General features: G+C 43.9%; 8 protein-coding genes across 10 annotated transcripts; 5 read left to right on the plus strand and 3 right to left on the minus strand.

The window, feature by feature from the left end:
* Window positions 1-33,350: 33,350 nt before the first annotated feature.
* Window positions 33,351-36,643, plus strand: wdr45 (WD repeat domain 45). Its single transcript, XM_014128289.2, has 11 exons — window positions 33,351-33,484; window positions 33,714-33,856; window positions 33,981-34,055; window positions 34,140-34,244; window positions 34,550-34,655; window positions 34,857-34,951; window positions 35,038-35,117; window positions 35,325-35,533; window positions 35,612-35,713; window positions 35,973-36,118; window positions 36,320-36,643. Exons 2-11 carry the CDS (start codon window positions 33,808-33,810, stop codon window positions 36,427-36,429), a joined length of 1,077 nt encoding a protein of 358 aa, XP_013983764.1. The 5' UTR covers window positions 33,351-33,484; window positions 33,714-33,807; the 3' UTR covers window positions 36,430-36,643.
* Window positions 36,644-36,775: 132 nt separating this feature from the next.
* Window positions 36,776-44,323, plus strand: zgc:100918 (Rab7 domain-containing protein). 2 transcript variants are annotated; one of them, XM_014128290.2, is made up of 6 exons: window positions 36,776-37,031; window positions 39,626-39,745; window positions 39,995-40,121; window positions 40,855-41,073; window positions 42,347-42,475; window positions 42,741-44,323. In XM_014128290.2, the coding sequence occupies exons 2-6, from the start codon at window positions 39,693-39,695 to the stop codon at window positions 42,828-42,830; spliced, it is 618 nt and encodes a 205-aa protein (XP_013983765.1). In that variant the 5' UTR covers window positions 36,776-37,031; window positions 39,626-39,692; the 3' UTR covers window positions 42,831-44,323. The 2 variants fall into 2 exon arrangements, with proteins under 2 accessions (XP_013983765.1, XP_013983766.1); XM_014128291.2 differs by having other exon boundaries at window positions 36,828-37,031; window positions 39,670-39,745.
* Window positions 44,324-44,944: 621 nt separating this feature from the next.
* On the minus strand, window positions 44,945-45,806 carry lage3 (L antigen family member 3). The gene has a single exon (NM_001140598.1). It carries the CDS (start codon window positions 45,426-45,428, stop codon window positions 45,177-45,179), a length of 252 nt encoding a protein of 83 aa, NP_001134070.1. The 5' UTR covers window positions 45,429-45,806; the 3' UTR covers window positions 44,945-45,176.
* Window positions 45,807-46,029: 223 nt separating this feature from the next.
* On the plus strand, window positions 46,030-58,788 carry LOC106563065 (cGMP-dependent protein kinase 1). 2 transcript variants are annotated; one of them, XM_045689904.1, is made up of 22 exons: window positions 46,030-46,257; window positions 46,377-46,490; window positions 46,799-46,998; window positions 47,268-47,400; window positions 47,578-47,644; window positions 47,868-47,967; window positions 50,788-50,901; window positions 52,640-52,745; window positions 53,635-53,698; window positions 54,374-54,451; window positions 54,646-54,740; window positions 55,391-55,456; window positions 55,755-55,829; window positions 55,999-56,095; window positions 56,240-56,379; window positions 56,473-56,562; window positions 56,951-57,092; window positions 57,245-57,408; window positions 57,545-57,667; window positions 57,850-57,912; window positions 58,141-58,207; window positions 58,296-58,788. In XM_045689904.1, the coding sequence occupies exons 3-22, from the start codon at window positions 46,803-46,805 to the stop codon at window positions 58,392-58,394; spliced, it is 2,079 nt and encodes a 692-aa protein (XP_045545860.1). In that variant the 5' UTR covers window positions 46,030-46,257; window positions 46,377-46,490; window positions 46,799-46,802; the 3' UTR covers window positions 58,395-58,788. The 2 variants fall into 2 exon arrangements, with proteins under 2 accessions (XP_045545860.1, XP_045545859.1); XM_045689903.1 differs by having other exon boundaries at window positions 46,030-46,490.
* An 840-nt stretch (window positions 58,789-59,628) lies between these two features.
* stc1l (stanniocalcin 1, like) lies at window positions 59,629-62,548 on the plus strand. The gene is made up of 5 exons (XM_014128284.2): window positions 59,629-59,906; window positions 60,167-60,309; window positions 60,408-60,515; window positions 60,695-60,798; window positions 60,866-62,548. Exons 1-5 carry the CDS (start codon window positions 59,792-59,794, stop codon window positions 61,161-61,163), a joined length of 768 nt encoding a protein of 255 aa, XP_013983759.1. The 5' UTR covers window positions 59,629-59,791; the 3' UTR covers window positions 61,164-62,548.
* Window positions 62,549-68,657: 6,109 nt separating this feature from the next.
* LOC106563063 (fibroblast growth factor receptor 1-A) lies at window positions 68,658-99,446 on the minus strand. The gene is given in 18 exon segments (XM_074112228.1): window positions 68,658-70,086; window positions 70,195-70,300; window positions 70,431-70,568; window positions 70,738-70,808; window positions 70,897-71,019; window positions 71,163-71,353; window positions 72,415-72,525; window positions 72,686-72,807; window positions 73,322-73,467; window positions 73,602-73,792; window positions 73,929-74,073; window positions 74,191-74,381; window positions 74,492-74,615; window positions 74,904-75,076; window positions 75,243-75,303; window positions 75,306-75,334; window positions 78,131-78,361; window positions 98,889-99,446. Coding segments are annotated over 17 exon segments (2,442 nt in total). The 5' UTR covers window positions 78,249-78,361; window positions 98,889-99,446; the 3' UTR covers window positions 68,658-69,684.
* An 18,601-nt stretch (window positions 99,447-118,047) lies between these two features.
* Window positions 118,048-122,233, minus strand: marchf5l (membrane-associated ring finger (C3HC4) 5, like). Its single transcript, XM_014128282.2, has 7 exons — window positions 122,092-122,233; window positions 121,558-121,644; window positions 121,180-121,382; window positions 120,862-120,992; window positions 120,483-120,657; window positions 119,041-119,207; window positions 118,048-118,908 (listed from the first exon to the last, which is right to left on the minus strand). The coding sequence occupies exons 2-7, from the start codon at window positions 121,584-121,586 to the stop codon at window positions 118,732-118,734; spliced, it is 882 nt and encodes a 293-aa protein (XP_013983757.1). The 5' UTR covers window positions 121,587-121,644; window positions 122,092-122,233; the 3' UTR covers window positions 118,048-118,731.
* A 5,532-nt stretch (window positions 122,234-127,765) lies between these two features.
* On the plus strand, window positions 127,766-136,377 carry actr1b (actin related protein 1B). The gene is made up of 11 exons (XM_014128280.2): window positions 127,766-128,040; window positions 130,226-130,290; window positions 130,398-130,473; window positions 130,681-130,806; window positions 130,953-131,077; window positions 131,171-131,387; window positions 131,502-131,594; window positions 131,758-131,932; window positions 132,098-132,159; window positions 132,319-132,359; window positions 134,299-136,377. The coding sequence occupies exons 1-11, from the start codon at window positions 127,993-127,995 to the stop codon at window positions 134,399-134,401; spliced, it is 1,131 nt and encodes a 376-aa protein (XP_013983755.1). The 5' UTR covers window positions 127,766-127,992; the 3' UTR covers window positions 134,402-136,377.
* Window positions 136,378-144,179: the final 7,802 nt, after the last annotated feature.

Raw genomic sequence — 144,179 nt, forward strand, 5'->3', positions numbered from 1 at the left:
CACTTTGCAATAATCTGAGCACTGCGCCCAGAAAAATACGCGTTGCGATACAGACTAGACGTCATGTTGGGGAGATCTAAAATCGAAAATACTATGTAAATAATCCATTACCTTTGATTCTCTTCATCAGATGTCACTTCCAGGTATCACAGGTCCATAACGAATGTAGTTTTGTTCAAAAAAGCTCATCATTTATGTCCAAAAATCTCCGTCTCGTTAGCACATGATGTAAGCCAGCCGGACTTCTCGTCATGAACGAGGGGAAAAAATATATTTCCGTTCGTTCAAACATGTCAAACGTTGTATAGCATAAATCATTAGGGCCTTTTTAACCAGAACATGAATAATATTCAAGGTGGACGAATGCATACTCTTTTATAACGTATTGGAACGAGGGTACCCAACATGAACTAGCGCGCCAGGTGTCTAATGGGCCATCATCGTTCCATGGCTCTTGTTCGGTCAGATCTCCCTCCAGAAGACTCAAAACACTTTGTAAAGGCTGGTGACATCTAGTGGAAGCAATAGGAAGTGCCAAAATATTCCTAAACCCCTGTGTTTTTCAATGGGATAGGTTTAAACTCAATACAACACATCAGGTATCCACTTCCTGTCAGAAAATGTCTCAGGGTTTTGCCTGCCAAATGAGTTCTGTTATACTCACAGACACCATTCAAACAGTTTTGGAAACTTTAGAGTGTTTTCTATCCATATATAATAAGTATATGCATATTCTAGTTACTGGGTAGGATTAGTAACCAGATTAAATCGGGTACATTTTTTTTATCCAGACGTGCAAATGCTGCCCCCTAGACCCAACAGGTTAACAAGAAATTTGGGGAGTGGTTGAAAATCGAGGTTTATTGACTCCAACCTAAGTGTATGTAAACTTCTGACTTCAACTGTATTGCACGCTCCCGCAAAACTTGAGACATCTGTGGCATTGTGTTGTATGACAAAACTGTACATTTTAGTGGCCTTTTATTGTCCCCAGTACAAGGTGCACTTGTGTAATTATCATGCTGTTTAATCAGCTTCTTGATATGCCACACCTGTCAGGTGGATGGATTATCTTGGCAAAGGAGAAATGCTCACTAACAGGGATGTTAACAAATATGTGCACACAATTTGAGAGAAATCTGAAGCTTTTTGTGCATCTGGAACATTTCTGGGATCTTTTATTTCAGCTCATTAAACAATACCCCATAATGTCAAAGTGGAATTATGTTTTTCGAAATTTGTACAAATTAATTAAAATTGAATAGCTGAAATGTCTTGTGTTAATAAGTACTCAACTCCTTTGTTATGCCAAGCCTAAATAACGTCAGGAGTACAAATGTGCTTAACAAGTCACATAATACATTGCATGGACTCTGTGTGCAATAACAGTATTTCACCTGATTTGTTAATGACTACCTCATCTCTGTACCCAACACATACAATTATCTGTAAGGTCTCTTACATGGTGGTTATTAATTACACTTTGGATTGTGTATCAATACACCCAGTCCCTGCAAAGATACAGGCGTTGACAGAGAGGAAGGAAACCGCTCAGGGATTTCACCATGAGGCCAATGGTGACTTTAAAACAGTTACAAGGTTTAATGGCTGTAATAGGAGAAAACTGAGGATGGATCAACAACATTGTAGTTACGCCACAATAATACGGAAATGGGGATACCTAGTCAGTTGTACAACTGAATGTCTTCAACTTCAATGTGTCTTCTGCATTCAACCCAACCCCTCTGAATCAGAGAGGTGCGGGGGGCTGCCTTAATCGACACCCGGGGAACAGTTAACCTAACTGACTTGCTCAGGGGCAGAACAACAGATTTTTACCTTGTCAGCTCAGGGATCCGATCCAGCAACCTTTTGGTTACTGGCCCAATGCGCTAACCACTAGGCTACCTGCCGCTAACCTAATTGACAGAGTGAAAAGAAGGAAGCCTGTACAGAATACAAAATATTCCAAAAGCTGCATCCTGTTTGCAACAAGGCTCTACATTAATACTGCTAACAATGCGGCAAAGAAATGAATGTTATGTCCTGAATAGAAAGTGTTTTGTTTGGGGCAAATCCAATACAACACACTACTTAGTATCACGTTCCATATTTTTAAGCATAGTGGTAGCTACATTGTGTTAGGGTATGCTTGTAATCTTTAAGGACTGTGGAGTTTTTCAGAATAAAAAGTAATGGAATGGAGCTAAGCACAGGCAAAATCCTAAAGGAAAACCTGGTTCAGTCTGCTTTCCACCAGACACTGGGAGATGAATTTACCTTTCAGCAGGATAATAACCTAAAACACAAATCTACACTGAAGTTACTTAGCAAGAAGACAGTGAATGTTCAAGTGGCCAAGTTACAGTTTTGACTTAAATACCTCTACAGGATTGGTGTGTCCCCCGCGGGATGGTTGAGCTAACGTAGGCTAATGTGATTAGCATGAGGTTGTAAGTAACAAGAACATTTCCCAGGACATAGACATATCTGATATGGGCAGAAAGCTTAAATTCTTGTTAATCTAACTGCACTGTCCAATGTACAGTAGCTATTACAGTGAAAGAATGCACAGGAGAGTGCACAGTTATGAACTTGAAAATGTATTAATAAACCAACTAGGCACATTTGGGTAGTCTTGATAAAACATTTTGAACAGAAATGCAATGGTTTATTGAAATCAGTTTAAAACTTTGCACATACACTGCTGCCATCTAGTGGCCAAAATCTAAATTGCGACTAACCTGGAATAGTACATTATGGCCTTTCTCTTGCATTTCAAAGTTGATGGAACAAAAAACAACGAATAATGTTTTTTTCTTTGTATTATCTTTTACCAGATCTAATGTGTTATATTCTCCTACATTAACTTCACTTTTCCACAAACTTCAAAGTCTTTCCTTTCAAATGGTATCAAGAATATGCATATCCTTGCTTCAGGTCCTGAGCTACAGGCAGTTAGATTTGGGTATGTCATTTTAGGCGAAAATTGGAAAAAAAAAGGTGTGATCCTTAAGAGGGGGTTAAGTCTACTAGAACATCTATGGCAAGACCTTTTCTAGCAATGATCAACAACCAATTTGACAGAGCTTAAAGAATTCTGAAAAGAACAATGGGAAAATGTTGGCCACAATCCAGGTGTGGAAAGCTCTTAGCGATTTAACCAGAAAAACTCACAGCTGTAATCGCTGCCAAATGTGCTTCTATAAAGTATTGACTCAGGGGTGTGAATAGTTATGCAAATTAGATATTTCTGTATTTCATCGTCAATACATTCGCAAACATTTCTAAAAACATGTTTTCACCATGTCATTGTGGGGTATTGTGTGTAGATGAGTGAGAAAAAAAATATTGCATCCATTTTGAATTCAGACTGTAACACAAAAAAGTGTGGAATAAGTATGAATACTTTCTGAAGGCATTGTATATTATCCATGTCTTTGTTCAGCCTCGAGAAACATAGGATATTATAGTTCACGGTTTCCGCTGGCAGGATAGTCTCAAACAGAGCTCATCCAGTTTATTCTCTAGTGACTGTATGTTCACCAATAGAATGGAGGGTAGAGGCGGTTTATTTACTTGTCGACCTAATCTCGTCAGGGTGCCCGCTCGTATGCCTCTCTTGAGCCGTCTCTTCCTCTTTCGAGTCCCGGGGATTAGAGCCTGATTCAAGATGAGCAGTCCAACCACAGCTGCTGACTCATTGATGTAGAAATCTTCATCCGAATCACGGTTAGTGATCGCGGTTCTCTGCAGCACCCCCTTTCAAAAGGCACATTAGGGAAGCACCTTCTTATGTCTTTTTATGAAGGGAGTGTGTCGCTTACGTCCAGTCTCCATGCCTTTAGCCATGTCCTGGGACCTGTCTATTGTGCTCGAGGCTATTTCACAGCAGCATTTTGAGCCTCTGGAAAGCATGGAGATTAAATATCTCTCCTTTAAAATATCTTTGCTGGTTGCCCTTACCTCTGCAAAGCCAGTGAGTGAGCTGCATGCACTGTCAGTCCACCATTTGTCCACCCACCACCCTTCACTTCCACGGTAAAAGAATGTCTCCACCGTTTGTGTCCAGTATGTGCGTTACACATTTACGTAGCTAAAATGAGAGCATTACGCAAACGCAACCAACTCTTCAATTCTCTTGGGCGCCCCCTGCAAGGATGGGCTCATCTCTCGTCAACAGCTATCCCATTGGATAGTGGAGGCTATTATATTGGCTTACAATAGCAAGGGTTTAGAGCCCCCGGAGGCCCTGTAGGGCTCATTCCACCAGAGGTATGGCTACCTTCTGGGCACTATTCAAAGGCATCTGCTTACAAGAGATTTGTGATGTGATATGTTGGGCTACCCCTCAAACTTTGATGAGGTTTTACCAACTGGATGTTACTGCACCTTTGTTGGCACATACAGTCCTCAGTGTTGGGGTCTCTGAGGGATGATACTGTTGGAAGACTACCCTGGCTTTGGAGAGCGTATCTGTGATACCGGAGTTGGTCATATCCCATAAGTGATACAACGAAACGAGTATTTGAAGGAGAGCTAAAGGTTACTTTTGTAACCCTGGTTCTCTGATCCTGGTTCTCTGCATCTTTCTGTAGGCATTAACTTCGATTTGGCTCATTGGCCAAAGCCTATGGAAATGTATGTTTTCTTGGTATTTTTTGGGGGGACAAATGCTGAAAATAAGGTTTGTGGTAAACATAGGAGGTTTAGGAGATTATCATACGTTTTGAGATCATCTTCATCAGCTCAAATCTATTTTCACCGCATTTCTGTACCTGCAGGGAAGAGAGACATGCTTGAGAATAACCAGTGGGCGGGCGAGTGGATCCTTATAAGGAGGGCGGGGCTCACCTCACTCGCCACTTGGCCTGTCTGTCTCTGACAGATGTTGTGGGATTTATTCTTCCTGTAATGATGCGCCTATCGAAAATCCCATAAGTGATCTCACTCGTATTATCTGAGAACCGGTGGTTACAAAAGTAACCTTGAGTTCATAAGACGGGTGGAAGCAGAGTCTTAATGGGGTCTCTCTCTGTCTCTCTGTCTCTCTGTCTCTCTCTCTCTCTCTCTCTCTCTCTCTCTCTCTGTCTCTCTGTCTCTCTGTCTCTCTCTCTCTCTCTCTCTCTCTCTCTCTCTCTCTCTCTCTCTCTCTCTCTCTCTCTCTCTCTCTCTCTCTCTCTCTCTCTCTCTCTCTCTCTGTCTCTCTGTCTCTCTGATCATCAGTTTGATCTATAGGTCAGTGTTTCACTGCTCTCCTGTCCTCTTCAACCCCAATGATACTCATACCCTACATGCAAGCACGCACATGTAATGCACATAAACACACACCTTGCTAGCACAGGGGATCTCTGAGGGAGTTCCTGACTCGTTTACATACAGAAGAGGCAGTGATGAAATCCATCCGTTATCTTCATGTGTGTGTGTGTGGTTGGAAAAGTAAATATGCAGAAATAGGCAGTTACAGAGGATGACGTTTAGTGGGAGGGAGGTATGAAGTGTAAGCCAAAGAATAGGAAGGATTATGAGAATGAAAAAGACAAAGGAAGAAAGAGGAAATGGAGAGAGAGCGAGAGAGAAAGGAAAGGAAAGGGGGGATGCCTAGTCAGCTGTACAACTGAATGCATTCAACTGGAGTGTGTCTTCCGCATTTAACCCAACCCCTCTGAATCGGGAGAGAGAGAGAGAGAGAGAAAAAAAGGGGTTCAAACAAGAAAACGGGGTTGGAGTGAGAGAGAAAGTGGTTGGAGTTGATGAGAGAGAGAGAAGAGAGAAAGTGGTTGGAGTTGATGAGAGAGAGAGAGAGAGAGAGAGAGAGAGAGAGAGACTTGGGAGTTGGGTTTATTGTCTTTGCTGGAGTGGTGTGGTTGAGCAGTATAGAACACTGACAGGATACTGGAGGGCAGCTAGGGCCTTCAAACCTCCATTCAGCCTTCACTGAGAGAGCAGAACCACACGCAAACCCACACATAAGCACACGTACACACGCACACACTAGCAAACAATGCCACTACAATAATGTTTACATATCTTTGCATTACTCATCTCATATACATACTGTATTTTATACCATCTATTGCATCTTGCCTATGCCGCTCGGTCATTGCTCATCCATATATTTGTATGTAAAGTATATATTCTTATTCCATTCCTTTACTTAGATTTGTGTGTATTAGGTAGTTATTGTGGAATTGTTAGATTACTTGTTAGATATTGCTGCACTGTTGGTACTAGAGGCACAAGCATTTCGCTACACTCGCAATAACATCTGCTAACCATGTGTATGTGACCAATAAAATGTGATTTGATTTGAAACACACATGCGCACACACCAAAACAAACAAACAACCTGTGACTGTTCTCTCCCTCTCCTATCTCTGTGTCTTTCTCTTTCTGGCTTAATTTGCAACAAATACAAACACTCTATTGTTAATTGTCTCGCTCTACTAACTCAGCTGGTTTGTTTACTGCAAGCTGGGTGTCTGTCTGACAGACATTGTTGCTGTCTCACAGCAATGGTTCCCTTACAAACCCTGTCCTCATTGGCAGACAGTTTCACACTAAACAGGATATCAATTCCACAGCAGCCGGATGTAATCAGTGTTCAGTTCCAGAACCCCAGCTGCTAGAGGTGAAGGATCATGGGTAGAGAGGTCCACTCTGGGATCAAATTGCAGTGTAACGTGTCGGAAAATAATCTTCTCAAAAGATTCTTCCAAATGAGTCGTGATGTCATTACCAATTAACCTTCTGATCGGGCTAATCTGATTAAGGAATGACATGATATGGAATTATGAAAATGGGAGATAATTCTAAGTGGATAAAGCATCATTTCACAATGATCAACAACAGTCAATTCTAAACCACAGTTTTGTTCTGTGTACCCTTGTGCCTCTTAAAAGCTGCTTCACACACACACACACACACACACACACACACACACACACACACACACACACACACACACACACACACACACACACACACACACACACACACACACACACACACACACACACACACACACACACACACACACACACACACACACTGGTCGAGGTTCTCGTGGTGTCACTGCCAAGTCATCTCTACCGGCGCCGAAGTCTGCTGTTAATGAGTGGGCTGGCGGGACACACAGACTCCGAGGTGACATCCGTGTGTGTTCACGTGTGTAAGTGTGTGTGTCATAATGACTCTATTACAACTAAACATCCTGTATCCTTTGATGATCATTAAAGCACACTCTCTTTTCTATTTCTCTCCATCTAGATAAATGGAACTCAAGTATCTTCAGTGCGTCAGCCTCAGAACCCAATATTAGACCTGGCTTATACAACAATGTGATGTTTCTCTATATCTCAGGCTACCGCTGCTACTCCGAGGTCTTGCTATTGAAGAGCTGGATGTTGCACAATACCCTGACTCACGTCTAAAATAAGTAATCCAACAGGAAACAATCTATACGAGCTACTTCTAAAAGTTGCACCAAAATCCACTGGCCAAGGTCTCGTTAGGTAACCATACGCGTAGGTAGAGGTCAGAATACATTTCTATCCAGTTTCAGGTATATGAGTGGTCTGTAGAGTACAGTGGGTCTATATTTTTCATAATCCATGGAGGACATCTAAATGCATTGAAATTAGAACAAGCATTTCGTCTTCCAGCTTTGAAGTGGCCATGGTGTGAAATGTAGGTGTGGGCAATGTTCCCTCTAAGCTCCCCTTTAGTTAACAATATCAACGTTTCGTTCTACTGTGGGAATTGTGCTCGAATCAGCACTTTCAATGTAACATACCGAAACAAACTATGCAAGACTTAGTATGCAAAACAAACTTTGCAGACTCAGACAAGGAGACAGGGATAAGGTAGCTAAGGTATTTATTTAAAGGGGGGGAGGGGGTGCAGGCCAGGGGAAGCTCGGGCAGGTAGCAAGGAACCAGGAGCTGAAGCTGGGGCAAGGGGAGTAGGGGCAGGGTAAGCAGGCCTGGAGCGGAATCCAAGGAAGCAGTAGAGCGGGGGTCCAGGGCAGGGAAGCAGGACTGACGAGATGAGGGACTGGAGACAGGGACCAGAGTGAGAGCGGATGGAACTGTAGCGGAGAGACAAGCAGTGTCAGGCTAGGGAAAAACAGGCACAACAGGATAACAAGATCTATGCAGAAACAACTGGCGAGAACCGCGGACTGCCTGCACAGAGGCAACGAACTAGCAGCGTGGAAGTGGCAGGGCTGAGTATTTGTAGAGGCCTTGATTATGAAACAGGTTGCAGCTGGTGAGGATTTGCTCCACCTCCAGCACACCTGTCTCCACTCACACAATCACACACACACACAGAGACAGAGGGAGAGAGCAGTGGGGGAGTGGTGGCAGGTTAGGGAGAAACAGGATGAGAAGTAGAGGGTGTGGCAGGGGCAGATGTAACATGTACTGTGTTTACAACACGAGTGGTCGAGAGTAGATGTGGTTGTCCGGAGCTGCATCGAGCCATCTGTCTACATTTGTTCATATTCTTTGCTAGTTAGTGAGTTATTAGCCCAGTGAGAGCTAATTTCCAATTAACAATGGGAGAGTGGTTCCTTCCTACAAGAGCACACAATGTGTGCATGTCTAGGCCTTTGACAAGCAAGTCAGATAAAGAGCTTTTTTTATGTCTTAAAGTGTTTTAGACTGTCTTGAATAAGCTATGAAGCCAATAGGCAGAGGGTAGCATAATTTGTCTGAGCTGTCATCAAGGCAAAAGGTGGCTACTTTGAAGAATCTCAAATATAAAATATATGTTTCATACTTTTTGGGTTACTACATGATTCCATATGTGTTATTTCATAGTGTTGATGTCTTCATTATTATTATACAATGTAGAAAATAGTAAAAATAAAGAAAACACCTGGAATGAGTAGGTGTGTCCAAACTTTTGACTGGTACTGTATGGATCCTATTTAACTATTGCTGTACATATACTATTCTTCAGATATACTACATAGTCCATCCACATACTGTCCATATTGTCTATACATCCCATCAGTTAGATATATACAGTACCAGTCAAAGGTTTGGACACACCTACTCATTCCAGGGTTTTTCTTTATTTTGACAATTTTCTACATTGTAGAACAATAGTGTAGACATCAGCACCATGAAATAACACATATTGAATCATGTAGTAACCAGAAAAGTGTTAAACAAATCAAAATATATTTGAGATTCTTCAAAATAGCCACTCTTTGCCTTGATAGCAGCTTTGCACACTCTTGGCATTCTCTCAACCAGCTTAATGAGGTAGTCACCTGGAATGCATTCCAATTAACAGGTGTGCCTTCTTAAAAGTTAATTTGTGTAATTTCTTTCCTTATTAATGCATTTGAGCCAATCAGTTGTGTTGTGACAAGGTAGGGGTGGTATACAGAAGATAGCTCTATTTGGTAAAATACCAAGTCCATATTATGGCAAGAACAGCTCAAATAAGCAAAGAGAAATGACAGTCCATCATTACTTTAAGACATGAAGCTCAGTCAATGCGAGAAATGTCAAGAACTTTGAAAGTTTCTTCAAGTGCAGTCTCAAAAACCATCAAGCGCTATGATGAAACTGGCTCTCATGAGGACCGTCACAAGAAAGGAAGACCCAGCGTCATCTCTGCTGGATAAGTTCATTAGTGTTAACTGCACCTCAGATTGCAGCCCAAATAAATGCTTCACGGAGTTCAAGTAACAGACACATCTCAACATCAACTGTTCAATGGAGACTGTGTAAAATCAGGCCTTCATGATCGAATTTCTGCAAAGAAATGACTACTGAAGGACACCAATAAGAGGAAGAGACTTGCTTGGGCCAAGAAACACGAGCAATGGACATTAGAACAGTGGAAATCTGTCCTTTGGTCTGATTAGTCCAAATTTGAGATTTTTGGTTCCAACCGCCGTACTGTATATGTACCCCAAAACATAATATGGGGGATTGAAAATGATAGAGACAATTACATCTGCAATATTAAAGCCCTGCAAGTTTTTTCCAAAAGTCTCATGGAATGTAGGCCTACATTGAACACCACACGTGTTCTGCTACTGTAGGCTAAGAACAGCTAATTCCATGTTAATAATATTATAATTTTTTGATGGTAGAACAATCGGTTAGGCCTACATTATGATCAAATTGCCACAGTAGCCTACTGTTAAAACTGTAACTTAAAGCGGTACTGCCTCATTGTTCACAGTAAACGAGCATCGAAATTTGAGCCGAATTTTCATAACATTCATGTTTGCGCTCTGCAGACCTAAAATTTGCTCAGTGCAAATATTTGAGGGAACATTGGGTATGAGGATTTGATAATTAGATGCCCTACGTTTAAAATATGACTGTAATGTGCTTTTATCTTTTATTGTCATTGCGACATTGATTGTGTATTCATCTTGATAAGACGTTTTCAGCAGCATTCAAGCGCACGGATGCACACATTTGTTTTACTATCCTTTTGGGCACCAAGCAACTGATTCCCATTCCCAAAATTGTATTTTCCCTAACCCTTAACCTAACCAGAGCTATAAGCTTAACCCTAACATTAACCCCAAACCTTAACCGTAAATGTACCCCTAACCCTAAACCTAACTTAAGCGTAAAATAGCCTTTTTCCCTATGGGGACCACTTCCCAGAATTTTCCTTGTTTTATAATCATTATGAAACCCTTGGATCCCCACAAGGATAGCAAACCCAAAGACACACACACACACACACACACACACACACACACCACACACACACACACACACACACACACACACACACACCACACACACACACACACACACACACACAGACACACACTCCCAGAGGACATCATTCACATCTTAATTAGCAGGTAATGGGACTGAGGGTGATATACTGGGCGTGTGTGTGTGTGTGTGTGTGTGTGTGTGTGTGTGTGTGTGTGTGTGTGTGTGTGTGTGTGTGTGTGTGTGTGTGTGTGTGTGTGTGTGTGTGTGTGAGTGATGTCCTAGGGGGAAGTATTCTACCTAACTGCCTTTCCACCAGCTCCCCATCCCACATACATTTTCCTCCCCAGGGGAACAGGAATATCGATTTGTGGTTCCCAGGACATCAATCTCGTTTGGAGGAGATGAACAAGATTAGAGAGAGATGAAAAGCAGGGGAGGGAGGTGTTAGTGTGCGTGTGTGTGTGTGTGTGTGTGTGTGTGTGTGTGTGTGTGTGTGTGTGTGTGTGTGTGTGTGTGTGTGTGTGTGTGTGTGTGTGTGTGTGTGTGTGTGTGTGTGTGTGTGTGTGTGTGTGTGTGTGTGTGTGTGTGTCAAATCAAAGTTTAAGGGTCACGTATACAGTTTAGCAGATTTATAGCAGGTGCAGTGAAATGCTTGTGTTACCAGCGCCTAACAGTATAGCAAACTGTCAAACAAGAACACAAATGATAATAAAAAACAAGAAATCACGAATGTCAGAATGAATCCAACGAACACGGATTCAGTAATCTAAATGCAATCTTTTAGCATATACACCAAAAAGATATACTTCGAATGATATGAGCGGTAGATAAATTAGAGTGAGCTATGTCGAGAATCCAGTGTATAAATAAACAGTGTAACAAAATGCAATAGAAAGTAGTAGATACAGTGCATTCGGAAAGTATTCAGACCCCTTAATTTTTTTCCACATTTGGATACATTACAGCCTTATACTAAAATTGACACAATTGCTTTTTTTCCCTCATCAATCTACACACAATACCCCATAATGCAAAGCGAAAACAGGTTTTTAGAAATTCTTGCAAATGTGTAGAAGTATCGAGAGAAAGATGAATGGCGCAAAGTACAGAGAGATCCTTGATGAAAATCTTCTCCAGAGTACTCAGGACCTTAGACTAGGGCGAAGGTTCACCTTCCAACAGAACAAAGACCCTAAGCACACAGCCAAGACAACGCAGGAGTGGCTTCGGGACAAGTCTCTGAATGTCTTTGAGTGGCCCAGCCAGAGCCCGGTCTTGAACCCAATCAAACATCTCTGGAGAGGCCTGAAAATAGCTGTGCAGCGACACTCCCCATCCAATCTGACAGAGCTTGAGAGGATCTGCAGAGAATAATAGGAGAAACTCCCCACTTCAAATCAAATGTTATTTGTCACAGGTGTAGACATTACGGTGAAATGCTTACAAGCATTTAACCAACAATGCCGTTTTAATAAAAATAAGCGTTAAGTAAAAAATTGAGAAGTAAACAATTAAATTAAAATAAAATATCAAATAATTAAAGAGCAGCAGTAGAACAGCAGTACGAGTGTGCCAAGCTTGTAGCGTCATACCCAAGAAGACTCAAAGCTGATATCGCTGCCAAAGGTGCTTCAACAAAGTACAGAGTAAAGGGTCTGAATACTTATGTAAATGTGATATTTTCATTTTTTATATTTTTTTAAATGTGCAAAAATGTCTAAAAACCTGTTTTTGCTTTGTCATTATGGGGTATTTGTAACGCCCTGGCCATAGAGAGGGGTTTTTTGTTCTTTATTTTGGTTAGGCCAGGGTGTTACATTGGATGGGCGTTCTATGTTCGTTTTCTAGGTTTTTTGTATTTCTTTGTTTTGGGCCGTTTGTTGCTCCCAATCAGGCACAGCTGAAGTTCGTTGTTGCTGATTGGGAGTCACACATAAGGAGCATGTTTTTCCTTTGGGTTTTGTGGGTAATTGTTTCTGTTGAGTGTTTTGCACCTGACAGGGCTGTTTGGCTGTCAGTTTTCTTGTTTTTGTATAGTGTTCACGTTGTTCAATTAAAATCATGATGAACACTAACTCCGCTGCGCCTTGGTCTACTCTCTCTCCCGACAGCCGTTACAGTATTGTGTGTTGATTTAACATTTAATCAATTTTAGAATAAGGCTGTAACGTAACAAAATGTGTAAAAAGTCAAGGGGTCTGAATACTTTCCGAATGCGCTGCATATTAGAATGAGTTATGTGAAGAATATTGTATGAATACACGGCGTCTAAAGCAGTATAAAAGAAACGGTCCAGTGTTTAATGTCTCTATATACTGTACATGGGATAGCAGCATTCTCTGTGTGCGAGTTTGTCTATGTGCGTGTGTTTGTGAGTATGGAGATATGCGTGTGTGTGAGTGTATATGTGATTACACGTGTCTGCATGTGTATGAGGTGTGTGTGTGCTTACAGTATGTGTGAGTGTATCTTTGTCTCTTACTACAGTAGATTGCGCGATCGCTGTTCAACAGTCTGATGGTCTGGAAATAGAAACAGTTTTTCAGCCTTTCATTCCTTTGATGCACCTTTACTGTCTCTGTCTGCTAGATGGTAGCAGAGTGAACAGACCGTGACTCAGATGGCTGAGGTCCTTGATGATCTTTGACACAGAGTGCTGTAAATGTCCTGGAGGGCAGGCAGCGTTTAGCCTCTGGGGAGCCATTCAGTTGAGGGCGGTGCAGTTACCATGCCAGGGCTTGATGCAGCCCGACAGAATGCTCTCAATGGTGCATCTGTAGAAGTTTGTGAGGGTCTTGAGGGCCATGCTGAATTTCTTCAGTGCTTGAGGTTGTAGAGGCGCTGTTGTTGTGTGTGTACTGTTGTTGTGTGTGTGCTTGTGTTTGTGTATGCATGTTTTTGTGTGTGTTTGTGCGTGTGTGTGTGTGTGTGTGTGTGTGTGTGTGTGTGTGTGTGTGTGTGTGTGTGTGTGTGTGTGTGTGTGTGTGTGTGTGTGTGTGTGTGTGTGTGTGTGTGTGTGTGTGTTGTTCTTCAATACCGGAGAGCTGCAGATTGTGTTTTACAGTTTTTTCCAACTGTTTACACACAAAATCTTTTCATGTCACACAATTTTTGAAACCTCTCACTCAATGTGCAAAACTACACACCAAATATCCAAAACCATAAGCTATTTCTCAGCCTTTGACTCAGTTGTCAATTGCATAAAACACTTTTTTCAAAACACTACACACAATTCTCTACCTAAAACACAAAAATCTAACAGGAAGTGACTTGCTTTCCTTTTCCAAACACAACCAATCAAAATGCTACACTTATTCACCAGGTCACACACACACTCCTCACATGTGCAAACACTAATTGCTTAACTGATCACTAACCAATCACTGCTTTACTGTAGTATAGGCCTATAAATAGGTCAAAGGTCAGATTACCTGTTTTGAACAATGGATGCCAACAATGGACAGAGATTTAGAGGAGTAGGAGGGAGAGGCAGGGGACAACAACGAGGACAAATTCGAGGAAGAGGACGAGGGCAAAGAAGAGAAGGAAGGAGCGCCATCTCTGATGAGATTAGGGCAACACTTGTTGATCATGTGATCAACCATGGTTTGACCATGAGAGAGGCTGGACTGAGAGTCCAGCCCAACTTGAGTCGATTTACAGTGGCGTCCATAATTCGAACCTTCAGAAATGAGAACAGGTATGCAACTATCTAATGACTATTTTAGCATTACAGTAATGTACTGTAAAATACGTATGACTGAATAGTATTGCATAAACATTTAACTCTAAGCCATCCATTTACTGCACTGCATTGAATGAATGAGGTTGGTTATCATGCTGTACTACCATTTTTTTGTACATTGTTTACAGTGCCTATGCTGAACACATACCGTGTTTGAATTCTGTACAGAGTGGAAAGGCAAAGACATCATGGAGGACGAGGACGCTTGTTTACACCGGCCATATGCTCACTTTTCTGGATGCAATTTACACAATGCTTGTCCCTGATCCAGATCAGGAGCCTGCTAGATTTGTGGTTTTATGGGACAATGTTAGTTTTCACCGGGCTGTTCTGGTCCAAAACTGGTTTGCCACCCATCCACAATTTGTAGTTTTGTACCTACCCCCATATTCACCTTTTCTAAATCCCATAGAGGAATTCTTCTCAGCCTGGCGCTGGAAAGTGTATGTTCGCCAACCCAATGACCGCATGCCGCTTCTCCAGGCAATGGAGGACGCATGTGGGGACATAGAGGTTGCCTCTGTCCAAGGTTGGATACGCCATGCTAGGAGATACTTCCCTCGATGTTTGGCAAGAGAAAACGTATCTTGTGATGTGGACGAAGTATTGTGGCCAGTCCCAGCCTGGAGAAGAAATTAAGCGTAGCTTAGCACTGGTGACTGCCCCCCCCCCCCTACCAATTCCTGGACTGCCCCCCCCGGGACCCCACACACACAATTGTGTTCTTTACTGTATTCAGAAAGAATATATAAAGAATATACTTTTGGTTTACATATGTTTATGGTTTTGTTGTATGCTACTATATACAACAGTAATGTTTGGCCTAATAAATATTTTATGTTTCCACATTGCATTGGTGTTTACAGCGTACTTGTTACCCCTCTCAGCAGATTACTTTCACTGTAGAACATTGTATTGAAATGTAGATATAAGCCTATGAAAGAGCTTTAGATTTAGAACAACAGTGTTTACATGGTATATCCAAAAATGTACTATTATGAAAGCAGTGTTTACCATTTAATGCAAATGCTTCATTCTGACATGTTTATGGCATTTTGAATGCAGTGTTACATTTTGAAGGAGATGTGAGGCATTTTGCATTTTGTGTGCAGTTTTGGGAATTGTGTGTAGAGTTAAAAAAAAAAGGAGACAGTTTTGAAAACGTGTGTAAGCAGTTGGAAAAAACGGTAATATCAGCCCAGCACAGTCACCTTATTACACTTTGTATTTATTATGAATCCCCAGCTGGGCTGGAACTAAAGCCTGCATATCCTGAAGACTTACGTGCTGGATAGATTTCTTTTCGGCTCCCTCTTGAGCCACCCACGGCCCTCCTACAACGCAGCACAGGAGCAGAACCATCTGTGTGGTGTGTGTGTGTGCATTTGTGCAAGCAAATGTGCGTATGGCTGAAAGACGTAATCCATTAAAAGCCGCAGTTATACACAATACCACAGCCAAGCAATACCACAGCTACTGTGTAACCTCATCAATATCATAATATAAGATGGCGCCGTACTGTATGGCAGCCGTCTTGAGAGCTCCGACTCAACTTTGCTATTTTGGGATAATTTTGGCGTTTATCTCTACTTCTTTTGCACTACATGTATTTGCTATCATTTCTTATGATCGACAAAAACTTTAAAACATCAGATTGGCAGTTACTAACCTACATTTCAGCTGCAACTTCGACCCATCCGCCCTGGGCTCTTTATTTACCTCTGATCCAATCTTTGGGCTAGCCAAGAGGAATCGCTGGTGAAAAAGATGCAAAATATTGGGTGTTCTGTTGATACTAAGGCGAAGGGAATACCGGCAACCACTTCCCTCCATTCTATTGGCCAATGTACAGTCACTTAATAAGATGGATGGCCTCCCATCGCAGATTTGCTACCAACAGGACTCTCGTAACAGCAACATTCTCTGTTATTCTGAAACATGGCTTTCAGACAAGATACCCCCCATGGCTATCCAATTCGATGGATTCTCCATTCACTGAGCGGACAGGACATCGGATTCAAGGAAATCCAGAGGGGTATGGATATGTCTCTTCAACAATGGATGGTGTTCAGACTGAAGCGCAGTGGAAGTCTCTACCTATTGTTCACCTGTCTTGGAATACCTGATGGTCAAATGCCGACCCTTCTACCTCCCGAGAGAGTTTTCATCTGTTATCGTGAATGCTGTATATATTCCACCTCAGGGCACACTATATATTCCACAACAACAACAAGCTTGGCAAATCAGATCATGTCTCTATACTCCTGCTTCCTGTTTATGAACAGAAGCTTAAACATGAAGTACCTGTGACATACTCTATAGAAAAATGGTACTCCGAAACAGAGGCTAAGTTACAGGACTGTTTGTTAGCGCTGACTGGAATATGTTTTGGGGACTAACCACCTCGGGTTTCATCAGGAAAAGCATCGCTGACTTTGTCCCCACAGTGAAGATTCACTGCTTCCCCAATCAAAAGCCCTGGATTAACACTGAGGTACGCGTTAAGCTAAAGGACAGACACACATAGGGCCATTGCAGCCAACTCCGAGGTGACAGCTGCGGACATGAACACATACCAGAACTCCCGCTACGACCTCAGCAGATCCATCAAACGAGTAAAAGGACAATATAGGAACAAGGTGGAATCCTATTACACCGGCTCTGACGCTTGACACGTGGCAGGAGCTACAGTCCATTGTGGATTACAAAGGTAGCCGTGATCTATTCAACAATGGCTCTCTACTAGATGAACTCAATGCATTTTATGAACACTTCGACAAAAACAACACAGAGCCGTGCACGAGGGCCCTCGCCGTCTCAGAGGACTGAGTAATCTCGTTCTCCGGGGCCAACGTAAGGTCAACACTCACAAGGCCACAGGGCCAGACGATATTCCAGGGTGAATTCTCAGAGCATGCAGACCAGCTGGCAGGCATCTTCACAGTCATTTTCGGGGGTGCACACCCCTTTCCACATCGATAGGGCCACAGTGGAGAGGGTCAAGAGCTTCAAGTTCCTCGGTGTCCACATCACTGAAGACTTAACATGGTCCTCTCACACCCCAGAAAAGACCCCAGAAACCGAGACATGAACTATTCTCCAAGCTCCCATTCAACAGGCGGTACCGGTATATCAAGGCTCAGACAAACAGACTCCCAAACAGCTTCTATCTCCTGGCCATAAGACTGTTAAATGGCTAACAACCACTCCCTCTCCCACAGACTATCCACAGTGAATCTATGCCCATGCACAGGTCTCTACCCACTCAGACACAACCTACAATGCTGCTAAAATGATTATTGATTGCCATAACCGTTAGTATTTATCTATTTTTCCTGCTACTGGTGACTATTACTCCTGTTTACATGTAGATTTTACCATTAGTATATTACCATAGGTATTTATATATTCCAGCTACTAGTCTCTTTTCAGCCCTGTTTACATGTATATCCTACTACTAGTCAATTGTTAGTACCCCTGCACATTAAATAAGGTACTGGCACTGACTTGCATTCTCGTGTTCTCATCGTAGTTCTTCTCTGGTTTTATTCTTACTTTAAAAAAATATACACTACCGTTCAAAAGTTTGGGGTCACTTAGAAATGTCTTTATTTTTATAAGAAAATAACGTTTTTTTGTCCATTTATATAACATCAAATTGATCAGAAATACAGTGTAGACATTGTTAATGTTGTAAATTACTATTGTAGCTGGAAACAACTGATTTTTAAAGGAACATCTACATAGGCGTACAGAGGCCCATTATCAGCAACCGTCACTCCTGTGTTTCATTGGCACGTTGTGTTAGCTAATCCAAGTTTATCATTTTAAAAGGCTAATTGATCATTAGAAAACCCTTTTGCAATTATGTTAGCACATTAATTGATTAACCTGTTGGGGCTAGGGGGCAGTATTTGCACGGCCAGATAAAAAACGTACCCGATTTAAACTGGTTACTACTCTTGCCCAGAAACGAGAATATGCATATAATTAGTAGATTTGGATAGAAAACACTCTAACGTTTCTAAAACTGTTTGAATGGTGTCTGTGAGTATAACAGAACTCATATGGCAGGCCAAAACCTGAGAAGATTCCATACAGGAAGTGCCCTGTCTGACAATTTGTTGTCCTTCTGTAGCATCTCTATCGAAAATACAGCATCTCTGCTGTAACGTGACATTTTCTAATGTTTCCATTTGCTCTCAGAAGGTGCCAGAAAGTGTATTGGGGTGTCTGCTGTCTCTGGGTGAAGAACAGCAGGAGAATTTGTGAGTGGTCAGCCCGGGGACAGTGACACTGGAGATGCGCGTTCATGAGAATTCTCCATTTTTTTCTTTCACCCTTTTAATGAATACAACGTCGCCCGGTTGGAATATTATCGCTATTTTCCGAGAAAAATAGCATAAAAATGTATTTTAAACAGCGTTTGACATGCTTCGAAGTACGGTAATGGAATATTTTGACATTTTCTGTCACGAAATGCGCTTGCGCGTCACCCTTCGGATAGTGACCTGAACGCACGAACAAAACGGAGCTATTTGAATATAACTATGGATTATTTGGAACCAAAACAACATTTGTTGTTGAAGTAGAAGTCATGGGAGTGCATTCTGACAAAGAACAGCAAAGGTAATCCAATTTTTCTTATAGTAATTCTGAGTTTAGTGAGCACCAAACTTGGTGGGTGTCAAATTAGCTAGCCTGTGATGGCCGAGCTATCTACTCAGAATATTGCAAAATGTGCTTTCGCCGAAAAGCTATTTTAAAATCTGACACCGCGATTGCATAAAGGAGTTCTGTATCTATAATTCTTAAAATAATTGTTATGTATTTTGTGAACGTTTATCGTGAGTAATTTAGTAAATTCACTGGAAGTTTGCGGTGGGTATGCTAGTTCTGAACATCACATGCTAATGTAAAAAGCTGTTTTTTGATATAAATATGAACTTGATTGAACAAAACATGCATGTATTGTATAACATAATGTCCTAGGAGTGTCATCTGATGAAGATCATCAAAGGTTAGTGCTGCATTTAGCTGTGTTTTTGGTTTTTGTGACATATATGCTTGCTTTGAAAATGGCTGTGTGATTATTTTTGGCAGGGTACTCTCCTGACATAATCTAATGTTTTGCTTTCACTGTAAAGCCTTTTTGAAATCGGACAATGTGGTTAGATTAACGAGAGTCTTGTCTTTTAAATGGTGTAAAATAGTCATATATTTGAGAAATTGAAGTTCTAGCATTTTTGAGGTATTTGTATTTCGCGCCACGCGATTCCGCTGGCTGTTGACTAGGGTGGGACGCTAGCCCATAGAAGTTAAAGAAGCAATAAAACTGGCCTTCTTTAGACTACTTCAGTATCTGGAGCATCAGCATTTGTGGGTTCGATTACAGGCTCAAAATGGGCAGAAACAAACACTTTCTTCTGAAACTCGTTAGTCAATTCTTGTTCTGAGAAATGAAGGCTATTCCATGCGAGAAATTGCCAAGAAACTAAAGATCTCGTACAACGCTGTGTACTACTCCCTTCACAGAACAGCGCAAACTGGCTCTAACCAGAATAGAAAGAGGACTGGGAGGCCCCGGTGCACAACTGAGCAAGAGGACAAGTACATTAGAGTGTCTAGTTTGAGAAACAGATGCCTCACAAGTCCTAAACTAGCAGTTTCGTTAAATAGTACCCGCAAAACACCAGTCTCAACATCAACAGTGTAGAGGCGACTCCGGGATGCTGGCCTTCTAGGTAGAGTTGCGAATAAAGAGCCATATCTCAGACTGGCCAATAAAAATAAAAGATTAAGATGGGCAAAAGAACACAGACACTGGACAGAGGAACTCTCTATATTTATGTATTCATAAATATATAAATAAATACATGAAACAGAAAACAAACAGCAAATGCTGTTTCCAACTTGACCGTGGTTTATCTCCTCCACACTTTTCTCTTGTTCCCATTGATTTGTCCTCTTGGCCCCTCTCTCTGCTTTGCCGGTAGTGGGTGAATGAGTGCACGTGTGTACATGAGCATGCGTACGTGTCAGGGCCTTAGCTTATCTCCCTGCTTGGCCAGTGGTGTATCTGCTCCAGCTTCTTCACACAGATCTGTGCAGAATTATCCTCATTAAACTGGATCTATCCACATTAAACCTATTGATCTGCCTGCACCGTCTCCCAGCTCAAGACTTCCACCTCTCTCACTCTCTCTCTCTCTCTCTCTCTCTCTCTCTCTCTCTCTCTCTCTCTCTCTCTCTCTTCGCTCTGTGAAGTTAAGAGCCCACCTCACCTCCGCTCTGTGTTGTTTGCTCATTTTTAGTCACTGTTCCCAAAATGCAATATCAATGCCCTCTACTCTGAACTGCGTGGTGCTAGCATCCCACAAGCTATAATTACGCACACACACATGCATTCAAACACACACACACACACAAATGTACTCAGACACACAGGGGGACGGGAGGCATGTTTTAGATTCCATTCAATTCCAGGAAAACATTTTAATCACAGACCTTTAATTGTGGTGATGAGTGTGATCACTGAACCAGAGGAGGGAAACACAGACCTGATTGTTGAGTGTGACAACTTCAGTCTCTCTTACAGGCAAACAAATGGCATCCTATTCCCTATATAGTGCACTACTTTTGACCAGAGCGCTGGTCCCTGCATTTGGGAAGCATCCTATGAGTGGCCCCTGCGGCAATCCTTAATCTGAATAACTGCTGTTATTCTAATGAAGCATAATTACAGCAGACACTGTTAATTAACAGGATCATCATGTGGGCACATTGTATCTGTTCATTAGCATTATCCACAGACAGACACAAAGTGGAGGAGACACTCTGGAAAATTAAACTCAATCAGCAACCCTTAGAAGGTGCTTAGTTTTCTCGGAAAACCAAGCAATTTTCTTGGACAACCACAGAAACATTAATAAAAACAAATTACCTTAACCTCTTTCGAGGAACAACACCTTGTGACCCCTACTCTCCCTCGTTATGTAGTTATAGAGAGAGAGAGAGAAAAGAGAGAAAGCAGGGAGAGAGAAAGAGAGAGGAAGAGAGGAAGTGAGTGGAAAAAAAAGAGAAAGAGAGAGAGAGACTCATTAGTATCATTATATCATTAGCATCAGTCTCAGGCACAGGAGGTTGGGGAGAAGGGCTTGTGGTAATGGCTGGAGCGGAATGAGTGGAATGGTATCAAATACATCAAACACATAGCTTGACGCTATTCCATTTGTGCCGTTCCAGACATTATTATGAGCTGTCCTCCCCTCAGCAGCCTCCACTGGTCCCAGAGCACCATCAGCCTATAGCCCAAAGGCCGGCAGATGGGGATATTGAGTCTTTTAATATTACCGTCCAAAGGGAATGCATGCAGCCGGCTATAAACTTGTATTCCCCGTGGACCAATTTCTACATTCAGGCTGCAAAGGTGCCAATTTCCTCCTTAACTCGATTTAATGGTGAGAAGGCAGAAACAAACGGAACGCTAGTCCCGGATGTTGCGTATCACGTTCAGCCAATCAGGCGGCAGCATATGGGGCGCAACATCACGAAGTAGCATTAGCCACGCTAGCATGGTGATGGGAAATGTTGTTTTCCCTGTTTATTTCCATACCTTCTCACCATGAATTACTGTTAAGGAGGAAATCGATGCCTTTGCAGCCTGAATGGACAAATGTTTTATGTATGAACCGGTCCACGGGGGATACGGGTGTGTACAGCCAGCTGCATACATTCCCTTTTAACGGTAAGATGAAACGACTCAATATGGCAATCTGTCGGCCTTTGGGCTACATCAACCTGCTAGCGGCAGTGCCAATTAGCTGTTAGCCCTGGCTAATCGCTAGATGGCTAAAGACGACCACAACAGCTAAGTGTGTGTGTTCGTGCATGTGAATGTGCGTGTATGCATACATGTGTACGTGTGTGTGCAACACGGAGTGAGTTAGTTTATCCCAGCTTATTGTCATGTATGAATGATTGTAGATAATGTTTTATTATTACTATATTATCCTCTGAAGTTGTGAAGTAGTTGAGTAGGCGAAGCAGTTTAATGCAGTTTAATGCACGCACACACACACACACACACGTCTGGAAACCAGGAGGGGAAAAGAGATTGGAAAGAGGGGAGGCGGCATGATGTTTCAGAGACAGTTTGCGTGTGTGTTTTTCTGTGTATAGAGAGGCAGTGTTAGAGAGGGTTGGTGACTCAGTGAGGGCTACCGAGTGGTTGTTAGGTGGAAAGAGGAGCCGAGGTTTGGCCTTGTTTAGATGCGCTGGCTGAGGCAGGCTGCCGTTTTCTGTCTCTGATTATTTCTGTTTCTTTCTCTCCTCTTGTGGACTGCCCTCTCACTCCCTCTTTAGAAAAGGGTAATTTGATAGCATGATATAATCCAAAATAGTATTATGATGTGATGTAATCTCCCAGTCTCCAACCTACAGTACAGTACCTGTCCCTCCAGTGCAGCTCACCACGTGTCTACAGCGCCCTCTACAGCATGGCTTTGGCAACACACGTGTCACGTGCGCCAATGGCTCTATTGAGTCCTTTTTCTTTCTCCCCTTGTGTGCTTTATTTTGAATGTATTACAGTTTTTTTCGTAATGCTGAAACACTAACAGGGATTCTTGAAGCACTATCTCTGAAACCATTAACACTTGTTACCAATGCATTTACCAAGTGTGCCAAACTGAATGCACATCCTCTGCTTTACACTCAGGTTGTAAACTGTAAACACAACTCACTGCTTTACAGTCAGTTTGCAATTTAATAACACACTTCTAGCAAAACTGTAAACATTGGTCTCTACGTTGCTACGCTATTTCACCAATTGCCTTTCCACATTGACACATGGGGCGGCAGGTAGCCTAGTGGTTAGAGTGTTGGACTAGTAACTGAAAGGTTGCAAGATTGAATCCCCGAGCTGACAAGGTAAAAATCTGTTGTTCTGCCCTGAACACTGTTCCTAACCAGTCATTGAAAATAAGAATTTGTTCTTAACTGACTTGCCTAGTTAAATAAAGGTAAAAAAAACGTGGGAACACTTTTAGATAATGAGTTCACTTACAAATCAGAGCTTGAGCACCATCAATAGTCCACATGAAAACATTTGGTTTGGACAACAATGGAGGCCAATATTGGACGGATAAGGAAGAGGTGAAGTAGGATGGGGGAGAGGACGAGGAGTCAGGAACACAATAATAGGTGTTGTAGTCTTACTGGTACTGTACTTTCATAATGAGCTGGATCGATCACTAAAGCCATTCAAATGTTTTTACAGAATTGCAAGAAAACCAGTATCTGGTGGAAGAGGTCAACTGTTCACCCCAGAGCAGGAGACCCACATTGTAAATATGGTCATTGCAAATAACTGCATCAGACTCAGAGAACTGCAGGACCACATAATGGCAGATAACACCATATTCCAAAATGTCAACAGAGTGAGTCTCTCTGCACTGTCTCATCTACTGAAACGCAATAGAATTAGGATGAAGCAGCTGTACAGAGTTCCTTTTGGAAAAAAACTCAGACCGTGTAAAACAACTGAGATATGAATATGTGCAGGTAAGCTATACTATCCTATCATTGGTACTGGATCTGGAAGTGTATGGTGCTACATCATATTGACTGATCCCTGTCTTTTCGTTCTGTGCTACATTGTTTTGTCTTGTCTCTTTCAGAGTCATGGAGCTAGAAGCAGATGCAGTGCATCATGAGCTAATATATGTGGACGAGGCAGGTTTCAACATTGCAAAAGCAAAGGGATACAATCGGACACCGTGTCAACGCCCCCGGACAACGTAGTGGCAACATAACAATGTGTGCGGCTATTAGTCAAAAAGGCGTCCTTCACCATCATGCAATACCAGGCCCATATAACACTGCACACATTATCACATTTCTGGACACCCTCCACAACAGACTATTCCCTAATGACCAAGGGTCAGAGCAGCCCAGGTACGTTATCATCTGGGACAATGTTAGTTTCTACCGGGATGCCCTGGTCCGCAATTGGTTCACAGGTCACCCACTTTTTATCGCACTCAATCTCCCCCATACTCTCTGTTCTCGAATCCCATTGAAGAATTCTTCTCTGCATGGCGTTGGAAGTTGTATGATCGCCAGCTCCACCAACGCATACCCGTTCTACAGGCAATGGAGGAGGCTTTTGCAAGACATGTATAACGTTTTGCTGGTTTGGTGTAAGGTTTTGTGGTTAGTGTGTAGCGTTTTGTAAAAATAGCCTATATTTTCAAAGATGGTGCCTAAGCAATCAGAAAAAACAACAACTTAGGAGAAAAAAGAATAAACCTGCACACTGCTCTTGATAGTATCACTGCTCTTTAATAAGCTTTACGTATCAGCCTCACGGCTAATTAAAGAGCGGTGATACTATCAAGAGCAATGGGCAGGTTTCTTTTTTTCTAATTTTATTCAACTGTTACCATGCACTTGCAAAAAAGATGCAGTGGGGGAAAAAAGTATTTGATCCCCTGCTGATTTTGTACGTTTGCCCACTGACAAAGAAAGGATCAGTCTATAATTTTAATGATAGGTTTATTTGAACAGTGAGAGACAGAATAACAACAAAAATATACAGAAAAACGCATGTCAGAAATGTTATAAATTGATTTGCATTTTAATGAGGGAAATAAGTATTTGACCCCCTCTCAATCAGAAAGATTTCTGGCTCCCAGGTGTCTTTTATACAGGTAACAAGCTGAGATTAGGAGCACACTCTTAAAGGGAGTGCTCCTAACCGCAGCTTGTTACCTGTAAAAAAAGACACCTGTCCACAGAATCAATCAATCAATCAAACAGATTCCAAACTCTCCACCATGGCCAAGACCAAAGAGCTCTCCAAGGATGTCAGGGACAAGAATGTAGACCTACACAAGGCTGGAATGGGCTACAAGACCATCGCCAAGCAGCTTGGTGAGAAGGTGACAACATTTGGTGTGATTATTCGCAAATGGAAGAAACACAAAAGAACTGTCAATATCCCTCGGCCTGGGGCTCCATGCAAGATCTCACCTCGTGGAGTTGCAATGATCATGAGAACGGTGAGGAATCAGCCCAGAACTACACGGGAGGATCTTGTCAATGATCTCAAGGCAGCTGGGACCATAGTCACCAAGAAAACAATTGGTAACACACCACGCCATGAAGGACTGAAATCCTGCAGCCCCCGCAAGGTCCCCCTGCTCAAGAATGCATATACATGCCCGTCTGAAGTTTGCCAATGAACATCTGAATGACTCAGAGGACAACTGGTGAAAGTGTTGCGGTCAGATGAGACCAAAATGGAGCTCTTTGACATCAACTCAACTCGCCGTGTTTGGAGGAGGAGGAATGCTGCCTATGACTCCAAGAACACCATCTCCACCGTCAAACATGGAGGTGGAAACATTATGCTTTGGGGGTGTTTTTCTGCTAAGGGGACAGGACAATTTCACCGTATCAAAGGGACGATGGACGGGGCCATGTACCGTCAAATCTTGGGTGAGAACCTCCTTCCCTCAGCCAGGGCATTGAAAATGGGTCGTGGATGGGTATTCCAGCATGACAATGACCCAAAACACACAGCCAAGGCACCAAAGGAGTGGCTCAAGAAGAAGCACATTAAGGTCCTGGAGTGGCCTAGCCAGTCTCCAGACCTTAATTCCATAGAAAATCTGTGGAGGGAGCTGAAGGTTCAAGTTGCCAAACGTCAGCCTCGAAACCTTAATGACTTGGAGAAGATCTGCAAAGAGGAGTGGGACAAAATCCCTCCTGAGATGTGTGCAAACCTGGTGGCCAACTACAAGAAACATCTGACCTCTGTGATTGCCAACAAGGGTTTTGCCACCAAGTACTAAGTCATGTTTTGCAGAGGGGTCAAATACTTATTTCCCTCATTAAAATGCAAATCATTTTATAATATTTTTGACATGCGTTTTTCTGGATTTTTTTGTTGTTACTCTGTCTCTCACTGTTCAAATAAACCTACCATTAAAATTATAGACTGATACATTTCTTTGTCAGTGGGCAAACGTACAAAATCAGCAGGGGATCAAATACTTTTTTCCCCCACTGTAACTTAGATGTGCGAGGGCCTTTTGAATTTTGACTGTACTAAATTTAAATGTTTTCCTATCGTGTGCTGTGTTTTGGTTTATTTCTTGTCTACTTGAGTGACTTCCTTTACTTTGAATTGGTTAACCGCCTTTTCAGTGTTTGGCTCATTTTGTGAATGAGGGTGTTAATCAGGGACCTGAGCCATGCCTGCCTGCCCCCCCAGGGGACTAGATGTGGCTAGATATTGAGTCCAAGACAGCCCCAGAACAACATTAATGACATCTCATTTTATATCGCTGATATAAAAACCTGTTTTCATTCTCATAATGAGAACCATGAACACTTGCTGTTCTCTTATTCTCCCCAGCCTCAGACCGGTAGGGGAGAATACAAGAGTAGAACCTGCAAAAGGACACATTAAGCTAGATGAGATTCAAGCTGACCTGATCCCAGATGGCTGTCTTCTAAATTCATTACCTACAGCTGTTGGAATTGCAAGTACATCTTTCTAAAGTTTCTCTCCTATAATGTGGAAGGAGGTACAGCAGAGCAGCCAACAGTATGGGATATTAGCAAAATGGTACAGTAGCTATTTGGCACATTGCAGTGGAACTGCAGTACAATAATACTAGGCAGAGAGGAGGCAAGCAGTTCATTTACATACCGCCCACCTTATATCCTTCATACTGTGTGCACAGCTAGGGAACAGAAGGGACTGCATACAACACACACTTGGCTGGGTGTATTGTTCCTGAGGCTTTGCTTTGTCATCAAATTAGCTGTAATTACTAGACTGTACAGTATATTCTCACAGATCTAGGCACACTGCCTGCCAATGTTAGTTTCACCTTTTCAATATGGCCACTGCTGCCTGTGGTGGTGTTTATGGGGCTTATTGTAAATACCTCACACATACCACAATAGTCAACTTTTCATTGCTGCATTGGTTGAGAAGGTTTTCAAAAACAAGACAAAACAACAGAGCAATAAAACTAGAATCTCATTTCGATTGGATTCCGTCAATGCCACGACCAGCTCAGTATGTGTGTGTGTGTGTGTATCTTCTAGTGCATTATGAAAACCTCATATTGAAGCTGTTTTGATTTGATGGCAGCCATAAAGACAGAGGCTTCATGAAACGAGGCGATAGGCTTTTTGAAACGAGGAGATATGCAGCAGCGATTTGGCCGTAACTCAGGGATTTGTTAACGTATTAATTCACCATGACTGACCATGTTGCACTGATGTGGATTTGGTGGAATGATAAGCTATGACAGTAGAGATGAACAATATCAACTTCGGGCCTATGGGTGATTCCTCACAAAACTAGAACAAAATAGGACAGTTTTTTTGATTTTCACAACAAGTCATCTATAGACGGGTCCTTCGGAGGAAGGATTGTTGGAACATTGTTGTCACGTTCGCTGTCTTCAAACTCCCTATCGTAAATAAGCCAAGGCGCAGCGTGCATGGAATTCCACATCCTTTAATGAAGTGAATCCAAAAAAAAACAATACAGATGGAAACGTGACGTTCTGGACTGCTCACCGGCAGCCACACAAAAACAAGATCCCACAATCACAGGTGGGAAAAGTGCTGCCTAAGTATGATCCCCAATCAGAGACAACGATAGACAGTTGCCTCTGATTGGGGACCATACCCGGCCAAACAAAGAAATCAGAAAACTAGATTGCCCACCCAAATCACACCCTGACCTGACCAAATAGAGAAATAGAAAGGCTCTCTATGGTCAGGGCGTGACAATTGTTGACATTTTAGTATTACCCAAACCTTTAAGACTCCATAATGTTCAATCTGTATGTGCTCTGTAGTATTTGGATTTCAATAAACATTTTCTTACATTAATATATTGGTATTGAAAAATATAAACATGAATATTGAAAATACAATTTTATATTTGGCTAATATTTCTATATATTGGCACAAATGTTCCAACTTCAATAAATTATTTCTGAATTATGCTTTAAGACAACAATCCTTCCTCCAAACGACCCTTCTATGGATACAATTTTGTGAAAATAAAAAAGAATCATTGTTGCATGAGGAATCACCCATATCTAAGGCTATAGATCCCTGTAGTAGACACTTCTCTAATTCATAAGTGTGTGTAACAACATCTCAAGTCAGTTCTTTTTTATAATGACGGCCTACACCGGCCAAACCCGGACGACGCTGGATCAGTGGCGGTTCTAGACCATTTCAACTGGGGGGGCCAAGCTGGGGCCAGTTGTACTGTTAGAGGGGCCAGTTACATTAGATGTTATTGTTGTCATATTGTTTTATTCACTGCATTGCAGGCATTAGTAGGCAAAAGACCATGTTCATAATCATTAGTGTTCCGCGTTGCCACTGTCTAATAACGAATGTAAAAAAAGAACGATAGCAAAAATGTGTTATGTAAAAGTTATTTCATACTCCACATTTAGGGGGGCCACAAGGGGGTCCAATTGTTGTCACAGGGGCACTGCCCCCCCCCCCCCCACCACCAGAACCGCCCGGAACCGCCCACCAGAACCGCCTGCGCTGGACCAATTGTGCGACGCCCTATGGGACTCCCAATCACAGCCGGTTGTAAAACAGCCTGGATTCGAACCAGGGTGTCTGTAGTGACGCCTCTAGCACTGAGATGCAGTGCCTTAGACTGCTGCACCAAATGCGGCTGGTTAGGTTTCGGTAATAATTCTGAATAGAGTCAAGGTTTCGGGATAGGGTTAAAACATAAAAAATAATACTAGTGACTATCACTAGGATTGAACACAAGACCCTTGGAGCCGCCCCTGTCCACAACACATTAGTAAACCCAAGCCTACTTGATGGTAATAGCGCTCACTGTTGCCCCTAGCGGCCCGACATCTCCCAACGTCCTGGGTACCTGAACAGACAGCAGATTTCGAAGTGGATCTTGAGCTACCTGAGCGGTGTGTGTGTGTGTGTGTGTGTGTCTTTGATCTGTGTGGTCTATTGCTGCCCTTTCTCAGTGGGTCATCATAACAGGAGAGAGTGAGGGAGAGAAGGATAGGAAGGGAACTTCAAGGGACACGTGTCTATTCCTTTCCTCCTCTACTCAGACACACTGGGAGAATCCCAAATGGTTTTGCTCTTTTCCTTTCTCCAGTCCTCTCCTTGCCTCTTTTTGAAAAAGGTCTAAAGGTAATCGAGGAGCGGAGGCGAGGAGAGGAAACGTGGAAATAAATCCTCTTGAAATGAGACTCGCCTTCTACACTCGCACGTCAGACAAATTACGTTTACAGGGGTTGGAATCCCCAAGTAAATGTGTAAAGTGATCAAAACAAATACAGCTAGTTGTGGCAGACAACAGCATATGTTTTTAAAGGTGTGCATGCTTTGTCGAAGTAGGTAATCGAGGAGGGGATCAGACTCTCCTAGACCACTTATCAGTTTCCGGTTCAAGGAGGAGAGAGGACGGAGGAGTTGAGGAGAGAACAGACATTTGCCCAAATCTCCATTTGTCACATGACAGGATCAGGCAGGAACTACCTGCAGGCATATCTCATTTAGCTCTTTAACACATATTTTGGTCATTTTTCACTCGGGGGTCCCCCTTCCAGCATTGGGGAACATCCCGCTCCCCCCACCTGCGCACACGCGCCGCGTCTATTTCTGTGGGCACAAGCACTGTTCATGACACAAACACCCCTCTTGTTGGTGGACAGATTTTTGTTGGTTTAAAATGTATCTCCTGCAATTCTACACATTTTGTCATGGGTTGCAAAGAAAATGGGGCCGTTTTAAAGCAAATGTTCTGGCAATTCTATATATTTTGCCATGTCTAATGTGTATCCATGTGATATTTGAGTGACAAAAAATTACAACAATATCTATGGGCTAAAAAATACGTTAGCTGACATGGGCTAGCTGTTCTGGACATGTTATAAATAGCTCTCTAATGTATGCAATGACTAACATGACAAGAGGAACTGATGATGCACTACCCAATTTACAAAGTGCACCTTGTGCATTCTACTATTACAACTTTCAAGAGTAAATGGATCTGCATGGTCAATCTGACGTCTGCATTGGCCGTGCTGCATTTAAGGAGATACCGTCTCTGCAGAAGTCAGGTCATTCATACCTCTTGCGCTTCGCAGAGCAACACAGAGCTGTTGTCAAGGAAGAGAGTTTGTGTTTATACAGGACCTCTAGCAACCCACCTATCGTCAACCAAACATGTCATTGCGGAGCTACAGTGCATTCGGAAAGTATTCAGACCCCTTCCCTTTTTCCAAATGTTGCTTTATTCTAAAATTGATTAAATCCACTTTTCTACATTCATCTACACACAATAATGTAATGACAAAGCAAAAACAGTTTTCTTTTTTTTTGCAAATGTATGAAAAATAAAAAACAGAAAGAACTTTTTTACATAAGTATTCAGACCTTTTGCTATGAGACTCAAAATTGAGCTCAGGTACATCCTCTTTCAATTGATCATCCTTGAGATGTTTCTTCAACTTGATTGGAGTCCACCTGTGGTAAATGTAATTGATTGGACATGATTTGGAAAGGCACACACCTGTCTATATAAAGGTCCCACGGTTGACAGTGCATGTCAGAGCAAAAACCAAGCCATGAGGTCGAAGGAATTGTCTGTAGAGCTCCAAGACAGGATTGTGTCGAGGCACACACTGAGCAATCAGGGGAGAAGTGCCTTGGTCAGGGAGGTGACCAAGAACCCGATGGTCACTCTGACAGAGCTCCAGAATTCTGTGGAGATGGAAGAACCTTCCAGAAGGACAACCATCTCTGCAGCACTCCATCAATCAGGCCTTTATGGTAGAGTAGCCAGGCGGAGGCCACTCCTCAGTAAAAGGCACATGACAGCTTGCTTGTAGTTTGCCAAAAAAGCACCTAAAGGACTCAGACCATGAGAAACAAGATTCTCTGGTCTGATGAAACCCAGATTGAACTCTTTGGCCTGAATGCCAAGAGTCACGTCTGGAGGAAACCTGGCACCATCCCGTTGGTGAAGCATGGTAGTGGCAGCATCATGCTGTGGGGATGTTTTTCAGCGGCAGGGACTGGGAGACTAGTCAGGAGTGAGGGAACGATGAATGGAGCAAAGTACAGAGAGATCCTTGATAAAAACCTGCTCCAGAACACTCAGGACCTCAGACTGGGGCGAAGGTTCACCTTCCTACAGGACAACGACCCTAAGCACACAGCCAAGACAATGCAGGAGTGGCTTCGGGACAAGTCTCTGAATGTCCTTGAGTGGTTCAGCCAGAGCCCGGACTTGAATCCGATTGAACATCACTGGAATTACATGATAATAACTGTGCAACAACGCTCCCCAACCAACCTGACAGAGCTTGAGTGGATCTGCAGAGAAGAATGGGAGAAACCCCCCAAATACAGGTGTGCCAAGCTTGTAGCGTCATACCCAAGAAGACCCGAGGGGGGGTTATACATTTTCAAAAATGTCAACAAATCTGTTTTTGCTTCATCAATAGGGGGTATTGTGTGTAAATTGATGAGGGAAAAAAACATTTAATCAATTTTAAAATAAGGCTGTAACGTAACAAAATGTGGAAAAGATCAAGGAGTGTGAATACTTTCTGAAGGCACTGCAGATTCCATGTCACAATAAGTTGACAAATTAGGTTGAAACAACGTTGATCAATCAGTTTGTGCCCAGTGGGTCCCTTCGGTCCAAAATTGTCTCTGGTTTGATCATCAGGGCAAGACTTGGAAGTCTCCGCCCACCTGTCGCCACAAGTACCTCATTCTGGTCAGGCTCAACTTCAGAGCAATCACTACTGCCGAACAACTCCATTTCGAAATTCTCAAGGTTCTCAAGAGAGGAATTAGATTCATAAGTAAGTTTACTTGGTTTGTACTCAGGAGACAATGGTTTGTAGTTAGTGCCATTGTTTCACCTTTGTGTCGTCACACTTCTGTCTCCACAATACCTGTCAACCAGAGCTTCTTCTTCTTCTATGACATATTGGCGATTGCACATTTTAATGTGCTTCCTGCCACCTACTGTACGGGATGAAAACAGGATTTCCCCCAAGAAACTGAACAAACTACATAAAATAAAATAAATCAAACAACTTTACTGTTAAAAAAAATCCCTACACAGGCTCAAGGGGAGCTTGGGAGGGTGGGCCGTTTTCCAGCACCAGTACCCCTTGCAAGTCTTCAGATTTAAAATCCTTAAGTTCCAAAAACTTTTCTACAGAAGCCCCAATTTTCAGTTTCTTAGACTTCTTTGACACTTGAGCTGTACAGTTTATAACTGTGGCAATGAATGCCACAAAATCCAACTTTTTAACACACCTGGTATCTTTTGACTGGCAGCAAACATTTACTACTGCCTGTGGTGCTTCCACTATCATATCTTCACTAGGGTCACTTGTTTTCTCAATTCTTTTAATCGCCTTCGCCTCAGAGATTAGATTGGTCGCTCTAACGTTTGCCACCTCAATCTCCTTCACAGGGCACTCCAGGAACTCAGCATTATGATCCCCACCACAATTGCAACACCGTCGTCCTTCTACACACTGATCTTTAGTATACTCCGTCCTTCTACACACTGTTCTTTAGTATACTCTGAGCAGACAGGCCTAAGCTGGAGCCTAGTGGCACCTACTATATAAGTCTATGGCTGGCTGGCTGGCTGACGCACACACACACACACACACACACACACACACACACACACACACACACACACACACACACACACACACACACACACACACACACACACACTTTTATCCACAGTTCTATTTTACTTCAGCACGCTAGGTGGCGGTATGATTCGTTTGTGGCGTGGAGACACGAAATCAGAAACCGGAAACACGCGACCATCGTCATCTGCAGGAAAAAATAACAACAAAACATTTCGTCACTGTGTAGCTTTGTTGGCGACATTTTGACAGTGTCAAGCGCTTTTAATCTTTAACTCGTGTTCTGCCCTCGCTTCATGGTAAGCTTTTAAACACCATATTCGTTGTTCAATAACATGATACAGCTGTTACGATGAAAAATAACTGCAGCAGATAGAGATAGCAACATTTGCTTGAGTTTTTCACTGGCTGGGTTTGTTTACCAGGCTAGCTAACTTATTTTCGCTTGGGGGAAGAAAAAAAACACGTTGACGGTGCCCCTTCTAAACCGTGGTCGGTGATGTTTCCTTTCTCTTTTGTTTCAATCAGGATGCCTAGCCCTGTCCATAAGGCAGAAACAAGCCTGGGTTTTCTTCTAAGTTATATCTACCTGGTAACATCAGCCTAACGTCACTCCTCCAACATGGCCCAACCGAGAGGAGTCAACAGCCTGCAGTTCAACCAGGACCAGAGTAAGACAAGAGTGCCCTACTCTGTGAAGCCAGACAGAGATCTGTAGAGTACATTACTTTTAACAATCTTACTCTTGTTTCAGACAGTGTACATTTATCAGTGTACCTACCCCTCCATCCCCAGGTTGTTTCTGTTGTGCCATGGAAACCGGTGTCAGGATCTACAATGTGGAGCCTCTTATAGAGAAGGGACACCTTGGTGAGTGGAATTCAGACCTGTGGTACGAGCGATCTGTGTGTTCGCATACTGTGTGTGTGATCATCCTGTGCTTGTCTGTGTCAGACCATGAGCAGGTGGGTAGTGTGGCCCAGTGTTCAATGCTGCATCGCTCCAACCTGCTGGCTGTAGTAGGAGGTGGAGTAAACCCCAAGTTCTCTGAGATCTCAGGTGAGTGGATGAGCGGACCACATATTTTATTGAATTACTGATTAGACTTGATTTTCCAAAGTACTAAGGGTGATAAACTTTACACATGCGCAGATACTCTGTATGACTGAGAGCAAATTCCTGCATTGCGCTCATCTCAATGTCTGCAGTGCTGGTCATGGCAATGTCAAATAGCTGGGTCTCAGTTTAAATTGTGGCAATGACTGGGACTGATTATATTTAGATTTTAGAACTTTTTTTGATAATGATTCTCATTTATTGTTTTAATTTAATTCAAAACTGAATGTGTTTTTTTTTTATCCTAGTGTTGATCTGGGATGATGCTCGGGAGGGGAGGGACCCCAAGGACAAGCTGGTGTTGGAGTTTACCTTTACCAAGCCTGTTCTGGCCGTACGCATGAGACACGACAAGTGAGTTACTGTCTGAATGTTTAGTAACATTCTCCTGAACAAGCCCCAACACCCCATAGAACACCCTGTAGTGTGTTGTTTTACTAACCCTTCTCTCCCTCTGCTTTCTCACACTCCAACCTCTCCTCTCCCCTCGCTTTCTCTCTCTCTCTCTCTCTCTCTCTCTCTCTCACTCTCTCTCTCTCTCTCTCTCTCTCTCAGGATCATCATTGTGTTAAAGAACAGGATCTATGTCTACAGTTTCCCTGACAACCCTGTGAAACTGTTTGAGTTTGACACCAGAGACAACCCTAAAGGTACAAACACACATACACATATACATACATGCACCTGGTTATGTTTATCTGATACACGTGTGGATACTCCCCTCTCTCTCTGTCAGGACTGTGTGACCTGTGCCCCAGTCTGGAGAAACAGCTGCTGGTCTTCCCTGGACATAAGTGTGGAAGTCTACAGCTTGTGGTAATTGATCCATTTCATTTAAAAGTGTATTGCATGGTACTATACTAACTATGTTGGTTTATAAGCTGTTCATAAAGCACACCTTCACATGTCATTCCATCGACTATCTGCCCTTTCGAAACTGCTCTGTGTGTGTTGATCATTTTTCACATTACCTATGAGGTCCCAGTCAGTCAGTGTTGAACTCTCTCCCTCTCTCCGCTCCAGGACCTTTCCAACACCAAGCCTGGCACATCGTCCGCCCCCTTTACCATCAACGCCCACCAGAGTGAGATCGCCTGCCTGGCGCTCAACCAGCCTGGCAGCGTTGCGGCCTCGGCCTCCCGCAAGGGCACCCTCATCAGACTGTTTGATACTACCACCAGAGACAAACTAGTGGAGCTACGCAGAGGAACAGACCCTGCTACACTCTACTGGTACTGGGGGGGAGAGAGAGGGGGGGGATGGAAGTGATGCTGTGTCTCATCGCTTCTCTTTCTCGCTCTCTCTTCCAGCATCAACTTCAGTCATGACTCTTCGTTCCTGTGTGCCTCCAGTGACAAGGGCACTGTTCACATCTTCGCTCTCAAAGATACTAAACTCAACAGACGCTCAGCGTAAGATGCACGCATGTGTGTGTTTGCGTGTGTTTGCGAGTTTCGCAGTGTGTTTTTAGCATTCCATTTGAGCTAATATTCCAATCCTTGCACTCCGTGTCATATGCCAATGACAGATGACACGGAATACAAGAACTGGAATTTTAGCTAAAAAGACTGGCAAGCAGGCTATTGTTTGTGCGTACCTCAAATCCAAATTTGACAATTTACTGTTCATGGCTTGTTTATGCCACTATCACCCCTCTTCCCCTCTCTACAGATTGGCTCGTGTGGGGAAGGTGGGCCCAGTGATTGGTCAGTATGTGGACAGCCAGTGGTCATTGGCCAGTTTCACTGTTCCGGCAGAGTGTGCCTGTATCTGTGCGTTTGGGAAGAACACCTCTAAAAACGTCAACTCTGTCATCGGTCAGTCCTCTAAGCAACTAGAACAGCAATGTTTCATATCTATCAATCAATATAGTTATCGTCCTACATGTAGCCGGAACATTAATTGTACTGTGGAAATGAACAATATATTTATTTAATTTATACAATAAAGCTGTGCCGTGTGAAATTGTAATGATAGTTTTATACATGTCCTTTTCTCTGCATTCCTCCCCTTTCTAGCTATCTGTGTTGACGGGACGTTCCATAAATACGTGTTCACCCCTGATGGCAACTGTAACCGAGAAGCCTTCGACGTTTACCTGGACATCTGTGATGATGACGACTTCTAAGAGGATGGAGAGAGGGAGGGAGGGCAGGGGAGAAGAGACCTGGTGATAATGTGATAATGGTAGGTTGGATCTAGAATCAGACAGAGGTGAAGGCAGATGTTGTACAGAACAAAATACAGGTGTCTGAAAAGGTCTGTTTAACATGATTGCCTCGTTTTTATTGTAACCAAGTGTATTTAAAAATGTATGAAGATTAAAAACATTTTTACGATGACTGCTGGCTTGTCTGTGGTCCCTTTTGAGTTAATAAATCAAACCTGTTCAAATGTAGTGTAGTCACTTCCAGGACACGCACAGATACAGGGTGCAATTCATATTATAGGAAAAGAATAAACAATTGATGCGAATATTTAAAGGGCGTTCATTGGTTTCGACCTGGGGACACGTCAACCCCTCGTGACTGCCATATTGAGCAACGGCGTAACAAAAGGCGGATGTTCTTAGCTAGGACAAGATTTTATCAAGCTGGTTAACGTCAGTTGGTCAGGCTTTTCACTTTCACTTCTTGAAAAATAGCAAGTAATCCCGGCAAAACTGACATCAAGGGGCTAAGTTGTTAAATTGTCCCTGTGTCGTAACATCGTCGCTTGACTATTGAACAGGTAACGTTAACTGGTCCACATTTTTTTGTATTTATTCTTACACTAGCTAGCTCGCTAACGTTAGAACATCGTTTTCTGTGACAGTGCATATAACGTTAGCTAGCTAGTATTTCGATGATGAATGAGTAAAGTTAGCTAACGATTTGTCGTATATCTGCGTACTTGGTTGGGATCAATCAGCATGAGCCGTTAGCCTAGCTGTTTGACAGTTCTTGATAGTCGGCAGTGCAGCGTGACCAGTCAGCAGATGGCTAGTTAGCATACACTGCCTGCTAGACAGAATAGACCCCGACCCTATTTTTGCTTACACTTGTACTGGGGTCTGACAGTCTTCCTGTTTAGATTAAGACACAGCAGAGCCGGTGCGAGATAAGGCTCAGAAAATGTACCTCAATCCAGGGATGAGAAATGCATTATCCTCCGAATTGTCTCATTGTCCCAACCATTACACTGAGAAGATTGAACTACTGATAGTTTTCTCGGAAAACTGCCCTTGTCATCATGCTAAGTAGCAGAAGCCATTTTGGAATGTCAATGTAAGCCAATCAGCTCCTTTTGTTGTTAAATGCAACGTGCCATCCCATAATGGCTGCTGTGGCTACTGCTAGTTAGCATGAAGAAAAACAGCAGTTTACTAAAAACTAGCAGTCTTTCGGGTGTAACAGTTGGCATAATGGGACAATTGAGAAAAAGGCATTTCTCATCCCTGGATTTCCGAGCCATATATTGTGCCCGCTCAGCTGTCTCTCTAATGAGGAAGTCTGTCTGACCCTAGCCCAATTGTGGACTAAAAGAGGATTACCTTACTCCTTATACTCCAAAGACCTTACAATTTCTGTTTAGATGTGTATTGGCTTTGGCAGCCAAATACTCCATCTAAATGTGAATTAATTCTCAATTGCGGTACGGTTCTGGAAACATAAAACCCTCTACTTTCATATCACATAAAAAATTTTTAAAAAAAATGCAAAATATACACTCTACTGTACACTGTTTTAACTGGATTTAACGCAGTTGTCGCCAACAGTATTTTTCAGTGACAACACATTTGTGGTTTCAGTCTTATATTTAAACACAGGTGTTCGGAGACGCAGATGGCTAATTAGCACAGGTACGCCTCTGTCTTCAGGCTGTTTTCCATAAACAAATGCTGTAACATGGAAGTATGGCTGTGTAGGAACCATAACCCTAGATGGGTTGGTTGTTTAGCAACAAAACCCACGTGTGTGGAACTATGGGGCAAAACAGACGGGCTTAGATTAACATGTAAACTACATTTTTTTTCTCCAGCGTTTATTGAAAACATAAATACATTTGCACAATGAGCACTTGTCTCTCAAATACCTCGTTACAGTTGTTGGTTAGCTGGCTAGTGAATATTTGCCGTATTGGCATAGGTGTGACATCCGTCAAAACGACCCCAAAACGAACAAGATAAAACTATCTCAAACGTGCCACCTACGATTCCCCACATGGCAGCTTCTTGCCATTTTTGTTTCTCCCTGATGAGACATGTTTCATATGTTTTTAACGTTCAGAACGAGCATTGGGGCTCTTAACAAAAATCCCCCAGCTAGAAGATACTATCATCAATAGGTGCTAAAGGCAAAGATTTGTATAACTTACCCAAGATGGACCACAGCCTGTCGTTTCCAATGGAAGCAAATTCATTATAGTGGGCAGAACAAGCAAGGAGGTGGACAGAGCCATGCATGAGCTAGCGAGATCCATTCTAGCATGTATTTGCATATTTCTGTTAGGCAACGCCAACTCTGAAGTGTGCGGGTGCAATAACTCAATTCGTCCTTGCACTCCTAAACAACGCAATTTTTTAAAAACTTTGGCAAAGGGTAAAGTCGACAAAACTTGGTCCAGTCTGTTCGTAACAGATTCTAGTACAGAAAACTGTATTGAGATCAAATGTTTCATCAATGACAAAATTAGCAGAATGACAGACAAAATCCACCTCTCTCCATCTGCTTCCACAGCTGGCAACTGGGCTTCCTCTCATCACTATATTTGGTGATTAGTGGTCATGCTAACCGGATGCTTCAGATTTATACATCCGGTGAAACATCATAAAGGTAGTTAGCATCAATGAATGGGTTAATCTGACCCCAGTGCAGCTGTAAGCGAGAGTAGGGTCAGAATCTATTCTGGCTACAGTGCCAGTCTGGTAACATCAAGGTCACGTTTTTTGTTATTTGCTACAGTTAATAAGATCACAATTTTAGTTGGGCCTACTTAATTAGATTTTAACTAGCTATTCCGTTTAAAGGTTTTACAGATGGACAGTCTATTGCATTTCAAGTTAGCCAGCTACATATTTAGCTAGATGGTATGCTAATTTACTAACGGTTCTTAGCAAAGGGGAAGGGGTGATGGGTTTTGTATTTCTGAACTTAAAACGTTATTAATCATTAGTTATAATAGAGACCTGAGGGGTGCCATACCTAGTCAGTTCTCCAACTGAATGTATTCAACTGAAATGTCTTCCGCATTTAACCCAACGAACAAGTCTGTGTCACGTGTAAATAAGGGTGTTATCACAATTAACCCAAAAGCCGGCTGTTTCTTGACGACTGACTTCCCAGTTCCAGATCCAGCTAGTTGACTGTCGTCCTGTCCCGTTTGTCAGAAGAGTAACATCCCCAGGGAAGGATGGCCTCCCGTAAGAAGGTGCTGCTGAAGGTGATCATCCTCGGAGACTCTGGGTGAGTTACCAGAAGATGATCATGGTGTTTACACAACCAGATGTCACTCATTTTGGATATTCCCAACAGACGTGTATAGGTTCTGTAGCACCCTTGCATTTGAGTGTACCACGGCCTCTGTCAAGAAGTCAGGATCTTTCTGGCACATGTAGCTGTGCAGGTCGTCAGTGGTTCGAAGCCCTTCTCTGGCTGTTACTCTTAATCGCTACAGTTCTATATGTGCAGCTAAGTGTGTGTGTTCCTTCCCAGGGTAGGGAAGACTTCTCTGATGAACCAGTATGTAAATAAGAAGTTCAGTAACCAGTACAAGGCCACTATAGGAGCTGACTTCCTCACCAAGGAGGTGATGGTGGACGACAGGCTGGTCACCATGCAGGTGCGTCTTGTGTGTGTGTGTGTGTGCTGGTATATTTAAGCAATAAGGCATGAGGGAGTGTGGTAATGTCCAATATACCACAGCTAAGGGCTGTTCTTAGGCACAACGCAAAGTGGAGTGGCTGGATACAGCCCTTAGCCGTGGTATATTTGTCATATACCACAAACCCCCAAGGTGCCTTATTGCTATTATAAACTGGTTAGAAAGTGTAATTACAGAAGTAAAAAGACCGGTTTTGTCATACCCGTGGTATACTGTCTGATATACCATGGCTGTCAGCCAATCAGCATCCAGGGCTCGAGCCACCCAGTTTATGATATTAGCCTAGTCATGAGTGCTTACCTCCGCTGGCTTGTCATAGTGTGTTTAAGTCAGAGATTGTGCAACTCATTCTGTGACGAGTCATATGGTGTCAATCCCTCTTTCCCTCTCTTTATTACCTCTTACGCATCTCTCTCACCCTTTCCCTCTCTCTCTTTCCTCCCTCTCTCCCACCCCCATGTCCTGTAAAGAGTTTTTGATGCAAGGCACATTTCTGTGAAAACAGACAATTAAATGCTATTTTCTTAATCGCTGTTCCCCCCTTTCTCACCCTTTCTCTTTTTCCTCCTCACTCCGATCCTCTCCCTCTCGCTCTCCTTTTCTCTCCCTCTCTGTGTAATCACCTTTAAAAATGATCCAACAAAGTACTAAAATGCCAGAAACATGGTTATCAACATGTCTCTTCTGTCAGATCTGGGACACGGCGGGGCAGGAGCGGTTCCAGTCTCTGGGCGTGGCGTTCTACCGCGGCGCTGACTGCTGTGTGCTCGTCTACGATGTCACGGCGCCCAACACCTTCAAGACACTGGACAGCTGGAGGGATGAGTTCCTGATCCAGGCCAGCCCCAGAGACCCAGACAACTTCCCCTTTGTGGTGCTAGGCAACAAGATTGACCTCGAGAACAGACAGGTTGGTGTCTCTGTGTCCGTCCATTGGAGAGCCAGAACAGGCAGGTGGTGGGGCGTAGGCAGTACAGAGTCAGACTTGGTCAAATGTTTGTTGTGATTCCTACATCCCTTAACCTTTTCATGCATGAGTTCCAAATATCTCTAACGGTCACCCTAGCGTGAGTTTAAAAAAAAACATTTATTAAATGTTTATGTGCAGTGATGTCAGAATGCACTCACTGTTCCAAAATGTGATTGTTATGCAACAGGACCGGTCAAACCAAGGCACTCAGCCTATAGATAATTATCAGGCAAAGTTTTGTCAATTTTAAAGTTATTTTCTAGCTAGTTTTTTTTTTCTAATAACATTTTGAATTGAGGCGTGTTCTGCCTGCTCATTAATTCACACAGAAGTCGACCCTTTCACTGTATATCGCGTTGTCGTTTCTACTGTAGCACGCCGTATGTATGGAGCGTAATGTAGTTAACTGTTATTCAGTTTCAAGCACTGGTGACAAATAATGCATTCCTATTCTTGCATAGATTATAATGGACACATAATGTGTGTCAAATACTTTTTTCAAGGTTGTACTGATTTATGGTGAGCTAATGCTAAGCTAATTGCCAGCTATATGTGGCACCATGTTTGTTGACATGCAATGCATTCTGGTTGTCACACAAACGTCTGTCAGACCAAAGATGTTATAATGAGTTAAAGAGATGGTTCACTCGTCTTTTGAGTAAACATCCAGAAGTGAACGATGGAAGTGGATGATGGGTAAACTGACGCAACTCATCTTGTAACCTTTTTTGAAACCGTAATTCATATTACGGTGTCTGTCAGCTGAGAGTTGGCTAAATATGACCGCTTGTGTTAGGTCACTCTTTTCTCAGTTAGCACTGACTAATGTAGCCAAAATGTTCCCGTTTTGGATGAGAATTGTCTTATGCTGTCACTACTTCTGTGAATGTCTGAAAATTGCATCCAAAAATAAGCTGCTCACATTGAGGACATAACGCTGTAAAGACAAAATGCTAAATGTTTCTGTGAAAAAAATATATATATATTTTAAAAAATGTGGCCAGCTCAAACGCTGACTGTTGCGTCAATCGTAACTGGGCGTTCTAAATAAGTGTTCTAGTTTGAGCGCACGCTGCAGGGACCACTGTAGAACGATCACACCGTGTTCGTACGTGTCAAAGGGTTAAAAGGATGAGTATGCGCCACAGGTAGTTCCATGTAAAATGAGGAAGAATGTATGACACAATGGCGTTAATAATCTTATGTTGTGTAGGTGACGACAAAACGTGCCCAGGCCTGGTGTGCCAGTAAGAGCAGCATCCCCTACTTTGAGACCAGCGCCAAGGAGGCCATCAACGTAGACCAAGCATTCCAGACCATTGCCCGCAATGCCCTTAAACAGGTACACACACAAAATATAGACTCAAGCAGCCACAGGTAAACCTGTAGCCAGAGTGCCTCCAGCTGTTCAGAAACTCCCTTTCTCTCCCTGGCTGGAAAACACCTGTTAGACTGGTTCACTGAGGTTGCTGTGGACCTCATGATGTCATAGTCAAACACTGTGTCATCAAAGAGGAATATTTTTTGGGGGGGGTAGAATTCTTGTACTTCTGATTTGTGCACACTGTTTGTGGCTGTGTGTAATCCCATGCTTTGTGTGTCTGTAGGAGTCTGAGGTGGAGACGTATGACTTCCCAGACCAAATCAAACTGAGAGACGACCGGCCCGCCGCCTCCAGCGACAGCTGCTCCTGTTGAGACCAACCGACGCCGGATGGATAGAGGGGGACCAGGAAGACATGGGTTGCATCTCAACAATTGTCCTTGTCTCCTTTACCTCCTCTGCACTGGTGTGAAAGACTGGGACAGGCGAGGCTAATTCGGAGGCCGTCTCCCACACAGCCTTCCCGTGTTCTCACATCAGTGCAGATGAAGATGAGTCGAGGGGAGATTGAGATGCACCCCATGGAGAGAGCCAGGGCCCCCCCCCCCCCCCCCCAGTCGATGCCCCCAATCCTCTCCCCTCAGTCAGCTACAGAAGATTCCAGATGAAAAAAAAAGAAAACACTTATTTTTCTTAACTCCCTGTCTCCAGTGGTGACCTGACCGACAGGAAGGAGAAAGCCCCTCTTGCACAGCATCACTTTTTAATAAGGTAGAATCGTCGATACTATGGAAAATACAATCATGATGCTCCTATTATAATGATTTCTAATAATGTTTTCGTGTCTTTTGTTCTGGTTTTAATTGTTCCTTTCTATAATACTGAGGTGCAGACTGCTCATCTGTCTGTTTGTGATCCAGGTAGACATTCTCCTTAACTACAGATCTAGGATCAGATTCCTATTTTCCACAGAACCTAACCTTAACCATTGGAGGGATTAAAAACGGATCCTGTGTCAGTGTTAAGGAGAAATTTGTACCTACTCGACTCGCTCTGTGCCTTTCATCTCATGACAAGTATTACTGTGGCAGATTTCGTATGTATGTGTTATTTTTCTGCAGTTCTTATGTTGCCAAACTTTGTCAACCCTAGACCTTTTCTTTGGTGTGTTTCTCGTTGAACCAGTTCTCTTCAATTATTTTGTGTTTTAAACCGTAGTGTAGAGAGTGATAAGCTAATCAGATACATTGAAAGTAAATCTGCAATTAGAATACGAAGGTGTGCACCGAAATTCGGTCAACCCAACAGCATCCCTCTGCAGTATCAGTTCTGCATTTAGGTTCTGTTCTCCTTTTTATATTGTATTAAGTTCTGTACATTTCTTGTTTTTGTTGCCTTATCCATACTACTCATTACTATGTCCCTGTACATTGGCTGTAAATTCTCGAGTCCAAAGTCAAACCTAACCTCAAGGCCTCTAATAAATCTAAACATATCTGATTTGTGTAAGCAGTATGGTACTACAATAGTTTCTGTCATATTATTTTAACACCACTTGTCAGGTCTAGAAGGCTATCTCGAAGTGTCTAGTGAAAGAAGGGTCTTTGTGTTGGTTTGGGATGTCCTCTGCTCTAACAGTAGTCCCAGGCCAGACTTTCATTCCACTGTATCTTAAATCTGCCTATCTACACCATCAACTAGTGTTGCTCTATAGTCATGTAACAGAAAAGAACATGTTCTTAAACCAATTAACATAAATCCTTAGTCCTATGTGATGATTTTTAGCACAACTCCTACTTCAACTGTCATCTTTTATTGAATATGCTCTTTCTCCACCGTAAACAAATAAATGTTTACTTTATGGAAATATGTCAGTTGTCTTTCTTTAGTCATATTATTGGACCTGCAGGGCCCACTGCTCTAAATGTAATTCTAATCTGTGACAATGTTTGCATTGAACTATACTGAATGTACAAAACATTAGGAACTGCTTCCTACTATTGAGTTGCACCACATTTTGCCCTCAGAACAGCCTTAATTAGTTGGTGTGGACTCTACAAAGTGTCAAGTATTCCACAGGGTTGCTGGCCCATGTTGACTCCAATGCTTCCCACAGATGTCCTTTGGGTGGTGGACCATTCTTGATACAGATACAGGAAACTGTTGAGTGTGAAAAACCCAACAGCGTTGCAGTTCTTGACACTCAAGCCAGTGCACCTGGCACCTACTCCCATACCCAATTCAAAGGCACATATATTTTGTCTTGCCAATTCACCCTCTGAATGGCACACATTCAAAATCCATATCTCAGTTGTCTCAAGGCTTAGAAATCCTTTAACCGGTCTCCTCCCCTTCATCTACACTGATTTTAAGTGGCTTTAACAAGTGACATCAATAAAGGATCATATCTTTCACCTGGTTAGTCTCATGGAAATAGCAAGTGTTCCTAATGTTTTGTGCAATCACTGATGTAAAACAAATTAATTTTGAAAAATAGAAAGTTTATTCCACAATACAACCAAAATACAACCTAATTAATACAGACAAATCTAAACAAAGAAATAGTCTATCCATCTGTCACTGAAATAAGGCAATTCCCATCTGTCTAAAATAGCACTTGTACTTTGTTTTTTGTTCCAGGTCCCTTATTTGAATAGGATAACCGAAATTGGGACACGTGTGTCCATCTGTACTGGGATTCTCTTCTTTCCCTCTGGTCATCATGTCATTGTAGAGCAGCTGTGTGTTTGTGTGGTCACAGAGACAGGGGGTCCAAAGGCCTCCATGGTCTCCATCACAAGGGAGAGGTGGTCCATAAACGACCCCACAGAGACACGCAGAATACGGGCCTCATCGGCTCTCCACCTCCTGATGGAAAGAGAGACGGAAGAGACAGGAGATGAAGGAGAAAGCATCACATGGACGGTCAGAATGATACAACTCAACAACCTCGTATACAGTAGTACCACCATACACACTTACACCATTGATTACACTTGGTGGTAGTACACGCGAACACACAGCAGACACTCACACAGACAGCGTGCTGCCGGACACCGTGAGCTCCTTGCTGATGCCTCCTTTCCGGGGCTCGCGGTCTGGGGAGAGGGACTGGAGCGCGATGGACGCCTCGCGACTTGATGGGAACGGGACGTCTAGTGCACTGCGGGACTGTCAAGGAAGTTTTCACTCTGTTTCATGCTAAATGATCAAAATATGCATACAATGTTAAAGAGGCAATTTACGACCAAGCGTTAATGTCAATAACCGTTATATTGACGTCTTATGTGGAGTACATAGGATACAATTCCAATTTGCCTTGCTTGTGATTGTTTTCCGTGCAGGGCGCCGCCATGATGGTTTTTCTTCTAAGTAAATCTAGATGTTGGCGACCGCAGATTCGCCCGAATGCAACAAATATAGATTTACATTCTGATATGGAGATTCGCCACGGTTGATGAATAAAGTTGTTTTTATATACACAAAAAGATGTAACGTGGATTTGTCTACATAAAAAAAGTTTTAAAAAGTTGTTAACAATCTTATTAGCAATAAACATATTGAGCTGACACATCTCAGGCAAAACATGTGAATCCAATATGGATGTTGATAAGGATATTATTTAATTGATGTAAACTAATCACCCATACATTTATGTAAAAATATATGTACATTTGTATGCCAATGGACGCGCGCGCACCGCTCCGCGTATGGCTATATTGGATACTCTAGAAATTGTCATTTGAGTGATCGGTTCTTCACTCGAGCGCAACCGGCAAAGGGCGAGAATGTGTCTGGTTGGTATGTCTATCTATCTTCATGATCTGAAGTGTCTTTATACACCTTTAAAACTTCCGTTTTAATTAACATTCGTCGCAGTCTCATTTCGATTAGCCTATCCTGTTTGCTTTTCACATCAGCTATAAATCAATTTACACATGATGAGATTGGAGATCGGCACATAACTGTGAATGCAGCATTAGCAGTCGGTAGGAGCTTCTTCTTCACTTACACCCAGACAAGCGCTTGGACAGGTAAGACAAAATGTTTTACTTTTTCAAATGTATTTTTACTGCATAAACTCGACATTCCCAAAGTATCAGTAAGTGGTTTATGTGTGTTAGATATTTCCGTTTTATTGTAACCTGTATGTGCATATATATGGTTATTGTATTTCACTGTGTTTGTGGGATTAAGCAGGCAATAATTAATTTAGCATGTGGTGGAGTCCCCAAAACCCACTAGCGAAACTCTTTATTCCTCATGCCTGTGTGTGTGTGTGCCTCTGTCTGCCTGCCTTTCCTCCTGCATGTAATGTGCATGCTTTATATGTGCATATCAGGGTTATGGGTACTCTGAGGGACTTGCAGTTTGCACTGCAGCTGAAGATCGAGGAGCTCCGTCAGAGAGACAGTCTGATAGATGAGCTGGAGTTGGAGCTGGACACCAAGGATGATCTCATCCGACAGCTGCAGACAGAACTGGACCGCCATCGCAACGCTCCACAACACACAGGGACCACTGGGAGCACAGAGAACACAGGTAGGTACTACTCGTTACACCTTAAATAACATTAACATGCACCTCTAATACATCACAGCCCTCGGGGAAACGCAAAACAACACAGGGTACCAAACCAGTCCTAACTCTCCTGGAGGTGTTCAGTGAATTCAAGGGTAGTTATGCATGAACCTGGGAGCCATCACTCTCAAGGCTAATGTGACAGATTGGGGTTGAACGCGGTCTCCTACTTGCCACGAGACTGTGTTAGCTCGCTGAGGTAAAGCCTAACCAAAATGGGTGTCTGTCAGGACCCGGGCTGTCCCCACCAGTGCCTGATGAGCCGCAGAGGACTAAGAGACAGGCAATATCAGCAGAACCCACAGCCCTGGACCCTGCCCAACTCACACATGTCACACTCACCAACTACAGCAAGAGTGAAGAGTGAGTACACGCACGCATACAAACGCACGCACGCACGCACGCACGCACGCACGCACGCACGCACGCACACACACACACACACACACACACACACACACACACACACACACACACACACACACACACACACACACACACACACACACACACTGATCCTGTCTCTGTACATGTGTACAGGTCTAGAGAGCTGATCCATAGAGCTCTGTTGGAGAATGAATTCATGAAACACCTGGAGCAGGGACAGGTACTAGTATTACTACGACTGTATAGTATTACTGTGGTACTACTGCTACTCTCACTGTCTATTCTTAGATATCCATTTATTTATCTCCTCCCCCCTCTCTCTCACATACTCTCTCTTTTGCTCTCAATTTAATTAAACAAATGCTATATTTTTATAAACAGGTCTCTTGCTTTGTCTCTCTCTCTTTGTCTTTTTCTCTATGTCTCTCACTCTCACCCTGTAGATTCAGACCATAGTTGACTGTATGCATCCCACTCGTCTGGCCCGGGGCTGCTGTGTCATACAGGAGGGAGACGACGGATCTCTGGTCTATGTACTGGAGGGTGAGAGGCATGAAGGGAGGTGGAGGGATGGGGTGGAGGGAGGGAGGGAGGGAGGGAGGGAGGGAGGGAGGGAGGGAGGGATGAAATGAAAGAGAGGAAGGGGGAAAATAGGGCAATGAAGAGGGATAGAGAGAAGGGGGGAGGGAGGGTGAGCGAGAAGGGGAGAGAGGGTGAGAGATGGAGGGCGGGAGGGAGGGTGAGAGATGGAGGGAGGGTGAGAGATGGAGGGAGGGAGGGAGGGAGGGTGAAAGAGGAGGGCGAGACTGTGAGAGAGGAAGGGGGAGGGAAGTAGATAGGTGAGAAGTTATGATAGTCTAGGCGAAAGGGGAGGCAAGGGAGGGACAGATAATACCACAATGAGACAGATATTTCACAGAATGTATAAATGTGAAGCATCCGGTTGGCGTTTCACTACCAAGTATGGTAGTGAGAGGAAGTCCAGTGGCCGGCAGTGGGAGATGATGGAACGAGATGGATTTTGGCAGACATTCTGCTAATTTACTCATCAAACATTTGATCTCAATACAGTTTTCTGTTCCCAAAACTACAATTTGTTACGAACAGAGTGGACTACGTTCTTTAGACTTTACCCTTTGCCAAGATTTTTAAAAATAGAAGGCGTGGAAAGGTGAATTGAGTTACTGCACACGTGCACTTCAGAGTAGGCGTTCCCCAAATGCTAGAACACGCCAATAGGATCTCACTAGCTCGTGCTTGGCTCTGCCCACCTCCTTGCTTGTTCTGCCATCTATGGCTCATTTGTTCCCATTTGAAACAACAGGCTGTGGTCTATCTTGGTTAAGTTATAAAAATCTTTGAATATACTGTATATATCAGGTGATATCATACAGTGAGCTCACTGTAGCAGAGGCAGACAGGTCACACACACACACACACACACACACACACACACACACACACACACACACACACACACACACACACAACTTCTTGCTCTCTCAGGCGCTCTGAAACATCTGTTCTTGACACCTCGACTCCTCTCCTCTTAAAAATATCTAATCTGTCCTCTCTTTTTACCACAGTCTCTTTGTCTCTCTCTGTTTCTCATTCACACACACACAGACACACCCAATTAGGCCATGTTGATTATACAGTCCGTTCACTTTGGTAAACATCCATCTAGAGAGTGTGGGTGTATTACCATGAAGAGATGATTAATATTAATGCAGTCCTTTACAGTTAAAGTCGGAAGTTTACATACACCGTAGCCAAATACATTTAAACTCAGTTTTTCACAATTCCTGACATTTAATCCTAGTAAAAATGCCCTGTCTTAGGTCAGTTAGGATCACCACTTTATTTTAAGAATGTGAAATGTCAGAATAATATTAAAGAGAATGATTTATTTCAGCTTTTATTTCTTTCATCGCATTCCTAGTGTGTCAGAAGTTTACATACACTCAATTAGTATTTGGTAGCATTGCCTTTAAATTGTTTAACTTGAGCCAAACGTTTCGGGTAGCCTTCCACAAGCTTCCCACAGTAAGTTGGGTGAATTTTGGCCCATTCCTCCTTAAAGAGCTGGTGTAACTGAGTCAGGTTTGTAGACCTCCTTACTCGCACATGCTTTTCAGTTCTGCCCACAAATTTTCTGTAGGGTTGAGGTCAGGGCTTTGGGATGGCCACTCCAATAACTTGACTTTGTTTTCCTTAAGCCATTTTTCCACAACTTTGGAAGTATGCTTGGGGTCATTGTCCATTTGGAAGACCAATTTGCGACCAAGCTTTAACTTCCTGACTGATGTTTTGAGATGTTGCTTCAATATATCCACATAATTTCCCCTCCTCATGATGCCATCGATTTTGTGAAGCGCACCAGTCCCTCCTGCAGCAAAGCACCCACACAACATGATGCTGCCACCCCCGTGCTTCACGGTTGGGATGGTGTTCTTCGGCTTGCAAGCCTCCCCCTTTTTCCTCCAAACATAACAATGGTCATTAAGGCCAAACAGTTCTATTTTTGTTTCGTCAGACCAGAGGACATTTCTCCAAAAAGTACGATCTTTGTCCCCATGTGCAGTTGCGAACTGATACTTTTGTACCTGTTTCCTCCACCATCTTCACAAGGTCCTTTGCTGTTGTTCTGGGATTGATTTGCACTTTTCGCACCAAAGAACGTTCATCTCTAGGAGACAGAACGCATCTCCTTCCTGAGCGGTATGACGGCTGCGTGGTCCCATGGTGTTTATACTTGCGTATTATTGTTTGTAAAGATAAACGTGGTACCTTCAGGCATTCGGACATTGCTCCATGGATGAACCAGACTTGTGGAGGTCTACAATTTTTTTTCTGAGGTCTTGGCTGATTTCTTTTCATTTTCCCATGATGTCAAGCAAAGAGGGACTGAGTTTGAAGGTAGGCCTTGAAATACATCCACAGGTGTATCAGAAGCTTCTAAAGCCATGACATCATTTTCTGGAATTTTCCAAGCTGTTTAAAGGCACAGTCAATTTAGTGTATGTAAACTTCTGACCCACTGGAATTGTGATACAGTGAATTATAGTGAAATAATCTGTAAACAATTGTTGGAAAAATTACTTCTGTCATGCACGAAGTAGATGTCCTAACCGACTTGCCAAAACTATAGTTCGTTAACATGAAATGTGTGGAGTGGTTAAAAAACGAGTTTTAATGACTCCAACCTGTGTATGTAAACTTCCGACTTCAACTGTGTGAATGAGTGGGGAGTTGGGGAGTTCTGTTCATTTCAGGCAGGTTTGATAATGTAATGTTGTTTATGTGGGTGCCTGAGTGTGTGCGTGTGCGTGTGCGTGTGTGTGTGCGGTTGTGTGTGTGTAGAGGGAAAGGTGGAGGTGACTAAAGGGGAACAGAAGCTGTGCACCATCGATCCCGGGAAGGTCTTTGGAGAACTGGCCATCCTCTACAACTGTACCAGGACTGCTACTGTTACAGGTAACACTCTCACACACACACACACACACACACACACACACACACACACACACACACACACACACACACTCTCATCACTGCTATTTTAGGTAGGACACACACACACTTATTTGATTGAGTTCAGGATTAGGAATTGTTTTTGTAGTTTTTGTAATTTCTTCATCCTCCTCTCCGCCACTGACGTTTAGTCTGATGGATTGAGGTGAGATTTGGTGTCAGACGTGTGTGTGTGTGTGTGTGTGTGTGTGTGTGTGTGTGTGTGTGTGTGTGTGTGTGTGTGTGTGTGTGTGTGTGTGTGTGTGTGTGTGTGTGTGTGTGTGTGTGTGTGTGTGTGTGTGTGTGTTGAGGCTAAGTGATTGGGGTGAGGCGTGGTGTCAGATCTACGCTGTGCTAAAAGTATTTATTTAATTTCAGCAGAGAGATACAGTAATAATTGAAAATCCTCCCACGGGTCATTTTCACACACACACACACCTGTAGGCGGTGACTGTCTGATTTGCGCTGTAATATGCTGTCAGAAGGCTGCCTGCCTGTGTGTGTGTGTGCGTGTGCGTGTGTGTGTGTGTGTATGTGTCTGCGTGAGTATGTGACAACCTCCGCAGTTCACAAATCGTCCTCTGACATCTTCTACTCTTTCTTCTTTTTTGTCTCTCACTCTCCCTCTCTCTCTGAGTGGTGAAGTGTTTACTGTACAATGCTATTCAGGGTCGGGCAGTTATTGGTCTGCTGAGCGAGAGGGGGAGAGAGAGGTGAATAGGAAAAGAAACAACTCCTCTTGCTGCTCTCTCAGTCCCTCTCCTTTAGCATCACTCCCCCATCCTTTCCCCTCCTCTGTCCTCTCCTCTTTCCACACCTGTAAGACCTTTGATTTGACCATGTGTCGACAGCGTTCGATTTTGCCCCTTCATTCGTCCTCATCCTTGTCTCTGTCTCTCTCCATCACCGGAGTTGACTGACAGGTAGTGAACATGTGTGGTGGGGGGTGGGGGTGGGAGGGGTCTGTGAGGGGTGGAAGGAAGAGGTGAGAGATATATATATATAATCTATATAATTACCCTCTTATTAGAATAGAGAGAAACAACGTGTGTGTGTGTGTTATAGCAGATAATTAGAGTGGGATGTGAAGGCTCTCATCTCTAGAAGGAGAACTGTTGAGATAATGGCATTTCCTATCAACTGCTATGTGTACTGTGCTGACACATGTTGTTGCACATGTGACTGCGTGTGTACTTTTGTCCGTGTATTATTGTGTGGGTATGTTTTTGCATAAAGTGTGTATTAATACAGTATGTGTGGTTGTACATGTGTGTGAGAGAGAGAGTGCGAGAAAGAGAGAGACCTTGAAACTGTGCCCTGTTCATTCCTTTAGCAACCACGCACACACACGCATGCAGGGCCTGCATCTCTCTGATTGTTTGTGTATGTAAGGCTTTCATTGAGATTCCCTCTACTGGTTACTTGCTAAAGGATTGAATCATATTATCATCTTTTTGTCGCGTTGAATGGGATGGAGAGTGTTCCTGTGAGCATAGGTGTGAATATGGAGGCTTTGAAATTCATTGGAATTACTCTTCTTTCACCCCTCTCCACTTCCTCATATCTCTCTCTGAACCCTTCTCTCTACCTTTCTATCCCCTATCTTCTCTCGTTCTTTCTCTCTCTCTCTCCCCTCTCTTTCTCCTCTCCCTCTTTCTTCCTCTGTGTTTCTCGCTCTCCATTTCTCCATCTCTCCCTTCAGCTCTGACTGACATTAAGCTGTGGGCAATAGACAGACAGGGTTTCCAGACCATCATGATGAGGACTGGACTCATTAAACACTCCCAGTATATGGAGTTCCTCCGCAGGTAACACACACACACACAGCTAACACACACACACACAAACACAGGCACGCACGCACGCACCCACACACACACAAGCACGGTTCGCTTCTGCTTGGAACACACTCTTTATTATGCAGCTATGCAGACTTCTGTGAGCCTAGTTGGATAGACAGATGATTAAGACTCAGTAGCCACAGAACACAGAACGTTCGCTAGCTTCTGTCACGTCTAGGGTTGCAAAGCTACAAGTCATTTACCAAAGTTACCGGAATCTTCTGTCATTTTGGTAATTAACAGGTAATCTATGGCAATCTATGGTAATTTTGGTAATTTATACTCAAATAACTTACTTTATTTAATTTTTTTAAGTATTTATATATATATGATTCATTTTTTATATGATTCATTTTTTATATCTGTGTCCATATCGCGTGTGACTACCATATGAGCGGATGGACGGACAGAGACAGATACACATTCCTCTCCACCATTTCATCTGAGGGACAATAAAGTGCTGAAACCCTCATATTAAATGGTATTCACTAAGTTGATGGTTTATATTTAGAATAATGTGTTACAGCTTCATTCTATTTTTATTTTAAAATCATCTTATTTGATATATTTTGCATGTGATAATCCACGCAGAGGGCCAGAGATAATTACAAACACTTGTGATAATCTGAAGTACCCAAAATGGCCACTGGATGTTTTGTAATAAATTACATAAAATTCTTGAAAGTTACCAAAATTCTAGTAGTTTACTGGTAAACTTAGAAAGTTTCAAGTAATATATCCTCTCTTTGCAACCCTAGTCACGTATTTTCAAATTATTATTCACACAATTGATTTTGGCAAGAATGTTGTTGTTGTTCTCTCTCTCTCTCTCTCTTTCTCTTTCTCTCTCTGTTAGTGTTCCCTCCTTTCAGTCATTGCCTGAGGACGTTCTTAGTAAGGTAGCTGATGTTCTGGAGGAGGTGAGGAGTGCACATACACGCGCGCACACACACGCACACACACACACACACACACACACACACACACACACACACACACACACAGGCATGGTCAGATGGAGAGCAGCTGGTGGTGACAGTCAGTGTGGATTTGTTTTAAGAGTTTGTGTGTTCGTGTGTGTGCGTGAGGGCACTTGTGTGTGTGTGTGTTAACTGCATACTGCCATAGACACCAGTCACATGCCTTCCAGCTTTTAGAGACACGCAGACTGTTTCTCCTTTCTGTGGTAAAGTGCTTCTGTCTGAGAGCCATGCCCCTCTCTCTCTTCTCCCTTGCTGTCCTCTCTCTCCATCTCTTCCTCCATCTTTCACCCTCTCCCTTTGTATCTCTGCCCACCTCTCTCTCATCCTCTCTCTACTCCCACCACTGTGGGAGCTCTCCTCCTCTCTCCTGCTCTCCTCTCTCTCTCTCGCTCCCTCTGTCTCTCACCCTCTCCCTTTGTCTCTCTGCACACCTCTCTCTCTCCTATTCTGCTGTTCTGTCTCTTTCCCTCTCCCTTGTCCTCGCCTGCTCCCCACCTCTCTCTCTCCTCCTCTGCTGTCCTCTATCTCTCTCCCTCTCCCTTATCCTCTCCCAATCCCTTTCCTCATCTCTCTTGCTCTCTTTCTCCCTCTCTCTATCTCTCTCTCGCTCAGACTCACTACAGTGAAGGTGATTACATCATCAGGCAGGGCGCCACAGGAGACACCTTCTTCATCATCAGCGAAGGACAGGTGAGGAAGAGGAGGTCGAGGAGAGAAGTGTATAAAATCACAATCATACTGCCACCATGTGGACATAATCAGTAATGCAATTAAAACATACCAGTAATAATCATAATTTAAATTCAGACTTCCTCCCAATAACTTCCTCTCTCTTCCCCCCTCCTCTCCCCCCTTTTTTTCTCATCTCTCCTGTCTGCACTCAGGTAAAGGTCACGCAACAGAAATCATCCAATGAGGAGCCAGAGTTTCTGACCACACTCTCTAGGGGGGACTGGTTTGGAGAGCAGGCGCTAAAAGGGTGAGACAACAGCACCTCTAACAACCAAACAACACTCTAACAACCAAAGTCACCTCTAACAACCAAACAACAACAAGCAGCTTTAGAGAACAACCAAACACACCCCTCTAACAACCAAACACACCCCTCTAACAACCAAACAACACCTCTAACCACCAAACAACACCTCTAACCACCAAACAACACCTCTAACCACCAAACAACACCTCTAACCGCCAAAAACACCTCTAACCGCCAAACAACACCTCTAACCGCCAAACAACACCTCTAACCACCAAACAACACCTCTAACCACCAAATAACACCTCTAACGACCAAACAACACCTCTAACCATCAAACAACACCTCTAACCGCCAAACAACACCTCTAACCGCCAAACAACACCTCTAACCACCAAACAACACCTCTAACCACCAAACAACACCTCTAACGACCAAACAACACCTCTAACCACCAAACAACACCTCTAACGACCAAACAACAACCAGCAGCTTTAGAAAACAACCAAACACACCAACCAATTGCCTAAGTAAACATATACTCTCATAGGATTAGAGTAGAGTTGTGTTTTGCAAAGGAAGATAATAAAGATGACTGCTTATTTCTGTTTATAATGAACTAATTTCTAAATATTTCTCTCTCTACCCAGGGAGGATGTTCGCACAGCCAGTGTCACAGCTGTAGGAGGAGTGACCTGTCTGGTCGTGGACAGAGAGTGAGAGACCCCTGGGGGAGAGAGAGAGAGAGAGAGCATGAGTGCATGCCACAGGAGGCTGCTGAGGGGAGGATGGCTCAAAATAATGGCTGGAATGGAGTAAATGAGACGGTGTCAAACCCATGGAAACGACGTGTTTGATGAGTTCAATTACCATTCCCCTCCGGCCATTACTATGAGCCCGTCCTCCCCAATTAAGGCGCCACCAACATCCTGTGGTGCGTGCGTGTGTGTAACTGAACCCTTCTTCATTGGTAGATGCGGGGTTGCGTAACCCTAACCCCTCCCCTTGTTCCAGGTCATTCATGCAGCTGATAGGAGGGCTTGATGACGACAGCAGCAGACACAACGAGAGTGACGAGCTCAAGGCCAAGTAAGTGTCGCTACACCTCCGAATACTCTTCTTTCCCTCCTCCTTTCTCTTGTTTCACCAAACTAAGTTCAGTACATTTAGTTTGTGATATATCCAACCACACAGACTCAGCCAGTTTCAGTGAAAAGATATTGGGCAATTGATTGACCCCCACCCCCCCCGTCTCCAGGTTGGAGGCAGAGGCAGTGTTTTTCTCCAGTGTGTCTCTCAACGATTTCCACGTCATCTGCACCCTCGGAGTTGGAGGCTTCAGTCGCGTCGAACTGGTGAGTGTGTGTATAACGTGCGCGCGCTAACAGGACTGTGCATGCGCAACTACTGTGTGTGTGTGTGTGTGTGTGTGTGTGTGTGTGTGTGTGTGTGTGTGTGTGTGTGTGTGTTTTTAATATGTATAATGTGTGTGTGTTCAGGTGCAGTTGAAGAGTGACCCCAGCAGGTCGTTTGCTATGAAGGTTCTGAAGAAGCGTCACATTCTGGACACCAGTCAGCAGGGTCACATCCTCTCAGAGAGACGCATCATGATGGACGCACACGGCCCCTTCACCGTCCGGTACACACACACAAACACACACACACACACCACACAGCCACTTCACTGACAATTACGCACACACACACACTGACGCTGTGTGTCCTTGTCCAGGTTGTATCGTACGTTTAGGGACTCTAAGTATCTGTACATGCTGCAGGAGGCCTGTCTGGGAGGAGAGCTGTGGACTCTACTGAGTACCAGGTGTGTGTGTGTGTAGGTCTAGAACGACTGCAAATGAAACCTGACTATACACAAACTGCTCAGCCAGCTATCCACTAACCCTAGCTTCATGCCCACATCTCGGTTCAACTCTAACCCTCAACCACAACCCACAACCTAACCCTAGCTTCATGCCCACATCTCGGTTCAACCCTGAATCTAGCCTCAACCACAACCCCTAATCCCAGCTTCACGTCCACCTCCTAGTTCAACCCTAACCAGAATCCTAGCTTCACTGTCCACCTCCCAGTTCAACTCTACCCAGAACCCTTACCCTGGCAAATTGTTACATATCAATAGAGGCGCAGTTGATAGTCTGAGCACCCCTAGATCATCTATGGGACGAAACATGTTGATCTGACTCTTCTAGGGGTTCGTTTGAGGACGGCACCACACGGTTCTATACAGGCTGTGTTGTAGAGGCTCTGGCCTTCCTCCATGTTAGAGGCATCATCTACAGAGACCTCAAACCTGAGAACATCATACTGGACCACCGAGGATACGCCAAACTGGTACTAGTACACACACAAACACTTCCGACGCAGCCTAGAGTTTCGGAATAAGCAGGCAGTGTGGTTTTCATTCGTCTTCAGTTGATTGAATCTCGGGGCACAGACTCACAGAACAAAAAGCACCATATTTAGTGTGCGTGTTTATCTATCAGGTGGACTTTGGCTTTGCTAAGAAGGTGGGTCTGGGTCAGAAGACGTGGACGTTCTGTGGGACTCCAGAATACGTGGCCCCAGAGATCATCCTGAACAAGGGACATGACATCTCTGCTGACTGCTGGTCCCTGGGGATACTCATCTATGAACTGCTCAGCGGCAGGTACACCGTGTGTGTGTGGGTGTGTGTGTGTGTACATGCGTGCGTGTGTGCATGCGCAGAGATGGGATCTTCTTATTGGTCTCAATGCCGAGATTGTCTTTCTCTCTCTCTCTCTCCCTCCCCACCTCTTCTCCAGTCCTCCGTTCTCTGGTTCTGACCCTATGAACACCTATAACATCATCCTGAGAGGAATCGACATGGTGGAGTTCCCCAAGAAGATCTCCAAGAGTGCTGCCAACCTCATCAAACGCCTCTGCAGGTTACACACACACACACACACACACACACACACACACACACACACACACACACACACACACACACACACACACACACACACACACACACACCACACACAAACATAGAGCATAGAGACCTCATCAAATGGTGCTTGCGCAGAGTGTGTATATGTGACAGTGTGTGTGTGTGTCTGTTGCCCAGGGACAACCCATCTGAGAGGGTGGGGAACCAGAAGAATGGTGTGAAGGACATCCAGAAACACAAGTAAGAGTTACCATGGTGATGAGGACTACTAGACCTACCAGCCAATAGGACTGCATGGAACAGAAATAGCTACATTCTCTGAAAGGACGTTTTGTTCTTCAGCTCCCATACAGATTATTTTGCCTCAATTAGGGAATAGGGTGGCATTTTGGACACAGCCAAGGTCATCTTGATACAACAAGGAGAGCTGAGTTTAGTTGTCCTAGCTCTTTTTCTATTTGTCTTCAGGTGGTTTGAAGGTTTCAATTGGGAGGGACTCCGACAGACAACTCTGGCCCCTCCTTTCACTCCTACTGTGAGCATACACGTTAATACACACACCCATATACACACACACAGACACACACACACACACACACTCAGCCGTGTCTCCTCTTTCCCAGGTGGAGGGTCCACTGGACACCAGAAACTTTGACTGCTTCCCCGATGACAGCGAGGCCCCGCCCCCAGACGAGGAGTCCGGCTGGGACCTGGAGTTCTGATTTGGACAACATACATTAATGTAGAACAGACATGCCTTTCTGACATATAGATTAAGGCATCACGTCAGCTCTGGTGATGATATTTCTGACAGCGCCCTCCCGAATGCGACCCTGGTTGTGCTAGATTTAACTGGTGGGTTTACCAGGTGAGTTAGGAGTATCTGGCGGGTTTACCAGGTAAGCTAGCTACATCAGGTCGTGGCTCTGCCAAAGTGAGCTGGGGGAATCATAGAACCCCCAGGTAGCAGCGGCCAATCAGCTGCTGTTGTCACCTGCTCCTCCTCATGACAGTTTTCTACAATACAATAAGAATTTTTGGAGATTTGTTTGTGTTCATCTGTTTTGACTGGGGTGATTGTTAGTTTCTGCAGTATTTGGTCATAAAATATATAACCAAAATAAAAACATCTATCAAAAAAAACATAAAACTCTGTATCAAATGTCTGAATAACTCAGCAGAGCAGTGTCACCGAGAAGCACCCAGAGGGAGAGAGATGTGTGACTGTGCATGTAAAAGGAAGAATAAGGGGGAAGAGTGTGAGAATGAATGAGGGGAAAGTTAATGAAAGTTGAAACACAACCATTTCCTTTCTCGGATGTCACAGCTTTGAGACCCTTAGCAGCTATTTGAACCTCGTATGAGCTGTGACAGGTTATCAGATCCAAATAGGTCGTCCTGGGTCACCAGGGACTGTTAATCCATGGCAACACAGATCATCATGGAAACCCTGCCACCTCCACTAACAACCTCCCCCCCCCCCCCGATAACACACACACTAACACGCATGCCTTTCACAATGATTGATCTGCCTTTCTACGTGACTGAACCACTGCACATGAAACATGACTGGAATTTTTTAAAACAACTCATTTCAGTTTCCAAGGCCTAATTTAACTATGGAAGTAGCCTATTCTAAATCAAACTTCAGCTAATCGTAGTCATATTACAATACTGAAAGGTTTCTGGTTTTGCAGACAAGTAATTTTTCCTACAACCACACCTGAACAGCTGCTTCTCACATTAGCAGACCCATTGTAACCTTGCCCTATGCATTTTAGAACAAAATAATCACTTTTGTTTCAATTTCCACAATGAACGTTCTTTCATGAATAAATATAAGCACACGCACGGAAAGTTCCAAAGCGCTCAGTGGAAACATTTTACAAATTGGCCTAACGCACGCACCGCGACCCCCCACTGGAGATGCCGGTCGCTGATTGGACAAACCCGCTGGGGGGTCCAGTGATTTGTGTAACAAACGGCTATAAAAACAGCTCGTCAACGTAACACTAACCAGGGAACTAATAGAGAGCTACATCCCAACTGTTCTACACCAAAAATCAAGCCGACCTCTTCTACCTCTTGCACCCGATGAACATCACCATATTTCAACAAGATGCTAGCTAAATTTGGCCTGTTCGCAATCTTCCTAGTCCTGGGGACCTCCGCCTTCGATGCCGAACCGGAGGAATCCTCTCCTCGCCGTGCACGCTACTCCTCCAATAGCCCCTGTGAGTACCGTTGGTTAGCCTAAAGTGCAAAAAAACAATGCAAACTGCAGTTCTTTATCCAAATAAGGCTGTAGATACAGAGTGCGTTGGGTTCATGCACAAGAGTTGGGTATGAAAGTTGCCTCGTGTAGTCAAACCTTCCTAAAATAGTTGCATTAACATGAATAGAGACATAGGCACTTTGTTAAATGTATGTGAGTGTAGCCCACTATAGCCTCTGTCAATTGCTGAAGTTTGATGATTTCCCCCCCTCTCTCCAGCGGATGTGGCTGGGTGTTTGAATGGTGCTCTAGCTGTGGGATGTGGAACATTTGCCTGCCTGGAGAATTCTACCTGTGACACGGATGGCATGCACGATATCTGCCAACTGTTCCTCCGCACCACAGCTACCTTCAACACACAGGTAATCTATACACCACACACACACACACACATACACTTTTTTGACGACCCACCGCAGTCTCTCTAACCGTGTGTGCGTGTGTGTGTGTGTGAGCGCAGGGTAAGACATTTGTAAAGGAGAGTCTGAGGTGTATTGCCAACGGCGTCACATCTAAAGTGTTCCAGACCATCAGGCGCTGTGGAATCTTCCAGAGGATGATCTCTGAGGTCAGTCGCTGGCTTTATTAGAGATTCACTCCATGTCAGCCGTCATATCTTCCTATCAGCGCCAAAATGATCCCAAATAACCTCTACTGTGTGGTAGGATGAAGTGCAAGTTTCTGAGAGTTAAAAGGATTGTGTGTGTGTGTGTGTGTGTGTGTGTGTGTGTGTGTGTGTGTGTGTAGGTCCAGGAGGAGTGTTATAGTAGACTGGACATCTGTGGTGTGGCTCGCTCCAACCCTGAGGCCATTGGAGAGGTGGTACAGGTACCTGCACACTTCCCCAACAGGTGAGCCAAACTGTGTTTGCGCGTGACTAACCCGGTGTATTTGTCTAATGCGACGTGTGTATTCCAGGTACTACAGCACTCTGCTTCAGTCCCTTCTGGCCTGTGATCAGGAAACAGTGGCGGTTGTCAGGACGGAGTTTGTTTCTAGGCTGGGTCCAGACATGGAGACCCTCTTCCAGCTGCTGCAGAACAAGCCTTGCCCCCAGGATTCTAACCAAGGTGCTATCTCCGCCCCCGCCGGCTGGCACTGGCCAATGGGGTCTCCCCCCGCCTTCAAGGTCCAGCCCAGCATGAGAGGAAGAGACCCCACCCACCTGTTCGCTAGGAAACGCTCTCTGGAGGAGTCGGATAGAGAGATTGAGTAAAGAGGAGACATACACTACTGGTCAATTGTTTTGGAACACCTACCCATTCAAGGGCATTTCTTTTTTTGTACTATTTTCTACATTGTAGAATAATATTGAATACATCAAAACTAGGAAATAGCACATGGAATCATGGAGTAAACAAGAAAGTGTTATATTTTTATTTGAGATTCTTCGAAGTAGCCACCCTTTGCCTTCATGACAGCTTTGCACACTCTTGGCATTCTCTCAACCAGATTCATGAGGTAGTCACCTGGAATGCATTTCAATTAACAGGTGTGCCTTAAATGTTAATTTGTAGAATTTCTTTCCTTAATGTGTTTGAGCCAATCTGTTGTGTTGTGACATGGTGGGGGGTATACAGAAGATAGCCCTATTTGTCAAAAGACCCATATTATGGCAAGAACAGCTCAAATAAGCAAAGAGAAACGACAGTCCATCATTACTTTAAGACATGAAGGTCAGTCAATACAGAAAATGTGAAGGACTTTGAAAGTTTCTTCAAGTGCAGTTGCAAAAACCATCAAGCGCTATGATGAAACTGGCTCTCATGAAGACTGCCACAGGAATGGAAGACCCAGAATTAACTCTGCTGCAGAGGATAAGTTCATTAGTTACCAGCCTCAGAAATTGTAGACCAAATAAATGCTTCACAGAGTTCAAGTAACAGACACATCTCAACATCAACTGTGCAGAGGAGACTGCGTGAATCAGGCCTTCATGGTCAAATTGCTGTAAAGAAACCACTACTAAAGGACACCAATAATAAGAAGAGACTTGCTTGGGCCAAGAAACACGAGTAATGGACATTAGACCTGTAGAAATTATGAGATTTTTGGTTCCAACAGCCTTGTCTTTGTGAGAAACGGTGTGGGTGAACGGATGATCTCCGCATGTGTATTTCCCACCGTAAAGTGTGGAGGAGGAGGTGTTATGGTGTGGGGGTGCTTTGCTGGTGACACTGTCTGATTTATTTAGAATTCAAGGCACACAACCACTATGGCTACCACAGCATTCTGCAGTGATACACCATCCCATCTGGTTTGGGCTTAGTGGGACTATCATTTCTTTTTCAAAAGGACAATGACCTAACACACCTCCACACTGTGTAAGGGCTATTTTACCAAGAAAGAGAGTGATGGAGTGCTGCATCAGATGACCTGGCCTCCACAATCCCCCAACCTCAACCAAATTGAGATGGTTTGGGATGAGTCGGACCGCAGAGTGAAGGAAAAGCAGCCAACAAATGCTCAGCATATGTGGGAACTCCTTCAAGAATGTTGGAAAAGCATTCCAGGTGAAGCTGGTTGAGAGTGTGCAAAGCTGTTATCAAGGCAAAGGGTGGCTATTTGAAGAATTTTAATTTGTTTAACCCTTTTTTGCTTACTACATGATTCCATGTGTAATTTCATAGTTTTGATGTATTCACTATTATTCTACAATGTAGAAAATAGTAAAAATAAAGAAAAACCCTTGAATGAGTAGGCGTGTCCAAACTTTTGACCGGTAGTGTACATTCACACCGCTCATACCTTAAACACACACTCACATATACACACAAACACACCACAGGTACCTTAAACACACAAACACACATTCATGAATGCTTCAACTCTATGCATGCTGACACACACATATTTGCACATGCATGCACACACACACAGCTGTCTCCTCACATGATTAAGGCTAAATGATTAAGGGAAGTTTGGAGCTGCTGTAATGTCGTAGTTGATTTGGCGAAGCGTCTATCTCTAGCTGCTGTTGAAAGTATTTCTGTGTTGGCTGATGCTTGATGAGAGGGGGATGAAACTTGTTAGCTGGACGTTGAATGTGGAGGATTATATCTGCTCAGAATAGACTCAACTTAACCTGGGGAGCTGATGAAAAGTCTGATCATTTAATGTTAATCAATTGAAACATGTCAAAGGCTATCTAAGAAAATGAACCATCATTGTAGTTCCATCTGATTTCAACATGGCACAGCAGCCATAACGTCCCAGTTTTGACCAGTGATTACCAAGAGAAGCCTATTTAAAAAGACCTTTGGATATATTACTATAATATTATTATTGATATGTATTTTCTTACTAAATGTTTATTTATGATGTTGTATTACGTCGTTAGTTGTAACTTGTGTGATTGGTTTGAGTTCTTCTCTGTCACTGTCTGTGTTAATGCAAGATCCTATACTGTGTACGAACACGACAATAGTATGCTGTGGAAGATGTGGTTAAATCGTGTGTGTGTGTGTGTGTGTGTGTGTGTGTGTGTGTGTGTGTGTGTGTGTGTGTGTGTGTGTGTGTGTGTGTGTGTGTGTGTGTGATAGTGTAGTCGAGTCTGGTACTCTACACTATGGGGGCTTGGGGTAATTCTCTCTGCTACAAATAAATGTTGTGATCTGCATCATATTGACTACAGTGATTTCAAATCAAATGTTATTTGTCACATGCGCTGATTGCAACAGGTGTACAGTAGACCTTACAGTGAAATGCTTACTTACAAGCCCGTTTAGGATAGGGGGCAGTATTGACACGACTGGATAAAAAACGTACCCGATTTAATCTGGTTACCACTCCTACCCAGTAACTAGAATATGCATATACTTATTACACATGGATAGAAAACACCCTAAAGTTTCTAAAACTGTTTGAATGGTGTCTGTGAGTATAACAGAACTCATTTGGCAGGCAAAACCCTGAGACATTTTCTGACAGGAAGTGGATACCTGATGTGTTGAATTACCTGTAAGCCTATGCCATTGAAACACACAGGGGCTGATTAATGTTTTGGCACTTCCTATTGCTTCCACTAGATGTCACCAGCCTTTACAAAGTGTTTTGAATCTTCTACTATGAGATCTGACCGAACAAGAGCCTTGGAACGGTGATGGCCGATTAGACTCTGGCGCGCGAGGTCATGTTCGGTACCCTCGTTCCAAAACGTTTTAAAAGAGAATGCATTCGTCCACCTTGAATATTATTCATGTTCTGGTTAAAAAAGGCCCTAATGATTTATGCTATACAACGTTTGACATGTTTGAACGAACATAAATATATTTTTTCCCCTCGTTCATGACGAGAAGTCCGGCTGGCTTAGATCATGTGCTAACAACACGGATCTTTTTGGATATAAATGATGAGCTTTTTTGAACAAAACTACATTCGTTATGGACCTGGGATTCCGGGAAGTGACATCTGATGAAGAGAATCAAAGGTAATGGATTATTTACATAGTATTTTCGATTTTAGATCTCTCCAACATGGCCGTTTGTCTGTATAGCAAAGCATATTTTTCTGGGCGCAGTGCTCAGATTATTGCAAAGTGTGATTTCCCAGTAAGGTTATTTTTAAATCTGGCAAGTTGATTGCGTTCAAGAGATGTAAATCTATAATTCTTTAAATGACAATATAATATTTTACCAATGTTTTCTAATTTTAATTATTTAATTTGTGGTGCTGACTTGACTGCCAGTTATTGGAGGGAAACGATTTCCTCAACATCAATGCCATAGTAAAACGCTGTTTTTGGATATAAATATGAACTTGATAGAACTAAAAATGCATGCATTGTCTAACATAATGTCCTAGGAGTGTCATCTGATGGAGATTGTAAAAGGTTAGTGCATCATTTTAGCTGGTTTTATGGTTTTGGTGACCCTGTCTTTGAATTGACAAAACATTACACACAGCTATTGTCAATGTACTCTCCTAACATAATCTAACTTTATGCTTTCGCCGTAAAACCTTTTTGAAATCGGACAACGTGGTTAGATTAAGGAGATGTTTATCTTTCAAAGGGTGTAAGATAGTTGTATGTTTGAAAAATTTGAATTTTGACATTTATTTGGTTTCAAATTTGCCGCTCTTGAAATGCACCTGCTGTTGATAGGGTGCACCACGGGTGGCACGCTAGCGTCCCACATAGCCCCAAGAGGGCCCTTAACCAACAATGCAGTTTTAAGAAAGAAAGTATTTACTAAAATAAGCAAGATAAAAATAAATAAAATAGAAAAGAAGAAAATAGAAAAATAAATAATTAAAGAGCAACAACAAAATAACAGCGAGGCTATATACAGGGGGGGGGCACAGGTTAGTTGAGGTAATTGAGGTAATATGTACATGTAGGTAGAGGTAAAGTAACTGCATAGATAATAAACAGAGAGTAGAAGCAGCGAAAAAATGTGGGGTGGGGACAATGAAAATAGTCCGTGTAGTAATTTTTATTTTTTATTAGGCAATTCAGTTAAGAACAAATTCTTATTTACAATGACGGCCTACCCCGGCCAAACCCTAATCCGGACAACGCTGGGCCAATTGTGCGCCACCCTACGGGACTCTCAATCACGGCCGGTTGTGATACAGCTTGGAATCAAACCAGGGTCTGTAGTGAAGCCCCTAGCACCGCGATGCAGTGCCTTAGATCGCTGCACCGCTTGGGATCATTTTATTAGCTGTTTAGGAGTCTTATGGCTTGGGGGTAGAAGCTGTTTAGAAGCCTTTTGGACCTAGACTTGGAGCTCTGGTACAGCTTGCCGTGCAGTAGCAGAGAGAACAGTCTATGACTAGGGTGGCTGGAGTCTTTGGCAATTTTTAGGGCCTTCCTCTGACACCGCCTAGTATAGAGTTCCTTGATATCAGGAAGCTTGTTCCCAGTGATGTACTACCCTTTGTAGTGCCTTGCGGTCGGAGGCTGAGTAGTTGCCATACCAGACTAGTGATTGAGCGATCATAGTTTCAAACATTGGTGATCTTTAATCGTTTGCATTGGTGTTAGAGTTGGGCTCCTGAGTAGCGCAGCGGTCTAAGGCACTGCATCTCAGTGCAAGAGGGGTCACTACAGTCCCTGGTTTGAATCCAGACTGTATCACATCCGGCCGTGATTGGGAGTCCCATAGGGCAGCGCGCAATTGGTCCAGTGTCGTCCGGGGTAGGCAGTCATTGTAAATAAGAATTTGTTCTTAACTGACTTGCCTAGTTAAAGGTTAAATTAAAAAAAGGTTAGAGGTTAAAGTATTTTTGAAGTTTATTCTGTAATTTCCATCCACTGGGTAGCAGTATACTCCTGTCGTATATGGGACTGTGCGTCCTTAGTACAGTCTATGCTACAACGAGATTATCTCTGGTACAAATCTCCAGTCCCAGCCAAACTCCCCAGGCCTATGACTTTACCAGACCTCTGTACATACAGCCAGAACCAGCATTCTAAATCGCAGACCTGTAAAGCCCTCCTACGTTCTTCTTACCACTTTCTCACAGTCAGTTTCTATGCTTTCCAAACTCGTCTGTTAGATGACTTAGAGCTGGTTTGCCAAACAAGTCTGCGTCTGGCAGACCATCCCTAAGCGTACAGCGGTGGTTCAAAACATCCCGCATTTTCATGTGACCCACCAAATTGAGGCAATGACAATAACTCTCCCTAATCAATCCGGGTGATCAGTTAGGAGGTTGTTGGAACAGACAGTTTGAAAGGGAGGGGAGGTGTACCAGAGGAAAAGATCTACACTGCTAATGGCCCCCTAAGTGTTCAGTAATGACATAGAAGACATTTCTTTCTCTCTCTGTCTCTCTCTCTCTGTCTCTCTGTCTCTCTCTCAGGAGTACATGCGGTGACACTTACCTGTTTCAACTGCTTCAGAAAGAAACTATGCAACACTAAAAAGTTCAGTTTCTAAAATGGTGGTTTGGGTCACAGCTGATTCCATTCCTTCTTGGTCGTTATTGGGGCCAGAAACGGAAACAGTGGTGGTTGTCACAGTACAAAACAGCCTGGGAACCAGTGGTAATGAAGTACTCAGCGCTGACTTGAGGGAAACTTGAACTCTCTGTCTCTCATGCAAGCGCGCACACACACACACACACACACAATAGGAAGTCTGGGGGGGACCGGGGGAGCAGGTAGCTGACTAGTGGTGGCTGTTCAGTTGCCTGATGGTCTGTAGGTAGAAGCTACTGACCAGTCTTTCAGGTTTTGCCACGATGCTCCTATACTTAGTGAAGGAAGTGGGGAGAACAGGGCGTGGCTCGGGTGCCCGATGATCTTCTTGTCCTTGCTGCGACACAGGCAGTGTGCACCCAACGGTGCGTTCGGCTAAGCGTACCACCCTCTGTAGCACCTTGCGGTCAGCGGCGGTGGAGTTGCCGTACCAGGCTGTGATGCAGCCCGACAGTGTGCTCTCGATGGTGCTCCTGTAGAACACTGTGAGGGCCCTCGGGGACAGGCTGAACTTCTTCAGCATCGTGAGGTTGAAGAGTCGCTGTCGTGCCTTATTCACCATGGTGTCCGCGTGGTTTGACCATTTCAGCTCCTCTGACGTGTGTACGCTGAGGAACTTTGCACGGTTGATAGCCACCCTGTCAATAAATCTCCAGCGTTTTTTTTTTTTTTTACAAAAGCCTGATAACCCTGACAGCCCCTGTGGTTCCCAAGGCTGATCCTCCGCTAGCTCCTACAGGTGTTGATAACAGCACCACACTGGATGCCAGTGACTCTGACGCCCCTCTGAACCATCTGTCCCTGGTAGAAACTGCAGCCCCATTATGGCTCCTCACACCCAGCAGCTCATGGCCCGTAACCCCAATAGAGCCCACATACAGCCAGGGGAGCACTTAATGGAGAAGGGTGGCAGGGGTGGGGTGTTTGCATTAACACCTTGGTGGGGGACATTGATTGCCGTCATTGTGTGTGTATGTGTGGTGGTCAACATATAGGGCAATAGGGCAGATGGCTGTGCTAACAGCCCTCATTTCCAGGAATACGAGCAAGCCTGAGAAAACACACTCCTCAACACGTTTAGACAAGCCCAGATTTACACAGTGACACAGGAAGAGCTCAGGGAATATAACCCTATTCAGGGTAATCCGGTTAGAATAGGCTACTTCAAATTTTAGAGTGAATGGATGGGTGCTCTATCCTTACGCCTTCGGAGAAGTTTCTGGAAAGTTCCTATCTTCATCTGAAACAATAAGGATAGGATCCACATGAAATGTTTTTATTCAACACATAGTTATCTATGAGCTGTGAATAGAACACAGGGCATAGAACACAGAACAGCTTAAATCTCACCAGAGAGAGAGAACGCAGCCAGAAATTTAACAGAATGTTTCCTCTCCAAGGGACAGACATGCTATCCAGACCCTGGACCTCAGCCAAACAAGCTGCCAGCTATGTGTGTGTGTCTGGCAGGAAGCTGCTGTCTGTGCTGTAAGGTCCAGATCTCAGGGTGATTGATAGAGCAAAGTTACTGGCCAATCCTCTCTTCCCACCATTAATCACACACACACACACACACACACACATTTTCTGGAGAGAATGCTTCCTCTGCAGTCAGCAGCAGAACCTCTCCTCACTCTCTCCCATCACACACTCTTTCACCAGTCCTTTATTCAGCCCCTGAAGTCCTGGAGCACTACTATGCAACATTTGGCTGACTGATCACTTCAGCATGTGCTCTCTCTCCCTCCATTTTCTCTCTCATTCAAAAAGACTTCAGTGAAGTTTTGTAATACTGTTGTCTTTATTAGCAGTCCTTTAAATAAAGGCATTCTCTGTAAAGGTAGACTTCCATTGGCGATAAGTGCATTTGCCACTGTTTTAAAACCATTTACATTATCATTAACATTATCAACAACATCATCATTACCTTAATGTAACACTGGTGTCCATACAGCCTAGACTAGAGAGTGATACTGTAACTGTAGGCAAGCCCTGACTAACACTGCTGGTATGATATTAGCTTATTAAAACACATCTTACCTACTTCTTTCCTCTGAATCGAACACATAGCATCATATCCACGCCACTCGTAGGTGTACTTCCATTGACAGGGATAAAAACAAACAACCGTCTAAAAAAGTAACACTGGAAACATATTTTCAGATGACACAATTCATAATATATTTATATAAGAAGCCCCCGACCCCGCAGGAGGCCTTTTGGTAGGCCGTCATTGTAAATAAGAATTTGTTCTCAACTGACCTGCCTAGTTAAATAAAAAATAACTGAATTATTTGTTTTTCCTTGGTATGATTTCCTTTTTATAGCCTGTATGGTTTACTCATGAAGCAGCAGTTTGTTGCGTAATATGGCGATGAAAATAATGTTTAGCAGCCTCCTTCTCCGCCTCTTGCTCCTGTGTGAGTATCCCTATATTAATAGTTCAGTCCTAGGGAGTACAGAAGAGCCCAGTCTTTGTGAAAAGTCTATTTCATGTCTTATGACTCTGTTATAGAACCCTCTGTCTGTCTATCTTTGCCATTGTCTTAATCTTTGTTAATGAGCCTCTCCCCAGAAATGCTAAGCAGGTCAAATGAAACCGCTCCGGGGCAGACTGGAGAACGAGGGGTTAAAGCACTCAGGTAGTGTCCTCCCCTCTGGTAGGCCTCCCAGTCACCAAGGAGGGGCTGGGGGTAGAAGCCAGGGGGTTGGGGGAAGGAGGGGCTGGGGGTAGGAGGGGGCAGAGATCATGGTAGAGACTGACTAAAAGGGAGGTGGATAGGTTAAGGTGTGCGGCAAGGGTTGTAGGTCAACGTTGGCTGTGTCCCCGGGTGGTGGTGTGCCGGGTAGGTATGGTGTAGGTCAGGATGGATGTCCGGGGGGGGGTCCGGGAGGGAATATGGTGGTCGTAGGCCAGGGTAGAGGTCCGGGAAGGGGTCCTAGGGGGGGTGTGCTGGTTGTAGAGCAGGGTGGAGGTCCGGGAAGGGGTCCTAGGGGGGGTGTGCTGGTTGTAGAGCAGGGTGGAGGTCCGGGAAGGGGTCCTAGGGGGGGTGTGCTGGTTGTAGAGCAGGGTGGAGGTCCGGGAAGGGGTCCGGGAAGAGTACTCTGCTCCGTGGGTCGGCTCCCTGGAGAAGACAGAGTCAGAGGAGCTGCTGGTGTCTGGACCCACTGGAGAATACTGGACCGCAGGGATGGACAGATCCAAATACTCCTAGAGCGAGAGCAGAGACAGAGGGCGGGAGAGAGAGGACATGTTCAGGGGAACAATTGAAATTATACGAAAATGATACTGTGTGTGTGTGTGTGTGTGTGTGTTTACCTGGTTGGCCATGAGTGAGAGCATGCGGTCCAAATCCTCTACCAGTTGTTTGAAGGTTGGTCTGTGAGACTGAACAGCATGCCAGCAGTCTCTCATCATCATGTACCTGAGAACAAACACCACAGGGTCGGAACAGACAGTGCATTATTATACGTGCAAGGACATTTATTATACTTGTATCACTATACTTGCGAGGACATTGTACTGTATGTGTGTGTGTTTCGGCGTGTACTCACAGCTCCTCTGTGCAGGCGGCTGGTCTGTCCATACGATGTCCCTCCTTCAACAGTTTGAACAGCTCCTCCACAGGGACACCAGGGTAGGGAGAGCCTCCTAGAGTGAAGATCTCCCACAGCAACACACCAAACGACCACCTACAACACACACACACACAGAATTCAATACAGTGAACTACCACTTTATCAGGGACAGTTATTGATGGGCTTGAAAAGAAACCTACAGGTACATAACATGATGGATCAACGCAAAGCCACGGCACAACAGAACGTAACGTCTATGAAAGGTTAGGAGGGCGAGACTTACACGTCACTCTGGTGTGTGTAGATGCGGTCGAACAGAGCCTCCGGTGCCATCCATTTCACTGGCAGACGACCCTGGGAGGAAAACAAGGGGTTAAACCACCTATATGTCCGTCTGTCTGTGTTTAAGTCAAACCCGCTCCATTTTGACCAAGTCACTCACGTTGGTGGTCTTCTTGTAGTAGTCTATGTGGTGGATGTCCCTGGCCAGCCCAAAGTCTGCGATTTTCATCACATTGTCCTCTGTCACCAACACATTCCTGGCTGCCAAGTCTCTGTGGATACACTACAAAACAAACAATTGATTGATCGAGAGGGACAAATGTCCACACTTCTAGGAGAAAGGGAGAAGTAGAGTAAGAGAACAGAATAGATGCAGACGAAGAGAGAGACAGACAGAGAAACAATAACACTGGTCTCTTCTCTGACCTTCTGTGAGGCGAGGTAAGCCATGCCCCTGGCCACCTGGTAGGCAGCAGACACCAGCTCCCTGACCTCCAGCGTGTCCAAGGGGGCCTGGGTAGGCCCAGACCAGTACTCCAGACCCACAGGCCTCCGACACCGCAGGTACTCTCTCAGGTTGCCCTGAGATGCATACTCTACCACCACGTGGAGAGGGCCTGGAGAGAGAAGAGGGTTATAATTAGGCTTGGGCAGTATGCCGATACAGAGGTATTCTGAAAAAGCCACGATTATATTTGAATATTTGGAGATACTTTTAAATACCTGCATTCAACTCGTGCAATAATTTAGGAGATTGTTCTTCATTTCACCTGTCACATTGTTTTACATTATGAAGCTTACTGTAGTTCCCCAGAACAGTTGAGCCAGTCACGTGTTTGTTTGTAAATAGCACAACGGGAGAATACAGGAGCTGGTGGGTCCAGCTGTGTATTTGGTTTAACTTGCTAGTTAGCTAAGTAAGTGGCTGAGTTAATAAAGAGACACTTTCTGTGTTTGAGATGTCAAAGTGCTTTGGATGAGTTATCTGTAAAGCTGGCACTGATGCCATCTTGATTTCTTTGCGTTTATTTTTTCTCCTCTCCGTTCTCGGCCGAGCAGAGCAGGCAGGCCCATTACCGTAGCAACTCCAAACTCCACACAGACACAGCATGTACACATACTGCTTCAGAGCCAGTACTGTTCTTCCTTCAGACAAGCATGCGTCAAAACTTTGTTTATTTTCACAATGTCTCTGGTTCACATTCGCTTGTAAATGTCCAAACGCAACAGAAATGACATTCAGTAGCTACTACCTATACTTGTATATATAAGCTGGATTGCATGTCTTTGCAAATCGTTTATTTTGTTTGCGCTCGTTAGCTAAATATGCTAACAGCCTCTATTGAAATTCGCTATTAGTTTGTGCTATGTTTGTTAGCATTCTGGTAATGGATGCCCAATGGCATTTTTTTTTGCTTTTTTAGCGCCCCCTTGTGTACAGACGGTAATACCATAAATCCAGAGATGAGAGAAGGACGGTATGACGATATGAAAATCTGGATACGGCCAAACCCCAGTTGTAATGTAACATTTGGGTGTTCGCCAAGGTTCAGTGCTTGGACCCCTGCTGTTATCTTTATCCTTTCGTACTGTGCCTCTTTGTACTTATGGTTTGCCATTCTGCTCATACGCACGCACAAACGCACGCACAAACGCACACACACAGCGCCAGTCTTACCATCCTGTGTGCAGGCTCCTAGCAGGTTGATGATATTCTTGTGTTTCCCGATCATCTTCATCATCTCCATCTCAGAGATCAGATCACTCAGGTCCTTCTCTGTGGCGTCCGCTACACAGGAAATGGGACGTGACATCACATCAATATCAACCAATACGCACACCGTTTTCAAGGTTCGAAATGATGATACCAAAATCTACGTTTTATTCTAATTTACTCCTCAAATTTGAGGAATATATTTCAAGAAGTAGTCAGCAGTAGTCTCACAAACCTTTAAGCATCTTCACTGCGACCATGGTGAGACGGGAGGGTTTTTCTCTGTCCAGACCTGCAGCCTCTGCTAGCACCACCTGACCAAAACAACCTTCACCCAGTGGCTTCCCCAGTGACAGCCTAGAACACAGACACGCATGGCATATAGTTATTTTTAGCTCATTTGCACCCCAGTATCCCTACTTGCACATTCATCTTCTGCACATCTATCACTCCAGTGTTTAATTGCTAAATTGTAATTACTTCGCCACTACGGCCTATTTATTGCCTTACCTCCCTAATCTTACCGTCTTTGCACACACTGTATATAGACTTTTCTATTGTGTTATTGACTGTACGCTTGTTTATTCCATGTGTAACTGTGTTGCTGTTTGTGTCGCACTGCTTTGCTTTATCTTGGCCAGGTCGCAGTTGTAAATGAGAACTTGTTCTCAACCTGGTTAAATAAAGGTGAAATAAAAAAATGAAATAAAATGAATGTCCTGTTCATGGAGGTTATGAATCCCTTTGGTTAAGTTATAAGCACCTAGTGCAGATTATGTATGCCATATGCAGGGTATATGCAGGGTATATTATGTATTCCCTAAATTATAGGTTGTGTATTCTCTATGCAGGGATATAAGCCTTCTAGTACCTGTCTCGTGACAGCTCCCAGAGCGGGTCCGCAGGTAGCTCATATTCTGACACGCCGGCCAGGTTGGGCGTGGCTCCGCTGGAGAGGCGGTAGGGTCTGACCAGACACACCCCAGACTGCAGAGAGGAGGAGGAGTCTACTGACACCTAGAGAAAGAGAGGGGGAGGCAGTGAGAGAGGATATGGTAAACTGAACTAAACCCAGGGATTAGTTCTCAGGCAAAGGTTACGCATCATACGATCGTGGTTCACGGGTATGTGTGTATATGTGTGTGTGCTACCTGTCTGCGTAGGGGAATGCTCTTCGCCAGTTTATGAACAGCCAGCTGGCTACTGAAGTCGCTCTTCTTCGGGGAGCAGCGTAATCGGCAGGCGGTCGCTATGGCGATTAGGAGCATGATGATGAAGAAGCCGACACAGTAGATGAAAATCTGCAGGTAGGCCTGAGACGGTACGGGGGAGGGAGGCACGTCTGCAGAGGAGGAAGTCAATGTTTTTATTTTATTGTCATTTTTGTTTGCTTGTTCTCTTCCATTTTGAGTGCACATTTGTAAAGCACAATGGGCCGCAAAGGTTAAGAATAATCGAGTGTTTTTATGTGTGCGTACCTTTGATCACGCTGAGCCAGGCAGAGTGGTGAGACATTCCTATAGAGTTTCCTGCCAGACAGGTGTACTCTCCCTCATCCTCCACAGACACGTTCCTCAGAGTAAACACCTCCATCTCCCTGTCTGTGGTGTTAAACCCTGCAGTCTGAGGGCGATAGAGAGATGTTTATGTGGGGTAGCCCTCGTGTGTACAGTGTGGGTAAACCTTTAGAATTCGTACGTAGATATGTGTGTGTGTGTGTGTGTGTGTGTGTGTCTGTACCTTCAGTACACGTACGTAGGGCAGTCCGTCTGTCCCCACTCTGCTGCCGTTAATGGTGATGCGTTTGAGCCACTGGATGTGGGGCTGAGGGTCGCTGAACACTCTACAGACAAACTCCACGTCACTACCCACCACTGCCGTACGATTAGCTGGCAGGCCTGCCTGGAGGATGGGCCTGTGAGGGGAACGTTCTAGAACACACAAGCACATATGCAACGTGAGTGACGCAAACACACACATATACATACACATCTCTCTATGTACGCATATCAGAAGTAAACACACACACACACATACTGACCCACTACGTCCAGCTGGTAGGTGTGTGTGAGGCTGCCATGCTTGTTCTCCACCAGACATGTGTAGTTGCCTTTATCAGATGGAACCACTGACTCCATTATTATAGTCCACATGTGGTCTCTGAGCTGAAAGAGGGAGAGAAAGTCAGGGAGTGAAAACATAAGAATAACCAAGAAGAAAAAAACATTTGTTGTGGTGTTTGTGATTGAAATTTGGTAAAGTAGAAATAAGTGAAATTTGGTATTCCCCAAGGTTCAGTGCTTGGACCTCTGCTGTTATTTTTATACATTCTACCCCTTGGCACTGTAATCTAATCTTTACTTTTAAGGTATGCTATTTACCTGCTGACTTTACTGATGATGCACTATACAGACAACACACTATGCAGCAGAGGGCTGTACAAACATACATACCTTGAAGCCTCCAATCCGCTGGTCTCTCCTAAACTCTTTTCCATTCCTGTACCACCGCAAAGTTGGAGTGGGATTACCAGTCGCCTGGCAACGGAATTTAACAGTCTTACTGGCAGGGACGGCATGGAGCCTCTTTTCCATCTTGTCTGGAGTCACCCACTGAGGAGACATCGCTAGAGAGAGAGAGAGAGAGAGGTATTTATATTTCTAACTTTGTATTCAATATCAATCTTTTTGTAAATTGGTTTGGCTCCTACTTTTTCATACTAATAAGGTTAGAGGGAGCGAAGGGGCGTGAAGGTAAGGTGTGGGGGAAAGAGGTGAGAGGAAGGGGCTTACGTTGGAGCTTCTGGTTGTTGTACAGTTTATTTTCCTCTGAGGAAGACTCTTCATCATCATCTCTTCATCCTCCGACGATGTAAGCATGTCAGCTATGGAAAGAGGGGAACACTTTCAGTATTGCTGTAGTTCTCAAACGAGTATGTAAACTAGAGTTAGAAACCAGTGTGTGTGTGTGTGTGTGTGGACGTGTTTAACTATTCTTGTAGGGACCAGAAGTCCCCACAAGAATAGCGAGAAGAAGAAAGAAAAAATACCAACTGGGGACATTTTGTTGGTCACGACAAGGTCAAATGCTATTTCTAGGAAGTTTAGGGTTAAGCTTAGAATTAGTGTTAGTATTACATTAAGGGTTAGGGTTAGGAGCTAGGGTTAGTTTTAGGGTTAGTTTTAGGGTTAGGAGCTAGGGTAAGGTTTCAAATCAAAATCAAATTTTATTGGTCACATACACGTGTTTAGCAGATGTTATTGCAGGTGTAGTGAAATGCTTGTGTTTCTAGCTCCGGCAGTGCAGTAATATCTAACAAGTAATATCTAACAATTCCACAACATATACCCAATATACACAAATCTAAGTAAAGGAATGGAATTAAGAATATATAAATATGGATGAGCAATGTCTGAGAGACATGGACTAAGATACAGTAGAACAGAATACAGTATATACAAGGCAGTTATATACAACCCACTGTTCCTAGGCCGTAGTTGAAAATAAGAATTTGTTCTTAACTGACTTGCCTAGTTAAATAAAGGTAAAATAAAATTAAATAATTTTAAAAATACATATGAGATGAGTAATGCAAAATATGTTAACATTATTAAAGTGACTAGTGTTACATTTATTAAAGTGGCCATTGATTTCAAGTCTATGTATATAGGCAGCGGGCTCGAATGTGCTAGTGATGGCAAAATAATAATACATAAATAATACATTTAGGGTTAAGGTTAGGTTTTTGGGTTAAGGTTAGGGTTAGGGTAAGAGTACGGGTTAGGTTTAGGGAAAATAGGATTTTGAATGGGACTGAATTGTGTGTCCCCACAAGGTTAGCTGTACAGGAGTGTGTGTGTGTGTGTGTGTGTGTGTGTGTGTGTGTGTGTTGCACGCACGCACGCAAACAGGAAGGGCTGAGACAAGGTTACTCTGTGGGGATCTGCTGAGTGGGAATGGAAACGGCATAAAGATTAACCTTTCACCCCTTTTAAAGGTGCCTCGACTATCGCCACAGCGCACACACCACCGCTCCTTCAGAGTTCCCACGTATCTCCCTAACCCCAAGCTCAGAGATAAACAAACACACTCATCATCAGCACCTTCATCCTGACAAATGGCTGCATACAAAAGGGTAAGGATGGGTGTGAGGGTGAGTTGAGGAAGTAGGGCTGCAGAGCTTTAATAATGGGTCCTGTTTGAATACGTTGAATGAGAAAAAAAGCCCTTTTCCTTCTACCATTAGACACAGTCCGATAGGGTTCCAGTCCACAGCATTCACAGATCCAGCCACGTCAGATCAGTGATTACTATAAGCAGGGACATTTTCTACCACACATCCCTTTCCATCTCTCAGCAGAATGTATATATTGATTACTATACAATATAGAACTACTATATTACTAACTACGGGCATTTTCTGCCGCAGATCCCTTCCCTCCCCACATCTCAGCAGGACTGCGACCAGAGAAGGCACACCTCATCATCATATCTACTGTAATCTAGAGAGATTAGGTCCATAATCATCACCACCACAGAGTGACATAGACCATCCCGGAATCCCAGCTCCCAACCTCACTACAGCAGGTCTGTAATCTACAGGGAGAGGTTTACAGAAACTGCATTATGGGAAGTCCTGAATACTGTCTGCTCATGGCAGGGGGAATATTCCTAATGAAAGGTTGTCAAAGATAGACAGAGAGAGAGAGAGTTGGAGAGAGAGAAGAGATACAAACAAAGATGAAATAACTGAAAAGAAGAACGGAATCCACTAAACAAGAGCAGAGCAGGGGGAGGTGGTTGAAATCCAAAGACCAAAACAACTTTATTTGAAAGAAGCAGCGAGACAGAGATGGAAAATTGGAAGCAGCCTTTGTATATGGAAAAATTGTTTGCAGCAGAAGTTACATTTTGGTATTTTTGACTGTGAGAAAAACAAGAGTTGATGTGTTCCAAAACAACAGTATCAAACACACATTCTCTCTGTATCCAAAACACACTCACTCGCACATGCACACAAACACACACACTCGCACGCACACACACACACACACACACACACACCCATGGTGTTAGGGCTGGATAGGATGGCCGTGGTTACAGGACTCGCCAATAGAAGGGAAAAAAACACCTCCTTTCAGACAGCATTAATCCTTTTCTACCAAACACAGCCTTTCTGTTTCACATCCAACCAACTGTGTGTGCGTGGACAGGATATGTAAACCATAGCCAGCGGTGGAGAAGCTAAACCGTGGTTGCGCCATGAAAAATCCCTGTAAACATCCTCAGTTTTTGAACTAAATGGACAAACCTTGAAGATTGAGGTCCTTTCTAGACCAATAAAGAGCCTCCACTCCCCCAAATTGAAGAGTGTGTTCTGTCCTCTGTCTCAGAATAAAGACCCACTGCTAACTGAACAGTTCCAGACAGCGGAACAGAGTCAGTGGGATTGAACCATCACGGAAGCAGCCTGAACCCAGAACCCTCAGCCTGGCATGAAAGAGATCAAATAAGCTCACGTTAAAACGCACACAAGCGAGCAAAACGGAAGCGCACGCACGCACGCATACACAGAAGGCTAATCAGACGCAGCCCTGCCGAGAGAGAGAGCAAACAAGAAAGAAAGAAAGAAAGAAAGAGGAGAGAATTTAAGATCTTTTATGTGGTCCATGTCTCTTACCTGTGTCACTGTCAGTGTCACTGAGGGAAGCAGCTGGTCTGGACTGGGTTAGGGGGGACTGGACCAGTAGAACCAGTAGAGACCAGAGTAGCAGCAGAGACCAGCGAGACAACAACATAATGGCACTGGTATAGCTTAACTGGTACAATGGCAAGGGCAACTGGTACAGGGCTGGCTGTAGAGGGCGCTCCAATGGATCAACCTACAACCATCAACTCTTCAGGTGGGGAACTGTAAGAGGAAAAAAAAGAGAGGGTCGAGAGGGACAATAGTGGTTATGTTAAAAAAAAGGTGAGAAAAGGTCGCGCCACCACTACCCTGTCAGCCCATGCTGTCGGGAGGACATTGGTGGAGACACATGCTCCAGTGTCTCTTTTCACAGGTCTGAGATGGGAACTCCGCTTCCCACACTCCTCAGCCCTCACACTTTAGCACCTGTCCCCGAGGGGGGGTGAGAGAGGCGCACCTACCACACACACAGACACACACTTTTGACGGGTCTCCTGTCAGATCACCTGTCACACCTTAAATGCCCATTGAACATCACAGAACAAAAACGGTGTTATATCACAGTTACCCCATACATCCTCTTCACAGAGTCTTGCGGCGCTACTGAATGGGCAAGTTTAGTGTCTCTCGTCAGAGAGCCAATTTATTTTGGGAGATTGCAAAATATGACCTTTTTATTCAAAATATGACCTTTTTATATATATATATATATATATATATTTTTTTTTTTCTACTTTTTTCTCAACTTGTTTCTCTAACTTTATAGCAAGTCAAGCTTGACATGAAATGCTTTGAAAAAATTATTCAAAAACAAATTCTTTCTGGTCTCTCATCCCAATTAGATCCAAACCAATTTGCCTATCGTGCCTCCAGGGGTGTTGATGATGAGTTACTGGTCATGCTGAACAATATTTACGAATATTTAGAAAAGGCAAATAGCCTAGTGAAAGTTGTATTCATTGACTTCAGTAGCGCGTTTAACACCATCCAACCCCAACCTACTGGTGGATAAACTGGTGAATTTGGGTGTCAACTCTCTACTGATCAAGTGGATTAATAGTTTCCTTGTGAACCGTACCCAACAAGTGAAGTTCAACTCTGCCATCTCTACATCTAGAACGGTGAATACGGGAGCCCCTCAAGGTTGCGTACTTTCACCGATACTGTAAAAACTGTACACAAACGATTGTCAAGCCTCTGACTCAGCCCACAAATTTTTTTCAATATGCAGATGACACCGCTGTTGTGGGTTTCCTCCACCCAGACCAAGCCTCTCTTCAAGGTTTAGACAGAGAAACAGACAAATTCGTCCAGTGGTGCGCATATAACTTTCTTGAAATAAACGTTAAGAAAACCAGAGATGGAAATTGATTTGAGAAGGAACAAAACTCCACTACCTCCTACGAAGATCGATGGGGGAATCAGTCGATAGAGTGACCACATATAAATACCTGGGATTCGAAATAGACAATAAACTGAAATTCAATGACTGTGCCTTTGCAAAGATAAAGAAAATGCAACAGGGAATGTTTTTTTATACGCAAACTGAACCATTTTAATGTTGACTGCCATATCTTACAAATGTTCTATAAATCTGTCCTGCAGAGTGTGCTGTCCTTTGGTCTGATATGCGTGTTTGGAAACATGCGAGTGCAAGACCAAGTCAAGCTTCAGCGCTTGATTAAGACGGTGGGAAGGATAATTGGTATAGATCAAGAATCAGCCTCCAGACAGTACTCATCCCCTTCACTCAAAATTCAGTCACAGCAGCAGCCAGACAAGGGGAAAGAGACTTCTTCAGAAGAAAATCAAAACAGATAGATATGGAGACTCTTTTATTCCAACAGTCATTAGGCTGTATAATAGATAGTCTGTTGGGTATACAGCATATTGCACTTTCACTTTAAATGTGTTGTTATAGCACCTTGAATGAATTCTATTGTGTAGATTCTGTGTTTTCATGTTTTATGTACCATCTTTTTAAGCACATGAAAAAATGAATTTCCCTCTGCTTGTAACGTCTGCTTCCAACTCACACTCTCAAACACGTAGATCCCCTGAACGCAGCTCACTTTCCAGCCCACTTTCCAGCTCACACTCTCAAACACATAGATCCCCTGAATGCAGCTCACTCTCCAGATCCCAATCACCTGAATTCTAATCACATGTTCACACACCTGTATGTCATTATCACACACTATTTAGTTCAGTTGTTTGCACCCCATCACTGTGAGGTATTGTTTGTTTTGTGACACACTTCTTTCTTTCTGGGTTTCCCCGTGGTTTACTCCTGTGTATGATAGTGAGGCAGGCAAAAACTAACAACGCCTTTTGCCTATTCCCTGCCTCTTCCTGTTATCTACCTATTGCCTGACCTCCCGGACTACATTACTAGCCTTTTCCCTGCCTGTTCTGTTGCCCTTTTGGATCCCCTGTGTATGACCTTCTGCCTGCCCCTGGACCCAGCTACCTGCCTCCTCCTGTGGTCCTCTACAATAAACACCTGCTGCTCCCTGCGCTTGAAACCAGCTCTCTGTCTCCCATCGTGTTCATTACACTGGTGGGATAATAAAGTTAATCTGAATCATCAAAAACAAATGTCTTTACCAGCACAATAAACTTAAATGGGAGGGAACAGTCATATAATATAATTGGCTCAACAGCCAATATGCATTATTTAACACTACTATTAAAATAGTACTCACTTATAGGAATGGGTAATTGTTTACAAATTGCTAGTTAACCCATAAAGCCATCAATATTTTCATCTTCTGTGGTTTGGTAACTTCCTGTTCTTGACGGACTCTGGCTGGACTGAGGACGACGCAAATTTGAAACATTTCAAAGTATGTGGCGTCCGTCTCATAACGGAGCCTTTAACCGCAAGGGGGCATCGCGTTTCCACTCTGTTGTGGACATCCACATTGAAATGCATGACATCCGGAGCAACATAACGGAGTGTTTATGGGTAATGTGAATGAGGATTGAGTTACACCTCCCTCTAAAGGCTGCTACACTGTTTACGTGCATGTTCATAGGTGGAGTCGATTTTTGGGGGCAGCAGACACTTTTCCTTGCATTCCACCCAGTGTATATCCACTAGGTGGTGCCAGAGTAGCTTACCAAGCAAGAGGGGCCGAGGCACTCTTTTTGACTCTAGCTAGCGACTTCATTTGAAATTCAGGATCCAGTGTTACAGGCCTGTTACAAATACTAGCTAGCTAGCTACATTTCTGGTGTTCTATTCTTTCAACTCTACTTCACAGAGTAAATTAGCTACAGAAGCAGAAGCAAACATGTCTGCCTCCAAATTGGAAGAGCTTGAAGTGCTCTTACAACTCGTGAGAAATAAGAACAAACGGTGGCAAATTCGTCCACAGAACACTACTAGGTGGGGAAGGAGAATACGTCTCTTGTCCGACCTATGCGAAGCATTGGCGAGGAAAGACAATTTCAATACTTCGGATGTGGGCTGGCAGATTTCACAACCATGGTAGATGTGGGCGCATTTGGTCGGGAGGGAGATGCGGGAATTTCCTCACGATGCAAGTTTGGCTCCCAACTCATTGCAGGCCAGCTGCTGCTACCAAGGCCAGAGTGCTTGCCTGGGGACCCAAACACAGAGCCCATATGTCTTCGTGGGAGACAAGGCGCTTCCTCTGAAAGTCAACATGTGACCATGTCCAGGTAAGATACTGTAAATGGATGTGACTTGTAATATTATGATGTGAAAATTACACCAATGTAAATAGAAGTTGTAATGATATGCCTCACATAAAAGTGCTTTGGCATCCCAGTAGGAGGATGGGGGTCTATGTCCAAAGTATAGATTACACAGTTGTTACAGTACATATTTGATAGCCTTCATGTTGGGGCTCACGAGTGGCGCTGCGGTCTAAGGCACTGCATCTCAGTGCTAGATGCATCACTACAGACCCTGTTTCGATTCCAGGCAATCGGCGCAGTCCCACTCCTGGTCTCTTTCTCCTTTATCAGACTGCGAACATACCGGTTCCGAATCTGTCTCCATGCCGATGCTCCCGAGTGGCGCAGCATTTTAAGGCACTGCATCTCAGTGCAAGAGGTGTCACTACAGTCCCTGGTTCGAATCCAGGCTGTATCACACCTGGCTGTGATTGGTAGTCCCATAGGGCGGCGCACAATTAGCCCAGCGTCGTCCGGGTTTGGTCGGGGTAGGCCATCATTGTAAATAAGAATTTGTTCTTAACTGACTTGCCTAGTTAAATAAAGGATTTTTTTTTTAAATGTTGTACTATCTCCCCCCAGCAGTTGACTTTGCGTTATGGTCCATATACAATCGCAGCAAATCATTTGACAGAGGTGCTCGTTATCGTCTCACCTCCTCGGACAGACGCTCCTCAAAATTGGACAGAGATTTAATTTTGCATAAGGAATGTCAAAATCAAAGCAAACATGCAAGTAGAATAGCAGTAGCAGCATGTCCATTGCTTCCGTGTTTATAAATACCAGAAAGCATGTGAAGTAGACACAGGGGCGGGACTTCCGCTGCAAAGCTTTCTCAGTACTGCCCATCAATTGTATATGTTGCGTTCCAAATTTCATGGGCGCACTTGTTCGTAGTAGGTTTGTGAGCACAACAAGGAGCTGCCCATTTTGTGACATAAAATGACACTGCAACACTCTGTCGGCTCCGACTGCGTACAGTGTCCTGGCCTTAACCCCTTTGTCGCTGTACATGTGCTAGTCGGAACTTGGAAACTCTTAAATGTCCGACCAGCTAACTGGTTCAAGTTATACACGTGCCGCGTTCAACCAATCAGCGAGTCCGAAATGTCAGTTTCCTAGTTCCCGACTAGCACGTGAACGCAGCGTAACCCCTATCCAAAACACCTCCTGCCTGTCAGTGTCACAGTGTTAAAATCTCATTGAGAAGATGGATCTTGTGTTTAGGTGTGATGAAACCTTTCCAACCCACAAACACACACTGTGAGAGACTAACAAAAAGGAGAGCTGTAAAAATACTCTGTAATACATCATCTCCCTGCTTATGGCAGAACAACCTGACGAAACACTAGACCTGGACATCACTGCAGCTGGCAGTGAGGAAAGGTGTGTGTGTGGACATTACCGAGGGTCCGATTCCATAATGAGATCTGTCCTTCGGAGCTGGCAGCCAGTGTGCTCGTGTGTGTGTGTGTGTGTATGTGTGTGTGTGTGTGTGTATGAGAGACAGGATGGTGACCCAGAGAGGGAGGTATGTAACGGTAAAGAGTAGAGCGGGAGGTTTATGAAGACATCATTAATGCCCTTCATTAATGCCGCCCGTAACTCAACCCCACACGAACATTAAAGACTCTCTTAAACGAATGAGTCTGTTTGCAGATTTATGAGTTTTATGGTGTAGAGTCTCCATCATACTGCTGGCTAGCTGACAGCAGAGCACAGCACAGAGACATCCAAGCAGAGACAAAGTGAGGGAGTAAGGGAGAGATATAGAGCATTCTGAGTATGCAGGCTTTTGCTCCAGCACTACTCCAGAGCATGGTAGGAGTAAAAACATGCAAATCCCCGCCATAGTTCTTCAGCAGGAGGGTTGATCAGCCCTGCCATAGAAGCTAAAAGCTAGTTAACAGCTAACACGCCCAGCTCTGTAAACCTCACTGTGGTAGTTATCACACCACCACCACAAAATCACCACAGACACAATTAGAACAGAAATAAGAGTGATTTCTCCCTGCTCTAGCCACGCTGTGTGGCTTCTTTAAATTCTAAAGGAACATTTCAGCAATTTAACAGACACGCTTATACGAAGGGACTTGCTTTCAACTAGAGTAGGGAAGACAACTACCATAAATTATGATCTTCACAAGTAAAAATAACTTTAAGAGCAGTGATAATTATTCTGCAGATGCTGCTGAACTAAACGCCATTGGCTCAGCATGTTGGTACTGTTTATAGCTTAGCGATGGACTGTTACAATGACTCCGGAGGTTTGATATGATTCTAAATGGATGGTCTGAGAGTAGCTACACACACACCCAGGGTGGTGTATAGTCGCTAGGCCAGGAATAGAGCATCACACCAGATCTCTATCGAGGAGAGGGCCTCTACCTATTGGAAACATCTCCCCACTCCCATCTATCTCCCATGCCTTCCCCATACACACTTCCTTCCCGCTTCCTCCCCCATACACCCCCTCTTTCCCTCATCTGTTCTTCATCTCCTCCTCACCCCTAACCCCCCCCCACTCTCTTTCCCCTCTCATCCCTTTAGTTAGATACATTCTAGTTCTCATAAGAATATATTTTTATTCTCCCTCTCTTTCTAGCAGATGTGACCTCTCCAGATTTTCCATTCCGGAAGCCCTCACCTACACACCAGATTTTGCCTCAGATCCGGCCTGTTCCCCCCCGTCAAAGTAACGCTGTCATAGTAACTATGTCATAGTAACACACCATTTCATGGTAGAGGCCCACGCCACCAGCAGACTGGAAAACAGATGACAGTGTGTATGTGTAAAGGGGAGCCATGACTGTCACGTCCTGACCAGTAAAGGGGTTATTTGTTATTGTAGTTTGGTCAGGACGTGGCAGGGGGGTATTTGTTTTATGTGGTTCGGGGTTTGTTAGTACATGCGTTTATGTAGAGGGGTGTTTGGTTAGAGTATTCCGGGGGTTTTGGGTTATGTTCTATATTTCGTATTTCTATGCTCTGTCTAAGTTGTGTATTTCTTTGTTGGCCTGGTATGGCTCTCAATCAGGAACAACTGTACATCGTTGTTGCTGATTGAGAGTCATACTTAGGTAACCTGTTTTCACCTGTCCCTTTGTGGGAAGTTGTTGTTGCACTGCTGTGTGTTAGCCTGCATACTGTTTGTTCGATCGTTTTCTTAATTAAGTGTTCTAAATAAAGTTAAAATGAGCACTCAACCCGCTGCACCTTGGTCCAGTATATACGACGACCGTTACAATGACTCAGGATATGCTACCATTATCAAATCTGTTTTATTTTTCCCAAATTCCGTTTTCTCCGTTTAGTTTTTCCAGGTTTTGTTTCCATGTTTTTTTCTTCAGGTTTTCGCTCTCAAAATCACACTTTTTTTATTATTATAGAAAAACAACTTAATTTGATGTTTTAAGTCCACAACAATGCTTAAACCACATCAAGAGACCACTTTATGTAGATGTTTTGTGTGTAGTTACTCTTTAATTCCAATGCACCTAGCAAGAGGCAGTTGTTCAGTGGTGTTTTTGTAGCGCACATGTGGTGGTAGCATAGCAGTGGGAAGTAGGGGTGCTGCAACACCCCCCCTTATAAATATTTTAGCAAAAATCCAGCACAAAAAAAATATTTTGCCCAAAATGATATTGCTCCTTGCTGAACAGACATAAATAAAATTATTCAAAATACTACACCAGAGAGCATAATTTAGCTACAGAAAATCTGCTGTCTCAGCCACTGCCTGTCACCAAGGGAGTACCCCAAGGCTCAATCCTCTGCCCCACGCTCTTCTCAATTTACATCAACAACATAGCTCAGGCAGTATGAAGCTCTCTCATCCATTTATATGCAGATGATACAGTCTTATACTCAGCAAGCTTTCTCTACCCTTAACCTTGTTCTGAACACCTCCAAAACAAAGGTCATGTGGTTTGGTAAGAAGAATGCCCCTCTTCCCACAGTTGTTATTACTACCTCTGAGGGTTTAGAGCTTGAGGTAGTCACCTCATACAAGTACTTGGGAGTATGGCTAGATGGTGCACTGTCCTTCTCTCCGCACATATCAAAGCTGCAGGCTAAAGTTAAATCTAGACTTGGTTTCCTCTATCATAACCGCTCCTCTTTCACCCCAGCTGCCAAACTAACCCTGATTCAGATGACCATCCTACCCATGCTAGATTACGGAGACAAAATGTATAGATCTGGAGGTAACAATGCTCTCGAGCGGCTAGTAGTTCTTTACCATTCGGCCATCAGATTTCCCACCAATGCTCCTTATAGGACACATCACTGCACTCTATACTCCTCTGTAAACTGGTCATCTCTGTATACCCGTCGCAAGACCCACTGGTTGATACTTATTTATAAAACCCTCTTAGGCCTCACTCCCCCCTGAGATATCTACTGCAGCCCTCATTCTCTACATACAACACCCATTCTGCTAGTCACATTCTGTTAAAGGTCCCCAAAGCACACACAACCCTGGGTCACCCCTCTTTTCAGTTCGCTGCAGCTAGCAACTGGAACGAACTGCAACAAACACTCAAACTGGACAGTTTTATCTCAATCTCTTCATTCAAAGACCCAAAGACTCCTGGCCTGGGTATCCTGGAAGGATATTGACCTTGACCCGTCAGTAGAGGATGCCTGGTTGTTCATTTAAAATGCTTTCCTAACCATCTTAACTTCACTAGGGTAGGGGGCAGGATTCGGAATTTTGGATTAAAAGCGTTCCCAAAGAAAACTGCCTGCTACTCAGGCCCAGAAGCTAAGATATGCATATAATTAGATTTGGATAGAAAACACTCTAACGTTTCCAAAACTGTTAAAATAATGTCTGTGAGTATAACAGAACTGATATGGCAGGCAAAAACCAGAGGAAAATCCATCCAGGAAGTACTATTATTTTGAAAGGCTGTTTTTCCATTGAAAGCCTATCCACCATACAAAGACTTAGGACCCAGTTCACGATCTCTATGGCTTCTTCTACATGTGGCCAGTCTTTAGGCATTGTTTCAGGCTTTGACTCAAAAAACTGAGGGAGATACAGCACTGTCAATGAGTGGATAGTGGAAATTTCCAAACATGAGTCCAGCGTGCGATTGGGAGCGCACCTTTCTTGTTTTCTCCTCTTCTATTGACGAAGCTTTTGTCCGGTTGAAATATTATTGATTATTTATGACAAAAACAACCTGAGACTTGATTTTAAACATCGTTTGACATGTTTCTACGAACTTTTATTATACTTTTTTGGATTTTTCGTCTGTCTGTTGTGACCGCGCTTTGTTCCAATGGTTTGCTGAACAAAACGCACCAACAAAACTGAGGTTTTTGGACATAAAGAGGGACATTATCGAACAAAACGAACATTTATTGTATAACATGGAGTCTGAGTCCAACCATATGAAGATCATCAAAGGTAAGTGATACATTTTATCGCTATTTCTGACTTTTGTTACTCCTCTTCTTGGCTGCTAACTGTTTGTAATGATTTGTCTGCTGGGCGCTGTTCTCATATAATCACATGGTTTGCTTTCGCCGTAAAGCCTTTTTGAAATCTGACACAGCGGTTGGATTAACAAGAAGTTTATCTTTAAGCTGGTGTATAACATTTGTATTTTTATGTATGTTTATTATGAGAATTTCTGTTTTGTTGAGTTTCACGCGCTGCAATTTCACCGGATGTTGTTTGAGACAGTGGATTATTGAACAAAACGGAGGTTTTTGGATATAAACATGGACTTTATCGAACACACAAACATTTATTGAGTAAATGGGAGTCTTGTGAGTGCAAACATATGAAGATCATCAAAGGTAAGTGATTAATTTTATCACTATTTCTGACTTGTGTAACTCCTCTACTTGGCTTGTTACTGTTTGTAATGATTTGTCTGCTGGGCGCTGTTAATCGCATGGTATGCTTTCGCGGTAAAGCCTTTTTGAAATCTGACACCGTGGTTGGATTAACAAGAAGTTTATATTTGAACCCATGTATAACACTTGTATGTTTAATTAATTTTTATAATGAGTATTTCTGTTTTTGAATTTGGCGCTCTACAATTTCACTGGATGTTGGCCAGGTGGGACGCTAGCGTCCCACACCCCCTAGTGAGGTTAAATAAGCATGCCCCATTCAAGAAACATAGAACTAAGAACAGATATAGCCCCTGGTTCACTCCTAACTTGACTGCCCTTGACCAGCACAAAAACATCCTGTGGCATACTGCATTAGCATCGAATAGCCCCCGCAATATGCAACTTTTCAGGGAAGTCAGGAACCAATATACACAGTCAGTTAGGAAAGCAAAGGCTAGCTTTTTCAAACAGAAACTTGCATCCATATGAGCACCTCCTTTCAGCTGCCCACTGCACTGAGGCTAGGAAACACTGTCACCACTGATAAATCCACGATAATCGCGAATTTCAATAAGCATTTTTCTACGGCCGTCCATACTTTCCACCTGGCTCCCCCTACCCCGGCCAACAGCTCTGCACCCCACGCAGCAACTTGCCCAAGCCTCCCCCCGCTTATCCTTCACCCAAATCCAGATAGCTGATGTTCTGAAAGAGCTGCAAAATCTGGACCCATACAAATCAGCTGGGCTAGACAATCTTTCTAAAATTATCCGCCGCAATTGTTGCAAACCCTATTACTAGCCTGTTTAACCTCTCCTTCGTATCATCTGAGATCCCTAAAGGTTGGAAAGCTGCCGCAGTCATCCCACTCTTCAAAAGGGATAGAAACTCTAGACCCAAACTGTTACAGACCTATATCCATCCTGCCCTGCCTTTCTAAAGTCTTCAAAAGCCAAGTTAACAAACAGATCACCGACCATTTTGAATCGCACCGTACCTTCTCCGCTATGCAATCTGGTTTCCGAACTGGTCATGGGTGCACCTCAGCCATGCTCAAGGTCCTAAACGATATCATAACCGCCATTGATAAAAGACAGTACTGTGCAGCCGTCTTCATCGACCTGGCCAAGGCCTTCGACTCTGTCAATCACCGCATTCTTATCGGCATACTCAATAGCCTTGGTTTCTCAAATGACTGCCTCGCCTAGTTCACCAACTACTTCTCAGACAGAGTTCAGTGTGTCAAATCGGAGGGCCTGTTGTCCAGACCTCTGGCAGTCTCTATTGGGGGTGCCACAGAGTTCAATTCTTGGGCCGACACTTTTCTCTGTATACATCAATGATGTCAATCTTGCTGCTGGTGATTCTCTGATCCACCTCTACGCAGACGACACTATTCTGGATACATCTGGCCCTTCTTTGGACACTGTTAACAAACCTCCAAACGAGCTTCAAAGCCATACAACACTCCTTCCGTGGTCTCCAACTGCACTTACGTGCTAGTAAAACTAAATGCATGCTCTTCAACCGATCGCTGCCCGCACCCACCCGCCCGACTAGCATCACTACTCTGGACCGTTCTGACTTAGAATATGTGGACAACTACAAATACCTAGGTGTCTGGTTAGACTGTAAACTCTCCTTCCAGACTCGCATCAAGCATCTCCAATCCAAAATTAAATCTAGAATTGGCTTCCTATTTCGCAATAAAGCCTCCTTCACTCATGCTGCCAAGCATATCCCCGTAAAACGGACTACCCTACCGATCCTTGACTTCGGCAATGTCATTTACAAAATAGTCTCCAACACTCTACTCAGCAAATTGGATGTAGTCTGTCACAGTGCCATCCGTTTTGTAACTAAAGCCCCATATACTACCCACCACTGCGACCTGTATGCTCTCATTGGCTGGCCCTCGCTACGTATCCGTCGCCATACCCACTGGCTCCAGGTCATCTATAAGTCTTTGCTAGGTAAAGGACCTTATCATAGCTCTCTGGTCACCATAGCAACACCCACCCGTAGCACGCGCTCCAGCGGGTATATTTCACTGGTCATCCCCAAAGCCAACACTTACTTTGGCCGCCTTTCCGTCCAGTTCTCTGCTGCCAATTACTGGAACGAATTGCACAAGTCACTGAAGCTGGAGACATATCGCCCTCACTAACTATAAGCATCAGCTGTCAGAGCAGCTTGCCGATCTCTGCACCTGTACACAGCCCATCTGTAAATAGCCCACCCAACTACCTCATCCCCATATTGTTATGTTTTTGCTCTTTTACACCCCAGTATTTCTACTTGCACATCATCATCTGCACATCTATGACTCCAACGTTAATGCTAAATTGTAATTATTTCACCACTATGGCCTATTTATTGCCTTACCTCCCTAATCTTACTACATTTGCACACTGTATATAGATTTTTCTATTGTGTTATTGACTGTACGTTTGTTTATCCCATGTGAACTCTGTGTTGTTTTTGCCGCACTGCCTTGCTTTATCTTGACCAGGTCGCAGTTGTAAATGAGAACTTGTTCTCAACTGGCCTACCCGGGTTAAATATATGTGAAATAAAAAAATTAAAATATATTTTTTTTTAAATCATGGACACTCTTACTGACAGTTGCGGCTACTTTGTGTGATGTATTGCTGTCTCTACCTTGTTGCCCTTTGTGCTGTTGTCTGTGCCCAATAATGTTTGTACCATGTTTTGTGCTGCTACCATGTTGTGTTGCTACCATGTTATTGTTATGTTGTGTTGCTACCATGCTGTGTTGTCATGTGTTGCTGCCATGCTATGTTGTTATCTAAAGGTCTCTCTTAATTTAGTATTGTCTCTCTTGTTGTGATGTGTTTTGTCCTATATTTATATTGTATTAGCTTTTTATTTTTAATCCCAGGCCCCCGTCTCCGCAGGAGGCTTTTTGCTAGTTAAATAAAGGTTAAATATTATTTTTTTAAATAGCTTCTACAAAATAGCTGTGGGTTTAGTTTTATCACAAGCACTTTCAGCTGGGAAGGCCGCAATTTGGGCAGCACGTGAGCCAAATATACACTGCTCAAAAAAATAAAGGGAACACTTAAACAACACAATGTAACTCCAAGTCAATCAAACTTCTGTGAAATCAAACTGTCCACTTAGGAAGCAACACTGATTGACAATAAATTTCACATGCTGTTGTGCAAATGGAATAGACAACAGGTGGAAATGATAGGCAATTAGCAAGACACCCCCAATAAAGGAGTGGTTCTGCAGGTGGGGACCACAGACCACTTCTCAGTTCCTATGCTTCCTGGCTGATGTTTTGGTCACTTTTGAATGCTGGCGGTGCTTTCACTCTAGTGGTAGCATGAGACGGAGTCTACAACCCACACAAGTGGCTCAGGTAGTGCAGCTCATCCAGGATGGCACATCAATGCGAGCTGTGGCAAGAAGGTTTGCTGTGTCTGTCAGCGTAGTGTCCAGAGCATGGAGGCGCTACTAGGAGACAGGCCAGTACATCAGGAGACGTGGAGGAGGCCGTAGGAGGGCAACAACCCAGCAGCAGGACCGCTACCGCCGCCTTTCTGCAAGGAGGAGCAGGAGAAGCACTGCCAGAGCCCTGCAAAATGACCTCCAGCAGGCCACAAATGTGCATATGTCTGCTCAAACGGTCAGAAACAGACTCCATGAGGGTGGTATGAGGGCCCGACGTCCACAGGTGGGGGTTGTGCTTACAGCCCAACACCGTGCAGGACGTTTGACATTTGCCAGAGAGCACCAAGATTGGCAAATTCGCCACTGGCGCCCTGTGCTCTTCACAGATGAAAGCAGGTTCACACTGAGCACGTGACAGACGTAACAGAGTCTGGAGACGCCGTGGAGAACGTTCTGCTGCCTGCAACATCCTCCAGCATGACCGGTTTGGCGGTGGGCCAGTCATGGTGTGGGGTGGCATTTCTTTGGGGGGCCGCACAGCCCTCCATGTGCTCGCCAGAGGTAGCCTGACTGCCATTAGTTACCGAGATGAGATCCTTAGACCCCTTGTGAGACCATATGCTAGTGCAGTTGGCCCTGGGTTCCTCCTAATGCAAGACAATGCTAGACCTCATGTGGCTGGAGTGTGTCAGCAGTTCTTGCAAGAGGAAGGCATTGATGCTATGGACTGGCCCGCCCGTTCCCCAGACCTGAATCCAATTGAGCACATCTGGGACATAATTTCTCGCTCCATCCACCAACGCCACGTTGCACCACTGACTGTCCAGGAGTTGGCAGATGCTTTAGTCCAGGTCTGGGAGGAGATCCCTCAGGAGACCATCCGCCACCTCATCAGGAGCATGCCCAGGCGTTGTAGGGAGGTCATACAGGCACGTGGAGGCCACACACACTACTGAGCCTCATTTTGACTTGTTTTAAGCTGGCCCGCCTCTTTTTATATAAATTAAAGCCTGTTAATGGTGAACAGAACTCATTTACGCGACCCCAAACTTTTCTGACAGGAAGTGGTCCTGTTTTGATTGTTTAAACCCCCCATTGAAAAACACTTAGAATATTTACTTCCAGCTTGTATTAGATTTGTCTGGCAACAAGAATACCTAACGGTGATATTATCCGCGCTACTTCATGTTGGGTACCCTCGTTCCAATACGTTATAAAAGGCTATGCATTCGTCCACCTTGAATATTATTCATGTTCTGGTTAAAAAAGGCCCTAATGATTTATGCTATACAACGTTTGACATGTTTGAACGAACGGAAATATATTTTTCCCCTCGTTCATGACGAGAAGTCCGGCTGGCTTACATCATGTGCTAACGAGACGGAGATTTTTGGACATAAATGATGAGCTTTTTTGAACAAAACTACATTCGTTATGGACCTGTGATACCTGGAAGTGACATCTGATGAAGAGAATCAAAGGTAATGGATTATTTACATAGTATTTTCGATTTTAGATCTCCCCAACATGACGTCTAGTCTGTATCGCAACGCGTATTTTTCTGGGCACAGTGCTCAGATTATTGCAAAGTGTGATTTCCCAGTAAGGTTATTTTTAAATCTGGCAAGTTGATTGCGTTCAAAAGATGTAAATCTATAATTCTTTAAATGACAATATAATATTTTACCAATGTTTTCTAATTTTAATTATTTAATTTGTGACGCTGACTTGACTGCCGGTTATTGGAGGGAAACGATTTCCTCAACATCAATGCCATAGTAAAACGCTGTTTTTGTATATAAATATGAACTTGATAGAACTAAAAATGCATGCATTGTCTAACATAATGTCCTAGGAGTGTCATCTGATGGAGATTGTAAAAGGTTAGTGTATCATTTTAGCTGGTTTTATGGTTTTGGTGACCCTGTCTTTGACTTGACAAAACATTACACACAACTCTTGTAAATGTACTGTCCTAACATACTCTAAATTTATGCTTTCGCCGTAAAACCTTTTTGAAATCGTAAAACGTGGTTAGATTAAGGAGATGTTTATCTTTCAAATGGTGTAACATAGTTGTATTTTTGAAAAATTTGAATTTTGACATTTATTTGGATTCAAATTTGCCGCTCTTGAAATGCGCTGTTGTTGGCCCCAGAGCGTCCCACCTAGCCCCAAGAGGTTAAGGACATTACATCAAAGTTGGATCAGCCTGTAGTGTGGTTTTCCACTTTAATTTTGAGTGTGACTCCAAATCCAGACCTCCATGGGTTGATAAATTGGATTTCTATTGATTATTTTTGTGTGATTTTGTTGTCAGCACATTCAACTATGTAAAGAAAAAAGTATTTCATAAGATTATTTCTTTCATTCAGATCTAGGATGTGTTGTTTAAGAGTTCCCTTTATTTTTTTGAGCAGTATATACCTGGCACTCTAACCCTGGCACTCTAACTGTTAAACTCATTAGTACACTAACAATGGCTGCCAGTCCTGACTTGAATGGGAACTGCCCATCTATGGATCATATATCTATGGTTGTTCGCAGCTGTCAGTTTGCCTTTCACAAATGTATAAAAACAATTGTGAGAAAAACGTAGGCCTACCATTTGGAAAGCAAATGCCTAATGCTGAAAAGAGTGGACTAATCTGTCTGTGGAAGCAAACTATTTTTTTCTCAACAACTTTCAGCGATTCTGAGCAAACAGCACTTGAGATATTGGCACGAGCGCGTCGGGCATTACTGGTGAGTGGCCTATGAATCATTTTCATCATTGGGTGAGTCAGTGTCACTGGAAAGTTTATTTCGTAGCTTAATGTAGCCTACAGTGCATTTGGAAAGTATTCAGAAACCTTGACTTCTTCCACATTTTGTTACGTTTCAGCATTATTCTAAAATAAATGTTTTCCTCCACCAATCTACACACAATACCCCATAATATCAAAGCAAAAACAGGTTTTTAGAAATCTGTGCAAATGTATAACAAATTTAAAGCTGAAATATTACGTTTACATACGTATTCAGTCCCTTTACTCAGTACTTTGCTGAAGCACCTTCGGCAGCGATTACAGCCTCGAGTCTACTTGGGTATGACGCTACAAGCTTGACACACCTATATTTGGGGAGTTTCTCCCATTCTTCTCTGCAGATACTCTCAAGCTCTGTCAGGTTGGATGGGGAGCGTCGCTGCACAGCTATTTTCAGGACTCTCCAGAGATGTTCAATCAGGTTCAAGTCTGGGCTCTGGCTGGGCCACTCAAGGACATTCAGAGACTTGTCCCGAAGCCACTCCTACGTTGTCTTGGCTGTGTGCTTAGGGTCATTGTGTTGGAAGGTGTACGTTCGCCCCAGTCTGAGGTCCTGAGCGCTCTGGAGCAGGTTTTCATCAAGGATCTCTGTACATTTCTCTGTTCATCTTTCCCTCGATCATGAATAGTTTCCCAGTCCCTGCCGCTGAAAAACATCACCACAGTATGATGCTGCCACCATGCTTCACCATAGGGATGGTGCAAGGTTTCCTCCAAACATGATGCTTGGCATTCAGGCCAAAGAGTTCAATCTTGGTTTTATCAGAGCAGTGAATCTTGTTTCTCATGGTCTGAGAGTCTTTAGGTACCCTTTAGCAAACTTCAAGCGGGATGTCATGTGCCTTTTACTGAGGAGTGGCTTCCGTCTGGCCACTCTACCGTAAAGGCCTGATTGGTGGAGTGCTGCAGTGATAATTGTCCTTCTGGAAGATTCTCCCATCTCCACAGAGGAACTCTCGAGCTCTGTCAGAGTGACCATCGGGTTCTTGGTCACCTCGCTGACCAAGGCACTTCTCCCCTGATTGCTCAGTTTGGCCGGGCGGCCAGCTCTAGGAAGAGTCTTGGTGGTTCCAAACATCTTCCATTTAAGAATAATGGAGGCCACTGTTTTGGGGGACCTTCAATGCTGCAGAAATGTTTTGTTACGCTTCCCCAGATCTGTGCCTCGACAAAATCCTGTCTCGGAGCTACGGACAATTCCTTCGACCTCATGGCTTGGTTTTTGCTTTGACATGCACTGTCAACTGTGGGACCTTATATAGACAGGTGTGTGCCTTTCCAAATCATGTCGAATCAATTGAATTTACCACAGGTGGGCTCCAATCAAGTTGCAGAAACATCTCAAGGATGATCAATGGAAACAGGATGCACCTGAGCTCAATTTCGCGTCTCATAGCAAAAGGTCTGAATGCTTATGTAAATAAGGTATTTCTGTTTTTTGCAAAAATTAAATTAAAAAACGTTTTAGTTTTGTCATTATTTGTATTGATGAGGAAAATTTGAATTTAAACAATTATAGAATAAGGCTGTAACATCACTTGAAAAAGTCTAGGGGTATTTCCCGAAGGGACTGTATATAGACGGGGATTCTCGTTGCCTCTTCAGAAAGTTGCAAAAAATACGAATCACTCATGCATTCTGTTCACGTCTAATGATAAACTTGGTCAAATTAATAAACGTTCAAACATTTAGTTGAATCCTTGCTAAATTAACCCTGTGTAGCTTAGTTGGTAGAGCATGGCACTTGCAACGCCAGGTTTGCCGGTCCAATTCCCAAGGAGGACAAGTATGAAAATGTATGGACTCAATACTGAAATCACTCTGGATAAGAGCGTCTGCTAAATGACTAAAATGTAAAATGTTCAACATATTGTTGAATTACATTATAATGTCTAGATACAGTGTTTTGCGGCCATGGTCTCTACATCGCATATTTTATAGGGCCCTATACCATGAAATGTCCATGGTCCCAAAGTGGGCTACATGAATCATTTGATTGTACAACTACACAACCCAGCTGAAGTACGGTTACATACAGAGGCTGAATGTCTGGAGACAGAGAAGAGGACATGTTGAGAGTAGCACTGGAGAACAGCTCTCTCTTACCATATACTTCTATCTACCTCTCCACTCTCTTTATATATATATATACAGTGAGGGAAAAAAGTATTTGATCCCCTGCTGATTTTGTACGTTTGCCCACTGACAAAGAAATGATCAGTCTATAATTTTAATGGTAGGTTTATTTGAACAGTGAGAGACAGAATAACAACAAAAAAATCCAGAAAAACATGCATTTTAATGAGGGAAATAAGTATTTGACCCCCTCTCAATTAGAAAGATTTCTGGCTCCCAGGTGTCTTTTATACAGGTAACGAGCTGAGATTAGAGCACACTCTTAAAGGGAGTGCTCCTAATCTCAGTTTGTTACCTGTATAAAAGACACCTGTCCACAGAAGCAATCAATCAGATTCCAAACTCTCCACCATGGCCAAGACCAAAGAGCTCTCCAAGGATGTCAGGGACAAGATTGTAGACCTACACAAGGCTGGAATGGGCTACAAGACCATCGCCAAGCAACTTGGTGAGAAGGTGACAACATTTGGTGGAATTATTCGCAAATGGAAGAAACACAAAAGACCTGTCAGTCTCCCTCGGCCTGGGGCTCCATGCAAGATCTCACCTCGTGGAGTTGCAATGATCATGAGAACGGTGAGGAATTAGCCCAGAACTACACGGGAGGATCTTGTCAATGATCTCAAGGCAGCTGGGACCATAATCACCAAGAAAACATTGGTAACACACTACGCCGTGAAGGACTGAAATCCTGCAGCGCCCGCAAGTTCCCCCTGCTCAAGAAAGCACATATACATGCCCGTCTGAAGTTTGCCAAAGAACAGCTGAATGATTCAGAGGACAACTGGTGAAAGTGTTGTGGTCAGATGAGACCAAAACGGAGCTCTTTGGCATCAACTCAACTCGCCGTGTTTGGAGGAGGAGGAATGCTGCCTATGACCCTAAGAACACCATCCCCACCGTTAAACATGGAGGTGGAAACATTATGCTTTGGGGGTGTTTTTCTGCTAAGGGGACAGGACAACTTCACCGCATCAAAGGGATGATGGACAGGGCCATGTACCGTCAAATCTTGGGTCAGAACCTCCTTCCCTCAGCCAGGGCATTGAAAATGGGTCGTGGATGGGTATTCCAGCATGAAAATGACCCAAAACACATGGCCAAGGCAACAAAGGAGTGGCTCAAGAAGAAGCACATTAAGGTCCTGGAGTGGCCTAGCCAGTCTCCAGACCTTAATCCCATAGAAAATCTGTGGAGGGAGCTGAAGGTTCGAGTTGCCAAACGTCAGCCTCGAAACCTTAATGACTTGGAGAAGATCTGCAAAGAGGAGTGGGACAAAATCCCTCCTGAGATGTGTGCAAACCTGGTGGCCAACTACAAGAAACGTCTGACCTCTGTGATTGCCAACAAGGGTTTTGCCACCAAGTACTAAGTCATGTTTTGCAGAGGGGTCAAATACTTATTTCCCTCATTAAAATGCAAATCATTTTATAATATTCTTGACATGCGTTTTTCTGGATTTTTTTGTTGTTATTCTGTCTCTCACTGTTCAAATAAACCTACCATTAAAATTATAGACTGATCATTTCTTTGTCAGTGGACAAATGTACAAAATCAGCAGGGGATCAAATACTTTTTTCTCTCACTGTATATTTTATTATCTCTCTCTCTCTCTCTCTACTCTTCACCCATCTGTCTCTCTTTCTCTTGCTCCTCCCTGAATGAGGCATCTGACATAGAACACCAATTACAAATTCGCTCCGATCACAAGTTAGTCAGGAGTTCTTACACAGACATTCAGCGTCTCTCACTGTTACCCTGGTGAGTAACATTTCCAATGTATGCATTATGCAAATACACTTGAAACTGAACTCTCACACCATGACATGATTATCATTATTGTGTGTGTGTGTGTGCTATATTACCCCATATGTGCAGATATGAACATCCAAAGTAGTCTTCTGAACATAATGGTCCGGTTTCCCGGTTAAGCCTAGTCCTGGCCTAACAAAGCTCGATGGAGAATCTCGGTTTAAAGTGCTTTTTAGTCGAGGACTAGCTTTAATCTCTGTCCAGGAAACCGGTCCAATAACTTTTTCAATGCCACGGATCATGTGGCAATATAACTAATTCAATTCCATTCTATTCATCAGCCGGTGACAGTTGGTTCCGCGCGTGAGTCACCGGTCAAGCGCAGTGAGTCAACAGAAATCGCATGCATCAGCCAGGTCTCATCAGACGTGACAAAAGCGTCATTTACCGTACACCGACACATTTACAGCCACGTCTATCGGACACAATGTCCCCACATTAGCAGTGACCTGTGACTGACTGCTTGTGCTGTGTTCCTCAGAGAGAGACATGGGTCAAGGATTACCAGCTGGACTCTCCCCTCTGGTTTGTAAATGTGGTCACCTTTGTGTATATCTTATACATTATTAATGGCGCCTTTATAAGACATTATACGGCTATAAAGGGTGCATGCCATAGGATATATGGATTAATGGTTAAGTAATGTGAAGCATTGTAGTTCATGAAGGGTTCATTCGTTTAACTGATAAATCAAGAGGAAACCCTCGGATATCCAACTCATTCGAAACAAACCCTTTGTTATTGCAGTTGCATAATTATTCAATAGGCTACCACATGCAGGGGCTCCTAAATTCCATAGGCAATTTTTCTTATATAGGCTATGCATTTCAAATCTATATGAACATGCTTGACTAGATACCCTACACCTACTTAATTTAAACGTAGCATTGTTTTTATCAAAAGAGCAATGATTCTGAAAAATAATGAACCAATGTTTACAAACCACAAAATGCAAGCTACATGCAACATTGTGTGACTACAGTCTTGCTATTTATTGGATTGCATTGGTGTCTCACCTGCGTTTCTGATCCTTGTACAACACCCCTCGAGGAGGTAGGATAGGAATTAAATGTCCGACTCCTTTGATGGCTTCAAGTCACAACTCCCGAAAAAACATAGGAATTTTTCCGAGTTCAAATAGAGTGGCGCGGCGAAGCCACGCGTAATGGACGTTGACTGCAGAGTATGGTGCGGTCTCTCTTTCTACCTTCCAACAAGTTTTATAACTAAGACTTTCAGTTCGAATACAACAGCATTTCGTTGTTTATCCGTTTCAGTAAACCAGCAAATCTCGAGGCATTTTAGTTTACACCAAATGTGCCTATTCCTGCCTGGAGAAAACGTCGGAACTCCGACCGTTTTCTGTATTGTCTTGGAACTGTCGAATAAAGTCGCGAAAAAAACTTTGCACAATCCTGCAACCTAATATTTTGCTGAAATTATATATATATTTTTTAAGTCAACAACGCAGAGATGTACTCTAATTTGTTAATAGCATTTGAGGTGAAGTGGCTGGCAACTTCAATTAATATATTTCAGAGCAGCGAATTCCAATTCTCACTGTGCGTTGTGTGCGCGTGTTTGGGTAGGTGGGGGGTTACAGAGCTGGGAGATTCTGAAGGAGACCTCCCCCTTCCCTGCTTGCCTCTGTCGCCCCACCCTCCGTCTCAATTGCAGGAACTCCAAATTATTTTAGCCTACACTGTAAACCTGTAGGTCTATCCCAAATAAAACAAAGAGTTCTCTACTGACTTGACTGACCAAAACACAGCATAATTTGGAAATAGACAGTAGCCTATGTTTGTTTGTGTTTTGGCAACATTCTCATAGGCTTTGATTACTCATCGTTGTTGTCGACTGCATTTTTAACTATGACCTAACAGGGAAATGGCCTTCATATCTTGTTGGAGGGAGAGCCCTGCTGTGTGAGTTTGTGAGTTGTGGGGGGAGGGGGGCTGACTGGCTAAGCAGTGATGTAACTGGGCCTGGTCTAAGTAGGTTATACAGTTGATTAAAATAAGAGGAAAGCTATGCCGAGAGAGAAACACACACACACTTTTATGTTCTGTCTGCGTCCATTTACAGGAAACCTTGGGACGGGATACTGTATGTAGGCTGGCCACAGTAGGAATGGCTGTTTTATAATTAGCAGTAAATGCCATTGGGCTGTGATGAATGAACTGTAAGGAGTGATAGACATGTAATACAGACAGTAAACGCGGCCCTTACATTCAGTACATTCTGTGTGTGTATGTGTGTGTGTGTGTGTGGTGTGCACGTGTGATGGATGAACTGTGAAGGGTGTTACAAGCTGCACTTCCTGGTGTTGTCAATAATGTCCAAACTTTAACTACTTTCCTAGCATGCATTAGAGATCCCAAAGTGGAAAATAACCCAATAACATGTATTTATGGGGTACCTCATACAATCTATTCTATCTCTCTGACTATCTAGCAGTCTGTCCGATAGTGTGAAAACTCCACGGAAGACAGGTTTGTGTGGTGCTATATAAGGAATACGCGCTGTATAAAAATGCTTAATAAAAGGCAAACAAACAAATAAAAGGTCCCTAAATTCAATAAATAAGCCTACAGTTATATTTGTATACATAGGCTATCTCAGTTGGATGGATTGACACCATACAGTCACAGATCGCTAACCTAGATCACATCGCTAAATGCCACACATGTTGCACTACAAAGCAGCACTCCTCACATTGTTCTGGTTAATCTGCTGTTAATGCAGACAGAGTCTGCGCCCTGAGTGTGTAACACACACACACACGTACACACACACACACGTACACACACACACACACACGTACACACACACACACGTACACACACACACACACACACACACACACACACACACACACACACACGTGCACACACAGGGCCTGTCCGCCCTATGGCTTTTCTAAAAACACCTCATAAACCGAGAGCCTCTTTTCTCCTCTGGTGGCTGTGTGTGTGCAGAAGCAAGTGTGTATGCATGTGTGTGCCTGTGTGAGTTTGTGTGTGTGTGTGTCTGTGTAGGGTGGGGAATAGGCAGGGTAGGCGGGCAGCATGGCGCCCAGACCACATCACATGTGTGAGCGGGGGGCACATATGGAGCTGGTTGAAGGTGACGCGAGGGGGGGGTTTGGGGGAGTGGGAGGAGAGATGAGAATGAGGAGGGGAACAGGAGGTCCTAAACCGGTGGTTTATTTTTTTTAAGCACAATTGTTTCTAGTTCCACCTCAGCCAGCACTGTCTCTAGCCCCAGAGACAATCAGCTTCACATACCATCAAGGAAACACTAACCCTAACACTAACACTGTGTGTTTATCCTCTAGATTAGAGAATAAACAGCTCTGATTGCCTCGTAATTGCGGAGCCCCAAACACCCCTCTACTATCTTTAAAAGGTAACCAGAGATCTGCCCAATACACACACACACACACACACACACACACACACACACACACACACACACACACACACAAGTAGCGTAGCCAGAAATGTGTTGGTGGGGGGGGCCTGCGGAAATTTGGGTGGGGGGGACAGCAAACTTCTTGCAATTGTAGACATTTTGCAATGGGGTAAGGAGAAAAATTTGCAGTTTTATAGCTAATCTCATGCTATTCTACTCATTTTACCATGAGGCTGAGAGAACATTTAGCATTTTTTTAAGCTAATTCAAGCACAAATATAGGTGTGTTGACTTTGATAAAGGTGCTGGATTATGACCTGTCTTGTTTGCTAAATGAACAAATGAAGAAGGCAGTGGCTTGGTGCATATACAGCCAGGTCATCCGTGATATAAATCAGTATTGTCTATGTCTGAGGACGTCGGGAGACGATGTGGAAACTGGCCACTAGGGGCAACTGTGAGTGCTGTTACCTTCAAGTAGGTTTCGGTTTTGCTAGGTCATTGGGGGTGGAGATGGCATATGGTTGTAAGCCTATGGTTGTAAGCATGTGCCTCTGGTCCAAGGTTGCATGTTTAAATCCAGCAATAGAAAGTTGTTTTTGATATGTTATCTTTAAGCCTATCCCAAACATTATCTCTTACCTTAACCATCAAGTGTTAATTCCTAACCTTAAGATTTTGGAGTTAATACCTAAACGTGACCTTAAACACTTTGAAATTTGATGTTTGGAAGAAATTTGACATTTGAGAAACTTGGATGAGTGTCTAATTCTGACGTGAGACTGTGAGCTAGTTCTGCATATAGCCTTAGAAGCACAATGACATATGCCTCAATGCGGTCATATTTGTGCAGTGGAGGCTCCTCAGAGGAGTAAGGGGAGGACCATCCTCCTCAGTGAATTTCATAAAAATAGCGAAACACTTAAAAAGTTATAATTTTTAGATAGAACTACAGTAAATATACTGCTCAAAAAAATAAAGGGAACACTTAGACAACACAATGTAACTCCAAGTCAATCACACTTCTGTGAAATCAAACTGTCCACTTAGGAAGCAACACTGATTGACAATAAATTTCACATGCTGTTGTGCAAATGGAATAGACAACAGGTGGAAATTATAGGCAATTAGCAAGACACCCCCAATAAAGGAGTGGTTCTGCAGGTGGTAACCACAGACCACTTCTCAGTTCCTATGCTTCCTGGCTGATGTTTTGGTCACTTTTGAATGCTGGCGGTGCTTTCACTCTAGTGGTAGCATTAGACGGAGTCTACAACCCACACAAGTGGCTCAGGTAGTGCAGCTCATCCAGGATGGCACATCAATGCGAGCTGTGGCGAGAAGGTTTGCTGTGTCTGTCAGCGTAGTGTCCAGAGCATGGAGGCGCTACCAGGAGACAGGCCAGTACATCAGGAGACGTGGAGGAGGCCGTAGGAGGCCAACAACCCAGCAGCAGGACCGCTACCTCCGCCTTTGTGCAAGGAGGAGCAGGAGGAGCACTGCCAGAGCTCTGCAAAACGACCTCCAGCAGGCCACAAATGTGCATGTGTCTGCTCAAACGGTCAGAAACAGACTCCATGAGGGTGGTATGAGGGCCCGACGTCCACAGGTGGGGGTTGTGCTTACAGCCCAACACCGTGCAGGACGTTTGGCATTTGCCAGATAACACCAAGATTGGCAAATTCGCCACTGGCGCCCTGTGCTCTTCACAGATGAAAGCAGGTTCACACTGAGCACATGTGACAGTCTGGAGATGCCGTGGAGAACGTTCTGCTGCCTGCAACATCCTCCAGCATGACCGGTTTGGCGGTGGGTCAGTCATGGTGTGGGGTGGCATTTCTTTGGGGGGCCGCACAGCCCTCCATGTGCTCGCCAGAGGTAGCCTGACTGCCATTAGGTACCGAGATGAGATCCTCAGACCCCTTGTGAGACCATATGCTGGTGTGGTTGGCCCTGGGTCCCTCCTAATGCAAGACAATGCTAGACCTCACGTGGCTGGAGTGTGTCAGCAGTTCCTGCAAGAGGAAGGCATTGATGCTATGGACTGGCCCGCCCGTTCCCCAGACCTGAATCCAATTGAGCACATCTGGGACATCATGTCTCGCTCCATCCACCAACGCCACGTTGGACCACAGACTGTCCAGGAGTTGGCGGATGCTTTAGTCCAGGTCTGGGAGGAGATCCCTCAGGAGACCATCCGCCACCTCATCAGGAGCATGCCCAGGCGTTGTAGCTAGGCCATACAGGCACGTGGAGGCCACACACACTACTGAGCCTCATTTTGACTTGTTTTAAGGACATTACATCAAAGTTGGATCAGCCTGTAGTGTGGTTTTCCACTTTAATTTTGAGTGTGACTCCAAATCCAGACCACCATGGGTTGATAAATTGGATTTCCATTGATTATTTTTGTGTGATTTTGTTGTCAGCACATTCAACTATGTAAAGAAAAAAGTATTTAATAAGATAATTTCATTAATTCAGATCTAGGATGTGTTATTTTAGTGTTCCCTTAATTTTTTTGAGCAGTGTATATTCACGTCACCAAATAATTAAAATACACTGGTTTGCAATGAAGGTCAACAGTAGCCTCAACAGCACTCTGTATGGTAGCACCATGGTGTAACTTCCATCCTCCTCTGTGTACATTGACTTCAAGACACAACCTAGGAGGCTCATGGTTCTCACCCCCTTCCATAGACTTACACAGCAATTATGACAACTTCTGGAGGATGTCCTCCAACCTATCACAGCTCTTGCAGCATGCTAAAATGTTGTCCACCCAATCAAAGGATCAGAAAATTAATCTAGTACTGAAAGCATAAGCTACAGCTAGCTAGTTCTGCAGTGCATAAAATGTGGTGAGTAGTTGACTCAAAGAGATAGAAAGACAACAGTTGAACAGTTTTGAAAAATTAATTTCTTCAAAAATTAAGGAGAAGCAAGAGAGATATTTCGTCATTTTTTTTCACTTTCACTTACTTAGCTAGCAAATTCAGCTAGCTGGTTTAGCCTACTCAAACACCTGGCTGTGACTATCCAACATAACACTGGAAGTCTTCCAAGTGAAGGTACATTTTTGGTTTTACAAATTTATTGCCAAAGGGGCCTGCCGGTGTAACTGCCAAACTGCTTACTGACTGCACTGTACTGCATGATTGTAGTGGGTTTTGTGCAAGGCGCTATTGAATGTGTCACTGTCCATGTGTCCCTGTATGTCACCTCAATTTTTTTCTCTCAACCTGTTTGCATCTATGTTGTAAACTTTCATTCATAGGCTAGGTTGTAGCAACCTCATGATGTGGGTATAGGGAAAATTTGACTATCATGTAGTAGCATACACCTATCAATGCTGCACGAATGGAATATGAATGACAGTCATCCAATATGCTGTAATAGAAATAAGGCCATGCTCATGAAAACAAATAATCGTCCTCCCTCAATTTAAACAGCACCGACCGCCACTGTATTTGTGTCTTATTGGGGATGTGGCTTTCAGTTATTTTTGGCCACCCATCCCATGAGAGTCAATGTCATTCCAGTGCACTGCTTGCTATGAATTCAGTCTGATGGTTTTTGCATGCTTAGGTAAAAATAATAATGTCCCGTTTGGAACACTGATTAGTAGAGAGCATAAAAAAGGATTGAAATAAAACACTGTTTTTGTTATTGCTCAATCTGATTGGGTGGACCTTGCTCCCCAGCGGGTGGGCCCGGGCCCACCCAGGCCAACCCGTGCCTACGTAGCTGACACACACACACATACACACCAGGACACATAAGGACGTTACCAACTGTAGCAGGTTCAGTCCAGTCCAGCCCCAATCCTCTCCCCAGACCCTAACCCGGCCTTGTCAAGTCACAACAGTCCTCTCCCTCTAGCACAGTAAATACTGTGAGACCCTTGTTCTCAGCCCTGACCATGCCACTGATCTCAGCCCTGTCTAAGTCACTGTAACCCCAACACACAGATACTGTACATACGCTCAAGCACAAGCAGGAGCACACAAGGACATCAAGTCATGACCACTACTGCTTAATATGCACGTTTTTCAGGCCTGCCAAGCTGTGTGTGTGTGTGTCTTCTGTCTTCTGACCTAGCCCTGTGTGGTCAGGCTGACCTCAGAAGAGCAGTGAAATATGTGTTTGTATATGTATATGTATGTTGTGTGTGTGTGTTTATATGTGGCTTTATATGAGGCTGTTTTATTGGCCGTTACCCGGGACGACCTCGGACCACAGAGGGTGACATGACATGAGGAACCAAAACGGTTGCCGAGAGAGAAAGAGAAGGGCAGAGGTAGAAAGGGGTGATGGGGAAAATGAGAGGGAAGCAAAGAGAGGAGGGTGGAGAAGGAGAGGAAGGAGGATGGGGGAGACTCCCAAACCCTCGAAACCACAGTTCTTATATGAGGCACATAACATCCTAGAACAGGATTTAAAATATGAAACATTCCCGCAAACCAACAGGAACATCCTGGAAGGAGCCTCCTTGAAGACATTCATGGTCTGTAGAAACACGTCATTACGTCTGTGTGTCGAAGGAGAGGACACTTGCATTTAGCCACCTCCTCCGGTAGATTCGCTCCACAGGCAGGGTGAGCCAAGGTGGGCATGGGTGATGACCATGCCTGCCTCTCTGTGTCTGGTCAGATCCCCACCTCTTCACTCTCACTTAAATAGGCACAGAATCAGCTAACATGAACTAAACCATACACACAGCTCAAGAAGTGCAATAAACACACAACCCTCAAGCTGTCAAACCCTAACCTCTCATTACGCACACCCACTCGATCACCTCATCTTATCTTGATCAACTATCCTCTCCACAGCTCTGCCTTCTCTCTCTCTCTCCTTCCCTCTCTTCTGTCTGTCTCCAGTGACTGTATGCCAGCTCATCAGAGGACCTGGTCCTTAGATGAGCTCATCTGAGGGCCAGCTGCTGGAGGGAAAATGGTTGCTGTTGCTGAGTCACCAACTGCCCACAGGGCACACACTGGTCGAATCAATGTCATTTGTCAACGTATTGTGACATGGAATCAACGTGGGAAATACATTGGATTTTAAAAAAAAAGTAATCAACCAGTACTGTTGTCATCTCATTTTTAACAAGCATTGTAAACATTGCAATTAGGGTAAAACTTCAAGTTTTGTCTTTGTCTTACACACCTGGTTTCAAGTCCCCAATTACTTGTTCATTATTTAACCCTCTGTTCCCCCATGTTTGTTTGTGAGTAATTGTTTATTGTATTGCGGTCCGTATTTTTGTGGCCTTGTATTTATACGTGTATTGTGAATATATTGAGTAAAATTGCTTTCATTACTCATATCTGCTGTCCTGCGCCTGACTCATCTCACCAGCTACACACAGACGCTTTACAGTATGATTCTTCATATTTTCATCAAATTTGTACTATGTTCTTGAGCTTGTGTCCTCAGAAGTGAGTACACCTCAGAAATGTATAACACTTTTTTTACCAGAAAGGTGAGTTCCAGACCTTTCTAAAACTATGCAACATTACCAGTTATGGTTTATGGCCATCTCATGAAAACGAATTATGCTTGGTATGTCTATTTATGCGGAAATGTTGCCCTATCATTCAAGAGGATTTATATTGAGGACTCTAGCCCACACCACAACAGGCACACCCTCTCTCGCTTTCTCTCTCACACACACACACACACACACACACACACACACACACACACACACACACACACACACACACACACACACACACACACACACACACACACACACACACACACACACACACACACACACACAATTGCCCACAATGCATACCAGGGGTTACCCAGCAATCCCTCCGTGAATGGCCTTGCTGACCCTCAGTTCTGCTTTGTTGGGAGAGAAGGGGCACATACGAGCACGCGCGCAAATTAAGGCCACACACAGAGCTGGATCATCTGTGAGGTCATATGAATTTAAGCTTCTCCACCATATGCAAAGCTGCACTATAAATACAATGCATTACCATGCACATTATACACACACACTTGCATACGCATGTGCAGTGAGCACACGCACACACACAAGTGCACACACACGCCGTCCAAGCCCGCACACACACACACACACACACACACACACACACACACAATCTAGCCCAGTATCAAGACTCTGTCATTATTTTAGAGTTCACTGGGTCTGAAACTCACCAAAATAACAGTTTCACAACCCACATTCATGATCCACCAAGAGAGAGAGAGAAACTTTGTGTCTCTGCCCCAAAAATAGATATTAAGTTGTTTTGGTATGTCTGGCTTTGTGTAAACGAGTGGGAGCCGTTTTCACTTGTACTGAAACATAGGGTGAAAACAAATAGTAAAAACTGATGCTCAGGAATAACATGAGAGTTCTTGCTGAAGTAAACACTCATGAACAGTCATTCTACCTATGATGTGTACCTCATCGCCCTCTCTGATTGGATCACTGGCCACAGCCCCCCCCCCATCTCCCATGGTCCCGCCACCACAGCCTCAAACATCCAAACAAGGCCCCCTACCCACAACCCCATTTAACCATCTTCTTCGACACACACGCACGCATGCACACACGCTACCCCATCAGTCACAGCTCGTTAGTGAAAGCCACATCCATCCAATCAGCCCTGTGGTTTGTCTAAAGAAACAAGGAAAAGGAGATTGACAGTTGACTGTTTATCATCATCATTTTGGCTGCAAGGATTTTTTTCAAGCCACGCTCATTGAGATTTTTAAAGAGAGGTGGAGTTCTTCTCTGTCCTGGGACCCCAATGGTGGAACAAGCTTCCTCCTAAAGTCAGGACAGCGGAGTCCCTGCCTATCTTCCGAAAACGTCTGAAACCCTACCTCTTCAAAGAGTATCTTAAATAAATCCTGTCATATGCGGTAGTCTCACCTAGCCATGTTAAGATGAAGGCGCCAACTGTAAGTCGCGCTGGATAAGAGCGTCTACTAAATGACTAAAATGTTGGATGTTAATGTGATGGATCGTCTTTCATTCTTTCCAATGGATTTATCCCTGGAAAAATGGGTCTGTAGACCAAGCTAATCAATGACCTCGATTGATCGATTATACAAAAAAGTCTGGAAAAATCCAAAAAGGAAAACCAACAGTAATCGCCCAGGGAAAATCTCTGCACTCTTTTCAACAACTTCTGAAGAAATCCTGTATGATTTAAAATATATATATATATAAGAGCAGGCATCTGACATTTGCTTAGGCTTAGCACTTGATACCAAGCCTGGCCACTGATGCTGAGCCTGGCCACTGATACTGAGACACCATTACTGAGACACCACTGCCCTCATCTGGAAAAAAGAGAGAATCTTAGTCAGCACCAGTAGGATGAAACTGTTTTTCAAATCCAATCTTATTTGTCATTTGCTTTGTAAACAACAGGTGTAGGATAACTGTGAAATGCTTACTTACGGACCCTTCCCAACAATGCAGACCAAAAAAATAAAAAAATGATTATAATACGAGGAATAAATACACAATGAGTAACGATCATTTGGCTATATTGTATAAACAGGGTACCAGTACCGAGTCGATGTGCAGGGGTACGAGGTAACTGAGCTAGATATATAGGTAGGGGTAAATTGACTAGAAAACAGGACAGATAATAAACAGTAGCAGCAGCGTATGTGATGAGTCAAAAGAGGATCAATTCAGATAGTCCGGGTAGCTATTTGGTTAACAATTTAGTAGTCTTATGGCTTGGGGGGTGGAAGCTGATCAGGGTCCTGTTGGTTTCAGACGGTGCATCTGTACTGCTTGCCGTGCGGTAGCAGAGAGAACAGTCTATGACTTGGGTGGCTGGAGTCTTTGTCAATTTTTAGGGACTTCCTCTGACACCGCCTGGTATAAAGATCATGGATGGCAGGGAGTTCGGCCCCAGTGGTGTACTGGGCTGTACGCACTGCTCTCTGTAGAGCCTTGCGGTCGGATGCCAAGCAACTGCCATAGCAAGCAATGATGCAGCCAGTCAAGATGCTCTCAACAGTGCAGCTATAGAACTATTAGAGGATCTGAGGGCCCATGACAAATCTTTTCAGCCTCCTGAGGGGTAAGAGACATTGTCATGCCTTCTTCACGACTGTGTTGGTGTGTGTGGACCATGTTAATTCCTTAGTGATGTGCCAGGTTTCAAACCAAAACCCTCACAGTGTGGTACATTCCTGTTTGCGGATCACTAAGAGAGGGGCCTTTGACATAATAACACACTGAACTGAAATACAAACGCAACATGTAAAGTGTTGGTCCCATGTTTCATGAGCTGAAATAAAAGATTCCAGAAATGTTGCATACGCACAAAAAGCTTATTTCTCGCAGATTTTGTGCACAAACTTGTTTACATCCCTCTTAGTGCACATTTCTCCTTTGCCAAGATAATCCATCCACCTGACAGGTGCTGCATATCAAGAAGCTGATTAAACAGCATGACCATTACACAGGTGCACCTTGTGCTGGGGACAATAAAAAGCAGTTGAAAATGTGCAGTTTTTTCCACACAACACAATGCCAAAAATGTCTCAAGTTTTGAGGGAGTGTGCAATTGGCTTGCTGACTGCAGGAATGTCCACCAGAGCTGTTGCCAGGGAATTCAATGTTAATTTCTCTACCGTAATGCCGTTTTAGAGAATTTGGCAGAACATCTAACCAGCCTCACAACCGCAGACCACGTGTATGGTGTCGTGTGGACAAGCGGTTTGATGATGTCAACGTTGTGAACAGAGTGCCCCATGGTGGCAGTGGGGTTATAATACGGGCAGGCATAAGCTCCGGACAACAAAGAAAATGGCATTTTATCGATGGCAATTTGAATGCAGAAATAACGCGAGTAGGGCCTAATGAATTGAATTCAAACTAACTCAGTAAAACCGTTCAAATTGTTGCCTGTTGTATTTAGATTTGTGTTCAGTGTAGATACTAAAAACAGGCTAGAGACTTACTGTAAAGAACTACATGATAAAACAGTAATTATCCAGTGATGAGATAATCAGATACAGCACCATGTGATGGGAATCCAACACCAGCCATGACATGGAGAACATGGCCCATGTAGACCAGTGTACATTGCCACGAGCAGCAGAATGAACCGCAGATAAGAACAAGGCAAGACTGTGCACTCACAGCGTATCTGCGCATGTGAACGGTGCATTTCACGTTGCTGCCACGTGAGAGCTGCGGGACCAAAACAGCGGAGAAGTTTAGCCTCTTGCCTCAAATTCTTAGTTGGAATGGAAGTCGGCCCTACTCGGTTGCTTACTTTGTGCACCGCTGAATCTATTTTTAAAAATACATCCAGTATTTTAAATACGTGGGACCTTTTTTCAACATTACAAACAAACGTTTGATACATTCCTGTGTGTCTGAGACCAACCTGGTACTCATTTCTATCAAGGCATAAGGCGAGACCCAGATGCAGACACAGGAGGCAGATGGTTGGAGTCTTACAATGTTTATTCATCCAAAAAGGGGTAGGCAAGAGAATGGTCGTGTACAGGCAAAAGGTCAAAACCAGTAGGTCCAATAGGCACCGAAGGGCAGGTAGATTCAAGGGCAGGCAGGCGGGAAAGTAGTCCAGACGAACTGGCACAGAGAGACAGGAAACACAAGGATAAATACACTGGGGAAAACAAGTGACACCTGGAGGGGGTGGAGACAATCACAGGGACAGGTGAAACAGATCAGGGCATGACAATTTCACATTCTCTGCTCATCAACCGCTGCTCTCAGACAAGGCCAGGGAAACCAACATACTGTCTAGGAGTGGTAACTAAGTACAGCAAAAAAAAGTATTTGTTCATAACTTACTTGCCTAGTTAAACAAAGGTTAAATAAATAAATAAAATAAAAAACACCAATATAAAGTGTCTTAAATATGGCGTTGGCCCATCACGAGCTAGAACAGCTTCAATGCATCTTGGCATAGATTCTACAAGTGTCTGGAACTCCAGTGGAGGGATATGTCACCATTCTTCCACAATAAATTCTATCTGAATCTACCTTTAGAAATACATCTAGTTTTTTAAAATACATGTGGGACCTTTTTTCAACATTACAAACTAACGTGTGTAGATCCTAGATCTGATACATTCATGTGTGTCTGAGACCAACCTGGTACTCATTTCACATTCTCTGCTCATCAACCGCTCAGACCAGGCCAGGGCAACCAACATACTGTCTAGGAGGGGTAACTAAGGACAGCGCAGCTCTGACTTGGTGGGTGTGGCCAACAGGAAACGCACACACTCCTTCCTGGTTAGAGGGGAATGGTCATCAGCAGGCTGGGAACTCTGGATAGGAGACAAGATGGTTCAGTGAGGACACATACAGGGATCGTGCGCACCTACAGCATTCAAGACACATACAGGCACACACACACCTTGATCAGGGTCTCCAGTTGCTCAGCTGATCGATGCCGAAGAACCGAGCCTCCTCCAGGACTGATACAGATGTGTGTGTGTGTGTGGTACCCAATGGGTTGATGATGAGTAGTCCGTATCTCAGGTAATTGAGGATGGGCTCAAAGTAGTCTGGACTATTGTCTATTAGATAGGCACCCCCCTCTCCAATTCCTCATTTGTCAGTGTGCATGAAACGCATGGTGGGAAGAGAGAGTGGTTGTCATGGTTACCGTGTGGTGGTGAAGCAGCAACACCCGACATTGAACATCAGCCAATCAGTGTGAGCCTGGAATCTCTCTGGACCGCCAGGACTATCCTGAGGATCTGCACACAGATATCATACAAATATCTAGTACAGTGCTGTAAGGGGTGCATACTGGCGGCAGAGAAATCAGACGCAGGAGAGCAAAAACTGTGTTTCTAACGGCGCAGTTTAATAATAAAAACCACCGGAAAACAGAACAATCAATAAATGGGTACAAAACCCGACGCACACTAGACATAACGTGCACAAGCACTTACAATAAACAATACCGGACAAGGACATGGGGGGAACAGAGGGTTAAATACACAACATGCAATTGATGGAATTGAAACCAGGTGTGGGAAGACAAGACAAAACAAATGGAAAATGAAAGGTGGGTCGGCGATGGCTAGAAGACCGGTGACGTTGACCGCCGAACGTCGTCCGAACAAGGAGAGGGACCGACTTCGGAGGAAGTCGTGACAAGTGCCTTCAGAAAGTATTCACGCCCCTTGACTTTTTCGTTGTTGTTACAGCCTGAATTTAAAATGGATTAAATTGAGATTTTTTTTTACACTAGACTACACACAATACCCCATAAAGAGAACGTTTTTAGAAATGTATTAATAAAAAAATGAAAAGCTGAAATGTCTTGAGTCAATAAGTATTCAACTCCTTTGTTTTGGAAAGCCTAAATAAGTTCAGGAGTGAAAAAGTCACATAATAAGTTGCATGGACTCACTCTGTGTGCAATAATAGTGTTTAATTAACCTTATTTTTTATGACTTCCTCATCTCTGTACCCCAGACATACAATTATCTCACCCTCAGTCGAGCAGGGAATTTGATTTGATTTGAATTTCAGGTTTTCCAATGCCTCGCAAATTAGGGCACCTATTGGTAGATTGGTAAAAAAATAAATAAGAAGCAGACATATAATATCCCTTTGAGCATAGTGAAGTTATCAATTACACTTTGGATGGTATCAATACACCCAGTTACTACAAAGATACAGGCATCCTTCCTAACTCAGTTTCTGCAGAGGAAGGAAACCGCTCAGGGATTTCACTATGAGGCCAATGGTGATTTTAAAACCGTTACAAAGTTTAATGGTTGTGATGTGAGAACTGAGGATGGTCAACAACATTGTAGTCACTCCAAAATACTTACCTAAATTAGTGTAACGAAAGAAACCTGTACAGAATATAAATATTTCAAAACATTTTTCCTGCTTACAACAAGGCACAACACAGCACAGCACCGAGAACCACTCTTCATATTTTCAAGCATGATGGTGGCTGCATCATATTTTAGGTATGCTTGTCATCTTTCTTTACCAAGACGACATTGAATGTTCCTGAGTGGCCTAGTTACAGTTAACTTAAATTGGCTTAAAAATCTATTGCAAGACTTAAAGGGCTTTCTAACAATGATCAACAACCAACATGACAGAGCTTGAATTTTGTAAAGAATAATGGGCAAATGTTGTACAATTCAGGTGTGCAAAGCTCTTAGAGACTTACCCAAAAAGACTCACAGCTGTAATCACTGCTAAAGGTTTTTCTTATGTATTGTCTAAGAGGGATGATTACTTATCTAATCAAGATATATTAGTGTTTTATTTATTTTTATAACTTTTTAATAAATGTTAGCATTGTAACGTTAATCCCACTTTGTAAAACAACAAAATGTGGAACAAGTCAAGGGGTGTGAATACTTTCTGAAGGTACTGTATCTTCTTCCCGGAGGCCTTTGGTTAACACCCTGACGCTAGGTCTTGACGCGAACACGCATCGCTTGAGGTACTGTTTTGGAAACATTAGGAACGTACCTTTCATATCAGCGAGAAATAATACAAAAATGAATGAGGTTAAATTACTACACACCTTTATAGGGTTAGTGTTCCCTCATGGTCATATCTCTATGTTACAGCGCATGTTTAAGGAAGACAGGCGTAAGACTTAGCCTTCTAGCTAATTAGCCTTCTAGCATGCTCCGAACATCTGTGTGTGACGGAAGAAGACCTCCAGAAACGTGTTGTAACTGAAAAATACTGTCGCCTGCAACTGTGATAAAGCTGGGTAAAACAGTAAGTGTGTATTTTGCATTTGTGAAATTATTTTGGATGTGATATGAAAGTAAAGGGCTTGATGTTTCTAGAACAATATCGCAATTGAGAATCGATTCATGTTTAAATGCAATATTTGGCTGTTTTGACTGCCAGAGCCAGTCTACCTCTGAAAATAACATACACTACATGACCATAAGTATGTGGACACGTGCTCGATGAACATCCCATTCCAAAATCTTGGACATTAATATGGAGTTGGTCCTCCCCTTTGCTGCTACAACAGCATCCACTCTTCTGGGAAGGCATTACACTAGATGTTGGAACATTGCTGCGGAGACTTGCTTCCATTCAGCCACAAAAGCATTAGTGAGGTCGGGCACTGATGTTGGGCGATTAGGCCTGGCTCTCAATCGACATTCTAATCATCCCAAAGGTGTTCGATGGGGTTGAGGTCATGGCTCTGTGCAGGACAGTCAAGTTCTTCCACACCGATCTCAACAAACCATTTCTGTATGAACCTTTCTTTGTGCGTGGGGAATTGTCATGATAAAATCAGGAAAGGGCCTTCCCCAAACTGTTGCCACAAAGTTGGAAGCACAGAATCGTCTAGAATGTCATTGTATGCTGTAGCTTCCCTCCAATGGAACTAAGGGGCCTAGCGAAAAGCATGAAAAACAGCCCCAGACCATTATTCCTCCTCCTCCTTATGCCTTGATAGAAATTAGTACCAGGTTGGTATCAGACACACAGGAATGTATCAAAACTGTACAGTTGGCACTACGCAATCGGACAGGTAGCGTTCTGCTTTTTTGATTTTTGATTTGTCAGTCGAACTGCCAGATGGTGAAGCGTGATTCATCACTCCAGATAACGCATTTCCACTGCTCCAGAGTCCAATGGCGGCGAGCTTTACACCACTCCAGCCAACGCTTGGAATTGAGCATGGTGATCTTAGTCTTGTGTGCAGCTGCCATGGAAACCCCTTTCCGTAATTTTGATTAAGACATTAAATGAGTGAGCAACAATGGACGTAGTCAATGAAACTATGTGTTCAGCACTTTTGAAATGTACAGCGACAGAATGCAGAACATGGGCTGCTCTTACAGTATTTTCCCTGTACACCAAATCAGAACCATAGGATGAATAAAGAGGGCATATAAGCAGACAATGAAACCTCTTACAATATTAGATGATGCCATTTCTCAAAAACAGGTTATAGGCTACATGTGCATCACCACCGAGTCAGAACAGTCACGTTAGGCAAAATGAAGAGGTGAAAATAGACAAAAATATAAGGGTGAGGCACATTGGCTACTAACAGCTTACTACACAACTTACACTTAGTATTACTTTCTTAGCTACAGTATACACATCTCTCTTGCATATTACATAATTTACGCAACAGCATACAACACATTTTTGGACTCACCTTGACTTGTGATGTGCTCACTTAAACATAAAGGTGGCATGGCGGTTTTGTCATCAAACTTTGTCATCAAAGTCTGACATTCTCTGGATTTATGGTGGGAACTCTGGGGGAAAAAAAACACACAGCCACTCCATTGAATAGCAGGCTACTGGTTGCTTTGCACTGCTGGAAGTTGGCAGTTAGCCACTGATTCATTCCAAACGACTCATTGTTGAATTTGTGATTTCCAACTTGTTGTGTAATGTTTATGTCCAATGGCCGATGAGCACCGATACATTTTATCTATAATTTCTCTTCATTATTTCTCTTCACATGATGATGACTGCTAGCTAAAACTTTGAAAGTAAGATGTTGACATGATCAGTCCCATCAAAGCTACTGTACAAAATGAGGTGATTTGACGTCATTTTATCTGTGGCCAATGACCTTGAGACTTCTTGGAAGGTCACTTGTAATAAACTCAGCAAAAAAAGAAATGCCCTCTTACTGTCAACTGCGTTTATTTTCAGCAAACTTAACATGTGTAAATATTTGTATGAACATAACAAGATTCAACAACTGAGACATAAACTGAACAAGTTCCACAGACATGTGACTAACAGAAATTGAATAATGTGTCCCTGAACAAAGGGCGGGGGGTCAAAATCAAAAGTAACAGTCAGTATCTGGTGTGGCCACCAACTGCATTAAGTACTGCAGTGCATCTCCTCCAAATGGACTGCACCAGATTTGCCAGTTCTTGCTGTGAGATGTTACATAACTCTTCCACCAAGGCACCTGCAAGTTCCTGGACATTTCTGGGGGGAATGGCTCTAGCCCTCACCCTCCGATCCAACAGGTCCCAGACGTGTTCAATGGGATTGAGATCCGGGCTATTCGCTGGCCATGGCAGAACACTGACTTTCCTGTCTTGCAGGAAATCACGCACAGAACGAGCAGTATGGCTGGTGGCATTGTCATGCTGGAGGGTCATGTCAGGATGAGGCTGCAGGAAGGGTACCACATGAGGGAGGAGGATGTCTTCCCTGTAGCGCACACTGTTGAGATTGCCTGCAATGACAACAAGTTCAGTGGTGTGTTTGTGCCCATAAGCGACTTTGTAGCTGGGGATGTCTGGTGAGGACCTGCCTTACAACAGGCCTACAAGCCCTCAGTCCAGCCTCTCCCAGCCTATTGCGGACAGTCTGAGCACTGATGGAGGGATTGTGCGTTCCTGGTGTAAGTCGGGCAGTTGTTGTTGCCATCCTGTACCTGTCCCACAGGTGTGATGTCGAATGTACCGATCCGGTGCAGGTATTGTTACACGTGGTCTGCCACTGCGAGGACGATCAGCTGTCTGTCCTGTCTCCCTGTAGTTCTGTCTTAGACGTCTCACAGTACGGACATTGCAATTTATTGCCCTGGCCACATCTGCAGTCCTCATGCTTCCTTGCAGCATGTCTAAGGCACGTTCACGCAGATGAGTATCTTTCTTTTGGTGTTTTTCAGAGTCAGTAGAAAGGCCTCTTTATTGTCCTAAGTTTTCATAACTGTGACCTTTAATTGCCTACCGTCTGTAAGCTGTTAGTGTCTTAACGGCCATTCCACAGGTGCATGTTCATTTATTGTTTATGGTTCATTGAACAAGCATGGGAAACAGTGTTTAAACTCTTCACAATGAAGATCTGTGAAATTATTTGGATTTTTATGAATTATCTTTTAAAGACAGGGTCCTGAAAAAGGGCTGTTTCTTTTTTTGCTGAGTTTGTAACTCTGGCAGGATACAAAGGGCTGAAATTTTGGATGTCTACCCTTACTAAGGACATAAACTTCGCGATGACGTAGTGTCCCCATGAGTGACAGAACACTGAGCCAATCATGGCGTAATGCTCCTATTTTTTTACTGGCTCGCCCCACCACCACAGAAAGCACTGAGCTAGGCTGAAACACCTGCATTTTGGAGCTTCCTTACTCAAGAAAACAAAAATGAGACCGTGTGTATGTTATATTTTTTACATTGTTTGCAAACCTATATGTGACACGTATTAATGCCAAAATAACATGCAAAACAGGCAAGTCCCTCCCAAAAAAATATTTATATATTTTTTTGCTAAAAATGTGGGTCTCAAAACATGAAAGGCTCTGATTTAGCTTATTCATAATGAATTCATCATTAACGTTTGGTTCATGCATGTGACCGACCAATACCTCACGAGGCTTCTTCTCTCCAAGCTGAGACCTTGAAACCGAGATATCCCTTTGTTCTGGGCGTACTGCCAAATTGCTTAGACTGATAGTGAAGATTCCTCCCAGGCACGATCAATCAGTCACTTGTATGAACCCAGTCAAATTGGTTATTGGAAAAGCACAAACATAAAACGTTGCTTCACAAAGTGTTGCAATAATGTCAGCCAATCAGCGATCAATGAGTAAATGTTGTCCAATTGCAACGGAGGCAGTAACTCACATGGACTTACCGAGATGGCATTGGTCATCATTTGTACCCCTTGTTTCCTCACTTAAAGTTCTACACCTCCCCTACTATCAAACTTACCTACCTCTGGCTGATGAGGCACTAAGGGAAAGTAGAAGTCATCCCACTTCAATAATAACAGAGAGAATGTAGTATTTAACAATCAAATCACTTTATTAGCTAATTCATTCTTACAGGCAAATAAAATAGCAAGGGTTCTAAAACGTAGACCAGGGGTGTCGAACTCCTTTTACCCCGGGGGGCGTGTTCGGTCTTCAACAAAGACAGCACTAAAAATTGGTTATATTTCCTTGTAGTAAAAACGTGCAAAAAATTATTCTTATATATTTTTAATATATACTCAAACCACCCACGGGCCAGATTCGACCCCCTCGCCGGCCAGATCCGGTCCGCGGGCAGTATGTTTGACACCCCTGGTGTAGACGCGCGTGCGCTCGCACGCACGCACGCACGCACGCACGCACGCACGCACACACACACACACACACACGATTGGGTGGATATCTTACAATGAAATACCAGAGCATGGTTGAGTTCAGGAGACACCAATGGGAGTTAACACTTTCAAAGAAAAAACGTACAATTGCATTTCTATTTGACAAGTTATCTGTTTGGAAACACACCTCTTAAACACACCCCTTGTCTGAGTAAAATAAAACAACATTGTGCTTGATTGCAGGTTTCTCTTTGTGTGATGTCAGGAAACAGAGAGGATTCTGGGAGGCTGTCAATGGGTTCTGCTCCAACTAATTATATCGCCGCTCTACCTCTCCGTCCCTCCTTCGCCCTCTAGGGTTAGGGGGAGTGTTGTGTTCACTCGTTTCCACTATCCTCTGTGTCGTCCTCTCCTCCCTCGCTCCGTCCCTCTCCATCTATGTCCCTCTCTCTCACTGGGTAGTTGAGGATGTGGCGGTTGGCCTGGGTGAGGTACTGCTGCTGTTTGAAATACACCTTCAACACTCCCTTCATCACCACAAATGCTATACCACCCTACAATACAGAGGGAGAGAAAGAGGGAGAAAAAGAGAAACATAAAACACCTGCCACCCCAGACATACTGTACACACACACACACACACACACACACACACACACACACACACACACACACCACCCCCTCACCAGAACGGTGCGTTGCAGAGACGAAAGTACCCTGCTGAAGATCAGTCGTCCCACCAGGCTGGCCACGGAGGGGAAGATGAGAGCTCCACACAAAGTACGGGACACTGACAGGTGGTCCCCTCCATTACTCCCATCAACTGGCACACGGGGCAACGGACGCCCTATACCTGTATGGGATGGGGGTGAGGGGAGGAGAGAGACAAAAAGGAGAGTTAAAAAAAAAAAAAATGTGTCAAGTGAATTTCATTTGCAGAATGTACCACAGCGCCTTTGGAAAATATTCAGACACCTTGAATTTTTCCACATTTTGTTATGTTACAGCCTTATTCTAAAATTGATTAAATGTTTTTCTTCCCCCTCATCAATCTGCACAAAATACCCCATAATGACCAAGCAAAAACAGGTTTCTGTAGCATTGAAGGTCCCCAAGAAAACAGTGGCCTCCATCATTCTTAAATGGAAGAAACTAAGCAATCTGGGGAGAAAGGCCTTGGTCAGGGAGGCGACCAAGAACACGATGGCCACTCTAACAGGGCTCCAAAGTTCCTCTGCGGAGATGGGAGAACTGGCCAGAAAGACAACCATCTCTGCAGCACTCCACAAATCAAGCCTTTATGGTAGAGTGGCCAGGCGGAAGCCATCCCTCAGTAAAAGGCACACCTGACAGCACTCTTGGAGTTTGCCAAAAGGCACCTAAAGAGTCACTGGTGTGATGAAACCAAGATTTAAGTCTTTGGCCTGAATGCCAAGCGTCATGTCTGGAGGAAACCTTGCACCATCCCTACGGTGAAGCGAGGTGGCGGCAGCAGCATCATGCTGTGGTGATGTTTTTCAGCGGCAGGGACTGGGAGACTAGTCAGGATCAAGGGAAAGATGAAAAGAGCAAAGTAAAGCGAGATCCTTGATGAAAACCTGCACCAGAGCGCTCAGGACCACAGACTGGGGCGAAGGTTCGCCTTCCAACAGAACAACGACCCTAAGCACACAGCCAAGACAACGCAGGAGTGGCTTTGGGACAAGTTCTTGAGTGGCCCAGCCAGAGCCCGGACTTGAACCCGATCGAACATCTGTGGAGAGACCTGAAAATAGCTGTGCAGCAACGCTCCCCAGCCAACCTGACAGAGCTTGAGAGGATCTGCAGAGAAGAATGGGAGAAACTACCCAAATACAGGTGTGCCAAGCTTGTAGCGTCATACCCAAGAAGACACTGTAATCACTGCCAAAGGTGCTTCAACAAAGTTATGAGTAAAGGGTCTGAATATTTGTATATATTTGAAAACATTTCTAAAAACCTGTTTTTGCTTGTGTCATTATGAGGTATTGTGCGTAGATTGATGAGGAAAAAACATTTAATCAATTTTAGAATAAGGCTGTAACGTAACAAAATGTGGAAAAAGTCAAGGCATCTGAATACTTTCCGACTGCACTGTATGTGTGTGTACCTGGCACTAGCAGCTGTAGTTTAGAGGAGTGTCTCTGCCACAACCTCAGTATGTAGTCCTCCCAGCGTATCATCTTGCCCAGGACCAGCATCACAGGGATGGTAGGTAGACCCATCAGGAGGAACAGAGGGTCAGCTCTCTCCATCACATCCAAGCCCTTCTTATGGCCTACCACCTGCAGAAATAGGGGGAGGAGGGAGAGGGAGGGAGATAAGGAGGGAGGGAATTGTGAATCTCGTGTTCTGGGTTGCATTGGCGTTCGCAATGGATTCACTGAACTAGTTAGTAAGTTAGTGTTAGTTATGGTCAAAGGTTATGGGGTCTAGGGCAAGGGTATAATGGTTTGAGGTTCAGGGGTCAGGAGTAGAGGGTCATGTACCTGCATGACAGTCACAGCTCCATAGGTGACAGCTGACCAATACACTGTCCCCACCACCACCCCAGCAGCAGCGAACGGACTGGCCCGCGACAGAGCCCTGTCCACCTGCTGGAGGAAGTACACCAATGGCCCTGGAGTGGGGGACAGACAGACATATACACAGTCAGTAAAAAAGGGGGGGGCAGAGACATATACATAGTCAGTAAAATACACACACCTGGACAGAAGACACTAAAGAGTAGAACTACCTTGTGTGTGTGCATGTGGGCTGCAAGTTGCCCATATCAGGAAAGACTATACTCTGTGTGTGTCAGTTACCCATCTTGGGGAAGACGATGCTGTACTCTGTGCCACACTGAGGGCAGCTGACAGCTCCTCCACTGTTTCCTTTCTGCTTCTCATCGAGCCAGCGCTGCAGGCAGGCCTGGTGGATCCACTTGGTACAGCCTTTACACCTGCAGGGGCTCACCCACTCTGCCACGCGGTCCTCTCTCTCTGTCGCAAAACACACCCAGCAGTGCCTGGACACACACACAGTGGGAGACACAGGTGAATACACACAGACAAAGGTGAACACACACACACACACCTGTCTCTTTCTCTCTCTTTCTATCCCGCTCTCACACACACACACACACACACACACACACACACACACACACACACACACACACACACACACACACACACACACACTTCTCAGGGGGCTCCTCTACACAGGCCATGTTGAGTCCGTTCAGTTCCTCTAGGTCCCTGTCTCAGCATGGGCCAGCCAGGAAGGACCTACACACAAACAGTCATTTTCACTTTCTCTACATCCTGCATCTGGTTAAATTACAGACAACATTTACCAACTGCCTGTATTAGCTTGCTTCTTCTACATTCAACTAACTCACTTTTGTTTTGGCCAAACTTGTAACTAATTTAGCTGTTTCAGCCATGCCAAACTGACATGCCCCAGTCAGTGAACAACTGCAAGCTAATCTGAGATAACGTTAGCTAGCTAATGCTGTGATGCTGGTTTTCTGTGTTTTAGTTAGATCATAAAATGACATGTCGTCCATACAGTTTCCCATTAAAACGTTTTAATCGCTTTGTGAATTTTGCTAAGGCCGAGATTGCGTCAAGTATATAACGTTACTGTTAGTAGACTAGCAAAATAGTTTAGTAACGTTAGCTATGGAGGAATTCATAACTTCTAGTTGTTGAACAATGACAGTGGTTTCTCACCTCAATAATGCCTCTATATAAATACCCCGATGTCAGTTTTAAACTAGCTGAATGACAAGAGAAGAGTTTTGATCGCTAAATAATCTTCGTCAATTGTCACCACCATAAAGCAGACAAGAATAATAAAGTACTTCCGGGTCACGTATTTTTGGAATCCTTCAGAATAAGAGTAACGTCCTGTATACTTTGTAGCTTAATTAATAATTAGAGCGAAATTGTGCAGAATTATATATATATATATATATATATATATATATATATATATATATATATATATATATATATATATATATTATACTAGCTATCATACAAAGAATACTTTCAAGTATTTATATTACATATTATGGGATAATTATTTTTATAAATATTAAGCCTAAATGGTGAACAATATTTTTTGTGCATGCACAGTGCACGGTGCACGCCTATCATTTAGAGAACCATACACAATTTCCTGTAGGTTGTGTTGCAGTAAATGGAGGTTCCATTCTACTTAGGAGCACTTCTCGTTTCCAAATCAACAGAGTTACACCCAGAGGAGCGTCACTGCTTGTTTTTCGCCCCTTCAAGAGAGTCCAATCAGCTGAAATCCAGTTGTTTTTTCATATCGGACATAAATATTGCACTGTACATAATCGTTTGGGTGTCCATAAAACCAGAGGCCTACTTACTAGAGTCCCTAATATACAAAACAGATAAGTTTGAACAAAAAGTTTGCGTAGGGCCCCTGAACACTATATGGTACAAACAGCACTGTAAAGGAAAAACTATTGTTTGTGTAAAACCAGGGTCCAGTCTACACTTTTGTACTGTCACTTTCACTCTCCGCTGACCGACTAATTCAGGACTATATCTTAATTACAAAGGAATAAATAAACTATTTTAGCATACTCTTTGTTTGATTCCAGTGTGAAATAAAACGCAGTTCCATACCAGACTTGCACTCTTGACTTGCGCTATAATGGTGGTGCCTAATTCCGACTATTAGCAGGTGGTTTGGTGAGAAGCGAACTGCTAAAGCGAAACAATGGAAACAATGTGATCAGTAGATGGAGTGTTAACTGACTGGCATTCCTGTAAATTACCTACTTTTTCTGATGATGAGCAGGCTGCAGACTTCACACATTTAAATAAGTGCAAGGCCAGCCTTTTGTGCCAAAATATGCCTCAGGTCAAGCGTTTTGGCCAGAGAAATTAAAAAATATTATCCTAGTAAGATCATGTAAATAGTTATCATCACACCAATCATCAGATTGCTTATGTTTCTTAAAATGGTGTGGAAACACATTTACATTTTTAATACATTTATGTCATTTAGCAGACGCTCTTATCCAGAGCGACTTACAAATTAGTGCATTCACCTTATGATATCCAGTGGAACAACCACTTTACAATAGTACATCTATATCTTTTTGGGGGGGAGGGGGGGGTTAGAAGGATTACTTTATCCTATCCCAGGTATTGCTTAAAGAGGTGGGGTTTCAGGTGTCTCCGGAAGGTGGTGTCTCCGGAAGGTGGTGATTGACTCCGCTGTCCTGGCGTCGTGAGGGAGCTTGTTCCACCATTGGGGTGCCAGAGCAGCGAACAGTTTTGACTGGGCTGAGCGGGAACTGTGCTTCCGCAGAGGTAGGGAGGCGAGCAGGCCAGAGGTGGATGAACGCAGTGCCCTTCTTTGAGTGTAGGGACCGATCAGAGCCTGAAGGTACGGAGGTACCATTCCCCTCACAGCTCCGTAGGCGAGCACCATGGTCTTGTAGCAGATGCGAGCTTCAACTGGAAGCCAGTGGAGTGTGCGGAGGAGCGGGGTGACGTGAGAGAACTTGGGAAGTTTGAACACCAGACGTGCTGCGGCGTTCTGGATGAGTTGTAGGGGTTTAATGGCACAGGCAGTGAGCCCCGCCAGCAGCGAGTTGCAGTAATCCAGACGGGAGATGACAAGTGCCTGGATTAGGACCTGCGCCTCTTCCTGTGTAAGGCAGGGTCGTACTCTGTGAATGTTGTAGAGCATGAACCTACAGGATCGGGTCACCGCCTTGATGTTAGCGGAGAATGACAGGGTGTTGTCCAGGGTCACGCCAAGGCTCTTAGCACTCTGGGAGGAGGACACAATGGAGCTGTCAACCGTGATGGCAAAATCATGGAACGGGCAGTCCTTCCCCGGGAGGAAGAGCAGCTCCGTCTTGCCGAGGTTCAGCTTGAGGTGGTGATCCGTCATCCACACTGATATGTCTGCCAGACATGCAGAGATGCGATTCGCCACCTGGTTATCAGAAGGGGGAAAGGAGAAGATTAATTGTGTTGTCTGCGTAGCAATGATAGGAGAGACCATGTGAGGATATGACAGAGCCAAATGACTTGGTGTATAGCGAGAATAGGAGAGGGCCTAGAACTGAGCCCTGGGGGACACCAGTGGTGAGAGCACGTGGTGCGGAGACAGATTCTAACCACGCCACCTGGTAGGAGCGACCTGTCAGGTAGGACGCAATCCAAGAGTGAGCCGCGCCGGAGATGCCCAACTCGGAGAGGGTGGAGAGGAGGATCTGATGGTTCACAGTATCAAAGGCAGCAGATAGGTCTAGAAGGATGAGAGCAGAGGAGAGAGAGTTAGCTTTAGCAGTGCGGAGAGCCTCCGTGACACAGAGAAGAGCAGTCTCAGTTGAATGACCAGTCTTGAAACTTGAGTGATTTGGATCAAGAAGGTCATTCTGAGAGAGATAGCAAGAGAGCTGGCCAAGGACGACACGCTCAAGAGTTTTGGAGAGAAAAGAAAGAAGGGATACTGGTCTGTAGTTGTTGACATCGGAGGGATTGAGTGTAGGTTTTTTGAGAAGGGGTGCAACTCTCGCTCTCTTGAAGACGGAAGGGACGTAGCCAGCGGTCAAGGATGAGTTGATGAGCGAGGTGAGGTAGGGGAGAAGGTCTCCGGAAATGGTCTGGAGAAGAGAGGAGGGGATAGGGTCAAGCGGGCAGGTTGTTGGGCGGCCGGCCATCACAAGTCGCAAGATTTCATCTGGAGAGAGAGGGGAGAAAGAGGTCAAAGCATAGGGTAGGGCAACGTGAGCAGGACCAGCGGTATCGTTTGACTTAACAAACGAGGATCGAATGTCGTCAACCTTCTTTTCAAAATGGTTGACAAAGTCATCCGCAGAGAGGGAGGAGGGGGGGAGGGGGAGGAGGATTCAGGAGGGAGGAGAAGGTGGCAAAGAGCTAGAGGCAGATGCTTGGAATTTAGAGTGGTAGAAAGTGGCTTTAGCAGCAGAAACAGAGGAGAAAATGTAGAGAGGAGGGAGTGAAAAGATGCCAGGTCCGCAGGGAGGCTAGTTTTCCTCCATTTCCGCTCGGCTGCCCGGAGCCCTGTTCTGGGCAGCCATTGATTTGTGCCCAGTGGGCTGATTCTACCGATGAGTTTTACTGTTGATGATCAATTTCTGTTGACGATCAATTGTCATTGATATTTGTTATGAATAAAGCATGCTTTTTTTAAAGAAATGTACTTGCATCTCTCTTGACTTTTTGAATGTAGTCATTTATTATTATTGTTTATATATTTTCCGAAGTGTCCACCAGAATGCTTTGACTTTTACATTGTACGCTGTTTTGGTATGCAATGCGTCCTGTGACTCAGTTTTTTATTCAAACTCACCTGTTTTGTACTTTAGGGACTCTAGTGAGTATACTGGACCCTAGTTTTATGGAAACACAATCTATCAATTTTCAATTTGTTCAGTTGGTTAGAACATCTACTTTGTGCATGACACAAGTAATTGTTCCAACAATTGTTTACAGACAGATTATTTCACTTATAATTCAATGTATCACAATTCCAGTGGGTCAGATATTTACATACACTAAGTTGACTGTGCCTTTAAACAGCTTGGAAAATTCCAGAAAATTATGTCATGGCTTTAGAAGCTTCTGATAAGCTAATTGACATCATTTGAGTCAATTGGAGGTGTACCTATGGATGTATTTCAAGGCCTACCGTCAAACTTAGTGCCTCTTTGCTTGACATCATGGGAAAATCTAAAGAAATCAGCCAAGACCTCAGAATTTTTTTGGGTCTGGTTCATCCTTGGGAGCAATTTCTAAACACCTGAAGGTACCACGTTCATCTGTACAAATAATAGTACGCAAGTATAAACACCATGGGACCACGCAGCCGTCATATTGCTTAGGAAGGAGACGCGTTCTGTCTCCTAGAGATAAACGTACTTTGGTGGGAAAAGTGCAAATCAATCCCAGAACAACAGCAAAGGACCTTGTGAAGATGCTGGAGGAAACAGGTACAAAAGTATCTATATCCACAGTAAAACAAGTCCTATATCGACATAACCTGAAAGGCCGCTCAGCAAGGAAGAAGCCACTGCTCCAAAACCGCCATTAAAAAAAAGCCAGACTACGGTTCTCAACTGCACATGGGGACAAAGATCATACTTTTTGGAGAAATGTCCTCTGGTCTGATGAAACAAAAATATAACTTTTTTGGTCATAATGACCATCGTTATGTTTGGAGGAAAAAGGGGGAGGCTTGCAAGCCGAAGAACACCATCCCAACCCTGAAGCAGAACTGAAAAAGTGTGTACGAGCAAGGAGGCCTACAAACCTGACTCAGGTAAAGGAGGAATGGGCCAAAATTCACCCAACTTATTGTGGGAAGCTTGTGGAAGGCTACCTGAAACGTTTGACCCAAGTTAAACAATTTATAGGCAATGCTACCAAATACTAATTGAGTGTATGTAAACTTCTGACCCACTTGGAATGTGATGAAATAAATAAAAGCTGAAATCATTCTCTCTACTATTATTCTGACATTTACATTCTTAAAATAAAGTGGGGATCCTAACTGACCTAAAACTGGACTTTTTACTAGGATTAAATGTCAGGATTTGTGAAAAACTGAGTTTAAATGTATTTGGCTAAGGTGTATGTAAACTTCTGACTTCAACTGTAATTTTAAGCCTTATTCATACAGTTTTGTTGAATAGAAATACATCATATAAAATGTTTCATATTTGTATTATATTTGTATTGTGTATTTGAGCTATTTTTACTTTGAGTATGCAGCATTACTAGTTATTGTTTTTTGCCCTCTCATGATAATTACTTATGGCAATTATGTAGATTACATTTTCGATGACATTTAGTTTCATTTAACTGGTTAAACAAAATTGTAAGTGCTAACATTTCCTCACAAAATATTACGAATTTTTACCATTTGTATAATTTTGTACCATCTTCATTACAATACTTTTATTTTGAAGGGATATCGCCAAAGTCACCGCGTTATTCTTTCTAGGTCTTGCTTTTTCTTGCTTGCTTCTCAGAGGTCTGACTGTCCTACTGACCGCCAAAAATCCATACCTCTGTGCCAAAAGTACACAACAGTCCTTCTGATTACAGACTTTATTCTTAAAGGGAAAGAAACCCTATCTAAACATTTTTGGGTGTTCTGGAATTTATGACAGATACACTACACATAACTTATATTCAGTAATAGCTAATTACCAATTCTAATTAACCATGATTTCAAAAACATGCACACAAATATAACTTCGCTAATGCTCATCTAGTCATCTTGTAAAGGGAGAAAAGTTGATTTAGCTGAAGATAAATGTATTCATGAAGATGATGGAAAAGCCAGCCAGCCAAAACGGTGCACACGCTGACAACCCTGAATAGAGGGTTTGACAGTGAGTACGTAAACTCCAGCTGGCAGCATTGCGATTGGCTGTTGCCAGTGTCCGTTTAGACAACCAGACACGGTTAGGTTGTGATCAAAGCAAGCATCGGCAGCGAGTCGTATGAGCCCAGAGTGACAGGGCGTTATTTACATGATTAAAATATCCAGTAGGCCACATTTTATTGAAGGAATTATTGAAACATATCTTAAACAATCAGTTCGTCATGGAGTCGTATGACATTATAGCTAACCAACCGGTTGTGATCGATAATGTAAGTATGATGTCACTCATCCACACCCTGCCTTGCCCGCTAAATGACTAGCCAGGAAGGTTAGCTAGCTTATTGTGTTGGAAGCTTTGTTAGCTGATATTATTGAATACTGTGTACCAGCTTGCTATTCATCAATATATTCCAGTTGCACCTAGCTCTTCCCATGTGCATGTCGTGTAGAATGTCTCTTTGTCAATTTAGTTTTGTTGCATTGCATAGCTTGCTAGCTAACTTGTGTGCTACAGAACCAGCTTGCTAGTGCTAGCTATCTAGCTTACGTTACGTGGTTTTTTCATTTAAACGCGGTATAACGCTAACTACATCTCACATCTCCATCATATTTTCTGTGCTGGAAGAATAACAAGATACATAATGATAAAATTATAGTCGCATCAGCTACTAGGTAGCTAGCTGCAACACCGGCTAGACACATTATTTCGCCGGGAGACGAACCCCACCTTGGCTTGCTAACGGCTAGCCATCTATGCTGAGTCGTTCCATGTCATTTCAGCAAGCCATAACACCCACCATCTCCGATTGTTCTGATATTTTTTTCAGTAGTTAGAAACCGATATGATTGACATTCCTGAAACATTATTTTCATAAAATGTAATTTTGTCTTGGAGAAATTAAGCTATTTGATTGCACCCAAATTGGCAATTTTTGTTAGACCATTCCTGGTGAACAAGCAAACTATTCGACTAGAGCAGTTCTAATGGTTTCAATGTTATGGTCTTCAATGGTGAAAGTCCCAAGCACACACTGTATAGTGTTTTGCAATTGGTGTTTTTTGTTGTTGTTGGTAAATGTCACTAATCATATACATATAGAGCTGTTTCCTGATAATTATTTAGGGAAACATAAGACTGCCATGCAATTCATTATTGTATTAGGGTTGTCACAACATTTTAAACCATTTGTATTGTTTTATTTTAGCCCATTTATCCATCAACGTTTTGGGCTTGTCAAAAAAGTATTCATATGGGAATTGAATAGGGATGGATAGCCGTCTCAGAGAGCGGCCTCTTGTTGGACTATTCAAGGAGAGTTGGGTTGAAGTATTAGGTTGCTAAGAGATGGGCAAACTGAATTGCTTTCATGGAGGACTGGCTTGAATTGAGTTAAATCGATTGGTTTACAACCTAAAGTTGCAAAGGAAATGTTGTGATATATTTAATACACACAAGACACCAGCCAAATGGATAGTGTGGCGTTATAGCAGAAACAACGACATCTAGTGGTGAACTTGGTATAATGGTAAATATTGCAAGCGACTTCAATTACACATTCTCCAAACAGGAGGAAAAACATCACCAGATTTACAGGGAATACATTACATAGTATGGAGAAGCAATACTCCAAGTCACAGCTTCATACTACTTGTCTAACATAGATAACTTATACTGTTTACCGGTTGTTGGAATGGGATTGGGATGGGGTGTATGTGGATGGATTTTGACAATTTTGGGGGGATTTTTAGGAAATGCTAATCGTATCTATTAATAGCTACATCAACATTTTAAGAGCAATCTGAGATGGTGGGTGTCAATCCATTTTCTTATGCTTTTTGAAGTGGAACGACCCTGATGCTAGCCCTGCATTGCCAGAGAAGTTAGCTAGCTAGCAGCATTAGCAAGCGCTAACTATCACCATCAGTCACTGATCATGCGCCTTAGGGCATACCAGTCTAAAAATGAAAAACTTCAATCCAAAAAATACCTACTTGAAATTGCATTTTCAATTTTCTTTGCTAGATTATTTATCCTGAATGAGTGTACCCGACCATGCAGGTTGTTGTCGACGTGGTGCTTACCTGTGTCATCTCTTGCCCTGATTAGCCCCGAGGACCGTCATGGGCTCTGTTTTTAAAGCAATACAAGTAGCATACTGTTTTACTAGAAGGGTACTCAAACCCTTATGAAAAGTTGAATTATAAAGAAGGGACTGTGATGCTGCCATGACCCAGCAGACAAAGACTGCAAAGTGTAATATCTCATCCAGAGAGGGATGATGCCTTCTTCAGCTTCAGGCGGTGTCTTGTGAGACACACACACACACATATGAGGAGTGTTAATTGCATTGGGTGGGGGCAGACAACACAAGCAGTTTTTAGCTCAATATGGACCCATTTCTCTCTGTTTTAATTTCTACTCCTATTTACCTATATCGTTCTTTTTCTCCCCAGGGTTCAGGCGTTGTCAAAGCTGGCTTTGCTGGAGACCAGATCCCCAAATATTGCTTCCCCAACTAGTAAGACCTCCATTTTTACTTATCCTACACCAACAACACACCGCTGATATTCAGTCAGATAGCATCCAAGGGATTTGTGTTGTGTTCATGACTCTGTTGTGTTCCAGTGTGGGCCGTCCCAAGCATGTGCGCGTGATGGCAGGAGCCCTGGAGGGGGACCTCTTCATCGGACCCAAAGCAGAGGTAGGCTTCACACCATTGGCTTCCTCATTCGCGCACACACACACACACACACACACACACACACACACACACACACACACACACACACACACACACACACACACACACACACACACACACACACACACACACACACACACACACACTATGAATGGGCCTGTCTCAACAAGCCTCTATCTAACCCTTCTCTTACCCCTCCCCTCTCAGGAGCACAGAGGGTTGCTGTCAGTGAGGTATCCCATGGAGCACGGCATAGTGAAGGACTGGAACGACATGGAGAGGATCTGGCAGTACGTCTACTCCAAGGAACAGCTGCAGACCTTCTCAGAGGAGGTGAGCTCTCCTCTCTCTTTCATAACCTCATTCCTTGTTTTGGTGGTCATTGCAGAACAGTCGACCACATGCTTCCTTCAGTAGCCACGGCCACTGGCTTTAGTCACAGATTATTAAACTGTCCTTCTCTCTCTCCTTCCCTCCAGCACCCTGTCCTGTTGACTGAAGCTCCCCTGAACCCCAGTAAGAACAGGGAGAAGGCGGCTGAGGTTTTCTTTGAGACCTTCAACGTCCCCGCCCTCTTTATCTCCATGCAGGCAGTCCTCAGTCTGTGAGTATGTTTCACTGTGTGTTTGTGTGTGTGTGGTAGTGTCTCACTCACGCTTTTGTGTGTATGTTCTACTCGCATCCCTCTCTTGCTCAGCTATGCGACAGGGCGCACCACGGGGGTGGTGTTAGATGCGGGCGACGGGGTGACCCACGCGGTGCCCATCTACGAGGGCTTTGCCATCCCCCACTCCATCATGAGGGTGGACATCGCTGGCAGGGACGTGTCCCGCTACCTCCGACTGCTGCTACGCAAGGAGGGCTACGACTTTCACACCTCCGCAGAGTTTGAGGTGGTTCGCACCATCAAAGAGGTACGGGACGGACTGTGTGACCCAGACACACACGTGTGTCACTAAACGAAAAGAAACGCAGGGCTCTATAGCTGTCGATAGGAATGTGTCAATAATGTGTGTTTCTGTCCTCAGAGAGCCTGCTACCTGTCCCTGAACCCCCAGAAGGATGAGACTCTGGAGACCGATAAGGCCCAGTACACCCTCCCCGACGGCAGCACACTGGATGTTAGTATTTAACACACACACACACACACAACCTTTTTGTTTTATTTTGAAGGATTACAAACATCAACAACATCATAATCACCATGATGACCCTGAGCCTAATCTCTGACACCCAGTTGACCCTAACTTTGACTTTTGACCTCTGCACCCCCCCCCCGTCCAGATTGGTCCAGCCCGGTTCCGAGCACCAGAGCTGCTGTTCAGGCCAGACTTGATCGGAGATGAGAGCGAGGGCATCCATGAGGTGCTGGCCTTCGCTATCCAGAAGTCTGACATGGACCTCCGACGCACACTCTTCTCCAACATCGTACTGTCTGGAGGATCCACACTGCTCAAAGGTTACGCGCACACACACACGCACACACACTGACTGTTCAACATCAACTAATACCAGTGTGTTGTGAATGGGAAGTGGGTGTTTTCTCATGTGGTTTAAGGCTCCTTAGCTCAGCATTGCACAAACACACACACCCTGTTAGCTAACATAGTCTTTTCTGCTGTAGGCTTCGGTGACAGGCTACTAAGCGAAGTGAAGAAGCTCGCTCCCAAAGACGTGAAAATCAAGGTATAGTAGCTAATAAGTTCATGCCCAGGGAACTCTTCTTGGCCAGAACTCAGCATGTTAGTATGTAAGCCTGATGTTTTTAGCATATGTTGGCAGGATGTTGTCATGTCAGCAAGCCCCTGCTGACTTCCTGTCTCCCTCGCTCTGTTTCATGTCCAGATCTCCGCCCCTCAGGAGAGATTGTACTCCACGTGGATTGGGTAAGAGATCACCACAACATACACACACCAGGGATGCAAACTCGTCGCTTATTGGCGGTGTTCGCCGTTTTTTGATCTCAGAATAGGCTGTCCGTGTAGATCCGAAGGAAGAGAAAAAAAAGTATGGAAATCATTGACTGAGCACAGAATGCATCCCTACGCATTCTAATAAGGGAATAGCATGATGTCAGATCAGAATCAGTGCTTCATTCAAAATCACGTGTTTCCGCTGTGATCAGCCAGCCGCATCCTCTGCCAACCATTACTCACCTGCGTCTCCCCGTCCACTCTTTCTGTGCATCTTTAAATCTAATTTAGCCGCGTCGGCGAGCCAGGGTATGCAGAAACTGACAAGTCTTCTGTTACATTTGTGTAATTATTGGAGCAGCTCGAGCGAAGTGGATACATAGTGTCTTTTCATTTCGCCTGTTTAGAACCAAGAGCACAGACCAGTCTGACTAGGCTCCACTGTCACGCAGCCTCTGAGTGCCATAGAGGAAAAACAGAGCACAGTGGCGGTCATGCTTGCGCCTTTTACATCGCTAAACACCGTATGTCTCTAGCCTAAACCATTCAAAGGTTATGCCCAATTTACTGGAGCCACCTTTCTACCATGAATTCCTGCGTTGTTTTATATAATTTCATAAACCATGGCTGTTTTTAAAGTGGAACTGACAGTGTTTTAGAAACATGAAATCGTATTAAAATCTGTTCATATTTTTACGTTGTCTGACAAGCGACCACTAATTTTCACGTTTTCATACTTTCATAGAATGCTTGGGAATGACGTAGAGTGAGGCATTTGTGAAGATTCAATATAGAATGGAAAAGCGGCCGTGCGTTTGGAAAATCAATAGATCACTGCAGTAAATAAAACCTAATAAAAAATATGTGTTGTCCAGGACCGGACTCTACACAGACCGGTGCGCCATTGCCAATCAGAGCTACAGTAGGCCTATATGCAAATAAGCCATTTGTCACACGAGCCTGCCATCATTCACTTTGAACTGGACTGTGTGTTTACAGGCAGTTACAACAGCGTGACTTTAGATCATTAGAACGCATTCACCAAACGCCACAAAATACACCTGGATGGATTTCTGCAAATATGTAAACACCACGGGAGTCCTCTTACATTTGGGAACTTTACAGTCTTATTGCTCAAACAACCATGAGCATTTAGGCGCTCTCTCCCTCAGTTTCCTATCCACATCAACAAATCAACAACTAATGTTAGCTTGAGCGAGATGAGCTAAAATCTAACGAGGGAACAGTAGATAAACCCTCTCAAACTTTTTCCGCTTGAAGATGGCCGTCAAAATAGCACTGATAAACGATGGGGAATGGTAGCCTGCTCGCCATTCTGCAGCTTGCCTGCCAATGCATGCTTGTCCCAACCCACATTTGAATAACTGAATGGGAACTTGCCTGCCTCCCTGCCCATTTTGATCGATGCCAAATACATTGGATTGACAACTAAGACGTATGCTAACTGTGGATAACAGTCGTTCGAGTTCAGCATAGCTAGCTAGCAAAGTGATTCACATTTCTTGCTAGCTAACCAAATGACACCTGCATCTCAAGCTGTAGCCACAGAAAAACGACACGGGGGCGAAAAAGTCGGCCACTCACCCATCCGTCCAATGACATGACATCGTCCCAGAAGATAGCTAGCTAACATTAGGCTCCGAGTTTGTAGCTCGCTAAATAAATGGCCACACAAATAGATAACCTAGCCTATTAGTCACATTATGACTCATTTGTGATCATTGCCCTTGCTAGTTTAAATGTGTCGACGTTTGTCCGTTTTTGTACAAAATATTGAGTCATTGAAACTGAATCCCTAATGGCTGGAGGCAGCAAACCATGTACCAGGCCAGCTGTGACTTACGACCTGATAGCACTCACTCACCTCTCATCTCTCTTGTGTTCTGTGTAGTGGCTCCATCCTGGCGTCGTTGGACACCTTTAAGAAGATGTGGGTCAGTAAGAAGGAGTATGAGGAGGACAGAGCACGGGCCATCCACAGGAAGACCTTCTAACACCGCTGCCATTAAACTGCTCTCAACCTTAGCTATCTGCCCCCCAACCTTTCCTCACACTACCATCGAATGCTTCTGTATCAGCCCTCAGTCGCCCCACATTACCAATTTTCCACAGATAATTCCAACTACCCCCATATTGCCCTCCATTACCACGCCATACAGCCCAATGTCTGCCCCCCCCCCCAATCCTCTGGCCAGGGGAGTTTCTATATACACCTTCCCTCAGTTCAGCATGCCTTTTGTTGCGACCCACCGCACCCATGGGTGTAGGGAGAAAGCAGGATGCCCCTTCAGGTAAACCTGTGACCCCATCACCTCCTCCCTCCACACACACACCCCTCGACCCCAAAGATACCCTTCACACACCCAGGGCTGTGTGTGCTTCTGTCAATACTGTGGACTGTCTGTTTTTCTGTTCTTAAGGGGGCAATGCTATACTCTACTCAACCCTGAAGTATTTATATTACTTTCCTATCTACCCTGCCCTGTACGATGCCTAGCATCATATCATTCAGTGACAATGAAGGTGAATGTTTTTGTTCTTCTCGATACTGTAAGAATTTCATTCCAAACCGAAGAGATGATTGACTTTTGCTTTTTAAAGTTATTTTTTAGTATTTCGGTCATCACGGTTACAAATCACCATGTTGACGTCGATGGTTGAAGTCACCGTTGTTTTAGTTTCCATATGTTGAATTAGTTTGTATTGAGGGGTATTGGGATAGGTTATGCTGCTCTGTGGGGTCTGGGGTAAAGAATACCACTGTGTTTGACATCGGCTCATAAAACATCCAAGGAATTCATTGGAAAACATTAAAGGAACTTCTCTCTCCGCCAACCCTCCTACAGGTGTTTAACAACAATGACTACTGGTCATGTTTAGACGGCAGCGATGTTTAACGCTTCCTTATGTTGATGTGGCAAAATATAAAGTATCTCCATTCGGTTAGCTGTGTTTTTTTCCCCTCTTTGTCTAAAAAGGATGTTTGTGAAATGGTTTGACAACAGAGGAGTGATGAGATGTACCCTCCTCACTCAGTACAAAACCCAATATGGGGATTTAGACATTGTGACCATTACTATTTCTAAATGACCGTTTAAAGATATGAACGCTAAACTTGAATGCCTTATAAAAGATTTATCTGACAAAGTGCTGTCTGTGGAAAAAGTTGACATTTAGGCCGACATCAGATGTGTTCCTGTTATTAGTGGTCTGTGTTCAACAGAGAGACTGGTCTGAGAGCTGTGTACCTGGACAGGTTACATTTTGAGGAGGTCTTAAGTCTCCCCTAACCACTGTTGCAGGGTCAGATTTATTTATCACCCAACTGGTTAACCTTCAGATTGTTTGATTGTTTATCTGATCTTAAACCGTGAGTGAACTCTGATCTCAGTGTTAGAGGTCAAGGGAAGGCCACTGCGATCCTCCTCCGACAAACATTTTAATTTTTCATCTCCAAAGGCTCCATTTAAACCATGGTGGGGATTAACTGTTAAATATGCAACTGTTGTTTTAAGTGTATGTATGGGATAGAAACATTGAGAGATGTTTAGTTGCTATAGACTGTAGTAAGACCATTCTCACAATAAGGATGTAGAAGCACAAGATGGCGGAGTATTATCAGTTAGTTTCTACCATCTATTTCCCCCCTCATGTACCAGTAGAAGTCTGGGTGTTATTATGGCTAAGCTGGGTTCCCTGCATCTCATTGGCAGTAAAGAGGTTGTGTCCAAACCTGTGTCCGCCTTCCTTCCGTGCCCCGACACCGGAAAGTCCACTTTATCTTCTGGGTGTTTTTAAAAAGGTTCTAAACTTCATCAGCCTTGTGTACAGTGGAACACTTTTCAAAAAGTCAACAACTAAAGAAGATCGTTAAATACAGGAATAAAAATGTACAATACTGTTTATTCAAGTCTTGCTTTTACTTTTCATTTTGTAAATTCAGTATAATAAAATAAGTTAATGACTGCTGTTGGAGGTGTCTGTGTTTTATATATAATTAATTATAGTCGTAATTATAACCATAACCAACAGGATGCTGTGAAGTCTTTTCGACATTGTGACCCAGTTCGGTTACACTTGTAACTTTGGTCCCGTTTTATTAAACAGACATAAAAAGGCTTTATAAAGCATTCATTCGTAAGCACTAGATAAATGCTTTCCAAAGTCATACCACATTTATAAGCGTCCTATTAAATAAACAGAGTGCTCTCTGGATCTTTTCTCACTTAATAAGAGGTAATCTATGGAGGTCATCCATGGAGAACAGAAGGAGGCTGCAGTGGGTTTATTGGTCGGAGGTAAGTGCTTTGTAAGTGCTGAACGCTACAGTACATGTTTATGAACATCTAAACGATAACAACCAGTCTGTTTCCTTGTACAGCACACTTCTATTTTCTCATGTATAGTAGGTAGGATTAATAGACAATATTAATTCTGAATATGAACTAGTTATAATGCATATTACAATCACTCTTGGCTTGATGTCCTAAAGCATTTGCTTCTCATTAGTAATACATGTGATGAACACTCATACCCCTCTGATGCATATTACATCTCGCTAGCATTTAATTGGATAACGTGCCAGATAGTGATTTTGAAGGTAGTGATAACTATTTTGTTTTACATTATCATTATTCATGACTGTCCATCGTAGATAATGGATGATCAGGAGGGATATTGGGTGGGTAAATACTTATTTGGCTGTTTTGTACCAATGACACTAATACTATAAAGAAGTAGAGGCCTTGTGAACATCAGTGTGTTTTCAAGGCTCAAAGTATATCTGCTTGCTTACAGGTAACAATACTCTCCCCAAACGCTCTCGAAGTAGGTTGCATTATTGTGTGTTTGTCTTTCAACTTCCGGCCCATTGACACACAAGTAAAACCATCAGTAAATGTGAATTACATTTGTCAAAACTATGTACAAAAGTGCACAGAATTTGAAAGATATAGTGAATTAGGGAGGTAGCCCTGACTGGGACTCAAGCCCAGATCTAGTGACTGTGAAGCCAACACCTTACCCGTTATGCCAAGAGGTCCAAATCTCTTGACGAGGTCACTGGGTGTTGGCTTAATATATTGTAGCTACTATATGTTTACGTTGAGGAAAAATATTTGTAAAAAATGTACGTTTGTTTTCCTGTAGCTAGTGCAAGCACGACGATGCCAACGTTATTGCAGTTAGCGTTCCCATAGAGATGGCATGGTTAGCTTGCTAGCGCATTTTGACTGTATCTAATGGTCGTTATCCACACAGGCTATTTCCCTTGTTGCCGGGCTAGAGAAGGTGAATAGACATTCATCAAAATCTACTGAATGTGTTCACCTTATGTATCCCGGCAAGGACATATTTATTGCGATTGTTTTTCAACTTCCGGCACATTGACAAACAGGGAGGAGATGTCCTAAAGAGAAATTACATTTATCAAAAATATTAAATAAAATGCACATAATCTGAAAGATATGTTTATTCTCTGTTGAGGAAAATTCTTAGATGATGTCTAATGTTGATGCCAAATAAGATCCAACATTATTTAACAACCATCTTAAATGGGTCTCTGATGAGTCAGTATGTTGACCAGTGTCCTGTGGTATGTTGCAGTGGGAGAAGTGACCCCAAACGTCCACTGAAGAGAAGAAAGAGCATGGAGGAACCTCCACTTAGTGAGTTATGTTGGGCTGGGTCAGGAGAAAGTCATCAAGTTGGCTTCTTCACAATCTGATAGGATTCACCATCACAGTCATGTGTAGAACGAGATCAGATCTACTGTCCACTGTACCGTGGTGTGTGTCATGGTGAACATGGGGAATACCGGTCAGAGTCTGGTCCTGTCTACTGGGTCTAGAGAAGGAGGGGGAGGGACGCCTGTAAAGGTCTCGATGAAATTTAGAACAAAATTCCAAACCAAGGTAGATTAGTGACCTTTCCCTGCACACTTTTAGAATGGATAGGCTTGTTAGGGGTGTTGTGTCAGGTAGGCTGGAGGACCTGGGAGAGTCAGAGAACTCTAAAGATGAGTGAGACTTTTACTCAGTGTTGGAGAAGGTTTACTATTTGCAGAGAGAGAACTACACTGTATTTACCCCACAATATTTATATGTTTTAATCAATCCAAGTGCACAGAAATACTGTATGTTTCTACAGTGAAGGATTGATGAGTGATGCATGTGTTTATTGTTCAATGCGTGTTACTTGAACAGTACTTTTCAAGTTACTAAAACGTACTGTATATCAATACATTCATGTTTTTTTTTTAAATACAAAAAAAGGCTAATACTTTTCCTGTGCGCACGCATCTCTTATCTACAGGGAGTGGCACTAGGGGGTGGTGGTAACATCAAGATTAGAGTGGTGGGCCAGTAACCAGAGGTTTGCTGGTCTGAATGGCAGGGCTGACGGGGTTAATCTAGCAGGAGTGAGCTGGAGGGGTTGCTGGCATCAGAATCACCAACATGCAGTAAAGTTTATTGCCAGCAGGTAACAGTAAAGTATATAATGTGATCTAGGATCAAAGTTGATCCTCAGTTGAGTTGGTGATTTTGTCATTGTTACTGATCTTTGGAACTAGAATGTTCAGAGCCAAGCCTCAAGAACCAATCAGACTTTATTATCTGATGGCAATAAACTGGACTGAATGTTGCTGATTATCTCATGCTTTTCCTACACAAGGAGATTAGACATTCTTCAAATTCTACTAAATGTATTCACCTTATGTATCTTGACAACAAGGACCCGGACATATTTATTGCAATCATTTTTCAACTTCTGCAACATTGACAAACAGGGAGGAGATGCCTGAATATAAATTAAATGTATCAAAAGTATTAAATAAAATGCACATAATCTGAAAGATATGTTTATTCTCTCTTGAGGAATTTCAACGTTTGTTTTTATTCTGTATAAGCAAAATTACGCAGACGTTAGCGCAGTTAGCATTCCTATAAAGATAACATTGATGGTTAGCTAGCTAGCGAAATGTGGCACAACAGTTATCCACATAAACAATATTTCCATTGTTTTGGTCCTTTGTTAATCGTATTCTGTCTCTAACAACATTGTCCTTTCAAGTATTACTCTTTGATTGAAAAGGGAAATAGATACACTAGATACAGTCTTAATGCGCTAGCTAACTAACCATCCATGTTTTCTCTATGGGAATGCTAACTGTGCTAATGTCGCAAGGCAGTTAACCCACTGTTCCTCGGGCGCCGAAGACGTGGATGTCGATTATGGCAGCCCCCCGCATCTCTCTGATTCAGAGGGGTTGGGTTAAATGTGGAAGACACATTTCAGTTGAAGGCATTCAGTTGTACAACTGACTAGGTATCCTCCATTACATGATTTACATTGACTAAGATGGCGCCGGAGAGGATGGCTGCCGTTTAATGGGCTCTTAACCAATCATGCTATTTTGCTTGTTTTTTCGCATTTTTTGCAACTTATTTTGTACATAATTTTGCTGCTACCATCTCTTATGACTGAAAAGAGCTTCTGGAAATCAGAACAGCGATTACTCACCTTGAACTGGACGAAGAATTTCTCTTTAATGAGTCGGACAAGAGGGATTTACTCCAGACACCCGAACAGGCCCTCATCCCCGTCATTCGCAGAAGAAAACGACGGAAAAAATATCTCGAAAAGAGATCAGGTGCCTTGTGAGGATTCGCCGACGAGTGGCTAATCTGTTCTTGCCATCCGTACTACTGGCCAACGTACAATCGCTGGAATATAAATTGGACGAGCTAAAAGTGTCACACCCTGATCTGTTTCACCGGTCCTTGTTATTGTCTCCACCCCCTCCAGGTGCATTTTTTCTCATTCACCTGCCTTTGCTATTCTCCTTTTTCTAGTCCTCCTGGTTTTGACCCTTGCCTGTTTCTGGACTCTGTACCCACCTGCCTGACCATTCTGCCTGCCTTGACCTCGAGCCTGTCTGCCACTCTGTACCTCCTGGACTCTGAACTGGTTTTGACCGTTTGCCTGTCCATGACCATTCTCTTGCCTACGCCTTTTTGGACTATTGAACTTAGACTCCAACCATCTGCCTCCTGTTTCTGCATCTGGGTCTCGCCTTGTGTCATGATAAGAAGCACGTATATCCTACCAATGGGACATTCAAAACTGTAATATCTTATGTTTCACCGAGTCGTGGCTGAACGACAACATGAATAACATACAGCTGGTGGGTTATACATTGCATCGGCAGGATAGAACAGCAGCCTCTGGTAAGACAAGGGGTGGCGGTCTATGTATATTTGTAAACAACAGCTTGTGCGCGATATCTAAGGAAGTCTCAAGGTTTTGCTCGCCTGAGGTAGAGTATCTCATGTTAAGCTGTAGACCACACTATCTACCTAGAGAGATTTCATCTGTATTTTTCGTAGCTGTCTACATACCACCACAGATGGATACTGGCACTAAGACCGCACACAATGAGCTGTATACCTCCATAAGCAAACAGTTAAATGTTCATCCACAGGCGTCGTTCCTAGTGGTCGGGGACTTTAATGCAGGGAAACTTAAATCCATTTTTAGCAAATTTCTATCAGCATTTTAGATGTGTAACCAGAGGGTAAAAAAATCTAGACCACCTTTACTCCACATACAGAGACGCGTACAAAGCTCTCCCTCGCCCTCCATTTGGCAAATCTGACCATAATTCTATCCTCCTGATTCCTGCTTACAAGCAAAAATTAAAGCAGGAAGCACCAGTGACTCAGTCAATAAAAAAGTGGTCAGATGAAGCAGATGAGGGACTGTTTCACTAGTACAGACTCCAATATGTTCTGGGATTCTTCCAATGGCATTGAGGAGTACACCACATCAGTCACTGGCTTCCTCAATAAGTGCATCAATGACGTCGTCCCCACAGTGACTGTACGTACATACCCCAACCAGAAGCCATATATTACAGGCAACATCCGCACTGAGCTAAAGGCAGGAGCTGCCGCTTTCAAGGAGCGGGACTCTAACCCGGAAGCTTATAAGAAATCCCGCCATGCCCTCCGACGAACCATCAAGCAGGCAAAGTGTCAATACAGGACTAAGATCAAATTGTACTACACCGGCTCTGACACTCGTCGGATGTGGCAGGGCTTGCAAACCATTACAGACTACAAAGGGAAGCACAGCCGAGAGCTGCTCAGTGACACAAGCCTACCAGACAAGCTGAACTACTTCTATGCTCACTTCGAGGCAAATAACACTGAAACATGCATGAGAACACCAGCTGTTCCGGACGACTGTGTGATCACGCTCTCCTCAGCTGATGTGAGTAAGACCTTGAAACAGGTCAACATTCACAAGGCCGCAGGGCCAGACAGATTACCAGGACGTGTACTGCGAGCATGTGCTGACCAACTGGCAGGTGTTTTCACTCACGTCTGTAGCCATGAAGTGCTTTGAAAGGCTGGTCATAGCTCACATCAACACCATTATCCCAGAAACCCTAGACCCACTCCAATTTGCATAACGCCCTAACAGATACACAGATGATGCAATCTCTATTGCACTCCACACTGCCCTTACCCACCTGGACACAAGTAACACATTTACATTTACATTACATTTAAGTCATTTAGCAGACACTCTTATCCAGAGCGACTTACAAATTGGTGCATTCACCTTATGATATCCAGTGGAACAACCACTTTACAATAGTGCATCTAAATCTTTTAAGGGGGGGGGGGTTAGAAGGATTACTTTATCCTATCCCAGGTATTCCTTAAAGAGGTGGGGTTTCAGGTGTCTCCGGAAGGTGGTGATTGACTCCGCTGTCCTGGTGTCGTGAGGGAGCTTGTTCCACCATTGGGGTGCCAGAGCAGCGAACAGTTTTGACTGGGCTGAGCGGGAACTGTGCTTCCTCAGAGGTAGGGAGGCGAGCAGGCCAGAGGTGGATGAACGCAGTGCCCTTGTTTGGGTGTAGGGCCTGATCAGAGCCTGAAGGTACGGAGGTGCCGTTCCCCTCACAGCTCCGTAGGCAAACACCATGGTCTTGTAGCAGATGCGCGCTTCAACTGGAAGCCAGTGGAGAGAGCGGAGGAGCGGGGTGACGTGAGAGAACTTGGGAAGGTTGAACACCAGACGGGCTGCGGCGTTCTGGATGAGTTGTAGGGGTTTAATGGCACAGGCAGGGAGCCCAGCCAACAGCGAGTTGCAGTAATCCAGACGGGAGATGACAAGTGCCTGGATTAGGACCTGCGCCGCTTCCTGTGTGAGGCAGGGTCGTACTCTGCGAATGTTGTAGAGCATGAACCTACAGGATCGGGTCACCGCCTTGATGTTAGTGGAGAACGACAGGGTGTTGTCCAGGGTCACGCCAAGGTTCTTAGCACTCTGGGAGGAGGACACAAGGGAGTTGTCAACCGTGATGGCGAGATCATGGAACGGGCAGTACTTCCCCGGGAGGAAGAGCAGCTCCGTCTTGCCGAGGTTCAGCTTGAGGTGGTGATCCGTCATCCACACTGATATGTCTGCCAGACATGCAGAGATGCGATTCGCCACCTGGTTATCAGAAGGGGGAAAGGAGAAGATTAATTGTGTGTCGTCTGCATAGCAATGATAGGAGAGACCATGTGAGGATATGACAGAGCCAAGTGACTTGGTGTATAGCGAGAATAGGAGAGGGCCTAGAACAAAGCCCTGGGGGACACCAGTGGTGAGAGCACGTGGTGCGGAGACAGATTCTCGCCACGCCACCTGGTAGGAGCGACCTGTCAGGTAGGACGCAATCCAAGCGTGGGCCGCGCCGGAGATACCCAACTCGGAGAGGGTGGAGAGGAGGATCTGATGGTTCACAGTATCAAAGGCAGCAGATAGGTCTAGAAGGATGAGAGCAGAGGAGAGAGAGTTAGCTTTAGCAGTGCGGAGAGCCTCCGTGACACAGAGAAGAGCAGTCTCAGTTGAATGACCAGTCTTGAAACCTGACTGATTTGGATCAAGAAGGTCATTCTGAGAGAGATAGCAGGAGAGCTGGCCAAGGACGGCACGTTCAAGAGTTTTGGAGAGAAAAGAAAGAAGGGATACTGGTCTGTAGTTGTTGACATCGGAGGGATCGATTGTAGGTTTTTTCAGAAGGGGTGCAACTCTCGCTCTCTTGAAGACGGAAGGGACGTAGCCAGCGGTCAAGGATGAGTTGATGAGCGAGGTGAGGTAAGGGAGAAGGTCTCCGGAAATGGTCTGGAGAAGAGAGGAGGGGATAGGGTCAAGTGGGCAGGTTGTTGGGCGGCCGGCCGTCACAAGACGTGAGATTTCATCTGGAGAGAGAGGGGAGAAAGAGGTCAAAGCACAGGGTAGGGCAGTGTGAGCAGGACCAGCAGTGTCGTTTGACTTAGCAAACGAGGATCGGATGTCGTCAACCTTCTTTTCAAAATGGTTGACGAAGTCATCCGCAGAGAGGGAGGAGGGGGGGGGGGATTCAGGAGGGAGGAGAAGGTGGCAAAGAGCTTCCTAGGGTTAGAGGCAGATGCTTGGAATTTAGAGTGGTAGAAAGTGGCTTTAGCAGCAGAGACAGAAGAGGAAAATGTAGAGAGGAGGGAGTGAAAGGATGCCAGGTCCGCAGGGAGGCGAGTTTTCCTCCATTTCCGCTCGGCTGCCCGGAGCCCTGTTCTGTGAGCTCGCAGTGAGTCGTCGAGCCACGGAGCAGGAGGGGAGGACCGAGCCGGCCTGGAGGATATGGGACAGAGAAAATCAAAGGATGCAGAAAGGGAGGAGAGGAGGGTTGAGGAGGCAGAATCAGGAGACCAGAATCATCAGACCAGAGGACATTTC

Source organism: Salmo salar, chromosome ssa11 (assembly GCF_905237065.1).
Source record: "Salmo salar chromosome ssa11, Ssal_v3.1, whole genome shotgun sequence".
NCBI lineage: Eukaryota > Metazoa > Chordata > Actinopteri > Salmoniformes > Salmonidae > Salmo > Salmo salar.

Bases quoted from the DNA above. Each gene is read 5' to 3' on its own strand.
- stc1l (XM_014128284.2), top strand. From the start codon at position 59,792: ATGCTAGCTAAATTTGGCCTGTTCGCAATCTTCCTAGTCCTGGGGACC. The intron at 59,907-60,166 runs GTGAGTACCGTT...CCCTCTCTCCAG, and splicing joins CTACTCCTCCAATAGCCCCT to CGGATGTGGCTGGGTGTTTG. The intron at 60,516-60,694 runs GTCAGTCGCTGG...GTGTGTGTGTAG, and splicing joins TCCAGAGGATGATCTCTGAG to GTCCAGGAGGAGTGTTATAG.
- zgc:100918 (XM_014128290.2), top strand. From the start codon at position 39,693: ATGGCCTCCCGTAAGAAGGTGCTGCTGAAGGTGATCATCCTCGGAGAC. The intron at 41,074-42,346 runs GTTGGTGTCTCT...TATGTTGTGTAG, and splicing joins TTGACCTCGAGAACAGACAG to GTGACGACAAAACGTGCCCA. The intron at 42,476-42,740 runs GTACACACACAA...GTGTGTCTGTAG, and splicing joins CCCGCAATGCCCTTAAACAG to GAGTCTGAGGTGGAGACGTA.
- marchf5l (XM_014128282.2), bottom strand. From the start codon at position 121,586: ATGGCCTGTGTAGAGGAGCCCCCTGAGAA. The intron at 120,993-121,179 runs GTAACTGACACA...CCCCCACTCCAG, and splicing joins CATCGTCTTCCCCAAGATGG to GGCCATTGGTGTACTTCCTC. The intron at 118,909-119,040 runs GTGAGGGGGTGG...TCTGTATTGTAG, and splicing joins CTCTGCAACGCACCGTTCTG to GGTGGTATAGCATTTGTGGT.
- LOC106563065 (XM_045689903.1), top strand. From the start codon at position 46,803: ATGGGTACTCTGAGGGACTTGCAGTTTGCACTGCAGCTGAAGATCGAG. The intron at 56,096-56,239 runs GTGAGTGTGTGT...GTGTGTGTTCAG, and splicing joins GCTTCAGTCGCGTCGAACTG to GTGCAGTTGAAGAGTGACCC. The intron at 57,668-57,849 runs GTTACACACACA...TCTGTTGCCCAG, and splicing joins CTCATCAAACGCCTCTGCAG to GGACAACCCATCTGAGAGGG.
- lage3 (NM_001140598.1), bottom strand. From the start codon at position 45,428: ATGGTGGTACTACTGTATACGAGGTTGTTGAGTTGTATCATTCTGACC.
- actr1b (XM_014128280.2), top strand. From the start codon at position 127,993: ATGGAGTCGTATGACATTATAGCTAACCAACCGGTTGTGATCGATAAT. The intron at 131,388-131,501 runs GTACGGGACGGA...TTCTGTCCTCAG, and splicing joins TGGTTCGCACCATCAAAGAG to AGAGCCTGCTACCTGTCCCT. The intron at 132,360-134,298 runs GTAAGAGATCAC...TGTTCTGTGTAG, and splicing joins TTGTACTCCACGTGGATTGG to TGGCTCCATCCTGGCGTCGT.
- wdr45 (XM_014128289.2), top strand. From the start codon at position 33,808: ATGGCCCAACCGAGAGGAGTCAACAGCCTGCAGTTCAACCAGGACCAG. The intron at 33,857-33,980 runs GTAAGACAAGAG...CTCCATCCCCAG, and splicing joins GCAGTTCAACCAGGACCAGA to GTTGTTTCTGTTGTGCCATG. The intron at 34,056-34,139 runs GTGAGTGGAATT...TGTCTGTGTCAG, and splicing joins TATAGAGAAGGGACACCTTG to ACCATGAGCAGGTGGGTAGT.